The 136,775-nt window shown below is 35.9% G+C and overlaps 1 protein-coding gene and 1 pseudogene across 2 annotated transcripts; both read right to left on the bottom strand.

Moving 5' to 3' along the window:
- Positions 1-6,006: 6,006 nt before the first annotated feature.
- On the bottom strand, positions 6,007-6,106 carry LOC118891387 (annotated as a pseudogene).
- Positions 6,107-16,802: 10,696 nt separating this feature from the next.
- On the bottom strand, positions 16,803-135,665 carry TRPM7 (transient receptor potential cation channel subfamily M member 7). 2 transcript variants are annotated; one of them, XM_036841909.1, is made up of 39 exons: positions 135,405-135,665; positions 103,547-103,626; positions 99,367-99,405; positions 97,418-97,616; positions 95,291-95,504; positions 92,789-92,913; positions 91,804-91,975; positions 90,372-90,546; positions 89,157-89,280; positions 87,854-87,926; positions 85,975-86,075; positions 78,506-78,640; positions 75,123-75,176; positions 71,934-72,074; positions 71,512-71,646; positions 70,638-70,918; positions 69,400-69,628; positions 68,158-68,313; positions 67,940-68,083; positions 62,595-62,723; positions 60,832-61,110; positions 54,596-54,770; positions 52,572-52,698; positions 51,305-51,489; positions 50,169-50,301; positions 48,576-49,291; positions 46,393-46,460; positions 41,209-41,305; positions 38,830-38,900; positions 35,702-35,736; positions 33,754-33,779; positions 32,452-32,502; positions 32,300-32,365; positions 31,395-31,678; positions 31,187-31,269; positions 30,632-30,837; positions 27,963-28,014; positions 27,755-27,861; positions 16,803-18,524 (listed from the first exon to the last, which is right to left on the bottom strand). In XM_036841909.1, the coding sequence occupies exons 1-39, from the start codon at positions 135,405-135,407 to the stop codon at positions 18,394-18,396; spliced, it is 5,601 nt and encodes a 1,866-aa protein (XP_036697804.1). In that variant the 5' UTR covers positions 135,408-135,665; the 3' UTR covers positions 16,803-18,393. The 2 variants fall into 2 exon arrangements, with proteins under 2 accessions (XP_036697804.1, XP_036697803.1); XM_036841908.1 differs by lacking the exon at positions 135,405-135,665 and adding an exon at positions 106,041-106,170.
- Positions 135,666-136,775: the final 1,110 nt, after the last annotated feature.

Genomic DNA, 136,775 nt, shown 5'->3' with positions numbered 1-136,775 from the left:
TGGGACAACTGATGAAATCTGAATATGGATTATATAAGAATAGTTTTATATCTGAATTTTATAAAACTGTATTCTGTTTATTAAAGATAATGTCCTGGTTTTTAAGAAATACACATTGAAGGATTTAGGGATAAAGGGACATGATTTATGCAACCTGCTTTCAAATGGATCAGGAAAACACACACAGACACAGACACACATGAGGAAAGGAGGGAAGGGGGAGTGATAAAGCAAATATGAAGCAAATGCAGCCCAAATGTCTGCAATTGGTGAATCCGAGTGAGGGTATATTGGAGTTCTTTATCCTCTTCCTGAAATCCTTCTGTAAGTTTGAAATTATCTCAAACTAAAAAGTTTAAAAAATAAGAATGTAGGGCTTCCCTGGTGGCGTGGTGGTTGAGAATCTGCCTGTCGATGCAGGGGACACAGGTTCGAGCCCTGGTCTGGGAAGATCCCACATGCCGCGGAGCAACTAGGCCCGTGAGCCACAACTACTGAGCCTGCGTGTCTGGAGCGTGTGCTCCGCAACAAGAGAGGCCACGACAGTGAGAGGCCCGCGCACCGCGATGAAGAGTGGCCCCCGTTCTCCGCAACTGGAGAAAGCCCTCGCACAGAGACGAAGACCCAACACAGCCATAAATAAATAAATAAATAAATTTAAAAAAAAAAAAAAAAAAAAAAAATGTAGTAGACATATTTGTAACTTGGATTTATCTCCAAGATACAGTACTGGTAAGTCAAAAAGCAAGGTGCTTAAGAGTTTGCCTATAGTATGTCCAAATGGTTATACATATACATTTATATTTATATATTTATACTCAGGCTACACAAAGACATTAAGAATAATCACTTTTTGACACCAGGATAAGGGATCCTGGCAACTAGAGGTGCTAACTCTTGCAGCTATTTGATCTTTGCAGCCTATTTACAGAGGAGTTTCTTGAAGTCACCACAGTGGTGGTTCTGGAGGACTTGAATCCTATCATCCTGCTCCTTTTGTCAGTGAAGTTCTCCCAAGACCTTCAGTTTCTCCTAATCAATATAGTCTTGCTACAATTTCATTTTAATTTGATGCTGGAAGGTAAAAATACAATTCATATTCATATGTTGATCTTGTATCCAGGAACCTTTATAAACTTACTTAAGTCTAATTTTTATTTAGGTCCTTTGGATTATTTCCTTTCCAATTCTTACGACTTTTATTTTTTATCTTTTGAACTAGCTAGCACCTCTAGTAAAACAGTGAATACAAGCGGGATAGTAGGTATCCATTGCTCATTCCTGAACTGAGGAAAAGCTTTGAATAATTCACCATTAAGTGTGATGCTTACTAAAGGCATAGTTTTTTTTTTTTTTGAGAGTTGCAATCATGAATAGATTGTGAATGTGATCAGGTTTTTCTGTATCTTTTGAGGTAATCATGAGATTCTATCTTCTTTATTCTGTTATTGTGGTTAATTATTGATGATGGTCACGTATTAAACCCATATTCTATTTCTTGGAGAAACCTATCTTATTCGTGATGCAGCATCATTTTCATGAATTGCTGGATTCTATTTGCTAATCTTTTGTTCACGATTTTTGTATCTATGTGCATAAGTAAGATCACCCATGGATTAGTGTTCTATGCTGTGTAACAAATTACCAAAAACTTAGTGGTTTAAAACAACACCCATTTACAATATTATCTCAGTTTCTGTAGGTCGGAGTCTGGGCATGGCTTAGCTGGGATCACATATTGCATTTTGTTATCACGTCTCTTTAGGATCCTTCAACCTGAAACAGTTCTTATATATCTCCTTGACTTTCAAGAACTTGACACTTTTGAAGATTACTGGCCAGTTATTTTGAAGAATACCCCTTAATTTGGGTTTGTCTGATGTTTCCTCATGATCAGATTCACTTCATGCATTTGTAATACAAATATCACAGAAGTGATGCTGTGTTCTTACTGCATCATATTAGGTGCAACACAATTTTGATCTGTCCCAGCACTGGCAATGTTAACTCTAATCATTCAGATAAAGTGGGGCCTTCCAGGTTTCTCCAATGTAGTTACTTTTCCTTTTTGTAATCAGTATTTTGTGGGGAGGACTTAGAGACAGTGTAAATGGTCCATTCTTCATCAAAGTTTCACACATTAATCAATGTTGCTTGGCTGGATTAATTATCACTATGGTGGTTGCCAAGTGGTGATTTCCTAATACTGTTATTCCAACTACATTCATTAGCTGATCCTCTACTATAAAGAGAAGTTTTCTCTTTTCCTCATTTGTTTTTTTAAAAAATTAATCATGGTGGACTCATGAATTTGTTTTATTCACTGCATTAGAATCTGTTATTATTATCATTTATTTCTGATGTATAAATCATCTCAAGATTAGCCAGCAGGAGGCCCTTCAATATGTTTTCTGTACCCGTTTGACATGTCCCCATCATTCTTTGGGCACTTCCTTACTTTTTGGTACAGCAAGGTCTTCCAGACTTACCTTGTATTGTCCCTGTCCCAGTCCTGAAGTCAGCCATTTCTCAAAGAGCCCTGGTTCCTGTTAGAGGAGAACAGTATTTAGAAAATCTGGGAGCTAGGTATACTCACACTATTACAGTGTCACAGCCCCCCATTACTCTCAATATGTTTCCTTATTTGATCAACCCCTATGCATGTAAATTATCTCCTGTTGCTGCCACCCCTGATCCCCACCCTATTACACTACACACAGACACCATCCTTACCCTGCTTCTCTGACACCCCACGTCAAGTCACTGCTGCTCTGCAACAATATGAGGCCTAACTAGATTGGTCTCAGCTATGGCTTTTAGACTAAAGTGTGAAAGAACGAAGGAAGAAAAGAAGAAAGGAATCAGGCTCTCCCTGTTATTTTCTGCTTCTGATTTTGATGGATTACTTTTTTTTTTTTTTGGTCTCTCTTCTCAGATGGCTTTAAGTTCACTAAAACTGCACCAGAAACTGAGTAATATGGCTTTTTAGCCTGAGAGTGAGTGTACAAGTGTTGGGGTGGGATGAGGCTGTCAGCAATTGTAGGCAAGTCTTAGCAGACTTTCAGTGGGAACAGCCTGCAAAGACGTGTGGGAATAGAATTCTAACACACGTGGGTAGATTGCAAGTGTTCCGACAGAGGCCAGTAATGCCCACAGAGGCCACTCACACTTTGTCATGGGAAGAACCCGAAAAACATGGGTCTGTCCTGCAAATGTCTGTCCAATTTGTTGTTGTACAACTATTTGAAGTATTCTCTTATGATTGTATATCTTATCTGTGATATTGATTGTAACTTCTCTTTCATTTCTAATTTTGTTTATTTGGGCCCTCTCTCATTTTTCTTAATGATCTGGCTAAAGGTTTATCGATTTTGCTTATTTCTTGAGTTAGGCCTGTATTGCTATAAACTTCCCTCTTAGAACTGCTTTTGCTGCTTCCCATAGATTAGATTTTGGAAAGTGGTGTTTTTATTTTCATTTGTCTCAAGATATTTTCTGTTTTCCTCTTCGATTTCTTCATTGACCCACTGTGGTTTTCTTTAGTAGCAAGTTGTTTAGTCTCCATATGTTTGTTTTTCCATTCTTCTTGTAATTGATTTCTAGTTTTATCCTGTTGTGGTCAAAAAGCAGCTTAATATAATTTCAATCTTCTTAAATTTATTGATAATTATTTTATGGCCTAGCATGTGATCTACTCTGGAGAAAGTTCCATGTGTACTTGAAAAGAGTGTGTATTCTGCTTTTTTGGGGTGGAATATCTTGTACATATCTGTTAAGTTCACCTGTTCTAACATGTCATTTAAGGCCAATGTTTCCTTATTGACTTTTTGTTTGGATGATCTATCCACTGATGTAAGTCTGGTGGTAAAGTCCTCTACTATTATTGTATTACTGTCAATTTCTCTCTTTATGTCTGTTAATATTTGCTTTATATATTTAGATGCTCCTATATTAAGTGCAGATAGGCGCCCATTTACAAATTTATAGCCTCTTTTGGATTGACCCCTTTATCATTATATAATGCCCTTCTTTGTCTTTTATTATAGACTTTGTTTTAAAGTCTACCTTGTCTGATGAGTACTGCTACTCCAGCTTTATTCATTTCCATTTGCATGGAACATCTTCTTCCATCTCTTCATTTTCAGTCTGTGTTTTCAGCTCTGAAGTGAGTTTCTTGTAGGCAGCATACAGATGGGTCTCGTTTGGTTTTTTTACATCCAATCAGCCACCCTATGTCTTTTGGAGCGTTTAGACCACTTACATTTAAAGTGATTATTGATAGGTAGGTACATATTGCCATTTTGTTACCTGTTTTCTGGTTGTTTTTGTAGTTCTTTTCTGTTCTCTTCTCTTAGTCTCTTCTTTGTTGTTTAATGATTTTATTTAGAGTTATGTTTGGGTTCCTCTATTTAATTTTTGCATATATATTTTAGGTTTTTGATTTGTGGTTACCATGAAGTTCATATATATCGACCTATATCTACTTGTTTTAAACTGATAGTCATTTCAGTTCAATACATTTTAAAAGATCTCCATTTTTCACTCCCCCACCACGTTTTATGTTTTTGATGTCATATTTTACATCTTTATGTCTATCCCTTTACTGTTTATCGTAGTTACAGCTGATTTTACAATTTTGTCTTTTAATCTTCATGTTAGCTTATTTCAGTGGTTGATCCACTGCCTTTACTGTTATTTGCATTTGCCACTGAGATTTTCCCTTTCATATATTTTATTTCTTGTTATAGCCTTTTCCTTTTCACTTAAAGAAGACCCTTTAACATTTCTTATAAGGCCAGTTTAGTGGTGATGAACTCTTTCTTTTTGTTGTCAGGCATACTATCTCTCCTTCAATTCTGAATGATAACCTTGCTGGGTAGAGTATCTGAGGTTATAGGTTATTTCCTTTCACCACTTTAAATATATCATGCCACTCCCTTCTGGCCTGCAAAGTTTCTGCTGAAAAATCAGCAGATAGCTTTATGGGGGATGCCCTGGATGTACCTCTTTGTTTTCTCTTGCTGTCTTTAAAATTCTCTTTAATTTCTGCTGTTTTAATTATGGTATGTCTTGGTCTCTCTTTGGGTTCATCTTGCTTGGGACTTTCTGTGCTTACTGGACCTGGGTATCTGTTTCTCTCTTTGGGTTAGGGAAGTTTTCAGCCATAATTTCATCAAATACATTTTCTGCCCCTTTCTCTCTCACTTCTCCTTCTGGGATCCCTATAATGTGAACCTTAGTACACTTGATGTTGTCCTAGAAGTCGCTTTAACTATCATTAAAAAAAAATTTTTTTTTTTTTGTCTGTTCTGATTGGGTGATTTCCATTATTCTAACTTCCAGGTCACTTGTACGTTTTTCTGTATCACCTAATTTGCTATTAATTCCTTCCAGTGTATAGTTTTCATTTCAGTTATTGTATTCTTCAGCTCTGATTGGTTCTTTCTTATATGTTCTTTGTTGAAGCTCTGAGTTCCTCAATTTTTCTCCTGAGTTCAATGAGCATCTTTATGACCATTTCTTTATACTCTTTATCAGGTAAATTACTTATCTTCATTTTATTAGGGTTCTTCCCCCCTTGAGGTTTTATTTTGCTCTTTTGTTTGGAACATATTCCTGTCTTCTCATTTTGTTTGACTTTCTCTGTCTCTATGAAATTAGGTGAAAGTTACCTATCCCAGTCTTCATGGTGTATGGGAACATCCCTATGCAGTTTGTGTGTGGCCAGTGGCTTTAGTGCGAGAGCTGGACGTGAAGTGAACAGGGGCCATGTCTTCTCGTGGGGTGCATTGGCAGCTGGCTTCTTGGTGGGAAGTAGGGCTGGGGTTGGAGTGGCTAGAGTCAGTTGCAAGCTAGGGCTTCTCCTGGTTCAGTGGTGGTTGCTGCCATCAGGAGGGCTAGTCCAGGGCCCAAGGGGGTGGAGCAGGAGCCCTGAGGGAGCTGGGCTTCTTCTAGGAGCAATGGCAATCTCTGCCATGGTTGAGGGCATGGCCGGGGTCTGAGGGGAAAAATATGGAACACTTCACAAATTTGTGTGTAATCCTTGTGCAGGGGCCATGCTAATCTCTGTATCATTCCAATTCTAGTATATGTGCTGCTGAAGCAAGAATTAGATTTTATTTTTCTTTTTGCTTGAGTTTATCCTTAATATTTTCCAAGAAAATTGTAAACTTTCTGAGAAAGCCATTAAATAGCTGGGTTCAAGCTCCCCCTTTTCGCTTAATAATATTGCTTTGTTATCTCCTAGATACTATAGGACAGGAGAAAATTCTTATGTCAATCTGACTTTTCTCCCCTTTGTATACTTACCTTTTTAAAAAAAATTTATTTATTTTTGGCTGTGTTGGGTCTTCATTGCTGCACACAGGCTTTCTCTAGTTGTGGTGAGCAGGGGCTGCTCTTTGTTGTGGTGCGTAGGCTTCTTATTGTGGTGGCTTCTCTTGCTGCAGAGCACGGGCTCTAGGCACGTGGGATTCAGTAGTTGCAGCACGCGGGCTCAGTAATTGTGGCTCACGGGCTCTAGAGCACAAGCTTGGTAGTTGTGGCACACAGGCTTAGTTGCTCTGCGGCATGTGGGATCTTCCCAGACCAGGGATCGAACCCATGTCCCCTTCATTGGCAGGTGGATTCTCAACCACTGTGCCATCAGGGAAGCCCTGTATACTTACTTTTTTGCTCATTTGCAGAGTGACCAAAATGTGGCATTAAGTAGCTCTTTTCACTTATTTCCTCTCTTCTAGGTCTTTTAATCTGGAACGCCTATTAAATAGTTATTATATCTCATTTACTAATCTAGAAGATATTTATTGTGACTCTACTTTGTGCCAGTCTCTGTGCTGGTTGTTTAGCAGTGAATAAAATACAAGTCTCTACCTTCATATAACTCACAGTCTATTGACCACTTAGATTTATTCTCTGTGCTTCCAACTCTTCCCACAGATTTTCCATTATTTTGACTTTCGTACACTTGCGCTTGTATGGTTACTTGACTTGAATTCTCTTGATGTTTTAGTTTTACCTTTGTGCTTATGGCAACTTTTTACATCTTTTTTTTTTTCTAATCTCACTCTTAAAGTCTTAAAGGATAACTTAAAAGTGCCTTCAAATGTTGAGATGAAGATGGAAAAGACATACACTTTGAGCACATTATACACATATACATGTCTCTTAAGCAGGTGCTGATATTTTAACTATACTAACAAAAGAAGCTACAAGATAATAAGTCCCTTTATAAAGAGAAAAATCACTCTCAGAATGTTCTCTATTCTTCATCATACCCTCCTCTCTCTATTGGAACTTCCAAGAGAAAAAAAGGTAGCATGAAGAGACCTATTATTTGAGTACTTTTATTTGCTGAGTACTTAACTCACTGCACCTTCACAACAATATGAGACAAATATTGTCAAATAGGCTTGCTCAATAAGTTGGTCAGTCATGGAATAAGTGGCAGAGCAAGAATAAGAATCCGAGTCTATCCAGCTTCATTTTGCACTGTGGTGTATACACAGTTACTACAGAATTGAAAGGCCCATGGGATGTTGTAGGATACATCAGTACTTCCTTTTATAGCCAGACAATATTCTACTTTTGGATATATCATATTTTATTAATCCATTCATCCAATGGACATTTGTGTTGTTTCCACTTTTTGGCTGTTATCAATAATGCTGCTATCAACATCTGCGTACAAGGTTTTGTGTAGACATTTTCATTTCTCTTGAGTATAAACATACACCAAAGATTAAAACTGCTTTGTCATGAGCTGTCTTTTTATTGTTGTGTTGTAAGTTCTTTACACAAGTCCTTTATCAGATATATTACTTACAAAATTTTTCTCCCATGCTGAGAGTTGTCTTTTCACTGCTGATGGTGTACTTCGAAGCACAAAACTTAAAAATTTTGACGAAGTTCAATTTGTCTATTTTTTCTTTTGTTGCCTTTGCTGTTGGCACCATATCTAAGAAACTATCACCTAATCCAATGTCACAAAACTTTACACCTACATTTTCTTCTAAGAGTTTCATGATTTAGGCTCTGACATTTAGGTTTTCAATCTTTTTTTTTTTTTTTTTGCTGCGTTGGGTCTTAGTTGAGGCCCACAGAATCTTTGTTGAGGCATGCGGGATCTTTCCGTTACAGTGAGCTGTCTGCTTGGCCTCCTCTCTACTTGCGGCGTGCAGGTTTTCTCTCTAGTTGTGGTGCATGGGCTTCAGAGCACATGGGCTCTGTAGTTTGCAGCAAGCAGGCTCTCTTGAGGCACGCGAGCTCAACAGTTGTGGCACGCAGGCTTAGTTGCCCCGTGGCATGTGGGATCTTAGCTCCCTGAACAGGGATCAAACCCACATCCCCTGCATTAGAAAGCAGATTCTTTACCACTGGACCACCAGGTAAGTCCCTTCAATACATTTTGAGTTGACTTTTGCATATGGTGTGAGGTAAGGGTTCAACTTCATTCTTTTGCAAGTGGGTATCTAGTTGTCGCAAAACAATTTAATGAAAAGTCCATTCTTTCCCCATTGAGCTGTTTTGGCACCCTTGTAGGGTGCCAAAATCAACCACAAATTTCTGGACTCTTAATTCTATTTTATTAATCTATAAGGCATAACACACTGTCTTTGATTTGTCTAGCTTTGTTTGGGAAGGAGTATTTTAACAGGCTTTTTAGATAGTTGTGGATATTCTTATTTGAGACAATACCAAAATTTGACAAATGGTGGTTTCTTAAAGGTCAGCTGCAGTGTAGAATCTGAAACCCCTGTAAACTTCTTCTACCCTGCTAGAGTTTCATTCACTTCTTCATTCACGGACCATTTTGTAATCCATGCACAGAGCATCTGGAGAACACTGGTTGTTTTGCAGATCGTCCAAATGTTGACACATTTCATTATAAACTATCAAAAATAACTGTTGTTAAATCAGCACTGATTATATTGGGAAAGTATTGGGAAGCTGTCATGCTACGGTGTTAAGAGGCAAGTTTTCTAAAATTCCAACTTTCTCTTGAAAGTTCAAATTTTAGCAGTAACAAGTACTGTTAGTTTTCTGCCAAACACTCAAGGCAGAAGAACCCTGGTTTGTCTGCCAGTCATTCTTCCAAGTAGACATGTTCAATGAAAAAAGTGACTAGTTCAGTTTGTAACTCACACAATTGCATAATTGCCTTTCCTTTGAAACAATCATCACACTTCATTATGTAGCAAAAGTGCTTTATGCATATTTTTCATTTTGTTCCACGGACTATTAAAGACATGTCTTCAAGGTCAAGATTAATTAAAAATTGAAATGAACTTTAAAAAAAAAACTGTGGCATGAAGGTGAAGACTATAATGAACAACAGTACAGTTTGGTGCTACTGCCTTGATTCATGCTAAGGTACCAGCAGTTTTACCCATCAATAATTTTGCTACATCAATAAAACTTTCAACACATTGAAAAAGGTAAATAACAACTTAAGAGTTATGAGACGTTTTGACCTTGTAGGCCCCGTGAAAGTGTCCTGGGGACTCTCAGGGTCTATGGTCCACTTTGAGAACCACTGACCTAATTAATACATCTAAGCAATGACCACCAAAAAGACAAGACCAGTGTTTCCTAGTGGGAGTATACAACACCACCAATGAAGCATTCTCAAAAAACCAATCTTGAATTTGACCAAGCCTCTAAACCTAACAACTAGCTTATGGCATATACAGGAAACATAAACATAAAATGACAACTAATGAAATAATCAGCAAAACCTTTTATGTGGGAAACTTTTTAGAATGAATGAGCTGGTTCTTCAAAAACTAAACTGGAAAAAAAAAAGGTGGGAGGAGAAACCTATATATTAAAAGAGAATTTAAAGACAAATCAAGCAACTGCAAAACATGAATCTTATCTGGGTCCTGATTCAAGCAAATTATAAAAATAATGTTTTTTGAGAATGACTATATTATCTGATATTAAGTAACTTAAGTTTTTTAGATGTGAAGATACTACAGTTCTTGTATTTTAGAAACATATACTAAAACATTTATAATTGAAAGTCAAGTTCCATAATGCAGGACTCCACAGAAATTCCAATGAAAAAACAAGGGCGAGAGCTAAATGTGGGGTGGGACAGTGCATGAAAGTAAGTACCCTGATGAAAGGTACTGTTTACTGTAAACTGGCGCATGTAGCTTTTCTGAAGAATAACCATACCCTTTCCCACCCCTCTCATGCCCACTGAGGTAGAATCAAGAACCCCAGGAAGAAACTCTGCTTTGAGGAATTTCCAAAAGGCCTAGAAGGAGGAAAACATATTCCAGAGAGGATCAGAACCTTACCTTGGGATTTCTCCTAAGAAAAAGCTCACAGATCATCTAATATTGGAAATATTCTGTGGTACTTCTTCAATATGTACTTATTGAGTACCTATATTGTATGCTACAAAATCCAGCAAGGCTCCAAGGGAAATACAAAAATAAGACAACTCTTAGTTGGTAACACAAACGATCTAGTTTTGAGAGACACACACAGTGGTTGAGTAGTTTTATTCCAATATATAATTACTGAGTATTTAACTAGGTGGTTAACTGTGACAGATCGGAGGATACAGGTTCCTCAAATACCAATGCCTTGTGTGAAATCTAGCTAGGAAACAATCAGAACAGATGTGGTAAAACAAGGAGATCTCAAAAATCCCTCCCTGCCTATAGATGCACCGCTTCCTGCAAATAATTATTTCATCTGTCTTGTAAGTGATAAACAGCTATTTACTGGGTGCTTTTGCCTTGATTGTCTACTTAAATACACAAGATGGTATCATTTTGATCTGTCTTCCTCAAGAGAAAGTTTGATATTGTGGAAAAACATTTAAAAACTCAATTATTTTTACAAAATGTCTGTCACAAGGCATGTGGTATACAAGGTGGTGGGTGCTACAGGAGCGAAAAATCTTAAGGGTCCTTTCCTCCGTGAACTGTACAGTCTAACAGGGTATAAAGACAGATGGTAACTATGAAAGCAACATAGTCCAACTTAAAGGTTGAAAAGGAGGGTAATTTTATATTTTTCTTTACATTTAAAATTGTTTCCATATGTTCCAATACAATCAACATGCATTACTTTTAAAATAATAGTGGCTCACATATACCACCAGACTGAGGAAGGCATATTATTAGAGAACATCTACAGAAGATATTTTATGAAGTAATATTTGGTAAAGAGGTGGAGTTCTGTTCTAAGTAGGATGAGACTGAGAAGCAATGTTAAAGAAATTAAAGTAAATGACACTTTCAGACCACAGAGTAATAATGATGAACTTGAGTAATCTAAATGTGGTTTTCAGGTAAACTGTTACTTTCTAGAATTAACTAAAAAAGTTAATGGAGTAAATTTGTTTCAGAAAAGTGACTAGGAACTGGTACAGAAATCATCAATGGTCATTGCTTCAAAGTTAATATAGCATGGGGCTTAAAAGCATAGATAAAAGCCTATCTGCCACTCATCCACCAGAGGGTAGACAGCAGAAGCAAGAAGAACTATAATCCTGCAGCCTGTGGAACAAAAACCACATTCACAGAAAGATAGACAAGATGAAAAGGCAGAGGGCTATGTACCAGATGAAGGAACAAGATAAAACCCCAGAAAAGCAACTAAATGAAGTGGAGATAGGCAACCTTCCAGAAAAAGAATTCAGAATAATGATAGTGAAGATGATCCAGGACCTCGGAAAAACAATGGAGGCAAAGATCGAGAAATTGCAAGAAATGTTTAACAAAGGACTAGAAGAATTAAAGAACAAACAAACAGAGATGAACAATACACTAACTGAAATGAAAACTACACCAGAAGGAATCAATAGCAGAATAACTGAGGCAGAAGAACGGATAAGTGACCTGGAAGACAGAATGGTGGAATTCACTGCTGCGGAACAGAATAAAGAAAAAAGAATGAAAAGAAATGAAGACAGCCTAAGAGACCTCTGGGACAACATTAAATGCAACAACATTGGCATTATAGGGGTCGCAGAAGGAGAAGAGAGAAAGGACCCGAGAAAATATTTGAAGAGATTATAGTTGAAAATTTCCCTAACATGGGAAAGGAAATAGCCACCCAAGTCCAGGAAGCACAGCGAGTCCCATACAGGATAAACCCAAGGAGAAACACGCCGAGACACATAGTAATCAAATTGGGAAAAATTAAGACAAAGAAAAATTATTGAAAGCAGCAAGGGAGAAACGAAAAATAATATACAAGGGAACTCCCATAAGGTTAACAGCTGATTTCTCAGCAGAAATTCTACAAGCCAGAAGGGAGTGGCATGATATACTTAAAGTGATGAAAGGGAAGAACCGACAACCAAGATTACTCTACCTGGCAAGGATCTCATTCAGATTCGATGGAGAAATCAAAAGCTTTCCAGACAAGCAAAAGCTAAGAGAATTCAGCACCACCAAACCAGCTCTACAACAAATGCTAAAGGAACTTCTCTAAGTGGGAAACACAAGAGAAGAAAAGGATGTACAAAAACAAACCCAAAACAATTAAGAAAATGGTCATAGGAACATACATATCGATAATTACCTTAAACATGAATGGATTAAATGCTCCAACCAAAAGACACAGGCTTGCTGAATGGATACAAAAACAAAACCCATCTATATGCTGTCTACAAGAGACCCACTTCAGACCTAGGGACACATACAGACTGAAAGTGAGGGGATGGAAAAAGGTATTGCATGCAAATGGAAATCAAAAGAAAGCTGGAGTAGCTATACTCATATCAGATAAAATAGACTTTAAAATAAAGAGTGTTACAAGAGACAAGGAAGGACACTACATAATGATCAAGGGATCAATCCAAGAAGAAGATATAAGAATTATAAATATATATGCACCCAACACAGGAGCACCTCAATACGTAAGGCAACTGCTAACAGCTATAAAAGAGGAAATCGACAGTAACACAATGATAGTAGGGGACTTTAACACCTCACTTACACCAATGGACAGATCATCTAAAATGAAAATAAATAAGGAAACAGAAGCTTTAAATGACACAATACACCAGATAGATTTAATTGATATTTATAAGACATTCCATCCAAAAACAGCAGATTACACGTTCTTCTCAAGTGCGCATGGAACATTCTCCAGGATAGATCACATCTTGGGTCACAAATCAAGCCTCAGTAAATTTAAGAAAATTGAAATCATATCAAGCATCTTTTCTGACCACAACGCTATGAGATTAGAAATGAATTAGAGGAAAAAATACGTAAAAAACACAAACACATGGAGGCTAAACAATACGTTACTAAATAACCAAGCATACGTTACTAAATAACCAAGCTATCAGTGAAGAAATCAAAGAGGAAATCAAAAAATACCTAGAGACAAATGACAATGAAAACACGATGATCCAAAACCTATGGGATGAAGCAAAAGCAGTTCTAAGAGGGAAGTTTATAGCTATACAAGCCTACCTCAAGAAACAAGAAAAATCTCAAGTAAACAATCTAACCTTTCACCTAAAGGAACTAGAGAAAGAAGAACAAACAAAACCCAAAGTTAGCAGAAGGAAAGAAATCATAAAGATCAGAGAAGAAATAAATGAAATGGAAACAAAGAAAACAATAGCAAAGATCAATAAAACTAAAAGCTGGTTCTTTGAGAAGATAAACTAAATTGATAAAGTATTAGCCAAACTCATCAAGAAAAAGAGGGAGAGGACTCAAATCAATAAAATTAGAAATGAAAAAGAAGTTACAACAGACACCGCGGAAATACAAAGCATCCTAAGAGACTACTACAAGCAACTCTATGCCAATAAAATGGACAACCTGGAAGAAATGGACAAATTCTTACAAAGGTATAACCTTCCAAGACTGAATGAGGAAGAAACAGAAAATATGAACAGACCAATCACAAGTAATGAAATTGAAACTGTGAATAAAAATCTCCCAAGAAAAGTCCAGGACCAGACGGCTTCACAGGTGAATTCTATCAAACATTTAGAGAAGAGCTGACACCCATCCTTCTCAAACTCTTCCAAAAAATTGCAGAGGAAGGAACACTCCCAAACTCATTCTATGAGGTCACCATCACCCTGATACCAAAACCAGACAAAGATACTACAAAGAAAGAAAATTACAGACCTATATCACTGATGAATATAGATGCAAAAATCCTCAACAAAATACTAGCAAACAGAATCCAACGACACATTAAAAGGATCATACACCATGATCAAGTGGGATTTATCCCAGGGATGCAAGGATTCTTCAATATACACAAATCAATCAATGTGATACACCATATTAACAAATTAAAGAATAAAAAGCATATGATCATCTCAATAGATGCAGAAAAAGCTTTTGACAAAATTCAACACCCATTTATGATAAAAACTCTCCTGAAAGTGGGCATAGAGGGAACGTACCTCAACATAATGAAGGCCATATACGACAAACCCACAGCAAACATCATTCTTAATGGTGAAAAACTGAAAGCATTTCCTCTCAGATCAGGAACGAGACAAGGATGTCCACTTTCACCACTATTATTCAACATAGTTTTGGAAGTCCTAGCCATGGCAATCAGAGAAGGAAAAGAAATAAAAGGAACAGAAATTGGAAAAGAGAAGTAAAACTGTCACTGTTTGCAGATGACATCATACTATACATAGAAAATCCTAAAAATGCCACCAGAAAACTACTAATCAATGAATTTGGTAAAGTTGCAGGATACAAAATTAATGCACAGAAATCTCTTGCATTCCTATACACTAAGGATGAAAAATCTGAAAGAGAAATTATGGAAACACTCCCATTTACCACTGTAACAAAAAGAATAAAATACCTAGGAATAAACCTACCTAGGGAGACAAAAGAACTGTATGCAGAAAACTATAAGACACTGATGAAAGAAATTAAAGATGATACCAAGAGATGGAGAGATATACCACGTTCTTGGATTGGAAGAATCATATTGTGAAAATGGCTACACTACCCAAAGCAATCTACAGATTCAATGCAATCCCTATCAAATTACCAATGGCACTTTGTACAGAACTAGAACAAATCATCTTAAAATTTGTATGGAGACAGAAAAGACCCCGAATAGCCAAAGCAGTCTTGAGGGAAAAAAACGGAGCTGGAGGAATCAGACTTCCCGACTTCACACTATACTACAAAGCTACAGTAATCAAGACAATATGGTACTGGCACAAAAACAGAAACATAGATCAATGGAACAAGATAGAAAGCCCAGAGATAAACCCACGCACTATGCTCAACTAATCTATGACAAAGGAGGCAAAGGTATACAATGGAGAAAAGACAGTCTCTTCAATAAGTGGCACTGGGAAAACTGGACAGCTACATGTAAAAGAATGAAATTAGAACACTCCCTAACACCATACACAAAAACAAACTCAAAATGGATTCCAGACCTAAATGTAAGACCGGACACTATAAAACTCTTAGAGGAAAACATAGGAAGAACACTCTTGGACATAAATCACAGCAAGATGTTTTTTGATCCACCTCCTAGAGTAATGGAAATAAAAACAAAAATAAACAAATGGGACCTAATGAAACTTAAAAGCTTTTGCATAGCAAAGGAAACCATAAACAAGACAAAAAGACAACCCTCAGAATGGGAGAAAATATTCGCAAACGAATCAACGGACAAAGGATTAATCTCCAAAATATATAAACAGCTCATGCAGCTCAATATTAAAGAAACAAACAACCCAATCCAAAAATGGGCAGAAGACCTAAATAGACATTTCTCCAAAGAAGACATACAGATGGCCAAGAAGCACATGAAAAGCTGCTCAACATCACTAATTATTAGAGAAATGCAAATCAAACTACAATGAGGTATCACCTCACACCAGTTAGAATGGGCATCATCAGAAAATGTACAAACAACAAATGCTGGAGCGGGTGTGGAGAAAAGGGAACCCCCTTGCACTGTTGGTGGGAATTTAAATTGATACAGCTACTATGGAGAACAGTATGGAGATTCCTTAAAAAACTAAAAATAGGATTACCATATGATCCAGCAATCCCACTACTGGGCATATACCCAGAGAAAACCATAATTCAAAAAGACACATGCACCCCAATGTTCATTGCCGCACTATTTACAATAGCCAGGTCATGGAAGCAACCTAAATGCCCATCGACAGACAAATGGATAAAGAAGACGTGGTACATAATACAATGGAATATTACTCAGCCATAAAAAAGAACGAAATTGAGTCATTTGTTGAGACGTGGATGGATCTAGAGACTGTCATATAGAGTGAAGTAAGTCAGAAAGAGAAAAACAAATATCGTATATTAACGCATGTATGTGGAACCTAGAAAAATGGTACAGATGAACCGGTTTGCAGGGCAGAAGTTGAGACAGAGATGTAGAGAACAAACGTATGGACACCAAGGGGGGAAAATCACGGTGGGGTGGGGATGGTGGTGTGCTGAATAGGGCGATTGGGATTGACATGTATACACTGATGTGTATAAAACTGATGACTAATAAGAACCGGCAGTATAAAAAAACAAACAAACAAACAAGTCTACCTGCCTGTGTTCAAATTCTAGTGCTGCTACTTACTGAGTATAAGAAACTGAGAAAAGTTACTTTACCTAATGCCGTCATCTTCTAATCAGCATCATCGGATAATAATAACACCTATTTCATAAGATTGTTGTAAGGATTAAATGGGTTAATGTATGTAAAGTACTTAGAATAGTACCTGACACATATTAAGTACTAAATACATGTTCAAGTACTATTATTATTATGTGAAAATAATCAACAAAAAATTAAATATCAGTAGACAATTTATATCCCTCTTTTCTGACATAACAAGAAACAGATCCAGAAATAAATAAATAAAGACAGTAGGAAATCAAGATCACTTTAAACATTGTACATGACAGGAGATCAAAATGCACAGGTGTACAAATGGTTCATTTAAAAAAAACCTGATATTCTGAAAAAAAATTAACACTGAAAATATTAATTTTTCAGAATGATTAAACTCAGTAAAACATCTGTAAACAAGAATAAATTTATTTAATTTCTTTTAAAGATTTAATGATATACAAAATGTATATAGTATAATATCTTTAATACATTTTTTCTTTCTCCCCCCCCATCAATATTAAACACTATTTGAACAGCTTATCTCTTTTTCCCTTGTCTGTATCTATGAGATACACTACTGAATACAAATAAGATTTACACTGCTCCCTCCCAAATAAAAATTAAAATTAGTACCTAGGGAAAAAAAAAAAAAGAAAAAAAGTCAAAGCACAGAACTTCAGACCAGATGCAAAGCTTTTCTTGTTGCTGAGTATTCAACAACATCTGGGGCAGTTAAATTACATTTTATTGGCATGAAGTTGCATTGCAATCTCCCAACATCACATAATGATAATCCAATTCAATTTCTTAAGTACCACAAACAATATTCATGTTCAGATGTTCCTACACAATTTTAAATATATGCAAAAATTCATGTTTACATTCTGATTTGATATACTGGTCAATAAAATCTTTTGAGAAGTATGTAACTTCCAAGTTGTAACTATAGTAGATATAGATAAGAAAAAAGCACTTTAACTTTTCTCACAAGGTAACTTCTCTTGAACAGTGAGTTAAGTTTCTCCTTTGATACATTTAGGTTATACCAGTCTACCATGGCTTTCTTCTACTTAACAATGTTTAAAAAAAAAAAAGCACTAATACTTTTGCACAATTTGGGCTCTATTTAACGAAAAATCTGGCTCTATCTTTTAAACAGGAGCCTAACCCTGATTCATAAGGTCCCTCTTAGAAAATGGTTTTCGGCTTGGGCTTTCTATATCCCTGTAGATCTAGAATTATAACAAGCCATCTCCTTTCCCATGAGATGGGAAACAACAAGCATCTAGCTGGGCACTAGTGACATCATCACTGAACACACTAAAACACACTGAGGAAGACACCTGACTGCCATTTAACCAAAAGACTGGGTGATTTCTTCATTTCGCTAGCTGAATGGCAGTAAACCAGCTGCCAATAAAATCTGCACGGACACCTAACTTTGGTTAATGGTATTGCACCACATGAAGAGAGGGTATTACCCTCATCAGAACAAAGTCAAATGAAATCCTCTGTTAAAAAGAGCCCTTTAAAAAGTTATAAATACTAATTTTTCTTTACCTTTAAAATTTAACAGCTGCCAGCTGTATTGTACAGGGAGTTCCTGACTAATTTAATCAGGTCAAAAGAATATTGACCTTTTAAATGTGCCAGTTCAGCATATTCAATTAGCACACGCTTTTCTTTATTACCAAACAATTCCCTCCTAAATGAAAACTGACAGTAACATTTTTGTGAGGTGTAGGCAAAACCAATGATTCAGTAATATTATAACATCAGACGAATAGAATTAGTTGATTCTGATTCTTTGGTGGAATTTCCAGGCTGAAGAGTCAAATCAGAAGGCTCATCCTGAGGAAATATAATTTTGTCAGGTGTATAGTCATTCCTCTTCAGATCTATATTCATGACCCCCAACAAAAAAAAGAAAAAAAGAGTCAGTATTGCTTAGAAACAGAAAATTAAGAACATTTTCTAAATTAATTTCCCTCTAAACATGCCAGATCTATTTTCTACAAGGCTGTTATAAATTCAAAAGTCACAAAATTTATACACATAAAAATGAAATCATTCAACAAATAATTATTACACTCTGACCATGAGTCAGTAACTCATGTAAGTGTAGAAACGCAGCAGTGAACAAGGCAGGTAAGGTCCCTGTTCTCATGGAGCTTATATTCTTGTAGGTGAAGAAAAACAAATAGAAAAATGACAATTTTAAGTAGTAGCAAGTGCTTTGAAGAAAATAGTGTGATGAGGGTCAGGTGGGAGATGGTATAAGGTGATTCTTTTAGATAGGGCTGGGCAGAAAAGCCACAGGAGGTAACATATAAGACCTGAATATTAAGAAATGACCGATCAAAGTCCCAGGAAGAGTACTCTATGCAGAGAAAGTTAACTGCGGACTGCAAAAGGGAAATGGACTTGGTGTGTTCCAAGAATGGCAAGAAGCAGCATGGCTTGCACGTAGTGAATGAGGGAAAGACTAGGAGAAGATGAAGTCAAACAATCGTTAACGGTCAGCAGTTGTCAAACTACAGCCTGTGCGCCAAATCTGGCCTGCTACTTGTTTTTGTAAATAGTTTTATTGGAATGCAACCATAGAAATTTGTTTACAGATTGTCTCTGGCTGTTTTTGTACTACAATGGGAGAGTTGGATAGCTGTGACACAGGCCATATGGCCCACAAAGTCTAAAACGTATACTTCCTTTGTTTGCCTTTTACAGAAAAGTTTGCTGACCTCTGATTCATGGTTTGCAAGCTAAGTACAGAATACGGTGAAAATCCAGTGGAAGGTATTAAGAAGTCTTAAGGGAGGAATGTAATCAAATTTGTTTAAAATGACCATTCCAATCGTCACATGAAGTCTTGTTAGAGGACAACTGGTAAGAATCCAGGAAACAAAATGGTGGCAATGACGATGAAGAGAAATTGATAAATTCTAGGGAGATTTCAGAATTTGAGCAGACAGAATTTGACAGATTGGTTATGAAAAGTAAGAGAACAAAGGAACTGGCTAGCTTTTAGGTTTTCAGCCTGAGCAACTGGGTAACCATTAATGAGACAGGGAAGCAGAGTTTCGTGGGTAGGGGTGGAAAATGAAAGTCAAGAGTTCTGGAGCGAAAGTGTTACTTAAAAGTAATTCAAGGGGGCTTCCCTGGTGGCACAGTGGTTGAGAATCTGCCTGCCAATGCAGGGGACACGGGTTCGAGCCCTGGTCTGGGAAGATCCCACATGCCGCGGAGCAACTGGGCCCGTGAGCCACAATTACTGAGCCTGCGCGTCTGGAGCCTGTGCTCCGCAACAAGAGAGGCCGCGATGGTGAGAGGCCCGCGCACCGCGATGAAGAGTGGTCCCCACTTGCCGCAACTAGAGAAAGCCCTCGCACAGAAACGAAGACTCAACACAGTCATAAATAAATAAATAAAAGAACGTGAATTTCTTAAAAAAAAAAAAAAGTAATTCAAGGGCTTCCCCGGTGGTACAGTGGTTGAGAATCTGCCTGCCAATGCAGGGGACATGGGTTCGAGCCTTGGTCTGGGAAGATCCCACATGCCGCGGAGCAACTAGGCCCGTGAGCCACAACTACTGAGCCTGCGCGTCTGGAGCCTGTGCCCCGCAACAAGAGAGGCCGTGATAGTGAGAGGCCCGCGCACCGCGATGAAGAGTGGCCCCTGCTTGCCGCAACTAGAGAAAGCCCTCGCACGAAATGAAGACCCAACACAGCCAAAAATAAATTAAAAAAAAAAAAAAAAAAAGTAACTCAAGTAGCAATGTAGGAAACTCAATATAGAAACAAGAGCTCAGGAAAGAAGTTAGTCTTCAGTTAAATTTGGTACTATCAGTATGTAGACTGCCTTTATAGCTATGGGATAGGATGAACTCAGGGAGTAATAGACATACATGACAATGGTTGCAGAATTGGAAAACAATACAGTAGTATCAAATTTATACTTTATAAACAAACCACAGTCGTGCATATACCCTTATACTTTTATCTCCATGTAAAACAGAACCAACACTCAGAATATGAACTGTTAATTTTAATTTCAGTAATAGTCTATATTCAATGGTCCAAATACATATTTGCTACAGTATGAACAATTTTTGATAAACTTTAAATTCAAGACTTTGCCAGTAAGGCCTTAGGGAATGCAAATTAATTTGTAGCTGAAGTGTACACAAAGAACAATGGATAGAAACACAATTATAATTCAATTCACAATTATAATGCTGTTAACTAATGGTGTAACCATGGGCAAATCATGTAAACTCTTATTTTATGTTCTGTAAAACGATGGACTTGGACTGGGTTGCTTTTAAGGTCCCTTCCAAGTTGTAAAATCCTTTAAATGACAATTTAAAAAACAGATATGCTATTAAATATTGCATTGTATCAAAACCAAATAAAAATTATATCTGGGCTGCCTGTTAAATTCATCATTGTGTGTTCTACTGCTGGCTTAAATGGACTAAGCATATTCCATCCTCTCTCTTTCTCACTGATTACAAGTAAAAACATGATACATAAAGCAACTATCTCAGATTTCTGAAAAGTAACAGCAGACATATAGGAGAAGGAAATCAGAACTCGGAGAACGATTTATATGGTGGTGAGCTTCCTGTTTTTTTCCCATCTCTTATTTCTGGGCTTAGACTTGAAGATAGCTCAATCACAGAAACATACAGTGAGCGTGGACACAAAAAGCTCCAAGACCTTCTGGCCACAGGATAAGGAAGGAGGACCCTGTGGGATGGAAAATGTTGAAGGGAATTCCCTCTTTTTAATTATTCTTTTTGCTCTTCTGCCCTTTACCTAAGCCCTGGTCATGAAGAGGCATTCCTACAGTGGTGGCAGTTGGGCAAGAACCTACGACTCCAGGAGAAAACCCTTCTCTCTGACCAGAAGAACTGAGAATAGGTACCTCTATGATCCCAAAAGTATTATTTTCAGCACCAGAAACAGACCTAATTGCAGAATGTGTGTGACAGCGCAGGGATGCCAAAATCCTGGCTTTCTAGGCAGTGTACCAAAAAAAAAAAATAAAATAAAAGGAAAGAAGAGGCTCCTGGGAGTCACAAAGTATGGAAGAAATCATGGAGAGGAGGAAAAAGGAGAGAGAGACACCCTAAATTTATGTATGAAATCCCAGACTCATGCTTGAGTGGCACATATGTGGAAAGATGGCATAGCATAGGCTTTGAGAACTAAACTATGGTGCAGACCTTCACTCATGTCCCAGACTTGCCCTTGTTTGACACACATGTGAGAGAGACCTGATTAATAATGCAAAGGCTTTAAAAACTAAACTGACATAAGAGGCACAGCCACACAGAAGATAGACTGGGACTTGTGAACTGAATTTAACTGAGTTGATTGCCTACTAACACCAAAAATCTCAAGGATTCAAAATTCAAAACTTCAAAATTCTCTATACAGGATTTTTAATAAGACCTCAAATCTCATAACATAATATTCAAAATATCCAGGACACATTCTAAAATTACTAGAGATACAAAAAACAGGACTATTTCAAAGATTCTCAAAGAAAAAGACAACCAAGAGAAGCCAATCCCAAGGTTACCCAGATGGTAGAATAATTAAAGACTTTAAACTAGCTACTAGAACCATACTCCATGACGTAGGACAAACAGACTTGAAATGAAAGGAAAAATAAATTTTCAGCAGAGAAATAATCAGTATAAAAAGACCAACAGGAAATTATAGTACTGAAAAATATAACTGAAATAAAAAATTCAGTGCATGAGCTTAATAGCAGAATGAAGAAATAAAGAATGAGTCAGTGAATGTGTGTGTAGATCAATAGAAATTATCCAATCTGAACAAAAGAAAAAAATTAATTTTTAAGGAAGTAATCAGAGCCACAGGTTCCTGGGTGACAATATCAAAAGGTCTAACATTCTTTTTATGAGAGTCCAGAAAGAGAAGAGATTGATGCAGACAAATATTTGATGAAATAATAGCTAAAAACTCCCCAAATTTGATAAAAGTCATAAATTGGCAAATTCAAGAAGCTTAGTAAGGCTGAAACAGGATAAACTCAGAGAAAGCTACAACTAGACATACTGCTAACTGCAGTTAACATAACCACAGAATCAAACCGTTCAAAACCAAAAATAAAGAATAAATCTTGAGAGAAGATAGATTATAATGATACATCATGGAAAGAACAATTCAAATGACTGTGGAGTTTTCATCATAAATAACAGAGGCTAGAAGACAGCAGAACATTTTTTAAGTGCTGAAAGAAAGAAATGTCAACCTAAAATTCTAGATCCAGTGAAAATACCCTTCAGGAATGAAAGTGAAATACATTCTTAGGTAAGGGGAACTAAGAGCAACCACTAAAAAACCTAAACATAAAGATAAAATAGAATACTAAAACAGAGCCGGGGGTGTGGGGTGTGGGGTGTGGGGTGTGGGGTGTGGGATGTGGGGTGGAGAAAACAACAAAAAAACCAAACCAGAGACATCAATCAGAAAACAATAAAACAGCAGATCAAAATCTAACCATATCAATAATTACATTAAATGTAAAGGGTCTAAATCAGCTATTATAAGATGGAAATGGTTAGATTTTAAAAAACAAATTAAACCTAGGAACTAACTATATGCTGTCTACAAGAAAACCACTTTAAATAGAATTAATATATACAGGTAAAAAGAATGGGAAAAGATACCTGATGAAACCACTAATCATAAGCTATGTTAATATCAGACAAAGCAGACTTTAGAACAAGGAGAATTACCATGGCATTAATTTAATAAAAATTAAATCACCAAGAAGTCATAACAGGGCTTCCCTGGTGGCGCAGTGGTTAAGAATCTGCCTGCCAATGCAGGGGACGTGGGTTCGAGCCCTGGTCCGGGAAGATCCCACATGCCGCGGAGCGACTAAGCCCGTGAGCCACAACTACTGAGCCTGCGCGTCTGGAGCCTGTGCCCTGCAACGGGAGAGGCCGCGACAGTGAGACGCCCGCGCACCGCGATGAAGAGTGGCCCCCGCTCGCCACAACTGGAGAAAGCCCTCGCACAGAAACGAAGACCCAACACAGCCAAAAATAAATAAATAAAAATAAATAAATAAATTAAAAAAAAAAAAAGAAGTCATAACAACTGTAAATCTGTATGTATCTAAGAGCAAAGCTTCAAAAATACATGCAGGAAAAATTGATAGAACTGAAAGCAAAGCAGATAAATCAACAATTATACTTAGAGACCTTTTTTCTAAGTAATAAACAGAATAAATAGACAGAAAATCAGCAAGGATATTAAAAACCAGAACAACACTATCAAAAAACTTTCCTTCATTGGGACTTCCCTGGTGGCACAGTGGTTAAGAATCCTCCTGACAATGCAAGGGACATGGGTTTGAGCCCTGGTCTGAGAAGATCCCACAGGCCGCAGAGCAACTAAGCCCATGTGCCACCACTGCTGAACCTACACTCTAGAGCCTGTGAGCTACAACTACTGAGCCTGCATGCTGCAACTACTGAAGCCCGCGCACCTAGAGCCCCTGCTCCACAACAAGAGAGGCCACCACAATGAGAAGCCCGCGCACCGCAACGAAGAGTAGCCCCTGCTCGCCACAACTAGAGAAAGCCCATGCATAGCAATGAAGACCCAATGAAGCCAAAAATAAATTAAAAAAAAAAACAACAAAAAACTTTCCTTCATTAACATTTATAGAATACTCCATCCAACAAGAGAATATTCTCTTCAAGTGTATGTGCAACATTCACTAGGGACAGTATCTTTTTAAGGTTAAAAAAATTTTTGATATTGAAATCATATAAAGTATGTTCTCTTATCAGAATGGAATTAAGCAAGAAATCAGTAACAGAAAGATACCAGGAAAATTTACAAATATTTGAGAACTGAAAAAGACACCTGTAGGGGCTTCCTGGTGGTGCAGTGGTTAAGAATCCACCTGCCGATGCAGGGGACATGGGTTCGAGCCCTGGTCCGGGAAGATCCCACATGCCACGGAGCAACTAAGTCCGTGCACCACAACTACTGAGCCTGCTCTCTAGAGTCCACGAGCCACAACTACTGAGTCCACGCGCCTAGAGCCCGTGCTCCGTGACAAGAGAAGCCACCGCGATGAGAAGCCCGTGCATCACAGTGAAGAGTAGCCCCCACTCGGCACAACTAGAGAAAGCCTGCGTGCAGCATCGAAGACCCAATGCAGCCAAAAATAAACAAACAAACAAACAAAAAAGACACCTGTAATTAATCCATAGGTCAAAGAAGAAATCTCAAGGGAAATAAGAAATATTTAAAAAATAAAAACAAAACTAAAACATACCAAAAAAAATTTTTTTTAAATATCAAAATTTGTGGGATGCAGCTAACATAATGCTTAGACGATTTACAGCACTAAATTTACAGCACTAAAATGTTTTGTTAGAAAAAAAGTCTCAAATGACTATTTTAAATTTTTACCCTAACAAACTACAGAAAAAACAAACTAAAACCAAAGCAAGCAGAAACATGGAAATAATAGAGAGTAAGTCAATGAAACTGACAACAGAAAGTAGAGTAAAACAATGAAAACAAAAAGTGGTTCTTTGAAAGTATCAATAAAACTGATACACCTCAGCCACACTGACCAAAAAATAAAAAGCACAAATTACCCTAATGAAAGAGAGGATTCACCACAGACATTTAAAAAAATAAGATAGTAGTATCATTGACTCTATGCCCATAAGTTTGACAATTTAAATAAAATGCAGACAAATATTGTATGATCTCACTCATACATGGAACCTAAAAAAACAAACAAACTCACAGAAACAGATGACTTGTGGTTACCAGAGGTAGAGGGGGGAGGGGAGGGAGAACTGGAGGAAGGTGGTCAAAAGGTACAAACTTCCAGTTATAAGATAAATAAGTACTATGGATGTAATGTACAACATGGTGACTACAGCTAACACTGTTGTATGATATATAGGAAAGCTGTTAAGAGAGTAAATACTAAGAGTTATCGTGAGGAAAAACGTTTTTTTTCTTTCTTTTTATTCTATCTATACAAGAAGATGGATGTTAGCTTAATGTAGTGTGGTAATCATTTCACAATATATGTAAATCAAACCATCATGCTATCTACTCTAACCTTATAGATATGTATATCAATTATTTCTCAATGAAACTGGAAAAAAAATAAACAAATAAAATGGACCAATTCCCTGAAAGACACAAACTACTAAAACTCACTCAAGAAACTGACATCTATTTTAAAAAATTAAACTTAATTAAAAAGCATCTGACAAAGAAAACTTCAGACTGAGATGGTTTTGCTAGACAATTCTATCAAACATTTGAAGTGGGGATAATATCAATTCTATACAATCTATTCCCCAAAACAAAAGAGGTGTAAACACTTACAACTTATTTTTAAGGTCAGTATTATCCTGACACCAAACAAGACAAAGAGAGTACAAGGGAAAAAACCCCATAGACGAATATTCTTCATGAACATAGATATAAAAATCATCAACAAATTAGAAAATTGAACCCAACAACACATAAAAAAGATAATATACCATGACAGGGACTTCCCTGGTGGTGCAGTGGTGAAGACTCTGCACTCCCTATGCAGGGGACCTGGGTTCAATCCCTGGTCAGGGAACTAGATCCCACATGCATGCTGCAACTAAGAGTTCACATGCCGAAACTAAGGAGCCTGTGAGCTGCAACTAAGAAGCCTGCCTGGCACAACAAAGACCCAGCACAACCAAAATATATATATATATATATAAAATATATACCATGACAAAGTGGAGTTTGTCCTTGGAATACAAGACTGGCTCAACATTTAAAAAGTCAATCAATGTAATTCAATGTAATACTAACCAATTGAAGAAAAACCAAATGATCATATAAATAGATGCAGAAAAGACATCTGACAAATTCAGTGAACATTTAGGATAAGCATCTTCAAGAAATGAGGCGTGGAAGATGTCTACTCTCACTACTCCTATTCAACATTGTACTTGAATTCCTTGCCACTACAAAAAGTCAAGAAAAAGAAATAAAAGGCATACAGATTGGAAAGGAAGTAAAGAACTGTCTCTATTTTCTACCCAGAAAATTCCAAGGAATTTACAAACAATAAACAAGAACCAAACAAACAAAAACCTCCTAGAACTAAGTGAGTTTAGCAAGAATGCAGAATACAACGTCAATATACGAAAATAAATAATTTCTGTATCTATTAACAATGAACAATTTTTAAAAATTTACAGATAGTAGTATTAACATGCTTACTATGTGCCTGTCACTGTTCTAAGTACTTCACAAATACCAACTCATTTACTCCTCAAACAAACAAAAAACAACAAACCTCTATGACACAGGTATCTCTGAGGCCCTGGAGTCTGGCTCCCAGGTCCAAGCTCTTAACTACTACTATATTATTGGTCATAATGCGAGGGACTTTTAAAAATACAGCTCAAGGGTGAGTGCCAGGCACCTGTAATTTTGAAAAAGTTCCACAGGGGATTCTGACACACACCAAAGGGTGAGAACAACTGGTTTGTGATATAACTTATGATTCAATAATAACTTGTAATTCTTCGAATATAAAGATGAAGTTACTATCATGAGAGACTGTATCTGCAGTTCCTCTTCCTGTTTCACAGAATACTCTTTTCCCAACTCTTTTCCAGGCTAACTTGAAAGTCTATTCATCCTTCAGTTTTAGGCAAATCTGTTAGTTCCCCAGGTAGCATTCCCTGACTTCTAAGTTTGTGTTAAGTGATCTGGTTACCTGTTCTATTTTTTCTGCTTGGCATTTATGATAGTCCTATAATTCTCCGTTAATCTTGTCAGTATCCAAGACCTGGCTAAACTCCACCAAGTGCAGGGACCATGTTTGTCTTGTTCACTATGTACTGTTAATATCTAACACAATTCCTGGCATCCAGCAGACACATAATAAATATGTATTAAGTGAATGGACTTTGTGGTTTTATAAGTAATAAATGAAAGCATAGATCCATTTATAACCAAAAATATGTATTTATGCTTCTGGCCTTATGAAGTTCTGTAGTAATTAACTTTGCTAACAATTTATATATTATACTGATTAAGAAAATGCTTACCTGGAAGTTTAAGCTTTCTACAGCAAGAATTACAGTGATGTTTTGCTCTGAAGTTTTTTATTGCATCTTCTCCTAGGTTTGCTGGGCCAAAAACCATATCACAGGATCTGTGAAATTGGTAGTTAAAAGAAAAAGTCAGTTAATGCAAATAGAAATGTAGAATTTGAAATTACAAAAATGTCTTAATGAAATTATTAAAACTTATTACCTCTTTTCTTCTGCCTTTATCACAGATGGGTCAGTCAAATTTTCACCCACACCTTTATATGTATATATTAAAAAGACAATTTATATTATGTAACTGATATAAATACATAAGTATAATAAAAAGTCACAAGAGATTCTATAGCATCATCAACCATTATACGATGTTAAATTATTCAAAAGAGGATAGTTTTTCTCTCTTGATATTTCATAACTTGACTTATGACTTCAACATTGCACTAGGAACAAACACAGTTCCTACGACATGAACAACAGTTAAATGTCAGAATAGGTAGGTAGGCATGTAAGCTCCTGGTGACACCAGTTTCTGATGCAACAAGGCCAAGCTGGAAGTAAGTATCTCCTCATTTACAATCTGCCCTTGTTTCACCTTAGTTAGCAAAGAACAATTAGGTACATGAAGGCATGATCTACAGGTCATTTTAAAAGTCTTGTAGTTTTTAAAATCACAGGCTAACATATAAATACATTTTCTTGCAAAAGATTCAGATTACATAAAGAGTAAGATTGTGAACATCTTCCTTCACCTCCAGCCCTCTCCAGAGGTGTTAAAAGTGTGGTTAAATCTTTTCAGTCTCATCTATTCATTCATATAAAGAACAACTACTGATATTTGAATAATCATAAAATATTTAACCCATTAGAATGAAACCTAATAAAATGGGTAGAATTTCACAATAGGAAAAGCTAGAATTAAAACATGAGTCTAATTTCTACTCAGATTGGCAAAGATTAAGTAAATATTCAGTAATGAAGAGATGGTGAAGAAATGGGCACAGTGATGGGTGCTCACAGTGCTGAGTATGAATTCATATAACCTTCTGGAAAAGTAACCTGGCCGTCGCTATTGAAATTGTACTCATCTCTAAAACTAAAAATAGGGTGACTGTCTCATAACAGAGGATGCAAATCATGCTATGCCTCCATACTACAGCTGTTAAAAGGAATGACTCAGATTTATCAATAATGATCCAGAAGATGGCCATCATGTATTATTAGGTAGAAAAAAAAAAAAACAAGTGAAATACACACACACATACATATATATATATAGCATGATCCCAGCTGGAGGAAAATCACAACACAAAATGATTAAAAATAAGTTTAAAAATTTGTAATTTGTCTTCACAAAGGTAGAGGAACAGTAAAGATGGGAACATTTTGTTCTTTATATATTTCTATATTGTTTAACTTGTTTGTAGTAACTGTCTAAAATATTTCTATGAAAAAAACGGCTCCATGAACACATTAATTTTGTAGAGAACATCACTATTACTCTGCTTATTAAAAATAACTGCCATCTTTTAATTAACAGTTTGGCCTCACTTCCTAGGCATATTTGAAGATGGATTGGCCCATCTAATAATATACATCAGAGATTTCACTATATATATCACTTAATCATTTATGTAAAATGATGAATTTACTGAAAAAAGGATAGCTATTTTTACACAGATTTTCTTTCTTGAGTTGGTATTGAAAATCAATACCAACTGTTTGTTTTTCAACAAACTGTTTATATTTGGGAGTATCTATATAATGAAAGAAGTCATCAAGTGATAAATATTCTAAACAACTGTTTTTATGTGATTTGAAATCTGGTCTATGTTGACATTTGAAATTAAAGCTGCTCTTTAGGGGAAAAAAAATGGAACCTATAATGTGAAAGTATCATCCAGGCAGAGGTGGCAATTTGTTCAATTTCATTTTTCTTTGACCCTGCTGTGAAGCTGCATAAACATTACTCTAACCAAATCACTGCTCTCTCATAGCCATAATTTCTTTTTTTTCCCCTTTTACATGTATGAAGGAATCTGTCTACAAAGATGGCTATGCTCAGTTTTTCCCTCCTTGTATACATGTTGCTCTACCTACCAAGTGCTTGAATCTATTCCCTACCTCTTGAATCTGAGCTGTCCTTATAACTTACTTTGACCAGTAAAATGTGGCAGAAGGGATCTGGGCCCATTCTGGTCCCAACCTAAGAGTTTCTGCTTTCTCTCTGGAGGAAGCCAGCTGTCATGTAAGAAGTCTAATTACCTGAAACTACCATGCTACAAAAAGTCCAAGCTACCCAGCCATGTGGAAAAATCACTTGGTGGAGAACTGAGGAATTCAGCTGTCTTGAACAGAGACCTAAAACATTTGGCTCCAGTCAAGCTGTCCAAACTAGTCTCCAGCCATTCAAACCCTCCAAGGGGACAGTAGAGATGAGCCATCCCCAAATTCCTAAACCAAAGAAGTGTAAGCAAGCAAAATGGTTGTTTTAATCCACTATTAGGTAGTTTAGTTCACAGTAATAGATAACATAAACACCAGGAACAATACAGATAGTTGTTACTGTTTTAAAGAAATGGTCTTTATACTTTTAAAGAAATTAAGGCAACAGATCTATGAGTAGAATAGGGGATTTCACATGTTTTTGCTTATTAAAACATCTGTATTACCTAAATAACAATTAAGATAGTATCCCACTCTTCAGGGCCCTAATAGCTATATACTATGGCTGTTATTGACTTGCTTTTTTAACAGCTTCTGCTGACCTAAGATTTTACCTATCCATAAATTAGACTTCTGTATATTGCTCATATCACATGAATAGATGAGAACCTAATGCATAATTCCCTTTTAGCAATATTTTAATAAATTTACCTTGTAAATCAAGTACCAGTAACTCCCCTCTTGTATATTCGTAAGTCCAATGGCTAAAGGCTAGCATGATCTCTTCCAGTGTATTTGTTGGAATAATCTCATCACCATTATTGTTGTTGTATTTTCTAAATTCTCCAGTCATACATTCTTCCACAGCAAACCACTGTCCTGCTGAATGGCAATACAGCAGGAAAACTTCAAGGAACCTTATGAAAAACAGTTATAGATATTACTAGTAGTTTTCTTTTTCTTTTTTTATGATAAACCAAATGACAATTTTTATTGATTTAATCTTAACCAATACACAATCTATGCCATATATAATTTTAGCTCTGCAACCACCTACACTTATTCACATTTTTTAACTCAAGTTCAGTGCCCTCAGAAAGGTTCCTGCTCATAGTCATTTTATCCTATACTAATAGTTTTCTTAATAAAATTCTAATCCATCTTTAAAATGGGTAAATAATGAAATATTCAGCATCAATAATGAAGATCAAAAGAGAATGCTATCCACATAACACTAAAAGATCTCAAAAATTTTAAAAGATTTACCTTGGAGAATATGGTATGGATTTGGGTTTCATTTGGTTGAAGGCAAATGTGAGCTTTTGTGCTGCTCTCTGTTGCTGAATTTCCTACAGAACAGAAAAAAGAAACCCTCGTTCAACACTGAAATTAAGACTATTTGATTTATCATACTTTAGAAGTGAAAACATGAAGCTCAAATAATGCTTCACTGTATGCATTCACTAGCACTTACTCTAAGACAAAGATGCAGAACTGTATCTTCTTTATAAATACTTGACCATGTATTAACCACCTCAGGAAGAAAAGATTTGATAATATAAAGATGTCCTGATTTGAGGATATCATGTTCTGACCAAGTACACTGTACTTTGACAGCTCTTCGTAAACCTCCTCCCATCTCCTCTTTACTTAAAAACTCTATTTTGGCACAGAGGCCTAGCTGTGACCACGAAGACATGCTGTTATTCAATATGTTGGGAGAACTCTCTTCCAAGCGATACACTGTGACAGGCTCACCTGCAACATGAATAGACATATTTTAAGGTCAAAGTATGACTCTGAAAATCACAAGGTAGAAATTGGCAGGTATCTTTGGTTAAGATTAAGTGAGGAATAGAAAACGAGATGGACCAAGTTGTAGTTTTACAAAAGAAGTTTAAGGGCAAGAAATACTCAGAAACTAAGGATCTAATATCTCTAAATTCACCTGTATTTGGTAATGATAAGCATTTTTGAAATCGTGAACATTTTCAACAAAAACTTTTAGAAAGCAATTACACTTCTAAACACTTCTAAGCTAAACTTTTTAACAGGAGGTTAGATCTGTTCCACAAACCCTGTGATATCAATTTATCAACGCTTTCATTGCTAAACTACGGATCAAGAGCTTTTCTGAATTAAAATACACCACTGCTTCCAATATGCCAGAAATAGAGAAATCAATACTTCTGATGCTTCCTTCAGTTTAAACATACCTGAATCTTGTAGTAATCAGGCTGATTAAAATTTATATAAAATTAACAATTCTTAATGTGATCCTTCCTCTTTCTGTCACCACCCGTGTTCTATATTACAGTTAAAACCACATGTTAATTAAGGGTTTATTTTCCCTCTTATTTCTTTACTTTTTGGATTTACCTCTTGGAGGCACAGGTGTAAATGGAATGCTCTGGGATAATCTCATCAAGTTATTTCTTTCCACAGCTGCATAAAAATGAGAGAGAAATAATGAAATCCCCAAAGGCTCAAAGAACTACTAAATTTTGTTTTTAATATTTACTATTACTAACCTGAGTAATAGTAATTTGTATCCATAACTGGTTTAAATGGAGAAGCAAGACCTAAAATGGTAAATAAACAAATGAGACCCTTTTAAAAGTACTAATGCAGCATAAATTTTTGTTCAAGCAGTCTCATTTAATCATCCCAAGTTTCCTTCATGTAAGCTCTGTTCACAAAAACAGAAAAAAACAAGTAATAAATTATGTCCATCGTGTGCTTTATTACCCTATTTCATTATGCCAGATTAGTGGTAACTGTGTAGTCTGACACCTGGAAGGGAAAAAGCACATGATGGTTCACACTCTCCTGTTATAAACTGCATTCTTCCCTTATTCCCTACTCAAAAAGAAAAGTATCAGACCTTTGGGGTGTGGGGCTGTAGCCCTGTAACCATTTTAATGGGTTGACCATGAGAAGATATAAAATAACAAAAAAGCCCCTTTTCCATCTCTAAGTATATCTGAGGACTTTACTTTTTTTTGATTTTATTTTTTTATTGAAGTATAGTTGATTTACAATGTTGTGTTAGTTTCTGTGAGGACTTCACTTTTTTTTTTTTGGCCACGCCGTGCGGCTTGCAGGATCTCTCAGTTCCCCAAACAGGGATTGAACCTGGGGCCACAGCAGTGAAAGCCCAGAGTGCTAACCACTAGGCCACCAGGGAACTCCCGAGGACTTCACTTTTTAACTGTAGTGAGAAAGATGGATAATAAATTGAACCTGCTATGTGTTAAGTTTCTAGAATATAAATGAAAAAGAACCTATCGTCTTGCAGAAGAAGAAAGCTAGTTAACAGTTATATCATTGTGGGAGCGGTATAAAATATAGTGTGTGTGTGTGTGTGTATGTGTGTGCGTGTGTGTGTTTTCACACATGCACACAATACAGGACTGTAGAGGAGGGGTACCAAATGTCTCCTGGTTGAAGAAAGGTTGAAGGATATCTCAGAGGAAGAGGGCTTTGTGAGTGCAAGGTCAAGGGAGTCAAGAATACCTCCTGCTCAGGTTTCACCTAGCTGACTGAAAGAGTACCATTCACTAACACAGGGAATATAAGGGAAGAAGCAGCCTGGGTAGCAAGCATGAAGGGGAGTGGGGAGACTTTTGTAAAACGATCATCATTCAAACGGTGAGTTCTTGTATTTGTGAAACACTTATAATGAAGAGAAACAAGCTGAGGGGAGAACTTTCTACTACCTTGGCTTTTTCAAATATGAAGTCTAAAATTTCTTACTTAGGACAATGTAGTATTTGCTAAAGTAGATCATATACAATCCTCAGTTTCACATTAAATCTACCACACAGACTCACCATTTAACGTTCCTTCTTCAGATGGCCTAAAGAAACAACAAAAAATATATGTTATAACTTTAGTAACTTAAAATTAGTTTTGGCTACCACAAAATTTTTTATTTTATGAAGTTACTGTTATTTAATATAACATTATTAAAGGAATTCTGAGATTCAGATTCACTTTTGTTTGAATATTTGCCACTTCCCTTAAGCTTGTACCAAATTCATACACGGATATGTATAAATCCATATGCATATACTTTATCAACAACTTTTACCTCCAATTTATGCCTACATAAATATTATTAGTAGTTTGATGCCAAACTGAAGGTTCAGTACTAATACAGTAAAATATTCCATGACTCCTCTATTTGTGGAGATTCATTCCAGTACTTTAATAATGCCTTGAAATGACTTTGCAGGATTCTAAAAATACTTCAACAGAATTGATGGGCAAAGAATAGAGAGAACAGCAATTATATATCATTTTGCAAAATTCAACTGCTAATGTTGAAAAAGTTTTTTTCCAATGTTGAATATATTTATTTATAACAACATATACTGGTACCAAGTGTAGGTTCTATTAATCCCAAAGATTCCAGTGCAAATTAGAGACAAGTGTAGTGGAAAGGAAAGGGGAACGGGAATCAAGAAAAATAGATTAGAAGCTTAGCTCTCCCATTATACAGTTATGTGGCCTTGCTCAGGACTAAAAGGACTAGATCCAGAAAGGACCACTTGAGTAGGAGACCTTGGTAATCTCTTTCTAGCTCTTACATTCTATCTGATCCTGATATTTCCTGTTGGCTTTCACCTTAGTAACATAAATATTTCCTATAGGAAATACTTTGACCCTAGCATCAGCCCTTTGTCTACTGCTGATAAACCACTCTTAGCACCCAAAGAGTACTGACCAACTCCACCTTTCTGGGTACTTCCATGGGTCAACATTCTGTAACTCAATGTTCTCTTGTTAGCTGAATTAACATCAACTTTAAGTACTGATTCTGCATTTACATCCTACAGTTCTACTTATAAAAGACATTATTCTCTGAAGAGGTCTGATTATAAACAGGTCTTCCAAGTGCCATTCAGGGGCAGGATACCTCCACAATTTGAACAACTGCATACCCACATATAGCACCTGGTTTATTTTCTTCTCTATATATTCACATCTATTTCTGATACAGAGAAGGAAATAGGGAAAACACTGTATAATATATAATAATTACCCTCAAATTGGCTTCCCTTCTCAAGCAGTTCACATTGGAGAGTAACTTTACCATGCTTCTAGTATCAACTGGGTGTCAAAACAAGATTACTCTTTTTTAATGTCCTTTGGAATCCTAAAATACTAATTTCGAGGCTGGAAAAGAGAGAAATTATCTTTGATTCTTCTTTATCTTTATGTTTAATCTGTACTGAAAATTTTCACTTTCTGGGGATGACTACTTGTAAGATTGCCTTTTGTTTCTACTTTTGGTTCTGGATTACCACATCAGCTTTCTCGTGGATCTTCCTGTATGCAGGCTTTCTAATGTACACTGTGTATTACTGCTCTAATTATCAAAGTCCTTTCCAAAAGCAGAAGAAAGGCTTGTTGATTAGAACGACGGGCAGAGAAGTTATTAACTAAAGTGTCAAACTAAGTTGTTGAACAAGTTTATTCAAAAGCAAGTTGGAAACAGGACTAAATAATAAAATCATAATTGTATCATTATAATGAAAATTTTAGTTGAGTTGTGGTTATAATATGACTAGTATAACTATATAAAATCATAAATTTAAATATATACATTAACTTATAATAAATGATTCCCCAATCTCTTCTATGTAAAGACAGGAGATCACAAAATAAATAATCAGCAATAATTTCAAGAAGTGTTATGATGCAAAGAGCAGGAAAAAAACAACATTCAATAACTACGATACTTTTCACACTAACGAGGAGAAAAGGCTTACTTACATTTCTCTATTTGATGGTCTATCTTGTAGCCAATCCTTTAGTCAGAAACAAACACAAACAAAAAGTTAAAGAAAAAAGTCTCTAGATAAAGCATAACTGTTTGTCTCTGTTTTGTATCCTACATGTTTCATGAATGAAGGGTTGAAAAGTTAATATGAATTTGTTTTATACAACTGAACTAATAAAATAAAAAACTGGTATAAAAGCTACCATAAGGCCACTCCACAAGGTAGAATAAAGGATTTCATGAGTGTTATTTCCTACAATGTAATTGTAATTGTCTGTTGACAATTTTATTTTCTTAAAATACATATTTGTTTCTATGACTCTAAAAAAAATGTATGTGCCTGTTGCCAAAACACATCAAAGTATAAAGAGAAAAATTAAAATCATGCAAACTGTGACAAAGAAATCACTAATAACAGGCATATTTCATTGAAGCCCTTTTGTGTGTGTATGTGGTGGGCTTTACTCTGCAGTTTTATATTTCTAGGTGTGGATTTATTTTTACCTCCCCACTTTGGGACTTATGCTTCCTGAATTTGAATCTTCATATATTTCATCAATTTGGAAAATTCTAAGTCATTTATAATCTCTTCAAATTGTCTACTCTCTCAAGGCCAATTTAGAGGTATTTTTCCATCTCTTTATGTTTAACACATTTTCCACCTTATTATAATTCTATGTTACATTGTGGTCCAATTTAGCAAAATTCTCCATTCAGCTGTGCCCAATCTGTTATTTTAACCCCCACCAAGATTTTTTTTTTAATTAATTAATTTTATTTTTGGCTGCATTGGGTCTTCGTTGCTGCGCGCGGGCTTTTATCTAGTTGTGGCGAGCAGGGGCTACTCTTCGTTGTGGTGCGCGGGCTTCTCATTGCAGTGGCTTCTCTTGTTGAGGAGCACGGGCTCTAGGCACGCAGGCTCAGTAGTTGTGGCTTGTGTGCTCTAGAGCGCAGGCTCAGTAGTTGTGGCACACGGGCTTAGCTGCTCCGCGGCATGTGGGATCTTCCTGGACCAGGGCTCGAACCCATGTCCCCTGCACTGGTAGGCAAATTCTTAACCACTGCGCCATCAGGGAAGCCCCCAACTGAGATTTTTAATTTTTTCCCAAATTTTCCAGTATTTTTGAGTAGTATCTTTTCTCTTTTAGAAATATTTATAATACTTTTTAATGGCTTTAATCAGACTTATTTTATAATCTGTAACCAATAATTCTACTATCTCAAGTTATCAGAGATCTAATACTGTTTGTATAAGCTGGCTCCCACAAGTTTTGTAATTTGGCATTGTGATGTCATTTTCAATGGAACCTTATTTGTAGTAAAACTGTGCAGCTTAGGTTCAGGATGAGTCCTTCCAGAAAGGAGGATTTGTTACTGTGAAACTCTGCGCTCACTAAACCCCCTTCCCATTGAAATAATTTTTTTAATAAAATGATTTTTAATAATACAATCTATCTCCTTACAGCACAATGTAAGTTAATATGGTTAATATGGTTTTTTTCTTTTCTTCAGGCTTCTACAATGGTTTAATAAGGATGGGCATCTGGGGGATTTCCTTGGTGGTCCAGAGGTTAAGAATGCGCCTTCCAATGCAGGGGATGCAGATTTGATCCCTGGTCGGGGAACTAAGATCCCACATGCCACAGGGCAACTAAGCCCGAGTGCCGCAACTACTGAGCCCACACGCTGCAATGAAAGATCCCGCACGCTGCAATGAAGATTCCGTGTGCCGCAACTAAGACCCAACGCAGCCAAATAAATACATAAATATTAAAAAAAAAAAAAAAAGAAGAAAAAAAGAATGGGCATCTGGGACAACCGGCAGGCGAGTGAGCAGGGCAAATTGGGATCACTGGGTGGCTGGGACTCCTTGCTGGACCTGATCCTCCTGGTGAGCATTTCTCCGCTCAGGGTCACAGACTGCAGACTGGGCAACACTTTTCTCAAATGTTCCTGGGCAAGGTACGACTGCCAGGGAGGGGATGGATTCCTCACTCCCCATGCTGGGCTGGTTCTGGGCACCGGAATTCACTTCCAAGGTTCACTGCTGGCTGGCCTCAGCTGGTGCGAGCACGTCGAAAAATTTTTCCCATCATCTTCAGTAAACATCACAACCTTTGTGCATGCATGAAGAAAGTTTCCTCTCCCCCAACCCCCTTGCTGTGGCCACAACAAAGGAACATGCATAAATGAGATGAATAAAAATACAGTAATATTTAAAAAAAAAAAGAATGGGCATCTGATGGACTTAGAAGATCCTCTTGTTTCCTTTCTGCATAAGATGATGGAAATGAGTGAAACAATAGCAGCAGCAGGTCAAAGGCTTCTAACAGGATAAGATAAAAAAAAAACAAAAACTGGTGTACAAATACACTGACTGGAATATCCAAGGGGTTTCCCTTTCAGTTTATCACGGAGATGAATCCACATCCCATTTGCACACTGAACCACTTATAGTGCCCAGTTCTATGCACAACCTGGGATTTCTCCCCTGCCTGCTCTGGCAGCTTCCTGGAATCTTCTCCATCACCTTTGCTTGCCCCACCTGGGGCTGGTAACACCTGGTTGAATGACCTCTTTGTCTTCTGAAGAACCTCCAGGCTCTCATGGTTGCCTTGCTTGCCAGGGTGGGAGCAAGCAAGAGGGTGTGAGTACATGTGTAGCATTCAGTCCAGGGGGATGGGGCCAAGTTAATATGTTCTTGATGATCCAGGATCATAATTATGAGCACTAATTTCTATACTTGACTAGAAAGGAGCAATTGTTTTTGCTTTCTCCCAAGCTATTTGTCTTGGTTGCCAAAGTCTGCTTTTAAAGAGTGCTTGTAAAATCAAATATTACCCCAGTTGGCTGGGAATAATTTCATATCATTAGCTTCAATTCAAACAGAGATTCCTACCTTTCTTTCTTCTGCATACATTTTTCTTTAATAATTCCTGACTATTCACTACAGGAAGAAACTCTTTTCCATAACTGCTACTATGCACTGAGGTCAGTTTTCTAACGTTAAAAAATTTTTGAAAGCTAGATATAATCTCAGATAAAATATCACCATCTTTCAGCTCTTCTCTAACAAATAAGTATTTTTAAATATGCATATGTTTAATTGAAATGTACAAACCGGTAGTAAAGCTGCTTTGGAATCTACTTCATGAGTATCTTCTATAGGTGGCCTTCTACTGTTACTTTCCACTAAAAGAAAATTTTAAAAATAAAAAAGTTATACAACTAAAAAAATTTTTTTTAATACCAACTAACCAAACAAAGTGTTTCGAGGCATAATATAACTTTCCTAAGATAACTTATCCTCTCCCCAACACTGCTGAATGTAAGAGTTATATGAGTCCCACGGGTCTCTTGACAGGATATCAAAATTATTCAATTTATTTTTGTGAAAAGGCAATATGAAATAAAAGAATATGGAAAAAAAAAGCCTTGTTCTTCCTCTGTTCCCAAATTTCTTGTGTATCCTTCCAAAGATATTTTGTGTTTCTACATATACCCCTGAATCTTCTTTTTTTAACATAAATGCTAGTATAATATATATATCTTCAGGTTTTTTTGTTGTTGGTTTTTTAACTTTAAGCTTGGAGATCTTTCAATATCAGTACACAGAGGATTTCTCTATTCTACTTCGATATTATGCTGAACTTCATACAATGGATATACAATAATTTATTTAACCAAACTCCTATTGATGGACATTTGGCCTGATTTCAATCTCTTGCTGTAACAATGTTGCAATTAATAATCTTATATAAACATCATTTTACAGTAATGGAAAAAAAAAACCAGTTCATCTTTCCCCCCATTTAAGATGCCACTTTTGTCACATTTTGCTTGTTTATGCTAAACAAACTTTAGAATTAAGCCTATTTTCCAAAAAAAGTGAGGATGTTAAATTTTCAATTAATTTAGAATTTACAACCTCATGATACAATAAAGGAAAACCTCAGAATGAACAGTGAAGAGAAATCTTAGAACAAAAGAATGAACGGTGAACGGAAATCTTAGAACATTCCAAGTATAGAGGGCAAAAAGAGCAGATTGAGATATATTAGGAGACTCTGGGCACAACTTTTTCAAGATGATGAAACTGAATATTTTGAAGAAATTTATTCAAAGAGCAGAGAATCCAGTGTTGATCTAACCAAAATCATGACGTAACTACACTGGTGGGAAAGGGTAAAGACATCTGTGCACGCATGTGGGCTAGGGAACAGAGAGGGGTGGGGACGGTGGTGGGGAAGAGCTCAATCCTTGTCTTCTTTAGTGGGAGGTCAACAGATACTGCCTAAAACTGAAATATGAGGATATAAAATTACAGGCATCCTAACTTTAGAAATAATATCCATGTTATCCAAAAATAGTGAGTTTTATTTCTTCCCTCCTAACCCTTCTACCATTTATTTTTCTTCCTTTTTTTCTTTGGCTAAAATGTTAAATAGAATCCTTGTCTTGTTCTCCTTCTAGGGTGTTCAATATTTCACTATGAAGTATGGTATCTGTGGTAAGTTTTTGTTAGATACCCTTTATTCATATTAAGGACACTCCATTCTATACTTACTTTGCTAGGAGTTTTAATCATGAATGGATGTTGAATTTCATCAAATTCAGCCTTTTCTGCAGCTATTAAGATAATCATATGATTTTTTTCTTTAATTTGTTACTATCATGCCTTATATTTTTGAATGTTAAACTAATTTGCACTCCTGGAATAAACCCAACTTGAAGAGAATAAAAGGAGAAATGATGGTGAGGGGAATAAGGAAGTACTGCTTTTCTTAAGGAACCTTATAAAGATTCCATGTACATAACTGAAAAGTTAGATAACAATAAATTTATATGCATATAACTATGACCCCAAAAAAGCATGATATGGAAACATCTCCAGATCATTAAACTTTTTAAATGAAAAATTAAAGGTGCAGGACAACATGTATGGTATGCTACCTTTTGTGTAAAAGATGAAGAGGTAAAAAAGACTATTGTCATATATGACTACATAAGCATGAAACTCTAGAGAAAAAACAAAAATAACAGTGGTTACACATGGGGTTGGAGTGAGACTGAGACTGATCTTCAAAGTGCTTGTGTGTGTGTGTGTGTGTATTTTAATTTTGAACCAAATAAATGTATTAGTTATTTTTAAAGGTTAAAGCTGAAAAATAAGTTGACTAAATGACTATACAGATTAAAATACAACCGATTCATTTGTAAAAGTTAAAGTCAGCAGATTTGTAAAAAGCGAGTCTTTGCCTTTCATCTTTTAAGTCTAAACAATTTGTTGAAAAATATTAGAATGTTCAGATTATGTATTATTCAAGGTTAAGAACAACAATGATGGACCAGAATCTGCATTTTCTGACTTCTGAAACATTCACTGCTCAGGTGTGTGACATACATAAAATACATTTAAAGTTTAATGATGTCCATAAAATACCTGTAAAGCTTAAATGGGTGTGTTTGTTAGCATAATTCATGAAGTCAAAACACTCACCTCGTTCTGAATGAAGAGGAATAGAAGTTCTGTGACACTCAGTAAATCCAGCATGAGAACTCACATGTTTCAGAGTGTTTTCAGAAGGAATATCATTCTGCATATTGTACATATAGACAATTTTAAAACAATTGAACTAAATTTCAAATCATTGCTCTAAGTAGTATAAGAGCCTCTGGATCTCTTTAGTTCAATATGCTTTAATCTACCTGGACTCCAAAGGGTATATTACAAATTACAGTTATTTTCTTCAATGTCAATTTCAAAAACTGCCATCAAAACACCCTACTTGCTTATTATTCATAAATCCATCTGAATGAATCCTTTTTCATAGCAATACAAGTTCATTTAAAAAATTGGAGGAAAATAGGAAACTATAGGGAAAATAATAAAACATTTATCAATTCACCTTAAAAAGAAAAAAACTACTATTTTACACTAAAATTGAAACAGCAATACTTTCTTCTTTGGAGAGTAAAGAAGTGGAGGGGAAATTTATTTTGGGGAGTTTTGGTAGCTTTCTTATTGCTTTGTATAAGCTATTTGTATAACAAAGATCTATCTGATCATTATTTGTCAAATTTCAATTTTTTTCAGATTTGTTTTATCTATGCTTTATATTTTTAGGTACTCATCTCTTTACATCCTTCCCTTAATATTTGTTTAAAAAGCCCTGCTGGCTTTACTGACTTAATATTTCTGTTTTCTTAAGTTTTTTTATACTTTGAATTTTTATATTTAAATCCAGAATTCATCTGAGCTTATGAAGTGATATGAAACAGACGTTTCCAAATTTCTACCCAGGTGTCCAATTTTTGTGTTTACTGACAAAGCATTCCTTTTCTCATCAATTTCTAATCCAACTCTTATTAAATTTGTATTTGTAGAAGGGTTATTTTGGAGTCACCAAAATGTTTCACTAAATATTCATGTTTCAATTGTACCACCTGTATAGATATTTTAGTATCTAACAACTAATTCTCCCCCATTTTCTTCTTTTTACCTATTCGTTTTCCCAGATGAACTAATGAAATTCATTAAAGTAATGCGGAAGATCTGATACCTTCACGCTGTTTCTTCTTTTCAGCTATACACAGGTCATACTACCATGTAACTTTAAAATATTTCCAAACCTCTACCACCCCTCAGAAACAATGAGTTTTAAAATGTTACTACCACAATAAGCTATTACTTTCATTAAATAAATTTAACTTACACATCTCAAGAAAATTAAGTTTTTCTACCTTTGATGTTTCACATTCTTCACATTACAGCTGATTTATTGATATATAGCCAAGCAAAAAGTGCTAACCTTTTTCCTACTGTCACAAGGCAACTCTGATTTCCTTTCTGATTTTAGTTGTTCCTTTTGGAACCAGTTCTAGCTATTTCTTGATTGTTTTACTTAAGTACTTTCCTTGATATATACTCTTTGATGCAATGACACATCAATTTCATAGAACCATCTTTGACAGAAATTCTAGTGTGGGACTGATGAGTGGGCTTCGAGGTATTTGTAAAACTCTATATTTTAAAAGAAAAAAATTTGTATATGTGCATTTGCCTGGGAAGGTGGTCTGTAGTTTTCATTACATTTTCAAAGGGATGTATAACCCACAAATGTTCAAGAACTCAAAACCTCTAACCATCACGAGCTAGAGCTCATTATTCTATTATTATAGTTCTTTTCCTCTAAGTGAAGTACTCACAGTTGTTAAATTTAAAACATAGCCACCATTTTTCTTCCCATTCACAGAAACTTGTTATTTCTTCTTGTTTTTACCAGGAAGTTATTTGCTCACTTAAAAACTTTCAGCATACTCCTGTTTTAAGTTCATTTAATAGGTTCATTGTTAAAAGGTGCAATCTGTGGGGAAACCCTAACATCTACCATTTACCATTAGGAAATGTCCATTTATTATAAATGATTTCCCACCATATATCAAGTGCTTCACAACAGCAAAATGCCATCAGAGTGTCGTGACAAATTCCTTCAACTGCTGTTGTGACACCTTGTTAAAGATACCTTAAAAGTTCAATGAAATATAAATTAGATAATTAACAGCCTAAGTCAGGGTAACTATAACTAAGGATTGAGAAAAGTAGAGACACTAAAAAAGTATTTAGGAAGCAAAACCAAGTAGACTTGGCCATTGACCGGAAGGGAGAAGTAAGAGTGCAAGTTTGTCCTGGTAAACTAGGATGCTGATGCTATTAACAGAGGTAGGAAATACAGGAGGAAAAGAAATATGTCTGCTGAGCGGGTAGATGATGGTGAATTTGAGGTTTTGACATGATGAGTTTGACAACTCTAAGACTGCTAGTTAGCAGTTCTAACTGCTAGTTAGCACTTCTAACCTTTTACTGTGGTGTCATGTCAATTCTCTAAGTCAGAATCACTCCAAAGATTTACTTTCTCCATATCCATTCCCAGCCCTCAGAATTTTCCTGGCTAAAATTCAAGTGTACAGGTTTAGAGTCAAACTTGGGGTCAAATGCCACTTAGGCACTAATGCCCCTATTACTAAGTTGTTGTTTTTTTTTTAAAGACAATCAGATGTATTTATTTATTTATTTATTTATGGCTGTGTTGGGTCTTCGTTTCTGTGCGAGGGCTTTCTCTAGTTGTGGCAAGTGGGGGCCACTCTTCATCGCGGTGCGTGGGCCTCTCACTATCGCGGCCTCTCCCGCTGCGGAGCACAGGCTCCAGACGCGCAGGCTCAGTAATTCTGGCTCACGGGCCCAGTTGCTCCGCGGCATGTGGGATCTTCCCAGACCAGGGCTCAAACCCGTGTCCCCTGCATTGGCAGGCAGATTCTCAACCACTGCGCCACCAGGGAAGCCCTATTACTAAGTTTTATTACTAACTGCTAAAAGGTATCAATAACTATCTCTAAAATTCTAGGATACCAAGTACCCAACTATAAAATTTAAACATTTAAAAAATTACTTTCACTAATAAAAAGTGAACAAATATACTACCCAAATTATCATGTACATCTCTCTTGAACAACTAATTATACTATAAGGAAGGACTAAATTAAGAGGCACTGGGCTCTCTTACACTGACACAAATGGACTCTACAATTGAGCAACATAACATACTGGGTCCATATTTTTAATTAAAGGGTATTTGCATATAGGAGAAAGAGAGTGTGATAAGAAATTTTATTAAACTTAAATAATTCCAAATTACAAAAAAACTCTTAAAAGTTACGAAGGTCCATAAAACACTTCATTTACTGTAAAATACACTTCAGTTAAAACCTTTTCAAGAAAAACCCCATATGGAATGTAGACATATCATGTCTACATTTTAAGAATTATAAAACCAACTCTGGTAGAGCTTTGTCAGTTCTTCTTTCTACTTATTACTTTTTCTCATTCGTTTCTTCTTCCCTTGTTTTTCATCATCATGTGGCAGCTAATGCTACCTAAATGCATTCAACCTATTTATTTAGTTTTCTCCTTCTCTGTAAGGCATCATATATAATGGAAAATTCAGACCTTTAGAAGTATGTCACAGAATTAAAATGGTTAGAATACATCATACAAATTATAGTCTTATGTTAAGTTTATCTTACCTACTTCCTCTATCTAAATGTATATGTATATTTTAAGTTAACTTTTTTTTTTAAAATAAATTTATTTATTTATTTATTTATTTATGGCTGTGTTGGGTCTTCGTTTCTGTGCGAGGGCTTTCTCTAGTTGTGGCAAGCGGGGGCCACTCTTCATCGCAGTGCGCGGGCCTCTCACTGTTGCGGCCTCTCCCGTTGCGGAGCACAGGCTCCAGATGCGCAGGCTCAGTAGTTGTGGCTTACGGGCCTAGCCGCTCCGCGGCACGTGGGATCTTCCCGGACCAGGGCATGAACCCGTGTCCCCTGCATTGGCAGGCGGATTCTTAACCACTGCGCCACCAGGGAAGCCCTAAGTTAAGTTTTTGACTCCCACAAGTAAGAGACTTTACCTGATATTTAGGCATCTTTGAATACTCCATAATCGTATTTCTTACATCATTCTGATGGTCTTATTTGAGGTAAGAGATACAAACTTAAAGGCAAATATGGAAAGAAAGGGACCTCCTGGAATCACTACATCTCAATTTCCATATAGTCACCAATTCAATCCAAAGTTAACAAAATCTAGTTAATAGACATTAAATTAAATTATTCACTTTAGTACAATAGTTCAATCAAAATGTATGCTATTAAAAATACAAATGTTGGGGAATTACTGGCGGTCCAGTGGTTAGGACTCTGCGCTTTTACTACCAAGCGCGCAGGTTCAATCCCTGGTCAGGGAACTGAGATCTTGCAAGCTGAGTGGCACGGCCCAAAAAAAAAAAAGTTGGTATTTATATTACAAAAAATGCACTTGAGTCTACCTTTTAGATGTAGGGTAATAAGTAACATGTCCTGACAGCAATTTCACAATTAACTATAGATCATATGAGAAATAATCATTTATAAAAGCTTATATCATTATCATTTCCTTGGCTTTAGTTTTAGGAAAAACTTTATTTCCGTTGTATTTATCACTTGATCATTTCCACAACTTAAGTTCTTAAGGGATGGAGAAGCTTAATTAGCACTTTTCCAAGTCTTCTTAATTATCTTGATGTAGCTGTTATTACCCTTAAAGCTCAAATTAGTTATTGGTAATTTATGAAAGCAACAGTTAAGAAATAAAAATTTTCAGCCAGGAAACACACCTTTCTGCTAGTTGTTCTGTACACTTTAAAACTCATTTAACCAACATTTATTGAACATCTTACACTTGCACGCGATACTGTAGTTACTGGCATATTCAGCTTTTCATTGCTAGACCACAGGGTCCTTGAGAAGCAGGGTTATATTCTAATGAATTTTGGGGCCTGGGAAAGAGTTGAGCTCAATGAGTAGTCCGTGGAAATCATACAGGGAGAAGCATTTTTTAAGAGAAATGTTAAATAGGTGATTTTTTAACTTCAGTTAAAAAATGCAAGCTATTTGTACATTTTTTCATATTCCTCAACTGTTTTTTCTTTTTTTCAAATTGTGTATAAGCTTCAAATATTTGGAACTCTCATGTTGATGATGGTTTCTGCTAACACTGTATTTTTCCTGAAAAATATGTTTAATTCTATTTTGAACTAAACTCCAAAATAGCAAAATAATCGCACTGCTATAAGGATTTACTTACGGATAATATTTCTTTTATCTTGTTTGACGTTTCTTTAAACCTCTGTAAATCCATGCTATCTCTGTGTCCTTAAAAAAGAAAAAAAAAACGATTACAACAAAAAATACTTGTTTTTTTTTTTAATTCTATCAAAATAATGTCATTGCCTAGTCTATTCAAACAAGTGACGTATGTTGTCTTGTAAGTAGTTTTGATGGCTCTGAAGTTTCCTGTAGCTTTCCTGATAAATACTGAAAATAGGTGTCAAAAAGCTGGAGAAGATGAGTAGTTCAAGTTTACAGTAACAGGATCCTAAAAGAATCCAACATGTGATATGAAGTGAACTGCTTGAAATTTAGAAGAGGGGGAGCAATCATTTTTACTCTCAATAAAAAAAAGCATTGTATATATTTATTATACATATATACATATTACATATAAATATAGACATCAAACATATAGATATCTATATCTACATATCCATACCACTGGCAATATATTAACAAACAGACTAAAATATGTTTTTTAAAAATAAACTGGGATAGATTTTATGTAGGAAAAGTTGTCTCTATAAACCCACAGTGAACTCACATAGCCTAGCAGTAGAGATCAGCATGCTCAGTACCTAGATAATCCATGGGGTTGGCCCTAATTGTGGAGATATTTACATAGACATAACATTCTGTGAACCATCTCTATACGTGTTCCGTGACTAGGTAAATTCCTAGGCTGGGAAGGCTCATGTAAGTGTTAAAGACAAGGTTAGGAAGCCACCTGAAGGAAAAATTCAAACTTGAAGAGACAGAGGGCCTTCTTCAAACCTTGGAACATTCTGGTTATGTCCACGAACAACCCAAGTTGTTTTCTAAGAATTCTTTGTTAAATACTTTTATCTTTAATAATCTAAGAGGAAGGCTGTTAGAACACTATATTTTACAAATATTTGGGGCTTAGCTAGCTCTACAAAGCATTCCCTCTTCACCTTTTCCTTCCACGTGGCATAATGTCAACATTTAAATAACAAAACATCATCATTAAAAACAAAACAAATGAAACCTTAAACATACAAACCACAATATTAGTTCTTTCTTTTTGCCTTCACTGCCAAGCTTTTAAGAGTCGCCCCCCCAGTCACTCTCTACATTCACTCCTCCCATTTGTACTTTATTTCACTATAATCAGGCTTCTTCCTCTATCACATCCTTCACTGAAACAGTTTTCACCAATGTTATTAACATGTTATCATTGCCAAAATAAATATATTTTCAGTCCTTATTTTACTTGAGGTGAGGTATAAGAATGAATCATTCCTGGGCTTCCCTGGTGGCGCAGTGGTTGAGAATCTGCCTGCCAATGCAGGCAACACGGGTTCGAGCCCTGGTCTGGGAAGATCCCACATGCCGCGGAGCAACTAGGCCCGTGAGCCACAACTACTGAGCCTGCGCGTCTGGAGCCTATGCTCCGCAACAAGAGAGGCCGCGAAAGTGAGAGGCCCGCGCACCATGATGAAGAGTAGCCCCCACTCGCCGCAACTAGAGAAAGCCCTCGCACAGAAACAAAGACCCAACACAGCCAAAAATAAATAAATAAATAAATACAAATTAAAAAAAAAAAAGAATGAATCATTCCTTTCTGAAGTGATCTCTGGGTATATACTCTCTGGGTATATAAATGGGTTGACCATAAATACTCATTTTCCAAGTAGAGTCTTGGCTTTCCCTATTATCCTAATGTAAATATTAGTAACACACCCTTTCACTCTCAAAAGTGTACTGGTTTGGATGAAAAACTATATGGTCAGCCTATTTATAAAACACTGCTCTTTTCCAGTTACTTCTAGCCTCCCCTATACCTTTGTCTTGCAACACTTACAAATCACTCAAGTTCTTTCAACAAAAGTTGATCAAATTCAAGAGACTATGCTTAAATTCAAAAGACAGAGTCCAAATAAGTTTTCCATACAATTGTTATTATAGTAAGTTGCACCAAAGAGGTATGTGCTAATATAACTAGTATAGCCCAATTCAACCTACTTCCCTGACTTCTGACTCCTTAAAAAATTTTTAGAACTATACTCTATGAAAAGGTAGTCCACTTGTCACACAAGTACATGATTTCAATAATTAGCAATTTATTTTTATTTCTAAGGTGATAATTAAAAAATAAATAATGCTGATGTACAAGTATCAGTTTGCCAAACTTACCTACAAATGCTCCAAATTCTACATTATCTCCTTCTGCAGCTTTAGAACAAACAGTTTCTTGATCTTTGGTTATAGTTTCCAAGTGGCTTTTGCAACTTGGCTGGGATGGTGTACTAACAAAAAATTTGGTTGGTGGGGATGATACATGTGGTATGCTATTAGATGAACTGCCTGATTTTTGATTTTTACTAAACATTTTTAAGGTTTCTACTCCATGTTGTCTCTGTCGCAGTTCTGGAGGAGAGACAGCACTTGGGAATAAGGCACCACAAGAGGAACCAGCCTCTGGAAAATTGAATTCTTTTCTCTGGGGTATTACAGGTAAATCCTGACCAGATATGTTAGATTGGGAATCTTTTTCATCTTTCATAAAAATATTACAAAGAAAAGGATTATTACTTTCAAGACCACCTTGAGGAAGAGAGGAGCTAAGTGTATTTACAACACTGTGCTTTTTCCACACAGAAGGTCTTACAGGACCATCATCAATAAGGTTTTGAGCCAAATGTTTGGAAATGCTCAATTCTCGTGTGATTTCATTGTGAACTTTGCTAGCTTCTGAAGCTTTCTGGGCAGTGAGTGTTTTTAATGTATCTACAGTCAGGGCTGAAAGATCTTGCAAATGGCCAATTTGAGAATCTAATGATTGTAATGATCTTTTGATATAGTTGACGCGATCTCCAACTTCTTTAATCTGAATGGACATCTGTTCCACTCTGTAAGGGAAACACAGGAGTTTTACAAATGTTAAAAATTAATGGTTTTGAAATATCCGCCTGCCAATGCAGGGGACACAGGTTCGATCCCTGGTCAGGTAACTAAGATCCCACGTGCTGTGGGGCAACTAAGCCTGCGTGCTGCAACTACTGAGCCCACAAGCTCTGGAGCCCACGCGCCACGACTAGAGAGCCCACGCGCCACGACTAGAGAGCCCACGCACCACAACAACTGAGCCCGCACACTCTGGAGCCTGCACGCCCCGGAGCCCACACGCCCCAACTAGAAAGAAGCCCACATGCCACAACTAGGCAGAAGCCTGCACACTGCAAAGAAGAGTCCCCGTGCTGCAACTAAGACCCAACACGGCCAAAAATAAATAAATAAATAATTAATTTAAAAAAGAAGGATCAAGTGCTAATCCTATTATAATAAAAATATAAGATTTTAAAACACACTTTTGTACCATAGGCTATTTATTCCCCCATCAGAGTAACACAAAACTGTGTATTCAGCTACATACACATAAACTACTATTACCATTATTGTACCTACACAAATACCATATACTTTTAGAACGTAGCAAAACTAACGGAAAGAAACATGTTTTAAAACAATTAAGACAGTTTAACTTTTCTCCACCAACTCTTTTCTGCTCTCTGTAACAAGGGTCAAAAAACAATTAAGAGACTGACTTACTGACTTACATGAAGCCTTAGAAGTAAAGAACTGAATTGTCTCCCAATATATTATGTAAAACCATTACTAAACTTACTTGTTTGACAAACATAAATTGAACAATGACCATGTGTAAGAGACATAACTAACAGAACCCACTCTGACATAAAATCAGTTAAAATTAAAGAGTTTCTGAACCTTTCAAAAGTGACACGAATTCTCTCTTCACTCCCAGAATGGAATTTGTCATCTTTTTCATTAAAATACATCTCAACACACTGCTCTTCAAAATCATGAAGTTTCTTTTGATCTTCTTCTGTTAAAAAAAGTTCTAAGGAGGGAAAAGAAAAAAAAAAATCAACAGAGACATAGAGAAAAACTTTAGCTCATGAGTTTTATGTTATTTAGAGCTCATAAGGCTATGTAAATCATCTGCAATTTTTTTTCTCTTTTTACTGGTGTGTTTCTAAAGCCCTAAACAAGTATTTCTACTTCTTTCTTCACTCACAGTGTGATGCTGGAAGAATAGTTTCCAGTACTTCCTCCTTTTCCTATAAAATACCCTTCCCCATCTCTCTCTCACACCTCTCCTTCGCATACCTAGGTAGAAGAATATAAGAAATGATTTGGTAGAATAAAAAGCCACTGTAAAATTTTAGGCAGAGTTTATTACGTCTCACGTAGTATACAGAATGTACTAAAAGTGTTATTGCTTACACAGCAGTCAAAATGGTTTGTAGAACAGCAAGTGTTATTATGGTTTACACTAGCATTTTAACAAAACCGAATTGAGATGCCATACCAAAAAGGAAGTTTAATACTAAATTTACTTTTATAGATAACCATATTGCACTTTAAATTCTTTTACGTTTAGGCAAATTCAACAAAAGCCTTTACAATAACATTAACCAGTTAAGTCTTCTGAATAAAATTAATACTTAGCTTTCAGGGACTTCCCTGGTGGCGCAATGGTTAAGAATCTATCTGCCAATGCAGGGGACACAGGTTCGAGCCCTGGTCCGGGAAGATCCCACATGCCGCGGAGCAACTAAGCCCGTGCGCCACAACTACTGAGCCTGCCCTCTAGAGCCCGCGTGCCGAGAGCCCGTGCTCCACAACAAGAGAAGCCACCACAATGAGAAGCCCGCGCACCGCAACAAAGAGTAGCCCCACTTCACCGCAACTAGAGAAAGCCCGCGTGCAGCAACGAAGACCCAATGCAGCCAAAGAAAAATAAATAAATAAATTTATTTATTTAAAAAAAATACTTAGCTTTCAGTGTAATACTGATAAGTGATAAAATAAAAACATTTGCCTTAATATATTTTACTTACTTGGTCCAGCCGAAGTCTTGTCTTTTTTTCTTCTTTTACATATGCAGCAAAACAGAGAAACTATATGGCTGAGAATGATAAGTGGTGGAGGCAGAACTGGTTTCTCATGATAAGCCATAATAAAATGATAACGTTGGTACTTCCATACAATATTGGAAATTGCCTTCACTTGTAAATACACATTGCTTGAATAACAAAGAATAAAAATAAACAAACTTAGCTAATCACATTTTAAAGTTTTAAATACTAAAATTTTATTGTAATTCTGCTCTAAACAAGGATTCAAAGAAGTACCCCACCATAAACAAGACTAAAAGGCAAATGCGAAACTGGAAAAAAATACATGCAATAGTATAAGGCAAAGTTTGATATTGTTGAGGGTCTTAATTATAAACTCCCAGAAAAATGGGCAGAAAATATGATTTTAAGCTTTTAAAATTATATATAAATGACAAAAACAGAAGAAAATATTCAACCTGAGTAGTAACAAAATAAGTGCAAATAAAAACAAGACTCTTATGTACTGTCAAATTAGCAACCATTAAAAAGATAATACCTACTGTTAGCAGAGATTTGGAGACACAGGCCTATTTTGACTTAAATAGAAGAAGTCTGAAATATACATATATTGAATAGTTCTACTTTTAGGAAAACACTCTAAGGAAATACATAAGGATTAATAAAAAATTTAACCACAATGTGGTTTTGGGGAACAAAAAATTATAAACAATCGAATGGAGCAATATAACATATTGGCTTAAAAATTACAGTCTATATCATGGAATACGAGGTAGTCATTAAAAAACTGGAGAGGGATATTTATTAATGTAGGATAATATTCATGTTTTGCTTAGTTAAAAACAGTATACAGAATATAAGAACATTATTTTTGAAAAGAAAAAGTGGTTCATATATACAAAAGATAAAAAGGATGTATACCAAAATACTAAGAATGGGATTACTGAAGAATTTTCTATTTGCCTTTCTGTTTTGTATACTGCATATGTATTCCCTGGCCACCTTGTAATAAATACCAAATAAAGATTAAATTTATAAAAAAAACTGCATGTTGAAAGATAGAGTCTCAAATTTAGAATTAATTTGATTTTGAAAATGCATGCTTTCTTATTTGTAATTTTCAAAAATAATTTTTAGTAGTTTAAGCCTCAATAAAATCTTTATATTTTAAATTTTGTATAGTTCCTTCAAAAAGAGAACTATATATTAAATGATCTCATTACAATAAGCAACCAAATAAAATTCTTACTTGAAAAATGCAATAAGAAGATTGACCATAATGATATACTGTACAAAGAGGTAGACTGCTTGAAGAAATGGAGTCAACCATGTCCCAGGACCACAGATTTCAGTGATACTGGAATCCTTTGCACAAACTTGAGAAAGAAAAAAAAAAAAATTAAAACAGTAATTTACCAGTTACTGCTTCTAGTCAATATTTGTGTAGGTTTGTTTGAAGGAAGTTTTGATTATGTACATATCTGTTTCACAGATTCTAGCAAAAGCTTCTGGGCAGGCAGCCATACAAACACCAACTTAACAGTATTCCAAAAGAGAAGAATTTTGTGAAGGATGTGGGTACTATTCTACGACTCTACTCCATACAAGGAAGTGTATTTCTGTATTATGTCTACCCTCCAAGGTAGGGTTTAGCCAGAGGAGCATTAAGAAGAATAAAACTCCCAGATTCAGCCACACATTTCTATAAGAAAAATAACTGAACCAGAAAAGAGTATGATAAACTCATAGTAAATTTACAAACATAATGATTACTGACTTTAGCTTATTAGGCCACAAAGGAGGGTTGAAGGAATGGTTAAAGTGCCTCTTAAATATACAATGAATAGATCTGAATTCCTTGCATTTCATTGCCTCCATCTGGAATGTTTCTGAAGCCATAACACAGCTGAATTAAGGAAGGGAAGAGCTTTAATACCCACCACAGAGTTATGAGGAATAAAGTAAAATAAATTCAAGTAGGGCCAGGATTTGAATTAAATAATCTTGAACTAGTGACAAGTTTTATACAAATCTTTATAATACACTTAGCACCTGGTGTTTTGTAAGCATTTAAAAAATATACATCATTGAAATTCTCATCATGGCTGTATCATTCCTTTCACATAAAATGGTTTTACGAGCAAACTGATGCATAAGGTCCTTTCACTCCTAAAAAATTTTATGAATCTATTTCCACTCTATTCAGATTAGTATGATGAAGCAAATACCCAAGAAAGAGAATGCAGGAGAGTGAAAAACTACATCCAATGCGTTATAACTAAACTAGAGCCACATAAGAAAAAGCAGACGATAAAAACCTGGAAATGACACTAAACAGGAAGCCATTAAACACAAAATTTTACCAGGCTGGTAAAACCTCACTGTTTTAACCAACATCTCATAACAACTGATGACTACTATGTGACCATCCCCTGATCTAATCACCTATAAATAGGTGGGTAAGGAGCAACACAGAATGGGGGTGATGGAGGAGTAAAGTTAAGATGCGAGAGAGAGAGCAAGAGAGAACATGAGCAAACTAACAAAATAAAGATTCTATAACTCAATGCGAAGGTCAGAAGAACATCCTTGAAAGCTGGCAGTATCAACTATGTTCACAATTTATCTAGCCTTTTTAACTAAAACAATAGAATAGCTTTATGCAGAGAATGTATTCAGGGTTGAATTTTACAATTCAAGAGTATATACAATCCAACTAATCAATGTAATTCCATTACCCCTGCCCTGTTTAGAGACAGGCAGACTGAAGCCAATTTGAGCTAATGAGATTAAAAAACCGGTTCAATAGAAAGCATCTGGGAAAGGGACTTTTTCCCCTGAAGAGAACCAATGGAAAACAGTGTCTCCTTCCTCCTGTTGCTTGTGACAGAGTCTTACAATTGTAAAGGAAAACCTGTATGAATCAGACACTTATTACAGAGGACTGGGATGAAAAAGAATGTGTCCTTAGCATGAATTAACCAATCCCAAAGACCACTCTACCTCTGAACTTTCTGTTATGTGAGCTAATATATGTCCTTACTGTGTAAGCCAGTTTAGGCCAGATTCCATTAATTGCAGCTAAAAAAAATTCTGAAATACTTTTTTTCAATTAATTTTTGTTATGTTTCTTCTGGGATTAACTAATGTATCGTGGGAGGACTTAGGTTGGTAACAGTTTGATTTGTGAAAATTTGTAATATTACTATAATGCAATTTTGACTTTGAAATATGAAATAACCAAAAGATATATTTGTACACATAAATCCTTACCATCAATTTCATATGCATAAACTTCACCAAAAATCATCCAGTATGGATGAAAAACTATGTCTTTAGCAAGAGTCCAAGATGGTGCTTCGCGAGGATAAAGTATTGCCTTTCTGGGAACACCAAAACTAAGTAATACAAGAGCCATAATCACTACAATGTAGAACATATTGGCCACCTGTTAAAAAATGAACACTGTTAAAATACATAGGAATTTAAACACAAAGACAATTCTTCATCTTAAAAAACAGTTTCTAATGTTCCAATAGATAACTTGAATCTTTGAGTTTCTTTTTATTCCTAGCATTAGCATTCAGGAAACCTCATCACTACATAAACCTTAACATCAAGGAAATTATGTAAAAACTGATCTGTAACATCAGATAAGTCATAGGCATCTTCTACATAATGAACCATATCACAGGCTCAAACTGGAGTCTGCCTATCTCATGTCCATGAAGATTTTAAAGAAGTATAGACATAAGGGGCAGATTCAGGGAACCAATTTCCATGAGAGTTCTTTCCTAAAACTGTTCTGTTCTTATACAGGAGGTGCAAACTATCTTTTCTACCTTCCTTTGATAGTACCTTTTGCCCACTTCACAAAAGAAAGGCATTCTTCTCACCCATCCTGAACCCTACCATGGTGCCTTGTCTCCTGGGCTGTGAAAACCTCCTAGGAGGTAAATAAAACAACAAACTGAATTATCAGTATGGGTGTTGAAAAAATAAGTGATACCCGTATCTGGTTAACAAATTCTTTTGCAAGTCACGTAGTTTGCAATTCTTTAATTTCAGCAAAATTGAAAAAGAGCCTAGCTGAGCTATCACATAATAAATCATTAAAAAACAATTTTTATTGCTAAATCACAATGTGAATTTTGACATCATTACTCAGGAATTCAAAGAATTAAGTGAAATGCTATAATGAAACTTTAATTTCTATCCACTTATTTATGTGTACAAGTGTTCAGCACTTACATCTAAGAAAGTGAATGTAGTGTCACTCTAGCAATAGGTAATAATATTCATCCACAAATAATAATCTAAGGGGAAAATCCCATGGAGATCAAGAGACTACATTTACAATAAATCTGTACTTTAATCTACTATGAACTAACAATAATTGCAGTACTAAATCAATCTAAAAGAAGTTACTAAGACATTTTCATATGTTTTGAACAAGTATATAGTGAGAGTAGAAATGGAAGGCAGGACTGTGAGAAGTAAAGAGGACAGTAAGTCTAGACTAGATGGAGAAATTATAAAATATTTATTTATATATAATCATTTAGTCTTGATCCTTTACCTTTAAAATTGTTAGATCTGCCAATACATTTTTTTTTTTTAGTTAAGTTAGAGTTGAGTCCCTGTGACTTACAATAAAAAAATCCCATAACCCCCCAAGATTCAGTTTTTTTCTTTGTAAAATGGTTAAATAACGCCTTATTTGACCACTTAAGAGAACTACTAAGAGAATATATGTTTTCAATAAACAAAATCTTGGGATAAAAGATTTTTAAAAGGCAAATAATTCATCAAAACATTATTCACGGCATTTGCTGTAATTTGGAATCCAAATTAAGTAAAGAAAAAGCCCAACTCAAAAATTCAAATCAAAACCCAAACCTGAAATATTCTAAAATTATTCAAGGTCTGTTGGCTGATGATTCAGAGGTCTCTGGATTTCATACCTTTCGCATAAAGCCTATTTGACAATCTTCCTTATATTTGATCTAAATTTTAACTAATTAAAATATCTGAATATTCCATTTCTTATATCTAAAATGAGGGTTCCTAGCTTGAATGTATAGGTATATGGAGTGAGTAGGACGAGTTCAGCATTTACCATGTAATTTTCATTAGTCTGATCTCTATTAAAGATGTCAAATGTGAAGATTTCTTCTACTTTAATCTTTCATATCTTTATGAAAGATATGAAGCTGTTTTCTCTGATTAGAAATTCCCTGCTCAAGAAAAATTCCTACCTATTTTCTAAACTTTTTTCAAATACCATATTCCTTGTGAAAGCTTTCAGTCTTCACAAAACAGTTTACCATATCTTTCTCTATCTGCTCACATGCTTGTCTTATACACTAGACTGTGAATTCCATGAGGATCTGGACCATGTCTTATTCATCTTTGTAGTCTCAGCTTAGTATAATGCATAGCATATAACAGATACCCAATGATTAAAAAATGTTAAGTTACTCTAGGAATCTACTACATACTATAAAATTCATCTTCTTTATTCATTAAAGGTATACTTTAATGAAGGATTTCTTATACTCTGCAGCATCTACTTTAAGCAGATAATTAGAACAGTAACCATCTGAGAGTACTGAAGGAGGTAGAAAGGGAAGATGGCACTAGGAGAAAAAAGATAATGATATGATAAATAAATGGCTGACAAAGGGAAAGACATAATCCTGGTGGAGGGTGGTTCTAAAGAAGATCAAAGGTAAAGAAGAAAATGAAATATATATTTCAGCTCCCTATAATTGGGATGGGAGAACCAGTGGGAGTGTTGGGAGTACATTAGAGGTAAGATTCAGATGGAAATCCAGACAGCTCCACTTTCTCTTGGCTTCCTTACTTTTCCCATCTCCATCTGTTATTAAGATTGTTCACTTTTATACTTCCTGCACCTCCCATTTACTGTATATCACCATTAAATTAACCCAATAACACTAAGTCACTAAATAATCTGGTAGACAATGAGAGCTAGAGCGGTTTTTTGCCCTAAAACGTTAGGCTAAAACCAGTTCCTCCCTCAAAACCTTAACTCCCCTAAGTTTTCCTGGAAATACCACTACTTCATGAAAGAATGCAAAATGGATGAATAATAAGTACTTCTTTGATGTGACAAATAATAAACCAGTAATTCTTAACTGGGGAGAGTAGGATACACTCTCCTAGAGGGAAAATGTGTAGTGTGGAAAATCAAGTATAATAATGAAACTTTGTATTCAAAAAATGTAAAAACTTTGTCTTCATGATGCAAAGCAATGCTGATAATCCTGTGAGCTAGTGGGGCTACTTAAAAGATAAATTTAATCTAGAAGACCAATTTTAAAAAGAACTGAGAAACAGCATACACATAATGAGCCCATTTCGATAAAACTATTATATACATTTATTCGTGTGAAGTTTGACACAAATAAACACATGTATTCATATATATGTCTTGAAGGATGGAAAGGTATACATCAAACTGTTAATACTGGATGTCTCTGGATGGTAGTTTGTCTGCACTTGCTAAAATTTTTTACAATGAATAGTAATTTTAGAATAAGGAAAGAGAAGTTACTTTCACAAAAGCAACAGAAGCATAATAGAGTTTGCCTTTTTCAACTGAAAACTGAAAGTAATTTATGGCAGGAATAGGCCCAAATTTATGGCAGGAGTAGGCCCAGTACATTTTAGATTTTTTTCAGCTCAGTGCATAAAAATTTGCACATTAAACCTGACATGTATTTAAAAAACAAAACCTGCCAGTTGGTTAAGCCTATGGGAAAGAGCAAAATATTGGGCATATTATATCAGGAAAAGATTAGATGTTCTGGATATAAATTTTTTTTTCAATGTATTAATATTTTATTTAAATACTATGCTCCATTGGTAAAAGCATATGTTATTACATGGAAGACAGCTTGTTACAATGGAACTGAGCCCCGCAAAAGAATGGATATAAATTTTAAAAACAGTCTGGATCAGTAAAGATAGAAGGAAAGAGGTACCTAAAGACATAAACCACTGACAGTATTTGTTTAGTTAGCATTATCTTGCAAAGTGCATTAATAAGGGACAAGATTAGTGTGGTGGGTTGGAATTGAGCATGAGGAACCCTTGTGAGACTTTTTCAGACTGCCCCACTGGTTGAAAATCATCATAATGAACAATCTGACTAGCTGCTTTCAATATCCATACACTGAAAAGTCACTCCAAGATGATAAGGAAAGACAGAGAAATGTCAACCTACTTCTTTTATGGTAAAGAAAAATAAAAATTTGGGGGAAAAACTTTTCACTGGTTTCCCCTATATTTTTCTTCTCTAAAGTCCTAGTTTTCAATGTTCTATATACTCCAAGCTACTACGCCCTGTCTATCCAATTTGCTAACAAGCTATACCTTATCACAAAAAAATTTCCAGTCAGGCTGTTCCTTTTTACTCCCATCTCTCTCAAGCTTTCGAAGAATGGCTCAGATTCCATTGCTTTAACAAAAACCTCCACAAACTTCTTTCCATGAATCCCTATATCCCCTACTCATTAACTTAATCAATAAACCACATTGATAGTTTACTAATATCTCATATAATTTCCTAAAATACTTTATGCAGGATAGGCTCCTCAAGCTAGATTATGCAACTGTTAAAAATAACTACAGGACTGATAAAGTCAAAAAAGAGAAATGTGGTTTCACAAAGTTCAGGGACAGTATCCTAATAACCAATCTGCATTGTCTTGCATAGCAGTGAGAATATAATAAACATTAAAAACTACTTGGTGAACAATTACAGTTTTTTAAATTTATAATCTGCTGCTAAGGATATAAAAATAAGAGAAAAAAATCTTAACTACCAACCTATGAAAATACAATTAATGTTCAGTGTTTTTATGTTGTTTTTTTCCTACTTGAAATGGCTTTATCCACCCAACCAACAAATATTTAGTAAGGAGAAATCTACTATGTGACAGGGACTGTGATAAGTATTGAGATACTAGAGGTATAAAGGTGACCAACACCAGACAAGGTTCCTACTCCAAGGAATTTAAAGTCTAGAGGAGAATATAAATAATCCAATAAGAATGTAGTTTAAAATACAGTTAGACACAGATAAATATTCTGAAGGGAAAAACATGGGTCCCATAAAATTCTACAGCAAATAAACTTGATCTAGTTGAAAAAGATCAAAAAAGCTTCCTTGAAAAAAAAACATGTTGAAGCCAAGATCTGGAGGACAAAACTAAGTTAATTAATGAAAAAAGCTAAGGATATGAGTGTAGATGAGGGTGATCATTTTACTCAGAAAGAACATGAGCTATTCTTGGTTCTCTGATAGGGGCTGTGTTAAATGAAAAAGACAAAGGTTTGTGTGACTAGAACACAAATAAGAGGTCAAAAATGGTAAGAGGTGAGACTCAAGAAAGCAAGGAAGATGTTACTACTGGAGGAAACTAGGTAAAGAGTACACAGAATCGCTCTGTGTTATTTCTTACAACTGCATGTTAATCTGTAACTATCTCAAAATTTAAAGGGAGGGAGGGAGAGAAGAAGGGAAGGAGGGAGGAAGAAAGGAAGGAAAGCAACAGTCAAACTGGGCAAGGCTTATGGGTTTCATTAAGTACACTGACTTCTAGCAGTAATGCAAAATCATTAAAAGATTTTTTTAAGAAGGAGAACTGACATACACAGATTTGCATTTTGAAATATTACTCTAGCTATAATATAGATTGAAGACAGGCCAGAGTGCTTGTGAGTAAACAGATTACTATACTACTGCCAGTGCCAGATGATGACAGATTGGGTTTAGGGTAGTGATAGTAAAGATGAAAAGAAACTCATAGATTGGAGCTAGCAAGTTCATATTTTTCAAATAGCCCTAGCAAGTAACATTTAAAAATTAAAGTATTTCAAGAGAAAACAAATAAAATAAGCTTTCCTAACTTTATCCCATCAAATATTTTCTTCAAAAGTTAATATCCTGGGCTTTCCTGGTAGCACAGTGGTTAAGAATCCGCCTGCCAATGCAGGGGACACAGGTTAGAGCCCTGGTCCGGAAAGATTCCACATGCCACGGAGCAATGAAGTGGGTGAGCCACAACTACTAAGCCTGCACTCTAGAGCCCGCGAGCCACAACCACTGAGCCCACGTGCCACAACTACTGAAGCCCGCGCCTAGAGCCCGTGCTCTGCAACAAGAGAAGCCACCGCAATGAGAAGCCCACGCACTGTAACAAAGAGTAGCCCCCGCTCACAGCAACTAGAGAAAGATGACGCGCAGCAACAAAGACCCAACTCAGCCATAAATAAATAAATAAATAAATAAATAAATAAATAAATTTATTTTTTAAAAAGCTAATATCCTTAGGAATGGGTCTATTTGCAATATGAGGCAAATAAACATGAACTATCATTCTCTGGTTCAAGTAAAACTACATTAATAACATATTTTTATGATTTTAAGAAAAAATATCAATAAACCCATGAGTATTATCAGACACCTCTCAACTTACCATTTTTCCAATCATCATTACATAAGGTCCTGCCTGTTGATTTACAGCTAGAAAATCTAGCAAACGCACATACCAAAATATTATGTTAAGACAGTAAATTAATCTTCCAGCCACAAAAACATGATTATCATATGCATTCTCAAAGTTCCATTTTGCTCCAAATCTTAGTCCAAATCCAATGAAGAAAGAAATTATGGCAATTGTATCACTGATATTGAAGTAATCACTAAACCACACTTTAATCTTCTGGCTTATTTTTCCAGCTTCAGACATAAAGATCTACAGGTTTAAACAAAAAAAAAAAGTTTCATCACTTTCTTCCCATTAAAACATATACCAGAATTCAATTATACTGTCATAGCAGAATTTTATATATCATTTAATATTTCAAAGTATTTTGACTGTCTTGGCATTTGATCACCAAAACAATTCAATAAGATATCAAAGACAGATACTTCTTATCCTCATTCTCTATATATAGGGGGAAAAAAAGAAAAAAAAAGACCCACAAATAAATGACCTGCTCAACCAAGGTCATCCAACTAAGACACTGAAAATTCTGGATTAGAACACAATTCTCTAGACTTGGAATGTGAGATACTTGTCAAAAGTTGTTTTATTTTTCACTGAAACAACACTAGGATATCCAGGTAGGATCTTCCAAAGGTGCCTTATTTGCAGAAAGTAAACAACTCAATGGTTTAAGTAGCTATACTTAGCTCTTTAATATAAAAAATATTTTAAATTTTTTGTGGGGAATGGTAATACATTTACAGCTTCAAAATCATAGTGTATCAAAAGCAAATAGTGAAAAGTCTCCCTTCCACTCTTCACCCCTAGCCAACTAATTCTCCTTCCCACTACAGGCAATCACTTTTATTACTATCTAATAAATCCTTGCAGAACAGTTTTATGAATAAAAAAATTACTTGCAACTTGCTTTCACAATTTAACAACTTAATTTCTTCAAACATGTTAGTAAAACAACAGATTTCATAAACATATGGGCCGTGGCACTCAAAGGCATTTAAAATGCATAAGCTATTAAATTCCTATTATGCCTAAGTGGGAGGGAAGTACAATGCCTTCTATCTATTTTTGCAATTTCATGTATTCTCTAAATGTAAAGTAGAGACATGAAATAATTCATATGTATTTAAATAACTGTGTTATAAAACAACATTTATATACGTACTAGATTAAACAGAAAGTATAAAAAATTTTTAAAAACCTTTTTTTCCAAAATCAGGATATTAGAAAATTTACAGTTTTAAACTGAAAACTCTGATAGACACAGGGACAGAGGGATCTAAATCTAAACGATAATTCAATGGGCAATACAGTACACTTTAGAGCAGTATAACCTAAGAGCAAAGTAAGAATATACTTATAATTTATCTACCTGATTGGCTATATGTATATTTAATACTTTTTGAGAATGGCAAAGAACATAAACATGAATGTTGAGAAAATAAAACAAAAACAAATCTATTATTTGAGACAAATCATTATCTTTGTAATTGTGACAAAGTTAACAACACAATCTCTATTCTATGGCCATCACTTTTAGAACAGCAAAACCAAACAATCTATACTTCAATAACATCATCACCTACTGGGTGATGTACGTGGGTATATGAATATACCCACCTACATCATGGTTATGTGTGTGGGTATGAATAACACATACCCACACACATAACCAAAACAAAACACCCTCCATATATACACCAAGTTACTGGTAGGAAAAACTAAAGACATACCTCACGGACTTTCTCAATAGCATAGGTAAAAATATAAGCAATAACAATCCATTCTTGAACTGAAGGTAACTGTTCCATTTGTACAAGAACCACAAATGTATAAAGCATCAGAAATCCTAAGTATGCCAACTAATAAAAAAAGAAAATACAAGATATGAATAAAATTTATTATAAAATACAATTTCTTTACTATGAAAATTTCCAAGCATACACAAAAAAAGAGACGAAATGAGCCCCTGTGAAGTATCTCCCTTCAATCATTAAAAAAGTTTCAGAAGTAACTCTTCTTCCATGCAGACATTGCATTTATCAATCAACCATTTATAAATGGTCCCCAAGGTAAAAATGTGTTATTCTAGACTTTAGTTGACTTTTTAGTACTTCTCATAGGAAGAATTTTATAATACCAGGTTTATGTTCTCAGTATAGTCCACATAATTTCACTTATATTATACCTCAGGTATCATACTATAGAACTTCATCACCATCATCAAGAAACACATACTACGTGGCTCCTCCTTCCCCCGACCACGTAGTATTCCTAAGAAAGACAACTGGTATTGGATTAGCCAAAAAGTTCCTTCGGTTTTTAAGTAAAAATAAAAGACACATTTTTCATTTTCACCAAGAACTTTATTGAACAACATATTCACCCTTTTGTTCCACTACCTTCTGACATTTTTCAGGCAACTTCATAATTCCATCTTCCCAAAATTTTTATATTTTTGAGCAAAGAACTGTTCCAGATGCCTTTTACAGTCTTCCAGGGAATGGAAATTTTTTCCATTAGGAGAAGTTTGCAAAGACCAAAATAAATGGAAATCCGAATGTGCAATGTCTGGTGAATACAGCAGATGCATGAGAACTACTCAGCCAAGCCATAACAGTTCTTGCCTGGTCATCAAAGAAACATGCGGTCTTGTGGTATCCTGATGGAAGATTATGCATTTTCTGTTGAGTAATTCCAGAAGCTTTTCATTGAGTGCTGCTTTCAGTTGGTCTAACTGGGAGCAGTACTTGTTGGAATTAATTGTTTGGTTTTCTGGAAGGAGCTCATAATAGAGGACTCCCTTCCAATCCCACCATATACACAACATCACCTTCTTCGGATGAAGACCGGCCTTTAGTGTGGTAGGTGGTGGTTCATTTCACTTGCCCCATGATCTTTTCCATTCCACATTATTGTACAGTATCCACTTTTCATTACCCATCACAATTTGTTTTAAAAACAGAATGTTTTCGTTACGTTTAAGTAGGGAATCGCATGCAGAAATACGGTCAAGAAGATTTTTTTCACTTAACTTATGTGAAACCCAAACATCAAAGTGATTAATATAACCAAGCTGGTGCAAACGATTTTCAACGCTTGATTTGGATATTTTGAATATGTCGGCTATCTCCCATGTGGTATAACGTTGATTGTTCTCGATGTCTTGATTTGATCGCTATCAACTTCAACTGGTCTACCCGACCACGGAGCATCATCCAGTGAGAAATTTCCAGCATGAAACTTCGCAAACCACTTTTGACATGTTCAATCAGTCACAGCATCTTCTCCATACACTGCACAAATCTTTTTTGCATTTCAGTTGTTTTTACCTTTCTTGAAACAATAAAACATAATATGCTGAAAATGTTGCTTTTTTTTCTTCCGTCTTCAATATCAAAATGGCTACACAAAAATTCACCAATTTTGATAAGCTTTTTTTAAATGCACGCTGATATGACAGCTGTCACAATACAGTCTAACAAAACTGTTTCGAATGAAGTTAAAGACAACTAAGCGCTACTAGAGCCATCTTACAGAAAAGACCCAACAAATTTTTTGGCCAACCCAATATTTTCTTAGCTCCCAATCACTGAGGTTGAATCCCAAGAAATGTAAACAAATATGAAAAACATTCTCCCTAGGTAAGAGAACATCCCACCTTTGAGATTCTTAACAAGAAAGGTTATAAGGAGATGATAAGGAACAATATATAATAACATCTGAAGAGTCATTTCATTTCAGAGGGAAACCCAGACTCTCTGACCCTTGAACAATTGTGGCTGAGAATTCTCTCACCGTTTTCCTTGCCTCTACCAGTTTTAAAATAAGCCATATCTCTGATTTGAGCTATAGCAGGGTAGGGAAGTAAACTGCAATAAGCAAAGAAAGAAAAAAGAAATTCCCTCAGTCACTTGGGGGAAGGAGCAGAATGCACGGCCCCACCCCTAGGGGCGTCCTGGAGGGGGTGCCCCAAACCGGGGGTGGGGGGCGGGTACCCACTGCGGCCTCAGCCCCAGCCAAATAATACCTAAATGTTGGAGTTTGGAGCAGAGAAAGGTTTACTGCAGGGCAATGCAAGGAGACCGGTGGCTCATGCCCCCAAAAACCCAAACTCCTGAAAGGGTTTCAGCAAAGCATTTTTAAAGGCCAGGAGCTGGTTATTCCTGTATTTCTCCTGAGACAAAGGATGGGAGAGATTGGCCTTTTCAGCATTTCAAAGTCAACTTTGAAAGTTCGGCTTGTGGGTAGGAGCTGGTGAGGGAGATGTGTTGACACCTTTGAAGGTATATTCTCAAGATGCTGATGTGTTTCTTCAACATAATATTGATGAAAAAACAACCCAGAGCAGGAGGAAAAACAGGAGGAAATGGCAGCTTCTCAGGGACTGCTAACATTGCAAGATGTGGCCATAGATTTCTCTCAAGAGGAGTGGGAATGACTGGACTTTGATCAATGGGAATTGTACAAGGACAGATGTTAGAGAACTATAGGGACCTGGTCACCTTTTTGAAGCAAAAGAAGGATCTCTAGGATGTGAAGGGAATGGAGACAGTAGCCACACACCCAGCTATGTCTTCTTACGACACCCAGATTTTGATGACCACAAAGCAGGCACGGAAGATTTATTCCAAAAAATGCTGCTGGGAAAACATGAAAGTTGTCGACTTGGAAATTTAAACTGCAATAAACTGTGTAAGGTCTTAACCAAGAGCTCTATTTTTCAATAACTACAACAGCATTTATAATGGAGCAACAAGCTAGCCCTGCATTGAATCAGACAATAACTTTGACGGAGATCCAAGTCTTATGAAACATCAGGGCACTGAATTTTCAGAAAACCATTCTAAAAGTAATAAATACAGGAATGTCTTTTATCAAAGCTCATATATTACTACATATAAGAGGATTTATATTGGAGAGAAGACTTACAAATGTAGTGAATGTGATAAAGGTTTTAATCAGTCTTCAACATCAACTTACTCAACATCAGAGTATTCATACTAGAGAGGAACATTAAAAGTGTAATAAATGTAGGAAAGCCTTTAATCAATCATTAAATCTAAGTAGACAAAGGAAAATTCATACTGGAGGGAAACTTTACAAATGTAAAGACTGTGGTAAAGCCTTCAAATGGTGCTCAAAACTTACTCAACATCAGAGAATTCATACTGGGGAGAAACTATACAAATGTAAAGAATGTGGCAAAGCCTTTACCCAGGGCTCAAATCTTAAGCAGCATCCGATAATTCACACTGCACAGAAGTCTTACAAAAGTACAGAATGTGGCAGTACCTTTAATCAGCATTCATATCTTATACAGCAGAGATCTCATACTGGGAAGAAACCTTACAAATGTAGCAAATGTGGCAAAGCCTTTAACTGGTTCTCAAAAACATCAGAAAATAACAGTAGAAAAAGTAGAAAAAAACCATAATAGCAAAAAACGTACAAATGTAGAGAATGTGACAAAGCCTTCAACCAGAGCTGTTACCTCGCTCAACATCAGAGAATCCATAGTGGAGAGAAACCCTACTAATGTAATAAGTGATGAAAGACATCAGTCCTAAATATATACTTCAGAAAACACCTGAAGAGTTCACAGTGGAAAGAAACTTGAATGATGAAAAAAAATGTAAAAGTACTTAATCACAAATCAAATTTAAATAAATATCAGAATACATAGTAGAAAGCATTAAAGTCAGTAACTTTTCTGGCATTACTCTAACTGAGACTGTTACAGAAAATAATCTAAAGTTAAAACACTTATAAAATTTGTTTGTTGGTATTGATCACAGGATCACAGGGAATGATGTTTGGACAGGTGTAATTATTATCAGCATCTTTTTTATATTGGCATTATTTGAGATTATTTGAAAATAATATTAGGTAGCAATCATTTATTTTTACTACTCCATGGATGTTTAAAGACCCTGTAATGTAAAATGTACAATGAAAATCTAAATGGAAATGACATCTGTCATTGATTTAAATCATTCCTATAGATCACCATTAGTTAAGTGTTCAGGGAATCATTCTTTGTATTAAAGACAGAGGATCACTGTAAATCTTAAATAGTTGTGACCATTTGCTTTTATGGATAAAAGGATGTTAGTTCATTAAAATCTTGATAAACATTCATTAAATCAACAGATAGAAGTCATGAATATTAGTTGGCATATTTGAAACAAATACATCTTCATCAATAACTAAGAAAAATATAGGGAACCCTTCCATAAGAAGTTATAAAATTACTGTACATCCATGTTTACTAAATAACTAGGCTTCTTTGTGTAAATCATAAAAATCACAATTCTCAGATCATTCTATCCAAAGAACAAGAATTCTTCTGAATTACTATAATCTGTATTTTGATAGAGAATCATAGATGGATTGTTAAAGGTTTATTTAGACCATGTGTGAACTTAATATGTTAATTAATAAAACTGAATGGTTTTTAATGTGGTAAAAAAAAATTTTGCTCAATTTTAAAATATACCATGTTACTAATTCGAAAAGATACATGCACCCCAATGTTCATAGCAGCATTATTTACAATTGCTAAGATATGGAAGCAACCTAAGTGTCCATCAACAGATGAATGGACAAAGAAGATGTGGTAAATATATACAATGGAATGCTACTCAGCCATAAAAAAGAATGAAATTTTGCCATTTGCAGCAACATGGATGGACTTGGAGGGTATTATCTTAAGTGAAGTAAGTCAGACAGAGAAAGACAAGTATTGTATGATATCACTTATACGTGGAATCTTAAAAATACAACAAACTAGTGAATATAACAAAAAAGAAGCAGACTCACAGATATAGAGAACAAACTAGTGGTTACCAGTGGTGAGAGGGAAAGCGGGGAGGGGCAATATAAAGGTAGGGGATTAAGAAGTACAAACTATTAGGCATAAAATAAGTTACAAGGATGGATATATTGTACAACATGGGGACTATAGCCAATATTTTATAATTTTATAAATGGAGTATAATCTTTAAAATTGTGAATCACTATATTATACATCTGTAACATATAGTATCAATTATACTTCAATAAAAAAAAATCATACCGTGTTAAACCAGAATTTTACAATTGGTGCATGATAAAAGGCATAAAACTTTCGTGTGATTGGAAGCTTTTTTGATTTTATTTGTATCTCCATTTCATTCTTCCCTTCATTCCTGTCCAATATTCTTACTTCTTTAAATACTTCCTAAAATAAAAAGAACATTTATTGTACATTTATTCACAACAAATTTATATTCACTTTAAATTTTTTTTCCTTACCATGGGAATCTCTTCTGTTATGTTTTGAAAGTTGTTCTCACTATCTTCCATTGTCATTTGATGAGCATCTTGAGATTGTGGAATATGAGACATTTCAGCCTTAGTTTTATATTCTAACATTAATATGGCAGGTGGAACTAAAATGCTTAGTATGACCTAAAAATTTTAGAAACACAGAAGTTTACATTTTAAAATTAATGGCCTTCAAGAATATAATAAAAGCAATAAAAAGGTATAAAAATCTCCTAATTATTAGTTAGCCATTTTGTCCCTGGTGGTGCAGGGAAAAAACAAAAACTTCACATTTTACTTATATAGAAAGAGGCCAGGTTGAATTGTTTTAAAGAGTAACAAAACATTTGAGTATTACGATATAAGGGTATAGAAAAGATTTAATAATTATTATAGACTTGTCCTGTTAAAAAATCAGGTTACAATTTGTTCAGAAAACACATTTTTATTTAAATAAAATGTAAGCCTTATGAAGTTAATATGTGCTTAATTTTATCCTAAATCTCTCTGCAAGTGTTCCGTGTCACAATGTGATTACTCAGCTTGTGCCTCTATAAACAAAAAGGTTTATTTCTGAAATTTTATGTATTACCTGCAAAACCCTCAAGCACAAAGAAATTATAATTGTGTGTCAGGGTTTCTATTATAATTGTATATCAGGGTTAATCCTTCACCATTATTTTTAGTATATGATCAGTATTTATTATCCACTTACAATGATCAGTGATTAAACTACTTGCCTGATTTCTGCCTTCTATATTCTATACCTTTTTTCAGACATAAAATAACAAAAAGGAAAGTTTAAAGTAAAATCTCTCACTGTAATGAAACTGAAAGTACCAGACAACATTTTATCCCAATTTTTAACCATAAAAACTGAGCAGATCCAATATACTTCAAGCAAATTAAAAGTAACAGATTATTAAGTTAGTAGATAGGTCCTGAATTTTAGAATTTGGGAATCATCTTTTCATAAAGCAACAACTTTTTTTTCATGGCTGCTATAAATGCCAGTACTCCCATTTGTTGCTCTCATGCTTCTGGCTCAGACTGGGGAAACAATCACTATACACCACACCTGAAAAGGATTCAGAGTGAAGACTAAGAGGGATAAAATGCCAACACCACAACCCCTACCCTCACAAATCAAGGCATTTTACTATACAGCTGAGCTAATTCCTCTGTTCTTTTTTATCTAATCACACACTTTATATTATTTCTAAGGTATACCTTGTACCAGGAATTTTTCCTCATATTCAGCCTTCCCATCCACATATCAGATAACAACATTTGTGTACAGGTGTGGGCTACAAAAGGTCTAAGTCTTGAAGAAACTGCTAACTTAAGACAGGTGGAATTACTCCAATTTTTCAGTTCATAAGTGAGCAATTTCATAGCCATGGTTTCATCTTGTCTGAAGGATTGTTCTAATAATTCAACTGCCAGTTGACCAAAATCACTATCAAAAGATAAAAGCCAAAACATATTCAGATTACCAAATTGCAGTTTTAAACCATTATCCTTAAAGTCATTCATAACATGTTCCAGTTTTCAATATTTTCACACACACACTTAGGGAATTGTGAGGCCCTATGTTTTCAGATATCCACTACTATGTGAAAATCACAAAATATTAAAATATGCCACATTAGGAACAAGACTGAAAATGTGACTCCAGAGCACTTTCCCCTGGTCCTAGAAATAAACCTATATACTCACAGGAAACCCAAACTGACAATATTCAGATACTCTGTTCAGAAAGTCTCTAGACAATATTTCAAACATAGAAGAGGGTTGGTACCCAGTAGAGAGGAAGAATAAGGTGAATAGGGACTAACCTAATATGAAAAACATCTTAATCTCAAATCCCTGGTAACATGATCACAGGATCTCTATTTGAGTTATTTCCAGTAACAACTCTTACTCTCTTCCAAAGACAGCCCATTTTGGGGGAGGGTGGTCCTATTCTCTATTATAAAGCTTCCTACAAACTACCTTTCTAGCTTAATATTCTACTACTCCCCTAAGTAGACTGTAAAACTTGTGAACTATTTTATTCTTCTACATATGTAGTTCCACCATCTGAAATGCCCTTCCAGCTGAACTAAATTTATTTCCTTAGAACACAGCTCAAACCTCACTTTCTTCCTTTCCCTACCACTTCAAATGGAACTTTTCCTAATCTAATTGCTATTATGTACAACTAATTATTAAACTTATTTCTGGCATTTCTTCTTTCTTGTTGAGATATTTAACTCTTGAACTGCAAACAATATACACGCCTAGGCAGCAAAGTTTCTTTCTGAGTTTTTATTAAAAAACTTAAAACATTTAGAAAGTGGGTTTCTCTTAATTTTTCCAATAAAATTATAATACGTAACCTAATTAGTGCGTGGCACTATAATCTCCACTTAAACCTCATCTATTTTGTATTTTTAAAATGTTTCAAATGATAAAATGTAACTTACTTGGAATATTGTTTCAATTCCTCTGAAGTATCATCTACGAGGTCACTCTGCTTTGCTTCATATGCCATTGAACGATAGATCTTACAGGCAACTAATGCTTTAGCCATTGATTCTTCACCATGCTGCCACAAAAAACGGGCCATGACCTGCCTCTTCATAAGGCAAGCCCAAATTAGCAGTTCATTAAGTGGATAAGGAAAGCGCTTGGTTTCTGGATCATCAATATCTACAATTTCATCTTTGGTTCTTTTCTTCTTTCCTTCTTCCACAGCTGTATCAATCTTTAAGAGAAAATAAATGTTATAAGGCTCATCAAAATAAGGCCATATGACATTCATGTGAGAATTTTAATAAAATACCCTTTATTCTTCAACTTCATACAGCTGCACAAATCAAAATAGTATAAATTTTACATACTTGATTTTTATTATAGCTCATATTCATTTTATAGAAATGTCATTTCCAAAAAAATGTCTTTGCAACAAAGTTTTCCAAGATTAAAGAAAGGGCCTAAATATTTCAACTAATATCCAATAAAACACAGTTTTAATGAAAAGAAAGTTTGGATAACACCTCTGGTCTTGCATGTTGTTAATCAAGTAAATATAGAATAAAAGGAGGCAGTTAAGCAATAATCAAAACATCTAAAAATTTTGGTCATTATCATAGTTAAATACTAAAAAATAACAGAATCTTTAACCAACAATGAATATCTTTTGGCATATAGGAAAATGAAGAATCAAGGATATAATACCATATCTAAAAACAAAAGATAATTCTTACTAAAACAAGGAGTTTTTTGTTTCATAATACTAAGTAATTTAGAAAGAACAAAATGCGTAAGCCAGAAAGGGTAATATTTAAACAAATATACCTTTGGTCGGTAGGGCTGTGCTGTTTTAATGAAATGATTATGCCTCATTTTTTCCTTTTTATCTGCTCTATTGCCGAAAGATTCCTGACTCTTTCGCAACTGAGGAGTGCTGCTGGAGGTATTTCTGCCAGACCTCTGAAAATAAAAGCTTATTAGATTTTATAGATTTAAATATGCTGATATGCTATAAAAAATCAGTTTTTACATATGTATGTATATATAAATATATGTGTGTACGCACACCAAAAAAAAATATAGTTTCTTCAGGATTTCAATTATAAAATATTTCTAAGTACTCTTAGTTTAAAATCTCATGCTTTTAAGGCAATCCCACTTTTACCATTCTAAGTAATTTTTAACTTCTAAAGTGTGTAAGTTCATTTTAAAGCACATCTATAGACTTCCCCCCAAATATTACGTACCCGATTATTTCCACCAAGACTATTATATATTAATCGAAAACGTTTCCGAGTGTACGTGCATCTATAGGTTCCTCCCATAAGATATTCAATAACAAGTCCTATATCAATTAGAGTGATCTTATATCCTGGAGGAAGATTTCCCTGAAAACAAAGCATTAGTTTTAAAAAGACAAAATAGTATTTCTCAATATTTCCATGCCATGCCTAGAAATGTGCCTACTACTCTCCAAAATAACAAATGTTTACTTGTTACAGGAAGCTGGAGTTGCCAGCAGCTACCTTTACAGAAGAAGGGAGTGACTTGTTTCTGTTTCCTTTTGTAAGAAGAGAGATTCTGAGGTTTTGAAGTCCCAACGGTGTGGCTCAGGAAAGGAGTATGGCTTACAACAGGAAGATAATTTGATCTCTCCACTGTACTAATACTTCACACACACAGGCAAAGAAACCTCTAAGTGCCAAGTATTCTGTTTCACTGTGGCACATAAGTTGCATTTTCCTGCATAAATAATGCTATAAATGTTTCCTGAGGGGCCCATTAATACTTATAAATATTTTTAACCAAAATTATATTGGCCATATTGTAGATTACACGTTTTTATAGCCTTGACTAGAATTCAACTACCACCTATAACATTGTTCAGAGATAAAACTTCATTTTCCCAGGGCATCAATTTACAAATGAACTTTTGGAACATAAGCCATTTGTGAGTTTGGAAAGACTGTTTCAGAATGAATTATTGGTTAAAGGGTTTAATCATCAGATGAGTTATATATATTAACCAATTCTGCCCTCTTACACCATCACCATTCTTTTCGTTTCCCTAATTATAATTTCATGAACTTAGTACTTTTTAAAATGCTTATACTTTTTATATTTTGGCTTCATCTGTGAAGTTTCTAATTTCTAGATATCTATATTCTTTAGATCGCTAATTTAAAGATATCTATATTCTTTAGATCGCTAATTTAAAAACTAATCATAGAGTCTGTCATACAGAGTGAAGTAAGTCAGAAGGAGAAAAACAAATACAGTATGCTAACACATATATATGGAATCTAAGGGGAAAAAAAAAAGGTCATGAAGAACCTAGTGGCAAGACGGGAATAAAGACACAGACCTACTAGAGAATGGACTTGAGGATATGGGGAGGGGGAAGGGTAAGATGTGACAAAGTCAGAGAGTGGCATGGACATATATACACTACCAAACGTAAAATAGATAGCTAGTGGGAAGCAACCGCATAGCACAGGGAGATCAGCTCGGTGCTTTGTGACCACCTAGAGGGGTGGGATAGGGAGGGTGGGAGGGAGGGAGATGCAAGAGGGAAGAGATATGGGAACATATGTATATGTATAACCGATTCACTTTGTTATAAAGCAGAAACTAACACACCATTGTAAAGCAATTATACTCCAATAAAGATGTTAAAAAAAAAACTAATCAAAAAACATACTTTCATCTTAAATACAAGATTTTTGTTTTTATTTCATCTTAAGCAACCTCAAAATATGCTCTATGATTAAGGATGTCATGTATGATAGATATTTTAGTTCTATTTTTTTTAAAATCTGACAAATTCCCTTATGTTATGAATTCACTTGAATGGGGAATACTTAATTTAAGGAAAATAATGTGAGTTATCTAAAAAAATGATAAGCAATTTCTCAAGCTATACAACTAACTCTTAGAAAACTCATTAATTTGAATTAGAAAATATTCAATTACTGTTTTTACTTCAGGATTTTTCACTTATGCAAGTAGAAAAACTGGGCTTATTATTATAGCCATCAATGTAAAAGAAGTTAACGTATAACAAATCTCCTATGTGAGGTTCCCAGAATTAACAACTATAGTTCTGCTAAACCACATAAGTAAATCATAATGCAAATGTGTTTAAGAAATCCCCGGACTGAAGGTCTCCCTCATTATTCAAGCTTTCTGGGAAGGAAAAAAAAAAAAGAAAGCTTTAGTTATTTAAACAAAACAAACAAAAATTAATGTGAACTGTCCAGAATAGGAAAATCCACAGAGATAGAAAAGAATTAACAGTTGCTTAGGGCAGGCTCAGAGGCAAGGAGTAGAGAAGCAGCAGGAATGGGGAGAGACAGCTAATGGGTACAAAGTTACTTTGGGGGGTATTGTAAATACTCTAAAATTGTGGTGACGGTGGCACTACCCTGAATATAGAAAGTCACTGAACTATACACTTTACATGGATGAATGTTATGGTATGTGAAATACATTTCAATAAAGCTACAAAGAAAAGCACATGGAAAAAAATAAAGAAAAAAATTTTAAGTATGACAAAGTCTAAGTTCTTTCTATGAAATGTTAGTTTAGTATTAAACATATTACAAAACACAGAAAATGACATTTCTATCAAGTTTTCCATTTTTTAATAGTACACTCACACTTAATGGCAAGTAAAACATTTGAATGAAGAATTCTAGAAGGAAAGCATTTTAGTTCAGAAACTTTAAAAATAATTCAATTAACTAAATATGAGTACTTTTTCATCAAGGGAAATAAAACTATTGGATATCAATAGTTTAAATTGTTATAATTTTTAAATAAGTGTTTAAAACTATTAATTCACAGAGAATCCAGTAGAAAAGAAGAGGAATATCAGTGTGTCAAATTTAGTCACCACAGAATGGCTTCAGACCATATGAGAGCATTATATAGGAAATCACTACCAATACTGAATATAAAAGAAGGGAGAAGAGGGAGAGAGAAGGAGAGAGACAGAGATTGGGGGGGGAGAGAAAGACATAAACAGAGAGGAAGACAGAACATTTTCAGCCTTTTTATTGGCAAAATCTGCCATTGAAGATCACCAATCTGTGTTTCTCTCAATGTCCTTTACATGCCCAGGGAACAAATTTCTTCTTAACACAGAGAAAGATCTTCCTTTATGAACAAATAAGCATTATGAACTTCATCATACTGTATCCTGGATGACTAGAAGCTCAGGTCTTAATTCCATAAACTTTCCTTTCTCTTGATTTCTGATATATTATGCTCTTTACTCCTGTATTACTACAAATTTATCCCTTATTTTATTCTCGATCTAAAAAAAGTCACTTTATTGCTAATTTTAAGATGCACTGAAATGCTTTCTAGAAACAGATGAAGTATAAATGACTTTTTTAAAATAACATTTTTCGAAAACAAAAATAATCTCTTACCTGTTTGACATCTCGAACAAGATGAAATAGCATTGGATTAGTTGGGCCTTGTTTCTTTAAGGAGAAAATAATTAGAGGAAACTATTATTTTTCTTCTAAAATAACTTAAACAATTTCCTTTTGTTACAGGACTTTTGTTCTTACACAAATTATATTGTTTTTGAGTTATACAAGTTCTGTTCATAAAATGGAACAAAGAAAAAGATGTAACTATTACATGTTGTCATATTTACCTTTAACAAGATATATAATTTCTTATGCTCTTACATTTTTACTTATGCAAAACACAAAAGCTTTTCTTTTCTAAAAGTCATGCAAACATTGCAAGCTTCACAATTATATGTTAAATTTAATTTATATTTCATTGATAATGGAGGCATTCTCTTTCCTCTTGTTAAAATGTCTGTACCTCTGTTTCTGCCACTAATCATCAAGCTGTAGCAATACATTAAATATTTTGGGTAACAAACTTTTAACATTTATATATGCCATCTTTTCCCTATTATCTTAATTCTATTTAAATATTACAGTAGACTAATGACAAGTTTCATTTTTACATTAATCTTATTTTGATGGTATCCTGTATTTTGAAAAAATACCCAGGAGTATATCTCCCCCCATCAAAACTGAGATAAATGGGCCAAAAAGATATTCTTCTAAACTTTTTAGACAGTGCTCTGACCTATATGAAATTTACTGCAATTGATTCTAAGCAGCACAAATCAAGAGAATTATTGTCAATACTTTAAATCTATTGTTTAAAAGAAATATCAAATGAGATTTTTCTCCCACCATTGTGTTACTGTTAATTTTTATGAGGTTATTGTAGTAATCAATTCAATGTACTTCTCCGTTTTGATTACATATACTTGGTAATACATTCTCAAATCTAAGTGGGTAAACTTATTATTCCTTTGAAAACAATATTATTTTCTTTGATATTAGTGGCTTTCAAATTCTATATAATATCTAAAGATGGCTATAACTGATACTGCATTCTTTTTACAGTATTTAGTCTATAGACTTAACAGCTGAGTTCCCTCAGCTCATTCTCCTCGTAAGTTAATTTTTTTTAATTTAAAATGTCAATTATTTTTAACATAAAGAAACAAACTTAGTAGAAATATTTACAAAAAATCGGTAATATTTTAGTGCACTTAGACTTACAAAATATTTACAGCTCAAACATTTCTGAAATGCAAAGTATTATAAAAAATAAAGACAGAGGCCTGTAAGTTAATTTTTAAAAAATAAATGTGTCTTCCAAGTGAATGTGAATTATTTCATGCTTTTTAAGTATTAGGAAGCTTCATTGTATTTTCTCTAATAGTATATAATCAGAGAGAAACACAATTTTTGTAATTCTATTTTATCTTAATCCATTAATGTTTATTCATTAAATATGACTTCTTAGTAAAAAATAAGTACACTTTAACACAGCAGTTCTCAAAAGTGCAATCTGGGGACTCCTGAAGGCCCCCAAGACCCTTTTAGGAGGCCCATGAGATCAAAAGTGTTTTCAGAATCATGTTAAAATGTTATTTGCATTTATTCATTCCCATTCTCTCAGTGTTCAGTGGAGTTTTCCAGAGGCTTCATGATGTGTGATATTGTGAGATTAAATTCAAAAGCAAACATGAGAATCCAGCTGCCTTCTATGAAACCAGACATTAAAGAGATCTGTAAGCCATAAAAGTATTCTACTCTCCTCACTAATTTTTTTGTTTTCTTGAAAAATATGTTATATATGTTAACATGTAATGGATTTATTATTTGTACTGAAGTACAAATTAATAAATATGTTTAAAATTTCTTGGTGTTACATTCCAATATGATACATATCAACACACATAAGCAAAACCTCTCTAGAACAGCTCTTTGATGTCCTCAATAATTCTTATGGATCTTGATAACAAAAAATTGAGAACCACTGCTTTATCATGTTATATACAATCCCTTAAACTTTAAAAAAATTTACCAATAATTGAGTTACACAGTTAAAAAAATTACTTGCCTTGCTAATGGGATCAATTTTTATTTTTAGTGTTTTGTATTTGCTTTACATTTCAGGGATAAACCTTACTTTGGCACAATGAATAATCCTTTTAATTTTTACATCTATTTGCTAGAGACAGTAGAACGCCAACAAATCCCTACTCAAAGGAAATTTACAATCCACAGTGGAAGACATAACTGTACTTAACAAACTGCACCACTGGGCTTCACTGTAGCACTGCCTTGGCATTTGAACTAGGTTCCAAACAAAGAATAAAATCCAGTAAGTGGGTAGTAGTAGCTGGAAGAAAAACACATACCAGCAGTGTGTAAACAACTAATGCTTTTTTAAAAAGTTTATATTTTGGGGAAATAGTAGGTAGATGACATAGTTGAAATATCCACTATGCGGAGGTGGGAGATAGGAATTAAAAGGCCAAGTGAGAGAAATAGCTGAGGCAAAATTTCAAAAGCTGGAGAGCTTTGAAAACCAAGTAAAGGGTTTGAGTATTATTCTATACACATTGGGAGCCATCAAAAGTTTTTAAACTGGGGAAAGATATGATAAAGTATGTCACTATAAGAATATTTAGGTTAAAGATTTGAAAATAGACAAGGAAATTAGATTACTGAAATAGTACAGGCTGGAAATGATTGAGTAGTACAAAGACATTAGGAATGAAAAGAAAGAGATAAATAGGTAGAAACTGATAAATAAAAGGAAACAGCTTTGCAGAGAAGTCAAAGTTAGAAAGCTAGGATTTGGTCATAGTACTCCTCAAGGTATACTTCTATTAGTAATGAAAAACCATTAAGAAGAGTAGTATTTACCCTCTCCAATGTTAGTGACATGAAATTTGAAACAAAATGAGAAAGGCTTTGTAAAAGGAATAATTAGTTTTCAGGAGCTCTTTAAAAGAAAAACTGAAAAACAGTATGTAAGCTGAAAGTACGACACCACAAGGTCAAAATCATGAATGTAAACACCAAAAAGGAGAAAAGAAAAAGCAATGTGTAATTTCTCCATTGGTCAAAGGAATCAAAAGAAATTTGGTGTAACAAATGACTACCAAGAAAAAGAAGAAATATAATGACTCTATAATTAAGAACTTGATCTTATAGTTTTAAAAAGGGGTGAGGTGAAGGAAAGGGTTGTTAACACTACGTCTCTTTCCTATGTGGCTATGGTGACAGAGAAGGTCTCCAGAAATAGGGAAAGGGTTTCAGACTGTCATAAAGACAATCTATACTAAGACTGGCTGTAATTTTTCCACATAATCCAGCAAAACATTAAAGGTTTTACCAATAGGAATGAATATACTCAGGTAAAATGACACTTTCCAAAGATGATAAAACTTAGTCCACAAAGAATTTTAACATACACTTACAGTGTTGTAAAGTTCTTCCAGTCTAGGAATGGTAAGGAATTTATGCATGCTTACTCCATTTTCAATAAGAAGTTTTACAAATGCAACTCTATCCATTACAAGAGCATCAAGCATAGCTTGTTCCAAGGATCCAACCTAAAACAGTATCAACATTAATAAAATTATACAAACAGTTCTACATGCAAGTCCTTAGGATTTATACATATTTGTTCCTAAACAGTTTTAGAACAAAATTAAAAAGATGCAAAGTAATAAAAGGCTAGGACTTAAGGTATATAGGGAATAGATAAAAAGACCTCACTAGAGTAGCATTCCCTAAAAAACATTCTGTAGGACAGCAAGGGTTATGTGGGGGGGGGGGAAACAAGAAAGAATCCACCATCAAGTAAATTTTGGGAAAAATACCTTAGAGCAATGGTTCTCAGTGTTTAAGAAAGGTTTTTTAGAGGGATCATTTCAATAATTGGGGGCCACTACTACATTTAATGGACACGGTCAAAAGATACCAGAAATCATACAATATGCCAGACAATGTCACTCAAAGAGGAATTGCCTTATATCTCATACAACTTTCTATTATCCTGTTAGATTCTCACAAATGAAAATCCAGCAATTCTGCTTTACATATAAACACAAAGTATTCTGTCACAAACTTTCCAAAAATACAACTGCTATGTAAGTCAGAAAAGATTGTACTTAGTTTTCTTTAGAACTGTAACAGAAACCATTCACCGTCAGAGAAAAATCGTATCTCTTAACAGCAATACAACATGTGGCACTGCAGTTTAATGTAACACGTGTATCAGTCAGCATTTGTAGCGCTCCCTTGTAAGTTTTTAGAGACACTTTTACAGACTTCAACAGACAATGAATCAAATACTCTAAAACCAGTGAAGACACAAATACAGAAATTTCACTAAGAAGCATTATAAAAGTCATCTTATTAATGTAATAATATTAGTATATTTAGTATTACTGATATATTAATATTTTAATAATACCTCATTGCTTCTGTATAGTTTTAAATATTTTGGTATCATAGGATAAAAAACTTTGTGGTGAAAATCAATACCAAAAGCACTGGGTTTGGGCTTCCCTGGTGGCGCAGCAGTTAAGAATCCGCCTGCCAATGCAGGGGACATGGGTTCGAGCCCTGGTCTGGGAAGATCCCACATGCCACAGAGCAACTAACCCTGTGCGCCACAACTACTGAGCCTCCACCCTAGAGTCCATGAGCCACAGCTACTGAGCCCACGTGCCTAGAGCCCGTGCTCTGCAACAAGAGAAGCCACTGCAATGAGAAGTCTGTGCATGGCAAACGAACAGCAGCCCCCACTCCCCGCAACTGGAGAAAGCCCGTGTGCAGCAACAAAGACCCAACGCAGCCAAAAATAAATAAATAAAAGAAATACATTAAAAAAAAAATCATTGGGTTTTTTCACCTTTTGTTTTCTAATCTTTATTGTCTTCAGAAGTTTACCATACAACTATACAACTTCTCTATAGCAGTTTCTATTACCATTTCTTTACCCAATCTACCCTTGATTTCTATTACTTTGCAAAGGATAGGGTCTCCAAAATCTTTTTAGTATACAGACTAAATACATGCCTTATGCATGATGGATGATGATCAGAGGGCAGATATGTTTTCTGTCACTTTTTTTTTTCACCACTCAGTTCTATTTCATAACAAGGAAAGTATTTTGGCATTGCACTTAAAAACAAGGCACAACTAACTTATAAGAATGTAATACTTATTCAATTTCTCATATATTAACAGCCTGTAATTTATCATGGCATTCCTATTTTAGTTAAGATTATCTCCTACTTTCTCGTATCACATACAAATCTGGTTTGTTATTAACTTATTCTAACATTAACAACATTTACTCTATTGCTCAGTTGGTCCTCTCTCCTTTCTTTTCTTATCCTGTACTTGTAAGGGATGTTCTTCTGTTCCCCATGGATTTTAAGTTACCAACAATAACATTCCTGTATTAGTCTGGTTAATTAAAAAAATCATCACCAAAACCTATGTCAAGGATCTTACTACCTATGTTTTCTTTTAAAAGTTTTATGGTTTCAGGTCTTATGTTCAAGTCTTCAATCCATTTTAAATTAATTTTTGTGTGTGGTATAAGACAGTGGTCAAGTTTCAGTCTTCTGCATGTGGCTGTCCAGTTTTCCCAACATCAATAATTGAAAACACTGTCCTTCTCCCACTGTATATTCTTGACTACTCTGTCGTAAATTGATATGTGCATGAGTTTATTTCTGGGCTCTCTATTCTGTTCCACTGACCTATTTATCTTTTTTTTTTTTTTTAAATGCAGAGTTTTTTTTTTTTAATTTTATAGCTACTTTATTTATTTATTTATTTTTTTTTTTGGCTGTGTTGGGTCTTCGGTTCGTGCGAGGGCTTTCTCCAGTCGCGGCAAGCGGGGGCCACTCTTCATAGCGGTGCGGGGACCGCTCTTCATCGCGGTGCGTGGGCCTTTCACTATCGTGGCCCCTCCCGTTGCGGGGCACAGGCTCCAGACGCGCAGGCTCAGCAGTTGTGGCTCACGGGCCCAGCTGCTCCGTGGCATGTGGGATCTTCCCAGACCAGGGCTCGAACCCGTGTCCCCTGCATTAGCAGGCATATTCTCAACCACTGCGCCACCAGGGAAGCCCTATTTATCTATTTTTATGCGAATACCATACTGTTTAAATTACCATAGCTTTGTGACACAGTTTGAAATCAGGAAGCATAATGCCTCCAGCTTTGTTCTTCTTTCTCAAGATTGTTTTGGCTATTCAGGATCTTTTGTGGTTCCATACAAATTTTAGAATTGCTTGTTCTATTTCTGTGAAAAATGCCATTGGAATTTTGATAGAGATTGCACGGAATCTGTAGATTGCTTTGGGTAGTATAGACATTTTAGCAATACTGATTCTCCCAATTAATGAGCACAAAATATCTTTCCATTTCTCTGTATCTTCTTCAATTTCTTTCATCAACATATTATAGTTTTCAGTTCACAGATCTTTCACCTCCTTGGTTGAATTTATTCCTAGGTAATTTATTCTTTTTGATGCAATTGCAAGTGGGACTGTTTTCTTAATTTCTCTTTCAGATATTTTGTTATTAGTGTATAGAAACACAAATTTATGCATATTTATTTTGTATCCTACAACTTTGCTGAACTCATTTATTAGTTCTAACAGTTTTTCGGTGAAGTCTTTAGGGTTTTCTACACATAGTATCATGTCATCAGCAAAGAGTGACAGTTTTATTTCTTCCTTTCCAATTTAGATGCCTTTTATTATTTTTTCCTGCCTAACTGCTGTGGCTAGGGCTTCCAATACTATGCTGAATAAAAGTAGCAAGAGTGGGCATCCTTGTCTTGTTCCTGATCTTAGAGGAAAAGCTTTCAACTCTTCACCATTGAGTATGATGTTAGCTGTATGCCTTTATTATGTCATATATGCCTTTATTATGTTGAGGTGCATTCCCTCTATACCTGCTTTGTTGAGAGTCTTTATCATAAATGGATATAGAATCATGTGAAATGCTTTTTCTGTATCCACTGAGTTGATTATACGATTTTTATCATTGTTTTTCTTAATGTGATATATCACGTTGACTGATTTGCAGATCCCCGGAATAAATCCCACTTGATTATGGTATATGGTCCTTTAAAAGTATTGTTGAATTCAGTTTCCTAAATATTCTGTTGAAGATTTTCAAAAGCTGTTGTCTGAGGGTCTGGATTCCAGTCAGTCTGAATCTGGATGCTGAAATACTCCCTTTAGGGACACTGATAGGTAACTGCACATTCTCAACTACTGGGAGCTAGTAAAAATACAATACATTGCTTGAACAAGCAGAAAGGTTTGAGAGAGAACAAAAAGCTGAGTCAAGGTTGATTGACAAGGCTCATCCCCTACACAAGGCTACTTCTTCAAGACTGGAAGAGGTGGTTATTTCATCTACTGTATAGAAACCAAAACACAGTCAAGTAAAATGGAGAAACTGAGAAATATGTTCCAAATGAAAGAACAAAATAAAACCTCAGGGAAAAACCTCAATGAAATGGAGATAAGTAATTTACCTGATAAAGAGTTCAAAGTAATTATTATAATGATGCTCACCGAATTGTGGAAAAGAATGAACACAGTGAGAACTTCAACAAAGAGATGGAAAATCTAAGAAAGTACCAAATAGAAGTCACAGAGCTGAAGAATAAAAAACTGAACTGAAAAATACACTAACAGGGTTCAAGAGCAGACTAGATGAAGCAGAAGAAAGGATCTGTCAACTTGGAGACAAGGCAGTGTAATTGACCAAGAGTAGCAAAAAGAACTTTTAAAAAAGTGAAGTTAGCTTAAGGGACTTATGGGACAACATCAAATGGACTGATACATTTTAGGGTTCCCAGAAGAAGAGAGAGACAAAGGGGCAGAAGTTGTATTTGAAGAAATAATGGCTGAAACTTCCCTAACCTGGGGAAGAAAACAGACATCCAGATACAGGAAGCTCAGAGAGTTTCAAATAAGGTGAACCTATAGAGACCCACACCAAGACACATAATTGAAATGCCAAAAGTTAAAGACAAGGAAAGAATATTAAAAGCAGCAAGAGAAAAACAACTTGTTACATAGAAGGGAACCTCCATAAGACTATAAGCATATTTTTCAGCAGAAACTTTGCAGGCCAGAAGAGAGTGGCATGATATATTCAAAGTACAGAAAGAAAAAACTTCCAACCAAGACTACTCTACCTGGCAAAAATTCTTATTCTGAATTGAAAGAGAGAAAGACTTTTCCAAACTAGCAAAAGCTAAAGGGGTTGATTACCACTAAACCAGCCTTTCAAGAAATGTTAAAGGAGCTTCTTTTAAGCTGAAAAGAAAGGGTGGTAATTAGTAACAAGAAAACATATGAAAGAAATCTCACTGAAAAGGTAAATATATAGTAAAAATAGTAGATTAATCACTTATGAAGTTAGAATAAAGGTTGAAAGACAAAAGTAGTAAAAATAGCCATGATTACGATAATTAGTTAAGGGATACTCGAGGTAAAAAGATGTAAACTGTGACATGAAAAACAGAAAACAGGCAAGGGGAATATAAAAATGTTGAGATTTAGAATGGGATCAAACAAGTGGTTATCAACATAAAATAGACATTATAGATATAAGTTATTATATGTAACCCTCATGGTAAACACAAAGCAAAATCCTATAGTAAATACACAAAAGACAAAGAGAAAAAAATATAAGCATATCACTAAAGTCATCAAATCACAAAAGAAGAGAGCAAGAGAGAGAAAAAAAAGGAACAGAATGGAACTACAAAAACAGCCAGAAAACAATTAACAAAATATCAGTAAGTACATACTTATAATAATTATTTTAAATATAAATGGACTAAACTCAACAATTCAAAGACACAGAGTAGCTGAACGGATTAAAAACACAAGACCTATCTATATGCTGCCTACAAGAGACTCACTTTAGATGTAAAGACACACATATAGACTGAAAGTGAAGAAATGGAAAAGGATATTCCATGCAAATGGAAACCAAAAGAAAGCTTACTTATATCAGACAAAATAGACTTTAAAAAAAAGACTGTAATAAGAAACAAAGATGGATGGCACATAATGATAAAGGGGTCAATTCAACAAGAAGATAAAATATATGTAAATATTTATGTACCCATCATAGGAGCATATAAATACATAAAACAAATATTAACAGTCTTAAAGGGAGAAACAGACAGCAATACAAAATAATAGGGGACTTTAATACCCACTTACATCAGTGGATAGATCATCCAGACAGAAAATCAGTAAGAAAGCATCAGCCTTATATGACACATTAGACCAATGGACTTAACAGATATACAGAACGTTCCACCCAAAAGCAAGAGAATACACATTCTTCTCAAGTGCACATGGAAAATTTTGCAGGATAGACCATGTTAGACCACAAAACAAGTCTTAATAAATTTAAGAAGACAAATCATATCAAGCATCTTTTCTGACCACAATAGTATGAAAATAGAAATTACACAAAGAAAACTGGAAAATTCATAAATACATGAAGATCAAACAACATACTACTCAACAACCAATGGGTCAAAGAAGAAATCAAAAGAGAAATTAAGAAGTATCTTGAGAGGGCTTCCCTGGTGGCGCAGTGGTTAAGAATCCGCCTGCCAATGCAGGGGACACGTGTTCCAGCCCTGGTCCGGGAAGATCCCACATGCCACAGAGCAACTAAGCCCGTGCGCCATAACTACTGAGCCTGTACTCTAGAGCTCACGTGCCACAACTACTGAGCCCGCATGCCACAACTACTGAAGCCCATGTGCCTAGAGCCCGTGCTCTGCAACAAGAGAAGCCACCGCAATGAGAAGCCCACACAGTGCAACGAAGAGTAGACCCCGCTCGCCGCAACCAGAGAAAGCCCGCACACAGCAACAAAGACCCAACGCAGCCAAAAAAATAAATAAAAAGTACCTTGAGAAAAACAAAAATGGCAATATAACATACCAAAATTTGTGGGATGCAGCAAAAGCAGTTCCAACAGGGAAGTTCACAGCGATAAATGCCTACCTCAAAAAACAAGAAAAGTCTCAAATAACCTAACTTAACACCTCAAGAAACCAGAAAAAGAAGAACAAACCATACTCAAAGTTAGTAGAAGGCAGAAAGTAACAAAAATTAGAACAGATATAAATGAAACAGAGATTGAAAAGACAACTAGAATGAAACTAGAGCTAGTTCTCTGAAAAGATAAAATTGACAAACCCTTAGCTAGACTCAGGAAGAAAAAAAAGAGGACTCAAATAAATAAAATCAAAAATGAAACAGATGTTACAACTGATACCACAGAAATACAAAGGATCATTAAGACGTTAATATGAACAATTACATGCCAACAAACTGGACAGCCTAGAAGAAACAGATAAATTCCTAGAAACATACAACCTATCAAGACCAAATCATGATGAAATAGAAATTCTGAACAGTCTGATTACTAGTAAGGACCAGACAGCTTCACTGGTGAATTTAACCAAACATTCAAAGAACTAATATCAATCCTTCTCAAACTCTTCCAAACTCATTTTATGAGTCCAGCATTACTCTGATACCAAAACCAGACAAGGACCCCAGAAGAAAAGAAAATTACAGGCCAACATTCCTGACAAACACAGATGCAAAGAGCACTATTTCTAAAACTTTTTTCAGTTACAGGATTTTTAAAGATCTCTACCCTATAAAAAACACAGTTTTTATCAAGAGGCAAATAGAACTTATTAAATCCTAAATGGATCTGAATGTTGCAGAAATGTTTAGCTACAGTAAGTCTGCACTTTTGACTGACAGGCAAATGTCAAGTTAGGTCACAGTTTCAGCAAATACTTTGTTATTAACTTAGCTTAATTTAATTACACTGTTTATATAGATTATTTACATACCAGCCACTGCTGTCCATAAACAAATACATGATTTTTGGCAATGTCAACTCTATCCCATGCCAATGTAAGGATGAGCTGGTCAAATGCAGATGCATTAGTGCCTAATCGAATAAAGAAAACAGTCGACAAGTTCAATTAATTTATCTCCATTAAAATATGAACACTTATGAATTCTCCCCCTTCCCCTTTAATTAACTTACACAGCTGGTGTTAGTCACTATTCAGAGGTAGCCTGCCTCAGAAACATAAGGTTACCCCAGGGTTGAGGACTTTTATTTTCCAACTATAGAAAAGACACAGCCTCATCCATCGCAAACAATTCAGAATGCACAAGAATGAATAGAAAAGAAAGATGATCTGTTTCTATCACAGCAATAGTATTGACTGTTAATATTATGAAAAATATCCTTACAGGTGTTTTCTGTGCATATATAAGTTCATATATATACTTTTAATTGTTTATGCAAAAGTAGGTCAAACTATACAAAATACTCAGCCTGCTTTATGTATCGTATTTAGTTTTCAATAACAGTACATACAGATGTACCTTATATATATATATAAATACCTTTTAAAGGTGAACTAAAATTTATTCAACAAATATTCTAACTAGTGGACATTTCATGTTATTTTGAATTTTCTGGTGAGTGTATCTTTGTGCACATATTTAACAGGATGAATCTGTAGAAGCCAAATTGCTGTGTAGAAGGGTATATAATTTAAAGCTTTTGATACACTGTCAAAATATATTCCAGAAAGGTTATACCATCCATCAGGAGTATACAAATACCCAGTAGGAGGACAGAAAGCTTCTTTTTTTTTTTTAATTTATGTTTTTTTAAAAATTATAACATCTTTCCATCATTTCCACATTTCCCCCAAGCATTTGTACTCTGCTAAAATCTTTTACTTAAATTTTGACTCATTTTTCCATGAGGTATTCATCTTTTTGTTACTAATTTACAACGCCTTTTTGTGATCCTTCCACATTCCTGTGAGGAAAATAATAGGAAATCTTCCTCTTAGGGCTGTCACAAGGGTAAACAACATAAACCACTAAAGCACAGTAGCTAGTACACAGAAAGTATACAGCAAATATTAGGTGCTCTCTTTTTATTTTTTATTTTTATGCAATCGCACTTATTGATCTTTCCCTTTATGGTTTCTGGGCTTCCTATTACTTATGATCTCTTATTCTCAGATGATGTAAATATGTTATATTTTATTATAGTATTTTTCAAATGTTTGATCTATTGGCAATTCATTGTGGTCTAATATTTGGGAAATTCTTGTGAATGATAAGACAGTGCTCTCTTGCTCTGCTTCTGCCACCTCACTGCATACTTGGACTTTCAGGTACTCAGATGGAACAACATTTTAGTTTCTAATTTTTGAAAAGATTTTTCACTACAGTATTGTTTGTCTTATCAGTTAGATGTCTTTGGAAAGATAATGAGAGGAAAACAATTCAACTGCGTGTGCATTAACCCCTTAGTCCTAGAAGATACCATTAGTGTTCTTTCCAAATTTTCCTTCCTAATGAAAATAGCACATTTAAGAATGCTATCCTTAATTTCTATTAACTAATACTCTATTACTTTTAAACACTTATTTTTTAGCCAATTAAAAATGTGACATGTTTGACACATTCTTAACAGGATAATTAAACAGGTCTAATGGCATAAATCCTGGTATGAACTTTTAAAAAAGTTATAAGATTAAAAACAAAAGAAAATTTGTCAAAGAAAGTGAACATTGTGTCCTTTTCAAAGAAAAACTATTGAAAAATTCAGTTATCAAACGTTTAGTCAAATTAAAAAATCCTAACATATAAAAACACTATAAATGAAAGATCTAACAAATAAATTTTAAGTCTTACCTTTAAGCAGCGCAGTAAGTATTGCTACATCTATATCTTGATGTTCATCTGATCCAATGTGGAAAACAGTAATCTATTTAAAGATCAATTCATAATATTATGTCTTTATATTTTATAAGCTAAGACGTAAGGCATATAAATCACAAAGTAACTGCAAACTACTTGGCAGATATAGTTTTTTTGGGTCAGAAATAATTTCATTACAATCAAAACACAGAAAAGTAAAGAATTTGTATCATTTACCAAATAAAGTTCAAGTAGGGACTTCCCAGGTGGCACAGTGGTTAAGAATCCACCTGCCAATGCAGGGGACACGGGTTTGATTCCTGGTGCAGGAAGATCCCACATGCCGTGGAGCAACTAAGCCCGGGCGCCACAGCTATTGAGCCTGTGCTCTAGAGCCCGTGAGCCACAATTACTGAGCCCACGTGCCACAACTACTGAAGCCCGAGTGCCTAGAGCCTGTGTTCCGCAACAAGAGAAGCCACCGCAATGAGAAGCCCACACACTGCAACGAAGAGTAGCCCCCACTCGCCGCAACTAGAGAAAGCCCACATGCAGCAACGAAGACCCAACGCAGCCAAAATAAATAAATAAATAAAATAAATTTAAAAAAAAAACTATAATCCTTCTATGCTATATCTTAGCTTGAACAAAATTATAAATGACATCTTTACATGGTTAGAAAAGATTTTAAAATTTTAAATCGGAAGTTTTAAAAAAAGTATTTCTCCAACTGGGAATTCTCTGGAGGTCCAGTGGTTAGGACTCCATGCTTTCACTGCAGAGGGCCTGGGTTCAATCCCTCGTCAGGGAACTAAGATACCATAAGCCATGGGGAGCAGCCAAAAATTAATTAATTAATTAAAAAGCATTTATCCAATTTAGAATGTACTTTGAATGAAATAAAAAGGTTTATTCTGGGCCTCCCTGGTGGCGCAGTGGCTAAGAATCCACCTGCCAATGCAGGGGGACACGGATTCGAGCCCTGGTCCGGGAAGATCCCACATGCTGCAGAGCAACTAAGCCCGTGAGCCACAACTACTGAGCCTGTGCTCTAGGGCTCGTGTGCCACAACTACTGAGCCCACATGCCACAGCTACTGAAGCCCGTGTGCCTAGAGCCCATGCTCCACAACAAGAGAAGCCACCGCAATGAGAAGCCCACTCACCACAACAAAAAGTAGCCCCCACTCGCTGAAGCTAGAGAAAGCCCGCACACAGCAACAGAGACCCAATGCAGCCAAAATAAATAAATAAATTTATTTTCTTTAAAAAAGGCTTATTCTGTGAAATCTACTTACGAGCTCCTTTCTTTTCATACACTCCATCAGTGTTTGAAATAAATGAACTGCTTCACTCTGGCCAAAGTTAAATGTTTTTTTGATGGTTGAAATAATATCAGGCTCTGCTGCATCATGAAGATTCCTGAAGTAAGAGGAAACATAACTCAATCCACTGATTTCAAATTCCATTATTTGCAGAATCTAATATCAAGTCCTAGTGGATCCAGGCAAGACGTTTAAAGATACTGTATTAATATTAAATACTTGACCCTGAGTGAAATTTTCTCCTTCATTAGACTCCCACTATAAGTCATAAGGGTGGAAAATGGAATGGAGTGATTTTTCTCTTTGAATTATTTCTAATTCTTTTTACAAGGCATGTGTTAATGTTATCAGTTATACAATATCTTATCATGTAAGATATTGTATAAAGATAATTTTAAGATATTATGGTGTAAAAAGCAGTATTTTAACAAAATGTGTTAAATATCAGCACATTTGCATTTTTATCTCTTTTTCTCAATATGGAATATATTTACATGGCTCAAAAATATGCTATAATATAAAATATAAACCTGTGAAAATTCATAGTGAAAGTGTCTTTCCCACTGTCTTCCATCGGCCATTCCATCTCAACTGCTTTCAAGAAACACTATTACTTTGTAAAACTTTTGAGGATCTCTTTCAATACATACAATTATCTCCTTTTCTTTTTTCCTACATAAAAGGTGCCATAATATACATGTTACTGTACATTTTCCTTTTTTTTACATATATATTTTGGTAATCTTTCCAAATCTAGTATACAGATTAAAACCTTATTTAACTACAAACTACTCCATTGTGCAGATGTACCATAAGTTATTTATCTAGTCTCCTTGATATAAATGTTCTATTTTGTTCCAGTCTTTTACTGTTACAAACCACACTGTATTGAGTAACTTTATATATGTTATTTCACATGTGTGCAAGAACATTTGTAGGAACAATTATCAGAAATGGAACTGTTGGGTCAAAAGATACATGCCTCTGTATGTTTAACAGATCTTTGAAAATTATCTACTACAAAGACTTATATTTTAATTCATTCCAATAATGTATCAGACAGGCTATTTCCTCAAGACTTAAGAAGGTATTTTCACGTTGATAAAACACTGAAATGAATCTAATATTCTAAAAACCACAGCCTCTTTACATAAAATTATTAAAAATATGTTGTAATCATACACTTACCCTCCTTCTTCTGTTTGTTTATGAATATATGCTAGTAGATCTGCAGCCCTGCCTGTTCCTTCACATATGACGACTGGAACAGGAGGACTTTCCTGAAGGTATTCTAAAACTGTGAGGATAACGTTTGGCCCACCCTCAAATATAAGTGCCACCACAGGAACACCTTGACCAATTCCTTAAAAAAGGTAAGAGATTAATTATGATATTAGGCAAAATTCAGTAATTTAATCTTAGTTTTCACTCAATCAAAAATAAAATGCCAAAATATAATTTCTTATAAGACTGTGTTGACTTAATTTTATGTCCTCAACATGATATATAGTCTGATATAAATAAATTAAATACTGAATAAATTACTTTTACACTGACTTTAAGTCTGTTCTAAATAACAAAATTAGAAAATCCAATATATAATGAGGCACACACTATGATTTATATATTCACTGAAAAGCAATAATTATTTTGTATATTTCACTACTTTAACTCGACAAGAAATTAAAACACCAATTTGGTTTTCAGTTTTTTAATACTTTATGAGTTGAACTTCTCATATGTATTTGTTTTTAATCACTTTTAAAATGTCTATTTTTGATTCCAAATGCATTGAGACATTAATATAGAAATTAACAACAGAATCAGGACTACATAGACAGAACAGATCAATAAAATCCAAGACCTCTATTAAGAGTAACAAAAAATTCAGTGAATACCAATTTTTGTTTTACAATAACTTGCAATGCAGTGAAAGAATCCAAAATATAGGCATTCCCTAGTGGGGTATGAAGGATTCTAAGACATTCCTAATTTTTAGGAGATGCTATGACTCCATCATAATCTGAAAATACTGTTCTATGAGTTTGTATTTCTATTTCACTTTGTCATAGAGCTCACCTTCTTGGTGTCCTAAAATTATAAAATTTCTTTTTTTTTTGAAATAAAAATCCAGATGTTGAGCCAGAAAGTTTGACCATGGTCAGAAAGGAAGACCAGTGTCAAAAATACCAACTTTTAAGACATATCTACCAAAGAGTGATACATACTCGTGTTATCAACTTTAAGCAAGGTGATTCTTACTTCACAATAAAGTATGTTTTTCCTCTTCAATCTTGAATTTCAAAGTCGTGTATTGGTATATATCATACATTAAGAATATTTCTGAATTCCTTGAGCTGCAGTGGGATTACAATAGCAACAAAGCTTCCAATGAACCTCTGTGGCTTTGGCTTTGTTATCTGAGTACCCTATTTAATCTCAGACTTCCTTTCCTATATCTTATTTTGTGTAAGGTCAGTCATTCATGGTTGTTTTGTATGTTATCCTGCTACATAAGGAAATGAGAACTTAAAGAACAGTCTACCTTTTTTAGAATGCTGCTCACAATTAATACAGCCCAGGATAATTTCAACAACAACAAATTTATAAATTCCCTTACTAGCATGAATTCTTTGCTGATTAATAGTTTTTTCAAGTTCTCTTCTCAGTCTGACTTCTGCCCCATACTTTCCAACAGTGCCATCATCCACCAATATGAAATGGGAATGTAGATTATTCAGAACATTCAATTTGCTCAGAGGGTTCAATAAGGTTTGGTAAGGAGCAACCACCTAAACAATAGCAAACATGAGAGTTAGTGGGCAGGATTAAATTTAATATAAAGTAAAAACAAATTCTGAAATAATCTGTAAAGGCAAATAGGAGGTAAGATTCTATTTATGCATAGCAACAAATAGAAAATGTAAAAGAATATATCAAAAAGCATGAGCTTTTAAGCAGCTGAAGATTATTCAATAATGGGTTGAACCACAGTATTATATTTCAGCTCTCATTGCAGAATATACCATATTTCATCATCCCATGCAAAGGAAACAGCAGCAAACAAGCAAATAAACAAACAATGTGAAGAAACTATTAAGTTATTAGTGAATAAAGTGAAATATATAAAGGACACTGAATAAAAGCAATCAAATGTCATATTGTTATTTTTCCAGTCATAAGTAGAATCTTTAAAATTGATGTTAGAAATGTAATTGCACTTGAGAGTGATCATTATAATTCAGTAATTCCTTTTTAATAATCTCTTGAAAGATATCTATAACCAATTCACATGTCTTTAACCTACTTGAAAAAAACACCGGTATTTGATTACTACTCTTACAGACAATACAATTAATTCTTAATAGAATGTCATCATTAAAAATTTTATTACAAAGACTGGCATGACATGGAAACGGTGTGAAATAGTTATACAAAAAAAGGCAGAAACAAGATATATTAACACTACTTTTTGTATCTATGAATGCATTTTCGAAAGGGTCATGGTATGATCATGAATATTTTAGGTTGACTTCGCATTATTCTTGCTCTAATTTTGTTTATACATAAGTTTAAATGTAAGAAATTTTAAAAAGCACTCTTACATCTCTCCCAACAAGATCATTTCTGTTTTCAATCACTCCCCATGGAGCTATTCCGATAGTGCAAATCTTTCGAGATGATCTGGAAGCATGTTCTTTAAGGGCATCACCAACATGTTTTGCCACACCTGTTCATACAAAATTTAATTCACTTTATTTGAAAGTCTTTACTGTGTTCAGAACAATCCTTTGCTCAATAACATTACAATTGGTGGTATTTTTCTTTACATACACTAGATAAAAGGCAACAAGGTCCAAAAGACAAACTTACAAAAGAAAACACAAGGACAAAAAAGAAAAAAAACCCCCACAATGTCAAATCACTACAACTGCCTGAAACACACATAAAACTAACTTTTACCATGTTGTTAGGCCTAGTCTCCTCTCTTAGATTCCTCATGTTAACTGTAGCTTTTGTTACTGCTCTATACATCATCTAAAAAAAAAGAAGAGTATGGCTCAGGACTATAGGCAAAACACACACGCTCACAAAAAACTACAAAAGTTTTCCAACTGAGTCAAAATTGGGAGGAAAGTAGAAAAGATAATTCAAGAGAGCACATAACTTCTATCACTTGTTATGGACTGAACTGTATCCTCTCCAACATTCGTATGTTGAAATCCTAATCCCAGTACCTTAGAATGTGACTGTATTTGGAAATAGGTTCTTTAGGTTATCATGTGAAAATGAGGCTGTTAGGGTGGGCCCTAATCCAATCTGACTGGTGTCCTTATAAGAAGGGGAAATTTGGACACAAAAAGAGACACCAGGGATGCACATGCACAGGGGGAAGGCCACGGGAGGACACAGTGAGAAGAGAGCCACCTGTAAGTCAAGGAGAGATGCCCCAGGAGGAACCAAACCTGCTAACAACTTGATCTTGGGTCTCCAGAACTGTGAGAAAATAAATTTCTTTTGTTTAAGCCACCCAGTCTGTGGTATTTTATTACAGCAGCCCTAGCAAACCAATGCATCATTCGATTTGATTTTTATAATGCATTAGATCTCATTCCTAACATAGATTATGGAAACAGCACCTTCACTGTTCTTCCAAATGATGCCTTGCCTGTTTACAGTCTATTTTTAAAGCATCACTCAAGTGATCTTTGCTCTTGTCAACTCTCTGCTTAAAACCTCCCCTTCTCATTCGATTAAAAGTCATAGTGCTTATAATAGCCTACAAGGCCTTATATGATGATCTGTCTATTGCCCCTGCTATTCACCACACCACCCTACGCCAGGCCTACCACCACCACCACTCACCCATAACTTTCTGATTTCATCACTTGGCACTCCTTGCTCATTCCACTCAAGCTATACTGGACCTTTCTTACTGTTCTTCCAACACTTGCCACTTCTCCTTTAAATGCTCTGCCCCACATTACTCTTATCTTGCTCACTTCATTTCCTTCCATCTCTACTCAAATGTCACCTTATCAATGAAGTCCCCTCGACCATCCCTCACTATCCCTCCTATTTCATGTGTCTCCAAAGCACGTATCATCTAATTTATTATACATTATTTAGTTATCTGTTTGTTGTTTACATCTTCCCCACTAGAATATAAGTTCCATGAAGGTAAATATTTTATTTTGTGGAATGATATATTTTCAGCAGCCAGAAGAGTGCCTGACACACAATGAGGTTCAAAAAACAGTTGCTGATAATGAATTAGATTTTTCCAAGCTAATTTAAATAATAACTATGTTTTACTTTGGATATTAAAATTAATTTGCCTTCCATATATCCAACCTGTATATCTGATAGGGAAGACTTAGAATGAAAGATTATAGTACATTAAAAATTAATTTGAAAAGCTATTTCTTACCAGTGTCTAGGCAATGAATTGCCATTCTTCTCTCAATTTACCAGTAGTCACAGAGTGACAAGAACAACACTTTGCTTTACAGTAGGGAGTCAGCAAACTTTCTTACAAAGGACCAAATTGTAAATATTTTAGGCTTTGCAGGGCATACAGTCTTTGTCAGAACCACTCACCTCTGCTTTTGTAGCACAAAAGTATGATACAAAACAATACAAAAACAAATGAGTGTGGCTGCGTTCCAATAAACCTTTATTTACAAAAATAAGGAGTAGGCTGGATTTGGTGCATGGAGCCACAGTTTGCAAACCCCTGCTCTAAAGCATATTATTCTTGGGGATTCCCTGGTGGTCCAGTGGTTAGGACTTGGCACTTTCACGGAGGGGCGGGGGTCCCGGATTCGATCTCTGGTCCGGGAACTAAGATCCCACAAGCCGCATGGCATGGCCAGAAATAAATAAATAAATAAAGTCTTAATAAAAAAAAGTGAATGATAAAGCGTATTATTCTTTTAAAAGAATAAATGAAAACCAAATACTTTTTCAGTTAGCATTTATACTTAGGAACTGTAGATTATTTAACAGAAGAATTGAATATATTTATATTCAGTGTTGACTTTTCATATATCTAATTGATATTATGAAGAATTTACAAGCACACCAAATAAAATTGGTATAATTACCTGTGTTTACTCCTCCTGTTAAAATCCAGGCTCCGGTTGTAACTGCAGCTTTAATAAGACCCTTTCCAAGCAACTGTTTGATTCGTGGGTGAAGCTCAAATTTCTGCATGCCACCGTGTACAGAGATAACAAGTTTGGGTAATTCCATTTGCCATTCTTTAAGCAGAAGTTGTAGAATGACTTCAGGTTTGGTATCATATGATAGCCTCACATACTAATAAAAAAGATTTTAAAACAATAATTAATAATTGAATATTCATAGGTTTCAAAATGCAACATTATATGACTTAAGAAAAATTTTGTTTGGATCAGATTATTATAAAATAGATTTCATAGGCTACTTGCAATATATTTACACTTCTAGGAATAAGCAGTAGCAAACGATTTTAAAGTTGGAAAATCATGCCGTAAGAGCTGTAGAAGCAGTGGCACTGTAATTTTTAAACTAAGACGTAAATTTGTTACTCTTTCTGTTTATATAAACTTAATTACCATTCATCTGATTTACAAATTTATCCACAGTACTCATTGCCTTGTTTAACTATGAGTATGCATTGAGTGAGAAGTGTTAAGGATAGGTATGATGATGGGAAAAGGGAAAATAAGAGAAGAATGGTGAAAACATGGAGACTTCTACAACTCTTGCAACTATGAGAGGCAAATACTGAATTATCTGTTTGAAAGTTTGATCAATGATCTAATCCATTGATCAGAATTGTGACTATGCAGTAAATTACCACAGATTTTTTAATACAGATGATTGTTTCCTTCACTGGAAGTAACTGTGGATTTGACTCACAAATTACTGAAAATAATAAATTTTGCTCAGTATTTCAAGGTGTTCAGATGGAATCACCACTTTAATTTTTGAAAAATCATTCTATAAGACAATAAGCTATCATATCTGAGGAGTAAGTTCCTCTGGTTTGAAAGATTAAAAAAATGATCTTTCTGGTAAGTGACATCACAAAATTTACTTGCTATGACTACTGTAATTCATTTTCTTTATCTAAAGCACCTATGACTTAGCTCATAAGAAATCTAAAATATTCAGATGTTAGAAGAAAAACACTTTTAATCATCTCTAATAAAGGTTCTTTGCAAAACAACATATTGCCAATTCCTTTACAAATAGAGATCAAACACCAAGGAAAATTATCCCAAAATATCAGAATTATATAAAACTGAGAAGACTCCAGAATCCCTTAAGAATGATTTGTAATGAGATTTGTTCTGTACTAATAAGTCTTTCTGCATTAGTTCTGTTTAACTCATTATTATACTTGGGTACATTAAGTAGTGTTTGGAAAACAATCTAAAGTTAATATTTTTTAAAAAAAGATTATGTTAGTAATAAAGGAGGAATTCCATTTCCAACAATGATGGACTAGGCTGTTTTCGACTAACTGCCCCTGGGAACTAGAGAAACTAGAAACTAGATAAATAACACCTGTTGTTAAGCTATCAGTGAGCTACCAAAGCAGTGACAACTTGTGGGATCAGCATCCAAGAGAATAGAAAAAATGGAGAGACAGGCCCAGCATTTGGCACTGCTTATCAAGTCAAGGCAGGGAGGGAGGAAGGTGGAACAATCTACAGGGTAATATGTTGATATGTCTAAATGAATAATCATTATGATTTGGAGGTTTAAAATACACGAAGAAATAAAATTCATGCCAACAAGAGCACATTAGTCATGAGGGAAAAAAAATGTAGTCACAAGTATTCTAAAGTTTCTTGCATTGTCCAGGAAGTGGTAAAAGTACTAATTTATATTAGTAACAAGTTATAAATGCATTTTATAGTATTTATTATAAGATTAATCTAAAGAATAGAAAAAGAATGTATAAATAAGATGCTTTAAGAAGGAAAGCTTAATAAAAAAATACTTAATCCAAAAGACCAAACAAAAACAAAGAAAAAGTGAGATAGTAGACTAAACTAAAAAAAAAGGTTCAATTCAACAAGATATAACAATTCTATATTCATATATGTACCTATATAAAGAACTTCAAAATACATAAGGAAATGATTGAAACTAATTTTCTGACACAATATTATTGTCAGGTAATAAATGTACATTATTAGGTAATAAGGTAAATGAAGAAACTCAAATACATGACATACCTTAGCTCTGTAGGAATGAGAACCCCCTTGAAAATTTATGACTCCATAAGCATCAGTTGGGCTCTGTTCTGTATGTTTTTCCACAGACCACTCTTCTAATGTCTGATTAAAATGGTCACCCAATTTCACATCTGAGTATTTCATGGCAAGACTTGCAGTAAAACAAGCATGTTGCTTGACCAAGCGACCACAAAAACACCTAAAGGAAAAAAGTAATAAAATTTTAAAAAGACCTTCTAAAAAATTAGTCAATGAAAAACCATACAAAAATAAATGAACTCATAAAGAGTATGAAAATTAATCTTTTTGATTTTAGGATATCAGTAAATTAATACCTTCACCATAGAATTAAAATAGTATAAATACATTAATATTTGATGATACAGTCTTCTAAATTTAGTTTGGGGCATCTGCTTCCTACTGGATGGGCAAAACAGCACTGGAGACTGCAGAAAATAAGTGTTAGTGAACCTGAAGACAGATCAATACAAACGATCTAATTTAATAAATGGGAAAAATTATTTTAATTAAATAAAAATGAAACAGGGCCTCAGTGACTTGTGGAAAATATCAAGCAATCTAATATATGTATAACTGGAGTCCCTGAGGGAAGAGAGATAGAGAATGGGGCAGAGAAGTATTTTAGGAAACAATGGCTGAAAACTTGTAAATTTGGTGAAAAATATGAACTTGCAGATATTTATGCAAGAAGTACAAAAAGAACCATTCTTAGGCACATCATAGACCTGCTGTTGAAATCCAGAATTACAGGAAAAAAAAAATCCTTAAAATAGCCAGAGGAAAAAAAGACCCATTACACACAGGAGAGCAACTACACTAACGACAGCTGACTTCTCACTAGAAACCAACAGCTGGAAGACAATATAATGGTATCTTCAAAGCACTAGAATGAGAAAACTGTCTACTCAGAATTCCACATTCAGTGAAAATATCCTTTAAAAATGAGAGTAAAATAAATATATTTTCAGATAAACCAAGCTGAGAAAATTCCTCTCCAGTATATCTGCATTATACCAAATGCTAAAGGAAGCTCTTCAGCCTGAGTGGAAAGATACGAGACAGAAAACTTCCCATCTAGAGGAACAAATGAATAGGACTGGAGATGGTAAAACAACTCGATATATCTAAATGAACGTATTCTATGCACTTCTGTTCCTAGCCCACCAACAAGAGACCTTCTCAACTTCCTCTTGTCTTCTTTCATCACAGCTTAAAAGAACAACATTACTCTTTAATTAGCTGCCCAAGTAAGAAATTTAGGTACCATCCTCAAATCTTCCCTTTCTCCATACATCCACCAAATCCTATTGAATTTATCTGATTAATCCCTTCAAATATGCCTACTTCTCCTTCATCACCATAGCCAGTATCTTAATTCAGGCTCTCATTTTTTGCCAGAATTACTCCAAAAGTTTCTATTTTTTTCTCCAAATCCAATCTCCTCAAAATACCAACTGCTTTTATTGAGGGGAAAAAAAAAAAAAAAAACTAAACATGTTAGTTCCCTATATAATATCCTTTTAACATGAAATCAAAACTGTGTGGCATAGTACACAAAGAGCTTAAATGATCCGGCCCTACTTATTTCTCCAGACTCAGATCTCTCCAATATCCACCTTACATTCTACAGCCTGCAGTTTCCTGACAGAACCATCATCTCTTTCACTGCCAGGCCTTCCCACATCCTGTTCTCTCTGCCTAAAATCCCTTTCCCTCAATCTTTACCTGACTAATTCACATTCAGCTTTAGAACTCTGCTCAGATACCTTCACTTGAGTTTCAAGCAGCTTTGCCTGATCCTTCACCTCCGAAGTCTGAGTAAAGTAACCCTTAAACATAATGGCCTGTGAATTTATCCCAATGTATTGATTTTTTTCATACATTAGTTTTATTTTTCAAAATTTGTGCAATGGAGTTATGAAAATTACCTGACGAGTTGTTGACAAATTTGACATCCTGGAAGGCATCTATAAAACAAGGTAAATCTATTACTTAAAGGGAAAACATTTTTTTAGTTTAAACTATATAAAATCCATTAAAAAGTACAAAACAAAGGAAAATTATGTATTTAGTTTAATTTTTCAGTAGATAGCACAAGTCATTTATACCTTAATTTACATGTTCAAATAACTACTTTTAAAAACTAACATGGTTTTCATATTTTAAATATAATTAGTTGTGACTTAAAACCCAGAAACCATAAGAGAAAAGACTGACAGATTTAACTACATAAAATATACAACATTTTTATGTGGCAAAAATATGTCACATAAAGTCTAAAGGTAAACTGAGAAAAAATATTTGCAGACAAAATGTTAGTTTTCCTAATATATAAGAGCTTCATTGAATCAATATAAAATAGGAAAATATATGAACAGATAATTCACAGTAAAAACAAACATGAAAAGGTATTCGATTAGAAAAAAAATTTTTTTAATCCTTTAAGACAATACCTTGGTGAGAATATAGAGGAAAGTAGCCTCGTATCTGCTGGGAGGAGTTTAAATTGATAAACTCTCTATGGAGGGCAATTTGGCAATACTTATCAAAATGAAAAATGCAGACTCTTTCTCTAAGTATAAAGTACTAAGAGTGAAGGTTAAAAAATATCTACAGCATATGGGTAAAATGATTCATTTATAAGGTTATTCACTACAGAATTTTTTTTCATTCATTCATTCATTCGTTTGTTTATTTATTTATTTATTTATTGTGGTGAAGGAAAGTGCAGCATTTATTGTAAGGCGCCAAACAAGGAGTCAGGGACAGCTAATGCTGAAAAACCCCAACAGAATTTTTTCTTCTAACACCAAAAAAACAGAATAGCTAAAATGTCCTAAGGGAATACTAAAATTATGATCCAGATATATAATTAAAAAGGATGCAACGATTAAGAACAAAGTGGTTATTGCCAAGATAACAAACACAATGAGATAAACAGTATGTATTTAAAAGGGAAGAGGGAGGAATAATATACATCTGCTTGGTCAGGCAAAGAGTATATCTATTTCTAAAAGGTATCCCAAGGAATAGGTAACACCAGTTTCCTTTAGGGAGGGGAACTTATAGTTAAGGCACAGTGGTAAAAACGAGGCTTTCACTTATAACTTTTGGTACCTTGTAAATCAATGATTAACCTATTCATATTAAATTAATTTTAAAATCCAATTAGTGTAGGAAAAAATGACCAGCTAATGGTGTTTGTAAATTAGGTCTCATGGATGGCTACAGGCAAGGGTATTTAATAACAGCTTGAGATTTCTTTAACACCTAATGAGGACTTGTATTATTTCTACTGTAAAGTAAAATTAACAAAATTACAAGAAATAAGCTCCTTAATGATAATACAATCTATTTTTTTTTCAATCTATTTTTTAATAAAGCAAAACCATAATTTTCTCTCAATGAAAGAACAACACAGTCTTATTTAGAACTGGCAGATCTAAATTCTAATCAATCTTTATGAATTATTAGCCACGTGACCTGGGAAATGTCACTTATGCTCTCTGGTTAAGAAATGTGATCTTATCTTGTAACAAAACCTATCTTTAATAATTAGTAAGAAATACAAATAAATCATAGAATAATGATTGGAAGAGACATTAAGGTTATCTATTTTAATGATCTAAAAAGACATTTACAGAAATTACCAAAAATTGGGGGAATATTAAAGAATATTAAAAATGTTTTCTCAACAGTAATCAAATAAATGCAAATTTAATACATATACTATTTTCTACTCATCACTTTTTCTTGAAGATGATGGATCATATTACTCTAGTCAATATTCAGGCATTCTCATCACTACTGGTGATAATGTGTATTCTTTACTCTTTCGGAAAGTTTTTTGGCATTACACATACTAAGCGGGAATAAAACTTTAAACACAAAAAAGTTGTATCCACTAAGATCTCCATTGTGACCTAATTTTAATTTATAATGCTAAAAACTAAAATAACTCAAACGCCCAAGAGTAGGATAGGTATGTGAATTGTGATACATACACTAACAGATTAACTACCGTTCTTATAAAATATCTATATCATGAAAAAATGTAATTACTATAACATCTTGTTAAAAAGCAGATTCAAAGTTTTACATATAGACTGAATTCAGCAATATTTTAAAACTAAAGCTATGCACTGAGAAAAGATTAAAAATAGGTGCAATAAATGTTATTAATAATGACTGTCTTCATGTTTTGAAACTCTGAGTATTGAGCCTACTTTCTTTTTTTAATGATAGAGTAACTTTTTTTATTAAATAAATAAATAAATAAATAAATTTATTTATTTTTGGCTGCTCTGGGTCTTCGTTGCTGTGCGCGGGTTTTCTCTAGTTGCAGTGAGCGGGGGCTACTCTTCGTTGCGGTGCGTGGGCTTCTCATTGCGGTGGCTTCTCTTGTTGCGGAGCACGGTCTCTAGGCGCACGGGCTTCAGTAGCTGTGGCTCGCAGGCTCTACAGTGCAGGCTCAGTAGTTGGGGCGCACGGGCTTGGTTGCTCCGCGGCATGTGGCATCTTCCCGGACCAGGGATCAAACCCGTGTCCCCTGCATTGGCAGGTGGATTCTTAACCACTGCGCCACCAGGGAAGTCCCTGAGCCTACTTTCTGCATCTCAAAAGTTTCCAAAAGTTATCATGCACATTCCTCTTATAATGGAAATCTGTTTAAGTGAGAGATATATTCAAAATAGGTATTTTTTGCTGTTAAATAAAAGATAAATGTTGAATTCAAACAGCAGGTTTATGTAATGTAACAAACAAAAGGTTTAGAAATTCTATTCAACAAATATTTACCGAAAACTCACTATGGAAAATAATGGTGACAGGTGCTATAATTTAAAATACATCAGTTAATAAAAGATTACCTACTTGGCTGTATTTTCATAAGGGCCATATAGCAAATGGAAGTAAAAGTTGCAGAGAAGATAACTACATAGAAAACAAGGTTTAATAGGAGACAGGAAAGGTAAGAAAACTAAAAATCCTTGTAAATGCCTTTTTCAATTAATTTTTCCTAAGTGCCTGTGAAAAGAGGTGCTCTGTAGGCCAGAAAATAACTACATTTTTGATTTACCCTTTTAAGCTTCTTGCTATTTTTAGGTCTCAAGAAAAAGAAAAAAATTAGGAAAAATGTTTCTTCAATAAATACCTCAACAGGTCTTTTTCTTGAATTCTAACTACTGTCCTTTACTTAAAATTTTTCCTATTATCAAAGCCATTTTAAAGACCAAAAGACAATCAGAGATGCCAACACAATCTCTGGTGATAGGTTTTCCAATAAGTGCTCATTATAGCTATATTTTGGCAAACAAAAACAGCAACTATTAGGTTCATATTGGTTTCTTCAGCATAAACCATAGTGTTGGGTACTCAGTAGATGCCCATTAAACCAATACACAAACTTTTTTAAGTTCTCAGTATCAGTGAATCAATTAAAAAAGAGAGCCTTAACTGTCTTTGTAATACACTAGTATGATATGGGGGAGATTAGGGATGGAGCAACACTTTGAAGAAGAGGTTTTATGTTGTGAAATGTCATTAAGAACTCCAGAATACTGATATTTTGCTAATGATAGCTCCTTCTCCTAATCCTAAAAGAATAATTAACAGTAAACACAAAAGTTAACAGTAACTACAAATAATAATCTAAATTTTTAATATATAAATAGCAATATAATTTACATCTAAATTTCTAGAAGAGGGACTTCCTTGGTGGTCCAGTGGTAAAGAATCCGCATTCCAATGCGGGTTCAATCCCTGGTCGGGGAACTAAGATTCCCACATGCCGCGGGGCAACTAAGCCCACGCACAACAAGAGAGCCCGCGCACCACAACTACAGAGCCCATGCACCCTGGAGCCCTCGTGCCACAACTAGAGACAAAAATCCCACACACCGCAACTAAAGAGAAGCCCAAGTGTCGCAACAAAGAGACCGTGCTCCGTAATGAAAGATCCTGCATGCCTCAACAATGATCCTGTGTGCCGCAATTAAGACCCAAAGTAGCCAAAAATATAAGGTAGGTAGGTAGGTAAATAAATAAATAAATAAATTTACTTATTTATTTATTTCTAGAAGAACCCAGAAGAAAAAGAAGTATGCTTACCTGTGAGGGTCTTTTGAACTTGGTATAATGTATACACATTCCCTCTTGGTCAAAGTGCTTTCTATCCAGGATTTCTGGGACTAAAACAGAAAGTTTAAAAAAGATGGTTTATAAATTAACCAACAAATATTACAAGGAAAAATTTAATGATAAATACATGAAAATAATTCAATTTTTAATTCACTAAATATTTACTATATACAACATGTTTACTGATGACAGCACACCTAAAATATTAGAATTATTCCATTTAAGTCCAGTGAGATTGAGACTACTAAATCAACAGTACTATGCAGATACTGTGGCTTCAAATAACCAGAGAGGAGGGAAATCGAGTTTCAGACAAAAACCTCAAGAGGGGCTGGTATGATCCTGGGAAGTGGATCATTTTAAGGCCAATTAAAAGTGACTGTTAGATTCAACTAAAAATAAAATAAAACCTAGTAATAGCTATACTCTTTCTAAGACAAATACCTAAAGCATAGGGCATGGAATGGCTAATGGTACAGGGATAGAAAGAGATATCAAGCAAATTCTAATCAAAAGAATGACAATACTAAAAAAAATAGATGCTAAACATCAATAGGGATAGTGCAGGTTATTTATTACATGATTTCAAATATCTGATTCACCAGACTACAACAATCTTAAATATGAATCACCAAATAAAGTAGTCTCAAGATGCATAAAGCAAAAACATCAATACGGAGAATAAGACAAATCTAGGATGACAGTGGAAGATTAACACATTTCCGTCAATTACTGTAAACCTGAAATAATTTCAAATTTAAAAGTTTTTTTTAAATTACTTTTTATACCACCACTTAAGCTTCTGCCTGGATCCCTAGACTCTGTATCCTGCTATTGGTGATTGATTAAAAAGGGATGAGGTGGACTTCCCTGGTAGCTCAGTGGTTAAGAATCCACCTGCCAATGCAGGGGACAGGGGTTCGAGCCCTGGTCTGGGAAGATCCCACATGCCGCGGAGCACATAAGCCCGTGCACCACAACTACTGAGTCTGCACTCTAGAGCTTGCATGCCGCAACTACTGAAGCCCACGCACCTAGAGCCCATGCTCTGCAACGAGAAGCCACCGCAATGAGAAGCCCGTGCACAGCAACAGAGTAGCCCCTGCTCACTGCAACTAGAGAAAGCCCGCACGCAGCAATGAAGACCCAAGGCAGTCAAAAATAAAATAAAATAAAATAAATAAATAAATTTATTTTTTTAAAAAAGGGATGAGGCATCACATACTGAGATAGGTGAAACTCCATAAATTTGGACTGAGTAGATTGAAGATCTTGAGCTTCAACCTCCACATAATATATATATTAGACATATAGATAAATATTAGATATCTAATATATCTATAGATATTAGATATATATTAAATATAGATATTAGCACGCTCTCTCTCTCTCAAAATCTCTCCCCCCCATCACCCTCTCTCTTACCAGTACAGTACAAAACGGAAGAGCCTGTATTCCAAAAAGAAAGCTCTAGGGAATTCCCTGGGGGTCCATTGGTTAGGATTCTGTGCTTCCACTGCAGGGGGGCATGGGTTCGATCCCTGGTTGGGGAACTAAGATCCTGCAAGCCACCACCTTCTTTTTCTAACTAAAGTCTGATAGTATTCCTTTGAAGAATCTGCTTCCCTACATACTCCTCAGGGGGGGGAAAAAAAAAAAAGGAATCTCTCCAGCTTTACTGTACTAGGAATACACCTAGCAAACCCAACCCTGATTCAATCCAATTCCCCACCTATTCCATAACTGCCTATATTAATATGACTACAGAAAAAAACAAACAAAACAACACCCTCTGGTTTGACTTTAAAACCATGACCACAAACCTCAAATGTCCCTTAATTATGCCCAACAGTCACACCATATTTCCCTGGTCCATTTTCTCATTCTTCTGTATGATTTCACACCATCTCCTCCTCTCCTCAAACCTCCAACCCTCCTTCACCATTCTTACTCTCAACTGATGACCTACTTCCCATTTCACTCAGAAAATTGAGCAGCAAGAAGAGAACTTCTACAAATTTCTACCACATCTGTCCACCAATGAGTATCTATACCCACACATTCTGCCTTCCTTCCTGTGACTGACTGTGTTCCTATTTAAGTCTAATCACTCCTCTCGTGCTCTAGACCCCATACCCTTACTAACTCTCCACCAGTTCTCCCTGATTTTTTTCCCCTTCTTTATTAACTTATTCCTATCAGCACGCAACATGCTATTATTCTGCCCATTTTAAACACAACAAACTTTGCATGACTCCACTTGCTCCTCAAGCTAACACATAATGTTTCTGCTTCCATCTACAGTAAAGATCATTGGAAAAAGTGTTTCCCTCTTTTCTTCTCCTCCTACACTTTCTAAAACCCACTCCAGTCAGACTTTCAAGGCAAGCACTCTCCTGAAATAAGTTTCAACAAGATCACCGATGATTTTCTCTAAATCCAAAGGTCAACTTTCAGGACTCACCTTCATTGATATATCAGCAGCATTTAACAAAATCAATCATTCGCATCTTCTTAAAACATTTTCATCAGTTAGTTTGATTTTCTTCCCTTCACTGGCCACTCCATTTATATCCTTGCTGACTTCTCCTCTTCTCCTCAATCTTTAGACTTCTTTTTTCCAATTATATTCACTCAGACTTTGGACTTCTTTTTTCCGGTTATATTCACACAGACTTTGGACTTTTTTCCAGTTATATTCACTCTTCTAGTGCTCACATTCACTTGCCATCAATACACTGGATGACTCTCTAATTTGCATTTCCATGTCAGATTTTTCTCTGAACTCCATGCTCACATATCCAACTGCCTACTTAACAGTTTCATTTTGATGTCTAACAGGCATCTCAAATGTAACATGGCCAAAACTGAGCTCATCTTTCACCCAAATACTATTTCTCATAAAGTCTTCCCCAGCTCAGTAAATGGTAACTCTATTCTTCCAGTTGTATTCTTTCTTTTCTTTTAAAAACAAAAATCTTTTTTTTTTTTTTTTTTGGCTGCGTGGCATGCAGGATCTTAGTTCCCCAACCAGGGATTGAACCTGTGCCCCCTGCAGTGGAAGTGTGGAGTCTTAACCACTGGACCGCCAGGGAAGTCCCTTAAGGCAAAAATTTTAATGTCATCCTTGATTTCCTCTTTTTATGTACTTCATATATAATCCCATGGCAAAACCTGTCAGCTTGCCTTCAAAACATATCCAATATCCAACCACTTCTCACACCTCCACTGCTACTATTCTGGCCCAAGCCATCATCACCTCTTGCCTGGCTTACTGCAGAAACCACTCATGCCACCCTTGCCAAAAGAAATAAAATAATCTTTTAAAAAATTTTTATTTTATTTATTTATTTTTGCCCATGCCACACAGCATGTGGGATCTTAGTTCCCCGACCAGGGATCGAACCCATGGCCCCTGCAATGGAAGTGCAGTCTTAACCACTGGACCACCAGGGAAGTCCCTAAAGTAATCCTTTTAAAATATGTCATTATGTCACTTCTCTGCTCAAAACTCTCCAATATTTTCACATTTTACTCAAAGAAGTTTTATAAAAGCCAAAGTCCTTACAATAATCTTTAAGGTCCTAGTGCTCTGCATCTCTGCATCCTGCCTCATTACTTTCATTCTATCACCTCCTTCAAGTCTTTGAGCAAATGTCACCTTCTCAATGAGACTTACACTATTTAGGAATGCAATCTCCATCACCCCCTACTCCCTTATGCACCAGTAGAGCAATGGAACCATCCCCAGGATCACATTTAGAGCATTCTCCTGAGAACCAAAAGATCTGGCCATGTCAGTTAGACTGCTGGTATATTATTGCTATCCTGGCCCCTTCTCCCACTCCACAACCATAGTACACTGAAGGTAGGCAGAGCATCTGGACCTGAAAACATTTATTCATGTGACTTCTGCTTGTAACTTGAAAAAAATATCATTTGGTAGGCTTCTCTGACACATGATAACGTGAGGTTGAATCTCTACCAAAACCAACTTAACCTACTGCTTTAAACTCATGAAATTTTCATTATGCTCCTATTATTAAAAATGCAGGGTTTAGGGGTAGCACTAAAATTATACTGTGATTTATCATTTAAAGGGTTGCTTCTCTCTTCTAGAAAAAATTGGAACTGGTTTGGGAGGGATAAAACAGATTAGTGGTTGTACTTGCTGCTATATTTTTACTGGTTGTTAAATCAAGACAAAGATTTGTTTGGAATTTCTCCCTGTGAGCTTATTTGCAAACAAATGGCAATGACCGCAGCTCAGTCCCATGCTATGGTAATGAACTCCACCAAAATCAGATTCTAGAACTAGACATTTAACATATGCAAATAACCTACTAAAATAATATACATGCATGAGAAGCACTCAGATTACTCTGGTATGAATTACATATATATGTTTTTAACTAAATCATTTGCAGTTCATGAGCATACGCCTAAAGCCTAAAATATGAATGAAAGATGGGCAAAAAGTGAACACAACATGAACATATTTATTAATTAACAGTGGACCTTTCTAAGGAGTTCTGTCAAAAGACAACTACTTGACAAAAGAGGAAAACGTCTCAGGGAGAACTTGGAAATATATGGGCATAGATAAATGCTATAAAATGCAAACTTGTACAATTCACATCTTCTTTTTTTTGTTTTTTTTAACCTCGTCTTTTTCTTGATAGGAAAACTAGAAAGAATAGAGTAGACTTAAACAACACTGTCAGTCAATTTCACCTGATGGAACTTATAAAATACTCCACCCAAAATAGCATATACTGATTTAGGACTTATTTGCAAATAAGATAAAGGACTCAGAAAACTCAACATTAAAAAAAAAATCCAATTCACAAATGGGCAAAAGACATGGAGAGACATTTCACCAAAGAGAATATGCTTATTTTACCAAATAAGCATAAGTAAAGGTGCTCAACTTCACTGGTTATTAGGGAAATGCAAATTTAAAACTACAATGCAATACCACTTCACAACCACTAGAAGGGCTTTAATCAAAGGCTGACAATACCAAGTGTTGGCACAGATGTATAAACTGGAAGCTCATACTTTACTAGTCGGAATGCAGAATGGCATAAATACTTACAAAGGAAAAGTTTGGTTGTTTATTGAAGTGTTAAACATAAACTTACATATGACTCCAAGATTCCATTCTTAACTATCTTCCCCCCAAAAATGAAAACATGTCCACACAAAGACTTGTATTTGAATGTTCTAGAAACATTATTCATAATAACCAACGAAGTGATATATCCATACAATGATATATACTACTTAGCAATAAAGACGGACAAACTAAAGATAACATGCAACACTGCTGGACCTCAAAAACATTATGGTAATGGGAAAAGCCAGATATAAGATATTATGATTTCATTTACATGAAATTTCTAGAAAGGCAAAACCATAGAAACAGTAAGTTTAGTAATTGCCTGGGGCTGAGAGTGAGAGCAGGGATAAACTGCAAACAAGTACAAGGGAACTTTGTGAGGTGTCTAAAACTGGATTGTGGTGGTTATAAAACTAAGTTAATTTATTAAAAACCATCAAATGGGGAACTCCCTGGCAGTCCAATGGTTAGGACTCTGTGTTTTCACTGCCGAGAGCCTGGGTTCAATCCCTGGTTGGGGAACTAAGATCCCACGAGTTGCACAGCGTGGCCAAAAACAAACAAACAAAACCAAAAAAACCCACCAAATGTGTATACTTACAAACGGCAAATTTTATCGTATGTGCATTATTCCAAAACAAAGCCGTTTAAAAGGCAGGGGAGAGTTACAAGACATGTAAAACAGAATGAGAAGATCAAACGTAAGTTTAATCAGAGTTCCAGAAAGAGAAAAGACAAAGTATGGGCAGAGACTTAGACATGAAAGTTACAAGACTGTCCAAAGTCACACAGCTAGTAATTTACCCTGACTCCAAAGCCTCTACTAGCTTTTTTTTTTTTAAGCTTTTTAAGAGAAATTTAAGGTAAGCATTTCAAAATCATTTGATGATATGCTTTAAATAAGCACCTTTCTTACATCTTTTTTGAAACCAATGAGTAGAAGTACATTAATTACTTTCAAAAGTGGAATTCCTATGTAATCATTATGTATATAATTTTCTGAACATGGATTAAAATAAAAAGAACAGAGGGCTAACATACCTCTCCTAAAAGGTATTGTCAATTGCTAACTACTGCTAACCAGTATTAGCTTTCCCCCTTTTCTTTCTCCAATTCCACTCCTCAGCAACAGTCTACCTGAAGCAACTCTAACTATAGCTATTCAAACCCAAGTGGCGATAGGGATGGAAGAATTATATCAATAGATTTCAAAATGACTGTTCTACAGCAACGAACTAATGCCCCAGTTAAGTCTAAATGCTGGCTTGCAAAACTTTGGATAGTTATTAATTGAAATACTCATAAAAGTGAATCACAGGTATATATACTTTTCATACCTTATGCCTTCCTATTAAATGTAAATATAAATATTTTCATTGACATTTTAATTTACATACGGAAGAAAAATGAATTCCAAGTAGCATTTAACATAAGGAATCATCAGAGCTCTCTTCAGGAAAATTAATCAGGGAGATAAGTAAAAGTAAGCTAGAGCCACCAGTCTTTTGGGGAGGGGCAATGGGAGCCTGGACTAGTAAAGGAATGGATACAACAGATAATTTCCAAATCCTTTATAATTTAACATGATGCCTTACAAAAAAATAAACACTACAGATCAATTATTAATATAGTCCTGGTTTCTCATCCTTTCTTCAAATTCACCTCTGCAATTATCTTTCCAACAACAGACAACTCATCAGCGCCCAAAGGAACACCCTTCCCCTTAAACTGATGCTTCCTTCAATTTCCCCGCTTCTTAGAGAAGTATGGCTATACTCTAAATGGGCAATCAGTAAATTTTTTCTATTAAGAGCCAGATGGTAAATATTTTAGGCTTTTTGAACCACATACTGTCTCCATCACATATTTTTGTTTTGTTTTTACACCACTAAAAAATATAAGAACCATTCTCAGCTCAACGCCATACAGAACAGGCCTTGGCCAGATTTGGCATACATGACCTAGTTTGCCAACTCACGCTCTAAATCACACAAAACCTTCCCACAAAAAATCTCACCATTCCACTGAGTCAATTCAATCTAACAAGTATGTGCCAAGCCCTTCAGATTCTTCCCCTACACTGTTTCTTGGATATTACTAATGTCCCTTCTACCAGCCCTACAATCCCAAAAGATCCTTGTATTAAGAATTGCTTCCTAGAGGAGGAACCAAGATGGCGGAGTAGAAGGACATGCTCTCACTCCCTCTTGCGAGAACATCAAAATCACAACTAGCTGCTGGACAATCATCGACAGGAAGACACTGGAACTCACCAAAAAAAATACCCACATCCAAAGACAAAGGGGAAGCCACAATAAGATGGTAGGAGGGGTGCAATCACAGTAAAATCAAATCCCATAACTGGTGGGTGGGTGACTCACAGACTGGTAAACACTTATACCACAGAAGTCCACCCACTGGACTGAAGGTTCTGAGCCCCACGTCAGGCTTCCCAACCTGGGGGTCTGGCAACGGGAGGAAGAAATCCTAGAGAATCAGACTTTGAGGCCTAGGGGGAATTGATTGTAGGACTTTGACAGGACTGGGGGAAACAGAGACCCCACTCTTGGAGGGCACACACAAAGTAGTGGGTGCATGGGGACCCAGGGGAAGGAGCAGTGACCCCGGGGGAGACTGAACCAGACCTACCTGCTAGTATTGGAGGGTCTCCTGCAGAGGCAGGGGTGGCTCTGTTTCACCATGGGGACAAGGACACTGGCAGCAGAAGTTCTGGGAAGTACTCCTTGGTGTGAGCCCTCCCAGAGTCTGTCATCAGCCCCACCAAAGAGCCCAGGTAGGCTCCAAGGTTGGGTTGCCTCAGGCCAAACAACCAACAGGAAGGGAACCCAGCCCCACCCATCAACAGTCAAGTGGATTAAAGTTTTACTGAACTCTGCCCACCAGAGCAACAGTCAGCTCTACCCATCACCAGTCCCTCCCATCAAGCCTCTTAGATAGCTTCATCCACCAGAGAGCAGACAGCAGAAGCAAGAAGAACTACAATCCTGCAGCCTGTGGAACAAAAACCACATGCACAGAAAGATAGACAAGATGAAAAGGCAGAGGGCTATGTACCAGATGACGGAACAAAACCCCAGAAAAACAACTAAATGAAGTGGAGATAGGCAACCTTCCAGAAAAAGAATTCAGAAGAATGATAGTGAAGATGATCCAGAACCTCGGAAAAAGAATGGAGGCAAAGACCAAGAAGATGCAAGAAATATTTAACAAAGATCTAGAAGAATTAAAGAACAAACAGACATGAAAAATACAATAACTGAAATGAAAGCTACACTAGAAGGAATCAATAGCAGAATAACTGAGACAGAAGAACGGATAAGTGACCTGGAAGACAGAATGGTGAGGAGGAGAGAAGATGGTGGAAGAGTAAGACGCGGAGATCACCTTCCTTCCCACAGATACAGTAGAAATACATCTACACGTGGAACTGCTCCTACAGAACACCCACTGAACGCTGGCAGAAGACGTCAGACCTCCCAAAAGGCAAGAAACTCCCCCCGTACTTGGGTAGGGCAAAAGAAAAAAGAAATAACAGAGACAAAAGAATAGGGACGGCACCTGCACCAGTGGGAGGGAGCTGTGAAGGAGGAAAGATTTCCACGCACTAGGAAGCCCCTTCGCGGGCAGAGACTGCAGGTGGCAGAGGGGGGAAGCTTCGGAGCCACGGAGGAGAGCGCAGCCACAGGGGTGTGGAGGGCAAAGCGGAGAGATTCCCGCACTTCCCGCACGGAGGCTCGGTGCTGACCAGCACTCACCAGCCCGAGAGGCTTGTCTGCTCAGCCGCCGGGGCGGGCGGGGCTGGGAGCTGAGGCTCGGGCTTCGGGTCGGATCGCAGGGAGAGGACTGGGGTTGGCGGCGTGAACACAGCCTGAAGGGGTTGGTGCACCACAGCTGGCTGGGAGGGAGATCGGGAAAAAGTCTGCAGCTGCCGAAGAGGCAAGAGACTTTTTCTTGCCTCTTTGTTTCGCGGCGCGCAAGGAGAGGGGATTCAGAGCGCCGCCTAAACAAGCTACACAGACGGGCGCGAGCCGCGGCTATCAGCGCAGACCACAGAGAGGGGCGTGAGACGCTGGGGCTGCTGCTGCCGCCAACAAGAAGCCTGTGTGCGAGCACAGGTCACTCTCCACACCACCCCTCCGGGGAGCCCGTGCAGCCCGCCACTGCCAGCGTCCCGTGATCCAGGGACAACTTCCCCGGGAGAACGCACTGCGCGCCTCAGGCTGGTGCAACGTCACGCCGGCCTCTGACGCCGCAGGCTCGCCCCACCTCCTCTGTACCCCTCCCTCCCCGCGGCCTGGGTGAGCCAGAGCCCCCGAAGCAGCTGCTCCTTTAACCCCGTCCTGTCTGGGCGGGGAACAGACGCCCTCAGGCGACCTACACGACCTACACGCAGAGGCGGGTCCAAATCCAAAGCTGATCCCCAGGAGCTGTGCGAACAGAGACGAGGAGGGGAAATCTCTCCCAGCAGCCTCAGAAGCAGCGGATTAAAACTCCACAAACAACTTGATGTGCCTGCATCTGTTGAATACCTGAATAGACAACGAATCATCCCAAATTCAGGAGGTGGACTTTGGGAGCAGGATATATTAATTTTTCCCCTTTTCCTTTTTTTTTGTGAGTGTATATGTATATGCTTCTGGGGGAGATTTTGTCTGTATAGCTTTGCTTTATAATAGCTTTATTTTACTTCACTATATTATAGCCTCTTTCTTTCTTTCTTTCTTTCTATTTTTTCTCCCTTTTACTCTGAGCCGTGTGGACGAAAGGCTCTTGGTGCTTCAGCCAGGCATCAGGGCCATACCTCGGAGGTGGGAGAGCCAACTTCAGGACACTGGTCCACAAGAGACCTCCCAGCTCCACGTAATACCAAACGGCAAAAATCTCTCAGAGATCTCCATCTCAACATCAAGAACCAGCATCACTCAATGACCAGCACGCTACAGTGCTGAACACCCTATGCCAAACAACTAGCAAGACAGGAACACAGCCCCTTCCATTAGCAGAGAGGCTGCCTAAAATCATAATAAGGCCACACACACCCCAAAATACACCACCAGACGTGGACGTGCCCACCAGAAAGACAAGATCCAGCCTCATCCACCAGAGCTCAGGCACTAGTTCCCTCCACCAGGAAGCCTACACAACCCACTGAACCAACCTTACCCACTGGGGACAGATACCAAAAACAACGGGAACTACGAACCTGCAACCTGTGATAAGGAGACCCCAAACACAGTAAGATAAGCAAAATGAGACGACAGAAAAACACACAGCAGATGAAGGAGCAGGGTCAAAACACACTAGACTTAACAAATGAAGAGGAAATAGGTAGTCTACCTGAAAAAGAATTCAGAATAATGATAGTAAGGATGATCCAAAATCTTGGAAATAGAATAGACAAAATGCAAGAAACATTTAACAAGGACGTAGAAGAACTAAAGAGGAACCAAGCAATGATGAAAAACACAATAAATGAAATTAAAAATACTCTAGATGGGATCAATAGCAGAATAACTGAGGCAGAAGAAAGGATAAGTGACCTGGAAGATAAAATGGTGGAAATAACTACTGCAGAGCACGATAAAGAAAAAAGAATGAAAAGAACTGAGGACAGTCTCAGAGACCTCTGGGACAACATTAAACGCACCAACATTCGAATTATAGGGGTCCCAGAAGAAGAAGAGAAAAAGAAAGGGACTGAGAAAATATTTGAAGAGATTATAGTTGAAAACTTCCCTAATCTGGGAAAGGAAATAGTTAATCAAGTCCTGGAAGCACAGAGAGTCCCATACAGGATAAACCCAAGGAGAAACACGCCAAGACACATATTAATCAAACTGTCAAAAATTAAATATAAGGAAAACATATTAAAGGCAGCAAGGGAAAAAAAACAAATAACACACAAGGGAATCCCCATAAGGTTAACATCTGATCTTTCAGCAGAAACTCTGCAAGCCACAAGGGAGTGGCAGGATATACTTAAAGTGATGAAGGAGAAAAACCTACAACCAAGATTACTCTACCCAGCAAGGATCTCATTCAGATGTGATGGAGAAATTAAAACCTTTACAGACAAGCAAAAGCTGAGAGAGTTCAGCACCACCAAACCAGCTTTACAACAAATGCTAAAGGAACTTCTCTAGGCAAGAAACACAAGAGAAGGAAAACACCTACAATAACAAACACAAAACATTTAAGAAAATGGGAATAGGAACATACATATCGATAATTACCTTGAATGTAAATGGATTAAATGCTCCCACCAAAAGACACAGGCTGGCTGAATGGATACAAAAACAAGACCCATATATATGCTGTCTACAAGAGACCCACTTCAGACCTAGAGACACATACACACTGAAAGTGAGGGGATGGAAAAAGATATTCCATGCAAATGGAAATCAAAAGAAAGCTGGAGTAGCAATTCTCATATCAGACAAAATAGACTTTAAAATAAAGACTATTACAAGAGACAAAGAAGGACACTATATAATGATCAAGGGATCGATCCAAGAGGAAGGTATAACAATTGTAAATATTTATGCACCCAACATAGGAGCACCTCAATACATAAGGCAAATACTAACAGCCATAAAAGGGGAAATCGACAGCAACACAATCATAGTAGGGGACTTTAACACCCCACTTTCACCAATGGACAGATCATCCAAAATGAAAATAAATAAGGAAACACAAGCTTTAAATGATACATTAAACAAGATGGACTTAATTGATATTTATAGGACATTCCACCCAAAAACAACAGAATACACATTTTTCTCAAGTGCTCATGGAACATTCTCCAAGATAGATCATATCTTGGGTCACAAATCAAGCCTTGGTAAATTTAAGAAAATTGAAATCGTATCAAGTATCTTTTCCAACCACAACGCTATGAGACTAGATATCAATTACAGGAAAAGATGTGTAAAAAATACAAACACATGGAGGCTACACAATACACTACTTAATAACGAAGTGATCACTGAAGAAATCAAAGGGGAAATCAAAAAATACCTAGAAACAAATGACAATGGAGATACGACGACCCAAAACTTATGGGACGCAGCAAAAGCAGTGCTAAGAGGGAAGTTTATAGCAATACAAGCCTACCTCAAGAAACAGGAAACATCTCGAATAAACAACCTAACCTTGCACCTAAAGCAATTAGAGAAAGAAGAACAAAAAAACCCCAAAGCTAGCAGAAGGAAAGAAATTATAAAGATCAGGTCAGAAATAAATGAAAAAGAAATGAAGGAAACAATAGCAAAAATCAATGAAACTAAAAGCTGGTTCTTTGAGAAGATAAACAAAATTGATAAACCATTAGCCAGACTCATCAACAGAAAAAGGGAGAAGACTCAAATCAATAGAATTAGAAATGAAAAAGGAGAAGTAACCACTGACACTGCAGAAATACAAAAGATCATGAGAGATTACTACAAGCAACTCTATGCCAATAAAATGGACAACCTGGAAGAAATGGACAGATTCTTAGAAATGCACAAACTGCCGAGACTGAACCAGGAAGAAATAGAAAATATGAACAGACCAATCACAAGCACTGAAATTGAAACTGTGATTAAAAACCTTCCAACAAACAAAAGCCCAGGACCAGATGGCTTCACAGGCGAATTCTATCAAACATTTAGAGAAAAGCTAACACCTATCCTTCTCAAACTCTTCCAAAATATTGCAGATGGAGGAACACTCCCAAACTCATTCTACGAGGCCACCATCACCCTGATACCAAAACCAGACAAAGATGTCACAAAGAAAGAAAACTACAGGCCAATATCACTGATGAACATAGATGCAAAAATCCTCAACAAAATACTAGCAAACAGAATCCAACAGCACATTAAAAGGATCATACACCATGATCAAGTGGGGTTTATCCCAGGAATGCAAGGATTCTTCAATATACGCAAATCAATCAATGTGATACACCATATTAACAAATTGAAGGAGAAAAACCATATGATCATCTCAATAGATGCAGAGAAAGCTTTCGACAAAATTCAACACCCATTTATGATAAAAGCCCTGCAGAAAGTAGGCATAGAGGGAACTTTCCTCAACATAATAAAGGCCATATATGACAAACCCACAGCCAACATTGTCCTCAATGGTGAAAAACTGAAACCATTTCCACTAAGATCAGGAACAAGACAAGGTTGCCCACTCTCAACACTATTATTCAACATAGTTTTGGAAGTGTTAGCCACAGCAATCCGAGAAGACAAAGAAATAAAAGGAATCCAAATCGGAAAAGAAGAAGTAAAGTTGTCACTGTTTGCAGATGACATGATACTATACATAGAGAATCCTAAAGATGCTACCAGAAAACTCCTAGAGCTAATCAATGAATTTGGTAAAGTAGCAGGATACAAAATTAATGCACAGAAATCTCTTGCATTTCTATACACTAATGACGAAAAATCTGAAAGTGAAATTAAGAAAACACTCCCGTTTACCATTGCAACAAAAAGAATAAAATATCTAGGAATAAACCTACCTAAGGAGACAAAAGACCTGTATGCAGAAAATTATAAGACACTGATGAAAGAAATTAAAGATGATACAAATAGATGGAGAGATATACCATGTTCTTGGATTGGAAGAATCAACATTGTGAAAATGACTCTACTACCCAAAGCAATCTACAGATTCAATGCAATCCCTATCAAACTACCACTGGCATTTTTCACAGAACTAGAACAAAAAATTTCACAATTTGTATGGAAACACAAAAGACCCCGAATAGCCAAAGCAATCTTGAGAACGAAAAATGGAGCTGGGGGAATCAGGCTCCCTGACTTCAGACTATATTACAAAGCTTCAGTAATCAAGACAGTTTGGTACTGGCACAAAAACAGAAATATAGATCAATGGAACAGGATAGAAAGCCCAGAGATAAACCCACACACATATGGTCACCTTATCTTTGATAAAGGAGGCAAGCATATACAGTGGAGAAAAGACAGCCTCTTCAATAAGTGGTACTGGGAAAATTGGACAGGTACATGTAAAAGTATGAAATTAGAACACTCCCTGACACCATGCACAAAAATAAACTCAAAATGGATTAAAGACCTAAGTGTAAGGGCAGACACTATCAAACTCTTAGAGGAAAACATAGGCAGAACACTCTATGACATACATCACAGCAAGATTCTTTTTGACCCAGCTCCCAGAGAAATGGAAATAAGAACACAAATAAACAAATGGGACCTAATGAAACTTAAAAGCTTTTGCACAGCAAAGGAAACCATAAACAAGACCAAAAAACAACCATCAGAATGGGAGAAAATATTTGCAAATGAAGCAACTGACAAAGGATTAATCTCCAAGATTTACAAGCAGCTCATGCAGCTCAATAACAAAAAAACGAACAACCCAATCCAAAAATGGGCAGAAGACCTAAATAGACATTTCTCCAAAGAAGATATACAGATGGCCTACAGACACATGAAAGAATGCTCAACATCATTAATCATTAGAGAAATGCAAGTCAAAACTACAATGAGATATCATCTCACACCGGTCAGAATGGCCATCATCAAAAAATCTAGAAACAATAAATGCTGGAGAGGGTGTGGAGGAAAGGGAACACTCTTGCACTGTTGGTGGGAATGTAAATTGATACAGCCACTATGGAGAACAGTATGGAGGTTCCTTAAAAAACTACAAATAGAACTACCATACGACCCAGCAATCCCACTACTGGGCATATACCCTGAGAAAACCATAGGTCAAAAAGAGTCATGTACCAAAATGTTCATTGCAGCTCTATTTACAATAGCCAGGACATGGAAGCAACCTAAATGTCCATCGACAGATGAATGGATAAAGAAGATGTGGCACATATATACAATGGAATATTACTCAGCCATAAAAAGAAATGAAATGGAGGTATTTGTAATGAGGTGGATGGAGTTAGAGTCTGTCATACAGAGTGAAGTAAGTCAGAAAGAGAAAAACAAATACAGTATGCTAACACATATATACGGAATCTAAGGAAAAAAAAAAAAAGGCCATGAAGAACCTAGTGGCAAGACGGGAATAAAGACACAGACCTACTAGAGAATGGACTTGAGGATATGGGGAGGGGGTGGGGTGAGATGTGACAGGGTAAGAGAGTGTCATGGACATATATACACCACCAAATGTAAAATAGATAGCTAGTGGGAAGCAGCCGCATAGCACAGGGAGACCAGCTCAGTGCTTTGTGACCACCTAGAGGGGTGGGATGGGGAGGGTGGGAGGGAGGGAGATACAAGAGGGAAGAGAAATGGGAACATATTGTATATGTATAACTGACTCACTTTGTTATAAAGCAGAAGCTAACACACCATTGTAAGGCAATTATACTTCAATAAAGATGTTTAAAAAAAAAAAAAAAGACAGAATGGTGGAATTCACTGCTGCGGAACAAACTAAAGAAAAAAAAAGAAAAGAAATGAAGACAGCCTAAGAGACCTCTGGGACAACATTAAATGCAACAACATTCACATTATAGGGGTCCCAGAAAGAGGAGAGAGGGAGAAAGGACCTGAGAAAATATTTGAAGAGATTATAGTCGAAAACTTCCCTAACATGGGAAAGGAAATAGCCACCCAAGTCAAGGAAGTGCAGCGAGTCCCATACAGGATAAACCCAAGGAGAAACACGCCGAGACGTATAGTAATCAAATTAGCAAAAATTAAAGACAAAGAAAAAATATTGAAAGCAGCAAGGGAAGAATGACAAATAACATACAAGGAAACTCCCATAAGGTTAACAGATGATTTCTCAGCAGAAAATCTACAAGCCAGAAAGCAGTGGCATGATATACTTAAAGTGATGAAAGGGAAGAACCTACAACCAAGATTACTCTACCCGGCAAGGATCTCATTCAGATTCGATGAAGAAATCAAAAGCTTTACAGACAAGCAAAAGCTAAGGGAATTCAGCACCACCAAACCAGCTCTACAACAAATGCTAAAGGAACTTCTCTAAGTGGGAAACACAAGAGAAGAAAAGGACCTACAAAAACAAACCCAAAACAATTAAAGAAAATGGTCATAGGAACATACATATCGATAATTACCTTAAACATGAATGGATTAAATGCTCCAACCAAAAGACACAGGCTTGTTGAATGGATACAAAAACAAGACCCATATATATGCTGTCTACAAGAGACCCACTTCAGACCTAGGGACACATACAGACTGAAAGTGAGGGGATGGAAAAAGATATTCCATGCAAATGGAAATCAAAAGAAAGCTGCAGTAGCTACACTCATATCTGATAAAATAGACTTTAAAATAAAGAATGTTACAAGAGACAAGGAAGGACACTACATAATGATCAAGGGATCAATCCAAGAAGAAGATGTAACAATTATAAATATATATGCACCCAACATAGGAGCACATCAATACATAAGGCAACTGCTAACAGCTATAAAAGCGGAAATCGACAGTAACACAGTAATAGTGGGGGACTGTAACACCTCACTTACACCAATGGACAGATCATCCAAAATGAAAATAAATAAGGAAGCAAAAACTTTAAATGACACAATAGAGCACATAGATTTTATTGATATTTATAGGACATTCCATCCAAACACAGCAGATTACACTTTCTTCTCAAGTGTGCATGGAACATTCTCCAGGATAGATCACATCTTGGGTCACAAATCAAGTCTCAGTAAATTTAAGAAAATTGAAATCATATCAAGCATCTTTTCTCACCACAACGCTATGAGAGATTAGAAATGAATTACAGGAAAAAAACATAAAAAACACAAACACATGGAGGCTAAACAATACGTTACTAAATAACCAAGAGATCACTGAAGAAATTAAAGAGGAATTCAAAAAATACCTAGAGACAAATGACAATGAAAACACGACAATCCAAAACCTATGGGATGCAGCAAAAGCAGTTCTAAGAGGGAAGTTTATAGCTATACAAGCCTACCTCAAGAAACAAGAAAAACTCAACTAAACAATCTAACCTTACACATAAAGGAACTAGAGAAAGAACAAACAAAACCCAAAGTTAGCAGAAGAAAAGAAATCATAAAGATCAGAGCAGAAATAAATGAAATAGAAACAAAGAAAACAATAGCAAAGATCAATAAAACTAAAAGTTGGTTCTTTGAGAAGATAAACAAAATTGATAAACCATTAGCCAGACTCATCAAGAAAAAGAGGAGGAGGACTCAAATCAATAAAATTAGAAATGAAAAAGGAGAAGTTACAACAGACACCGCAGAAATACAAAGCATCCTGAGACTACTACAAGCAAATCTATGCCAATAAAATGGACAACCTGGAAGAAATGGACAAATTCTTACAAAGGTATAACCTTCCAAGACTGAACGAGGAAGAAATAGAAAACATGAACAGACCAACCACAAGTAATGAAATTGAAACTGTGATTAAAGATCTTCCAACAAACAAAAGTCCAGGACCAGATGGCTTCACAGGCGAATTCTATCAAACATTTAGAGAAGAGCTAACACCCATCCTTCTCAAACTCTTCCAAAAAACTGCAGAGGAAGGAACACTCCCAAACTCATTCTATGACGCCACCATCACCCTGATGCCAAAACCAGAGAAAGATACTACAAAAAAAGAAAATTACAGACCTATATAACTGATGAACACAGATGCAAAAATCCTCAACAAAATACTAGCAAACAGAATCCAACAACACATTAAAAGGATCATACACCACGATCAAGTGGGATTTATCCCAGGGATGCAAGGATTCTTCAATATACGCAAATCAATCAATGTGATAAACCATATTAACAAATTGAAGAATAAAAACCATACGATCATCTTAGTAGATGCAGAAAAAGCTTTTGACAAAATTCAACACCCATTTATGATAAAAACTCTCCTGAAAGTGGGCATAGAGGGAACCTACCTCAACATAATAAAGGCCATATATGACAAACCCACAGCAAACATCACTCTCAATGGTGAAAAACTGAAAGCATTTCCTCTAAGACCAGGAAAAAGACAAGGATGTCCACTCGCACCACTATTATTCAACATAGTTCTGGAAGTCCCAGCCACGGCAATCAGAGAAGAAAAAGAAATAAAAGGAATACAAATTGGAAAAGAAAAAGTAAAACTGCCACTGTTTGCAGATAACATCATACTATACATAGAGAATCCTAAAAATGCCACCAGAAAACTACTAGAGCTAATCAATGAATTTGGTAAAGTTGCAGGATACAAAATTAATGCACAGAAATCTCTTGCATTCCTGTACACTAATGATGAAAAATCTGAAAGAGAAATTATGGAAACACTCCCATTTACCACTGCAACAAAAAGAATAAAATACCTAAGAATAAACCTACCTAGGGAGACAAAAGAACTGTATGCAGAAAACTATAAGACACTGATGAAAGAAATTAAAGATGATACCAACAGATGGAGAGATATACCATGTTCTTGGATTGGAAGGATCAATATTGTGAAAATGACTATACTACCCAAAGCAATCTACAGATTCAATGCAATCCCTATCAAATTACCAATGGCATTTTTTACAGAACTAGAACAAAAAATCTTAAAATCTGTATGGAGACACAAAAGACCCCTAATAGTCAAAGCAGTCTTGAGGGGAAAAAACGGAGCTGGAGGAATCAGACTTCCTGACTTCACACTATACTACAAAGCTACAGTAATCAAGACAATATGGTACTGGCTCAAAAACAGAAACATAGATCAATGGAACAAGATAGAAAGCCCAGAGATAAACCTATGCACTTACTGTCAACTAATCTATGACAAAGTAGGCAAGGATATACAATGGAGAAAAGACAGTCTTCAATAAATGGTGCTGGGAAAACTGGACAGCTACATGTAAAAGAAAGAAATTAGAACACTCCCTAACACCATACACAAAAATAAACTCAAAATGGATTCGAGACCTAAATGTAAGACTGGACACTATAAAACTCCTAGAGGAAAACACAGGAAGAACACTCTTTGACATAAATCACAGCAAGATCTTTTTTGATCCACCTCCTAGAGTAATGGAAATAAAAACAAAAATAAACAAATGGGACCTAATGAAACTTCAAAGCTTTTACACAGCAACGGAAACCAGAAACAAGATTAAAAGACAACCCTCAGAATGGGAGAAAATATTCGCAAACGAATCAACAGACAATGGATTACTCTCCAAAATATATAAACAGCTCATGCAGCTCAATATTAAAGAAACAAACAACCCAATCCAAAAATGGGCAAAAGACCTAAATAGACATTTCTCCAAAGAAGACATACAGATGGCCAAGAAGCACATGAAAAGCTGCTCAACATCACTAATCAGAGAAATGCAAATCAAAACTACAATGAGGTATCACCTCATACCAGTTAGAATGGGCATCATCAGAAAATGTACAAACAACGAATGCTGGAGAGGGTGTGGAGAAAAGGGAACCCTCTTGCACTGCTGGTGGGAATGTAAACTGATACAGCCACTATGGAGAACAGTATGGAGGTTCCTTTAAAAACCGAAAATAGAATTACCATATGATCCAGCAATCCCACTACTGGGCATATACCCAGAGAAAACCATAATTCAAAAAGACTCATGCACCCCAATGTTCACTGCAGCACTATTTACAATAGCCAGGTCATGGAAGCAACCTAAATGCCCATCGACAGACAAATGGATAAAGAAGTGTGGTACATATATACAATGGAATATTACTCAGCCCTAAAAAGGAAAGAAATTGAGTCATTTGTTGAGACGTGAATGGATCTAGAGACTGTCATACAGAGTGAAGTAAGTCAGAAAGAGAAAAACGAATATCGTGTATTATCGTATATTAATGTATGTATAATGTATTCCATGTATGTGGAACCTAGAATAATGGTACAGATGAACCAGTTTGCAGGGCAGAAGTTGAGACACAGATGTAGAGAACAAACGTATGGACACCAAGGGAGGAAAACCGCGGTGGGGTGGGGATGGTGGTGTGCTGAATTGGGCGATTGGGATTGACATGTATATGCTGATGTGTATAAAATGATGACTAGTAAGAACCTGCAGTGTGAAAAAACAAACAAAAAAAACAACTAATACTAAACTCTCTTTGGGTTATTTGTATGGAAATATGTTAATATAAATGTTTCAGACATTACATAAAATTTCTAAAAATCTTATATGTTCTGGTATAATGTTATAAATCATAATTCTAGTTATTATTTTAAAATGTATATCTCAGAAATAACTAAATTTCCTTGTCAATTGAATTATTATGAACTTTCGTCATATCTTTAACCGTGGTCATTTTTAAGTCTTTTGTCATTTACAGACAGTTCTGGGTGTACTCTGATGCTTTTGCAAATATGTTCCTATAAAAGGGTTTCATCTTCAAGGAATTCATGGAAAAGACTCTGAGAAGTACAGGTTTCTGGTAACTGACTATACTGCTGAACTGAATGAACAAGCATTTTCAGAACTCTAACGGAAAACTGATGAATTCATAAAAGTGCTAACAAAAGATCAAGATAAAAAAATATTATTTACATGGGACTGAGTGAACTGATGAGGATGATTATATTTTTGTGACTTTCTGTTTGAATTAAAAAAAAAATCCCACAAGGACTCAGAGGCAAAAAATATACAAATCAATTTTCACTGCAAAGTAAAGAAGCTGTTACAGTGGAGGATTACTGGATTGAATGTCAATATTATGACATAGTATGAGTGTGTTTCGTGTTTGGTAATTGCAATCATTGTTGCTTTTCTTATGGTCAAAAATAAATAAATAAATAAATATAAATAAAAATATTTTTAAAGAAAAAAAAAAGTTGCTTTCTAATGAGGTGAAAAAAGAGGTGGGGCTAAAGAGTTTTAGATGTACATTAACAAAGTGATTTTTCCTGCAGGTTTCCTACACCTGATAGTCACATATCCCAGCTGATAATTGCAAATCCTTCCCAATGATTGGTTTCTGCAATTTTTGAAATTCTGAGTTTCTGCTCTGCCATCAGGTATCCAATCAAATGTACCCTGGATTATAAATATATATATTTATATTCTTGATTTTATACTTCTTTTGCTAGACTGCATTACTGAATTTTACCAAAAGGTGGCACACTACAAACACAAATCTGAAAATTCCTAAACTTAAATGCTCTAGGTAAAGTAAAAACTAACTATATCCACAAAACGTTAGCAAAAGAGGGAAACTTAGGTATCACTTTGTGATCTTCAGTGGTTAAAGAGAACAGATTCTGGAGTCAGATTAACCTGTTAGAATTCTAGCTTTGTTGTTTATACTGTCAGTGCAACCTTAAGCAAGTTTCTGAACTTGTATCCTCACCTATAATATAAAAAAATAACAGTACCTAACTCACAATGTTGCTTTGAAGACTATGATCCGTGTTTTAGCAAAATGCCGCACACACAGTCATATTTCACAATTCTTCAAAATTCAGTTATAAATTCTTCCTATCTGTCTCATAGCAATAAGGGGCACATATGCTATAAATAAACCTTCTAACCACATAATACTCTTCAAACAAGTCAGTAATAGCACATCCTTCTTGCCTATATGCTGATAGCAAAAACTGGGGGAAAAAAAGATTGCTTTAAAAATTCTACTTCAAGGTAACGTGAAAATCAATCTATTTTTACAACTAAATACACTCTATGGTTCTATATATTAATATTAGAAAGGAGCTTCCACCTATGGAGGTTCTACTGGATTAACCCTCCCACAGATAACTATAAACTCTGGACAAAATAAAAATTAAAAAAAAAAAACAACTACTTAATGGCACTGGAGAGGCAACCAAAAGCAAGCAGAAATCAGATGAAGTCTGTACTTAGGATAAAGGAACAGCACTGAGTGAGTTTCCCATTTTTTGCCTAAGACAGGCCCCACTCCACACCTACTAAGTAGCTAAAACTCCAATAGAAATCCCACAGTCTTACTCGCTTGAAGAACCAGAATAGCAACTTCAAGGTGACAACAGCAGCTGGAAAGTGATGGAAAAAGTGACTCTGCAAAGGACAGAGTCACAGAAAGGGAACCTTAAATGCTGCACATTAACTCTGCTCAAATCTAGCTGACCCATGAAGTAGGTATACATGGGGCAGATTTTAAGCATGTCAGTTAAGAATAAAATAACTGAACAGATATTTTTGCTGCCCACTGAAGGAGACACAATTTGGAATTTGAGTACAGTCAAGTTAATCAACTACTATCCTAGTCTGCCTTGACTGCTGTTAACAAAATACTGGAAGACTTAACTTTGGTTTCAACAACCAAAATTCATTTTCTCAGTTCTAGAGACTGGAATCCAAGATCAAGGTGCTAGTAAGGTCTGTGTCTGGTGAGAGCCCCCTCCTTGGGTTGCAGACAGCTGTCTTTTCACTGTGTCGAGGAGAGGGAGCAAGCTCTCTGGTCTCTTCGTATAAGGACCCTACCTTCATGACCTCATCTAACTCTAATTACCTCCACAAAGCACCATCTTTAAATACCATCAACACTAAATTCTGGGAGGACACAAACATTCAGTCCCTAACAACTACTTTAAAAAACAAAATCAGTAGTCTTCAGAGGACTATAACAGAACCCAGAGTCTCTCCAAGTTAACATTCACAACACCTATGATAACAATCCAAAATTACTAGATATAAGAAGAAACAGGAAAATGTGACCCATACTCAAGACAAAAGGCAATCAAATTAAAAGGAAGTTTGCCTACTAATAAAATGCAGTAGCTTAAAAAAGTTAAATGACACTACAGATTTAGAAATTTTGAGTTACATGATAATTTTGTACAAAGGTCAACATTCCTGCCAGCAACAGCACAATGACAAAGAAAAATTAAGGTTAGCCTGAAGCAAAATGTTGAAAACAGCTGGCACTCTTTGACTTCCTCTGTCAGAGTCCAATTTATTTGATCTCCTGGCACTCCTACAGGCCCTTACGCTAGAGTTCTGCTCTTGTGCTTAATTGGCTGCCAACCACTTAACTAATTAATAATTAGATATTACTGATAATTCAAATGTGAACCCTCTGAACAGGTTTTAAAGACACTGTTGAATGTCTTCTGTGGAATGATAAACAGTTGGGAAAGTTTTATATATTAAAAAATAAACAGAATCAGATTCAGACCATGACTATGTTTGTAAAAAGTCCAACTACTACAACCCATCTTATTTTCTGTTGGTTTTGCTGTCCTGCTGACCTCGTGGAGATTGCTACCCTGACTGCTTACCAGCCCAATACTGCCCTCAATTTAAGGGATAGAAAATGTTTGATAAAGATAAGTATGAGCAGTTGCCATCATGCCATACTATGGAGCCCAAGATATTAAATAACTGAAGACTAGACACTGAGTCTAAAAAGTGACCAACCTCAATTTAGCTCAAACAGCAGTAATTTTTTCCTCAGGTATTCTAGATAAAGTCTTACCCAGAATAATTCATTTTTACCATAAAGAATTATTATTAAAACGAAAAGGGATCAAAATTCATCATTTTAGGAGAAAAAAAGATAAGTATGTTGGCAAAAAAAAAAAAAAATTTAAATTTCTTACACTAACTCAAGAAATTTTACCAGACTGCTAAGATTGCTAAAAAATCCAAATAAATATATTGACACAAAAGACAAACAGAACAACTGAGTGAATCACTTAGAAACTTGCACTTAAGGAAACTTGGTGTGTGACAGACACAGCAATACAAATCAGGAGATAATACCAATATACTATATGTATATGAACTATCACACTAGAATTCAAAATGAATACTAGACGGGTTAAAGTCGTAACTTTAAAACTACTACCAAAAAATAAATAACTTTATGACCTCAAGATAAGAAAAAGCACATGCTATAAAGAAAATACTGATAAATTATTACACTAAAATTAAAAACCAATGTACACCAACAACCTAAAAGTAAGTAAATAGCCCACCATTAACAAAGTAAAAATTTTAAAAGCTAGAGACTGAAGAAGGTATTTGTAGCTTATAAAACAAAAACAAACAAAAAAAACAAAACAAAAATTAGTATCCAGAATACATAAAGAGCTTCTAGAAGTAAATAATAAAAAAGAAAAAGATAATCCATTAGAAAACTGAGCAAAGCAATTCATCAGAGAGGAGGTAACCACAGCCAAAACCTTGTAACCTGAAATGATACACAACATTATCGGTGGACAGGGACATGCAAATTAAAACAATGAGGAACTACTACACATTCATGAATTTGGCAAAATAAAAGAACCTCATCAATTAAGTGCTGGCAAAGATGTTGGGGGGAAAAAAAAAGAATTCTCATATATTTCTAGAGGGAGTGGACACTGCACAACTACTTTGGTCAACACTTTGGCAATATCTACAAAGATGAAGATGCACCTACCCTATGACCCAGCAATTCTACATCTAGATATGTACTTCCTAGAAAAATTCTCACAGGTGTACATAAGATGATACATACAAGAATGTTACATCACTATTTGTAAAAAAACTGGAAACAACCTAAATGCCCAGTAACAATAAAATGGACAACATACAGCATATTCCTATAATGGAATAATATATAGCAGCTGAAAGGGATAAACTAAACCTTACATGTATCAACATGAATTAATCTCCAAAATCGAATGTTCATTAAAAAGAAAAAAAAGGAAAAAACAAAGCTATAAGGATACACTGTTCAGCACAGTAAATATATCCTGTATTTTAAAATAACTTTATTTTTTAAATATCTGTATTGAAGTATAATTGCTTTACAATGTTGTGTTAGTTTCTGTTGTACAACAAAGTGAATCAGACATAAGTGTACAGATATCCCCATATCCCCTGCCTTATAATAACTGTAAATGGAGTATAATCTATAAAAATATTGAATCACTATGTTGTACACCTGAAACTAATATTGTAACTCAATTATATTTCAATAAAAAAGAAAAAGAAAAAAAAATCCATAAAAAGATGTACATCATTTTATATATATCAAACGTAGAAATACCAGAAGACCACTATATAGTATACATACTCTAGGTAACAACATTACAAAAGCATCCAAAGGAACAATAAAGGCTAAATTTAGGATAGAAGCTATGTCTGAAAAAGTGGAAAGTGGAATGAGATTTTGATGGGGTACATCAAATTTTGTCTGTAATATTTTATTTCTTAAGCTGGGTGATAAGCACTGTCTGCTATATTATGATCTACACACTTATACATCTGAATTCCATAACAAAAAAAACTACCAAAGAACTCAAATTATATACATTTATTTTAAAATATTATGTACTTTCAGTGAAATAGCACAATTTAAATTCTGCACTTTTTTCCCTGGCTCCTTATTACCTAATAAAATATTTTTTCAAAAGCAACAGAATCTGTTGAATTAAATGGATCTATCACATATACCTAATTCAATGACCATTGATTGATATGTTTTCAGATGATGCCACAAAAATTGATCTGAAAAAGAGAAATCTAAAGAAGTATTGGACATTCTCTATTACAAATCTTGAGCCTTCATATTGGAGTAAACCATAACAACCTATTCTCTGTCCCTGAGTAGTGTGATGATACTTTGTTGATACACTCATTATAAGCATCTATGGTTTTTATTAACCAGTTCTACCTATAACAAAATCTATTTAGTTTAGTTAATGACTTTTCCAATCTATTAAGGATCCCCTCAGAATAGTAAATCTCTGCACTTCGTCAAAATACCATGTATACAACTGAGTTATAAACAACCTATCCTAAAGTTATTACATAGAAATTTGGTAGTAAAGGAAATTCTACTAAGCTTTATAGCATTTAAAGAAAATATGGTATGACAAAATTTTTTTAAAGGTGACATTTTTTAAAATGACCTTAACTTTTTTTACTTAACAGTTAACACCTGTCATCTGACATCTCACTAATATACATGCCCCTGAATATCAAGATCCTTCTCCAGGTTTCTATAATTTGGCAAGTCAACACCTACTCTTCCACTTAACAGCCTTATGACCTTTGGTGAGTGTTTCTGCTTCTCTGTTCTTTATATAAATAATGGAGAGCGAAAAAAGTGTCTACTTCATAATGGAGTCTTGAGAGTGATATATGTAATTGATATATGTAAAGCATTTAGAACAATGGCCACAAAATGCTAATACATGTCAGCTAATATTGTGAAAATTTGTTTAAAGTCTATAACACACTTTATTCAGTCAGGAGTACCTTCTGGGTAGAGCACCTTCCAGGTACTGGGTATGGTAAATTATACTCAAAAACAAGGAAGACCGCTAGTTCACATACTGAAGGGTAATTTACAGTCTTATCTTTCTACTCTAGTTAATGTTTCTCCAGTCTCCTCCTTACAGTAATAGTCTGCTTCCCAGATAACTTTCCTTCTATGATTCCTAATGTACTACCAAACTGTCAGAGAAAAGCAGGTAACTAAGCCTATTAAATATCACTTTGCACATATTTTTCAACCAGTGAACTCTGGGCTTAAGGGTGCTATATTTCTGATAATGGCTTGGCTCAAAAGCTTTTTTTCTTTCTATGAGGAGTTGGGTTTCCAAAGGTTGAAGTTTTCAGAAGTCTGGCAGCTGGGATAGTTGAGGTGTTAAGTTATTAACATGTTTTCATGATGCAAGGAGGGACAAATAGTGTTTCACAGACTTTAATCCTAGTACTGCTCCTGAGGTGAAGTATAAAAAAGATTACCATCTGCCTTTCACAGAGTAACAGTGACGCTCATAAAAGAGTGTGACTTGGCAAAGATGCTTAGGTGAACAGGCAAGTCTGTCAATTTCAAAGAACTGCTTACCTCCATACACCAAAATTTCTTCAACAGGGTTCTAAAACCTTTAGGTAGTCAGGAAACTAAACACATATTCCCCCAAAAGATCCAGAGTAATTTTCTAAATCCTAGGTGAACCGAACCAAAGGGTCAACAAAATATCTAAAAGTAGTAACTTAATTCAAATTAAACCAACATTTTTATAAAGATAAACTAGAAGAGGTCCAATTCTCCAAGTCACACATTTCACTCATATTCAAACTAATCTAATAATTACAAAGCCCCTTCTAAAAGTGACACACATCTAAGTGTTTTTATACCAATTCATATAAATGACTCAGTTCAAATTCCCATAGATAGCCAAATGTTGCTCATGTTCTAAACTAATCTCAACTACTCTGAACTTTGCCTCCAGGCACCAGACTTAAAACAGGCATTTAAAGAACAATCTCTTTAAAAAAAAATAAAATAAAATAACACTGTAAAATTTAATCATATGCTGAAAGGTTCCCCCAAAAAGAAAGGAGAAACAGAAACCCAGAGTGAAATAACTGAGCAATGGCAATAATCATCAATTGCTACTATTATGTGAATGTATGATGGGGAACTTCACAACTCAAAGATCAGGCAGCTGACAACACCAACCCACTGGCCAATCTTAACATAAAAAAAAGAAAAACAACCAGACAGCATGTGCCTCTTAATGTAATGCAATACAAAGTAAACAGCACTACCTGTGAAGCAGTCTTGCCAAAACATCAAACTAGAATCTCAGAGTCTTTAGATTAACCACTCGTTCACAGGAAATACAGAGGAGAAAGGAACATGTTACAGGATGCTATACGGATACATTCAACAAAATCCAAACTGTGGGAAATTCTACAGGGCAAATGATCTGGATTTTTTTTTTCATTAAATAAATGTTAAATGACAAGACCAAAAAAAGGGGGGGAGGGGATACAAGAGACTGAGACTTATTTATCAACCAAATGCTGTGTGGACTTCTTTGGATCCTGATTCAAACAAACCAACTGGGGAAAAAAAACATGAGACAATTAAGGAAATATGCTGAATATTTAATGATATTAAAGAATTATTAATTTTAGGTGTGCTAATAGTACTATGGATGTGTTAAAGTTTTAGAGATACACATAACGAAGTACCTGTAGATGGAACATGTCTGGGATTTGCTTTTAAATTACCCAGTTGAGGAGGAATCAGAGGGATAATAGCAGAAACAATATTCACATGTTTCAAACTGTTGAAAAGGGTCATGGGTATATGGTGATTCATTTTACCATATCTTTGTATGTTTGAAATCTCCCACATTAGAATGTTAACGAAAGAGAATATCAGAGTACTGTATCAAAAATATCTATGGTTGGCAGAACTCTCAAACTTAAATTTTAGAAGTGTTTGCTTCAACAGACCTTCATTTAAAAATCAAAACCAGGGACTTCCCTGGTGGCAGAGTGGTTGGGAATCCGCCTGCCAATGCAGGGAACAAGAGTTCAAGCCGTGGTCCGGGAGGATCCCACATGCCACGGAGCAGCTAAGCCCATGCGCCACAACTACTGAGCCTGCGCTCTAGAGCCCGCGAGCCACAACTGCTGAAGCCCACATGCCTAGAGCCCATGCTCCACAACAAGAGAGGCCACCGCAGTGAGAAGCCCGTGCACCACAACGAAGAGTAGCCCCCTGCTCACCGCAACCAGAGAAAGCCCTCGCGCAGCCATGAAGACCCAATGCAGCTATAAATAAATTTGTAAAAAAAATAAAAATAAAAGCCAAAAACACAATTTTAAGTACTGCCTTTAAGTATTATATTTGCACATATTAAGTAATGACTTCAACTATTACATGTTTTCATTTTATGTCTGGTTCTTATTACTGACATTTGCTAACACACAAACACACACCTCCTCCAAAGGAACCAAGTTCTAAATATTCTAACTATTCTAACTCCTAAACATCTCAGTCAGTTCCTTCTTTTCTTCTACTACTTCTTTACTTCAAGCCCTAAATATTTTGGTCTTGTTACAGCCTCCTTATGGTCTCTCTTTTCAGCTTAAACACACACCAAGTCACCCTCCATACTGATTCCTTCAGTGGACCCCCTCATCTCCAGAATAAAATCCAAACTTCTTTGCATAACATACATTGCCCTCAGAAATCTGGTCCCTGCCTATCTTTATAACACTCCCAGACTAGTACCCCATATATCATCCCATACTTCACTCTTTCTAAACTACATACAGTACTCGTACAACAGATCTGAGGATAAACTATGGATGCTCTTCTCTTTTTTTTTTTTTTTGGCGGCACTGTGCAGCTTTCAGGATCTTAGCTCCCCGACCAGGGGTCGAACTCAGGCCCTCAGCAGTGAAAGCGCCAAGTCCTAAACACTGGACCAGGGATTTCCTTGGATGCTCTTCTCTTCTAAAGCTCAGTTCCCTTAGACTAAAACCACCAATACCAAATTCTGCATACCTTCTATTTCCAAGTTAATTAATTCCTATTGCCTCTACGACACTCACTTCTCCTATCAGCTCCTTTGCAAGCCTACCCAGACTTTCCTTTCTCTCTCCCTGACTACCCTATACTTTCACAGTAATCTATGCAGTAATATCACACTACCTTTTTGCTTTTTGCATATCTATACTGCCCTTCAAGACAGAGTATCACAGAGCCTGCTAGACACTAAATGTTTGTTTTGTGATGTATGCATCTTCCATTGACAACAGACAGGTAGTTCTTTTATAAATAACTGGAATGTAAGCGGTTTGAAAGTGGGAAACTTGTCTAACACATCTTTGCCACTCCAGTGCTTGGAATATATTAAACACTAAGTGTTTACCAAATGAATGAAACAAATATTTCTAATAGCCATGGTTTTTAATTTTGTAACAAAATTTATTCCACTCCAGTTTACCTTGTGTTTCTTGGTATTTTATTTGTTTTGTGTTGTTTTTTGGTCTGTTGGCTGATTAGTTTTAAAGCAAAGACCTTAAACAAGAGTTTACAATAAGAATTATACATTGTAGCTACAACATACTTAGGGAAACTTTCAGGTCATAGTGTTGACCTTAAAGTTGAGGAGGCTCAACAAATTATCATTATTGGAGAACCTCAGTATTAGGTTATCCTAAGGTTTCACTGTAAGTTAATTGGAAATTGTAGGGAAAATCACAAAACTCAACAGCAGTCAGAACCCAAGCAACGTAAAAAATAAAATCAGATTCTTAATTTCAAATTTTAAAGTGAAAATTTCTCCCTGTAGAAACAACAATACTGCATACAAACGTTGTTTCGGGGGCGGGGGGTGCATCTGCTAGAAAAATGGAAAGACAACAAACACAAGAGAAACTCTGACCACATCAATTTTTGAAGGCTAGATTTCAAAGTGTGTGGATAGCGACATTAAGAGGCTGGACTTAAGAACAACACCTGAGGTAAGACTAAGAAATTGACTTTCACTAGAAAGTCACTAGAAACAAAGTCATCTGGTTGCTTTAACCAAACAGTAGGAAGCAATGGCTTTTAAGATGATGAATCGTCTTCATTTCCATTGTCTAACGTATCTAAATTTTTTTTCTAAATACTTAAGTGGTATGTTCAAATGTATGCTATTTACCATCTAAAAAAAGGAAAACTAGACACATCACTGAACAGTATTAATGGTTTGCTTTTTTTTTAATGAAAGGCACTTTGATTCAACTTTCTCCCCGCCAAAATAGATTCCCTTAAAATCCACTTAAGTAATAAATGTTAAAATTTAGCGTCGGTAGAGGAACTTAACAAACCCTTCTTTTAAAAATTACGAAAAAAGGTAAAATGACGTTTTTATTGACTTTACATTACCGAAAAATGTGGGAAATAATGGAAAGGTGTACTATTTATTCAAAGCATAACTACTTTCGTGGTTTCAATTTGTATGGTACCTGAATTAGTTTCTAGAGAAAAGTAAACCTGCCAGACTCCAGCAGAGGGAGAATTGTTTGCATGAAGCATATCTAGTTCAACTACTGACCAGGAATACCTACCCGCTCTTCAAGTCTCTGATCTAAATGACTTTCTTTGTGAGAAATCTTCTAATTTTATTCCTGCCCTTAACAAAAACCTCTATCAGAAGGTGAAATGCGCCGCATCCCTCTCGCAACTTTGGTTTAAAACACGACCAACCGTTCTCTAGTGCAACGAATGAGGCGGTTCGACATAAATCCAGACAACACATCACCTCGGTACCTACAGCAGCGCCCCAATAAAACCCTTAATTCTTGCTAAAGAAAATTCCAAACCAGATCTAGCGTCAATATCGTCTAATCGCTCCTCTTGGGCTCCAGAGGAAAATGTACCTGTGGAGTACACGCTGCGCAGCAAACAAGGCACAGCTCCAAAGCCGTATCCTCTATCCCGTTTTTGCTCCCTCTCAGCCCTCCCTCCGCTTCCATGCAGAACTTGAGCAGAGCATTTGACTGCCTTATCTGCCAGCAACAAGCGCCAGGAGGAACGCGCTCCTGGGAGATGCGGAGCTTGCAGGCTGAGCGCTGCCTCTGGCGCGCTGCGGCCGCTCCGCTCAGCCAGGTCCTCCGCGGCTCCCGCCTCTGCCGGTCCGAAGAGCCCTCGCCTGAGCCCGGGCTCCGCTCAGGGGATTCCCGCGACGAGGTGTCGCGCCAGATTTGCTACCTGCTTCCTGCTCCTCACCCGCGAAAGAACTGCACTCCCGTCCCGCCAGGGCAAGTCCGGAAGCCTCAAGGCAAACCGGCGGTCCATAGCCCCAGAAAGAGCGGCTCCGCGCACACACTTGCCAGCCGAGTCCTCCCCCTTCCCTGCCCGCAACCCCCAGGGCCGTTCCCCCGCCGGGGCCTGCGTGGGTCCAGTACCATTCTCCTCACGGGGCGGACTCCGGAAGGGTAGCAACTCCACCTCCTCCTCCTCCGCGGCCTGTAGCCATCTATCGGGAAGCGTCTCCGGAGGCGGCAGCAGAGGCCGCCGGACAAGGACAGCCCAGGGAAACCTTCTCAGAACTAACTCAGCTCCGGCGCTAGCAGCAGAAACTGAGTCTTTCATAATTGTGCGACCAACTCCGCCGGGTGACTGGCCACAGGGACGCGCCCGCGCCCGCCTCCGCCGGCGACGGGGCTGGAGACAGACCACGTGAGGGGCGCGTCGTGTGCGTAGCCGCCCGCGGGCCGGGTCACGTGAGGGGCGCGCGCTCCCTCACTTCCAGGCCGCCTCCCTGCGCGCCGCGCGCACGCGTCGGGCACGAGCACTCCCAGTCCCAGCGCCTCGGGTCTGCCGAGTTGGGTGGGGTGTTCTCTCCAGATCTCCGTGGGATACCTAGGCGGGACTTGCACAAACATCTGCCTCAGCTCGAGGAGTGGAACTTAAGGAAGCGATAGTTGAGAGTTAAGGTTTCAGGCCCCTGGGATCCCGCCGGGAGTTGTGGCGTGGTCTCGTCTCTGCTAACTGGGCCTGGCGTCTGCCTGCGCTCTGGAGCAGCGTTTCCCAGCCCCGTAGCTGTGCCTCAGCGAGGGTGGAGGCCTTCCATGTTGCTGTCTCCTAGTCCAAAATGGAAAATTATCGTGACCCAAATCATGTTCTTCCTCTAGCTTCCCCTGTTTGTGCCAGCAAAAATTCTTCTGGCTTTAACTGTGGGCACTAGCCTTTCCCTCCAGAGATATCTCCCACCGGCGCGGACACACCACACACCTGAACCAAAGACTGTGGCTTTTCTGTCTTTCCTTTTCCTTTGCTCTCACACCAGCCCAGTTTTGACTATTAGGGATAGTTTACTAACTGTTGCTTTTCACACTCCGGAAAAACGTCCGGAGTTCCTCTGTCTGATCCTGATCTTATCTCTTTTTTTAAAACAGCTTTATTGGGATTTCCCTGGTGGTGCAGTGGTTAAGAATCTGCCTGCCAATGCAGGGGACACGGGTTTGAGCCCTGGTCCTGGAAGGTTCCACACGCCAGGGAGTAACTAGGCAGGTGCGCCACAACTACTGAGCCTGTGTGCTCCAGAGCCTGTGAGCCACAACTACTGAGCCCGCAAGCCTAGAGTCTGTGCTCTGCAATGAGAGAGAAGCCACCTCAATGAGGAGCTTGTGCACCGCAACTAGAGAAAGCCTGTGAGCAGCAACGAAGACCCAATACAGCCAAAAATAGATAAATAAAATAAAATTATTTTTAAAAACAGCTTTATTGAGGAGTAATTGACATGTCAGTAAGTAACCTATGCCTATTTAAATGTA

Source organism: Balaenoptera musculus, chromosome 2, assembly GCF_009873245.2.
Source record: "Balaenoptera musculus isolate JJ_BM4_2016_0621 chromosome 2, mBalMus1.pri.v3, whole genome shotgun sequence".
NCBI lineage: Eukaryota > Metazoa > Chordata > Mammalia > Artiodactyla > Balaenopteridae > Balaenoptera > Balaenoptera musculus.
The sequence above is the reverse complement of the archived record's forward strand: the minus strand, read 5'-3'. Positions and strand labels throughout refer to the sequence as shown.

Bases quoted from the DNA above. Each gene is read 5' to 3' on its own strand.
- TRPM7 (XM_036841908.1), bottom strand. The intron at 89,281-90,371 runs GTAAGTGTATGA...CTCTTACTTCAG, and splicing joins AAACAAACAGAAGAAGGAGG to GAATCTTCATGATGCAGCAG. The intron at 27,862-27,962 runs GTAATAAGTTTT...CCAATTTCACAG, and splicing joins ATAAAGGCAGAAGAAAAGAG to ATCCTGTGATATGGTTTTTG.